Source organism: Heterocephalus glaber, unplaced genomic scaffold, assembly GCF_053883595.1.
Source record: "Heterocephalus glaber isolate CG9 unplaced genomic scaffold, H.glaber_assembly_v1.0 deba00001428, whole genome shotgun sequence".
NCBI lineage: Eukaryota > Metazoa > Chordata > Mammalia > Rodentia > Bathyergidae > Heterocephalus > Heterocephalus glaber.
In genome coordinates, this window is record NW_028258293.1 from 22,913,151 (window position 1) to 23,057,329 (window position 144,179).

At 36.0% G+C, this 144,179-nt stretch overlaps 8 protein-coding genes across 10 annotated transcripts; 2 read left to right on the forward strand and 6 right to left on the reverse strand.

The window, feature by feature from the left end:
• Nucleotides 1–5,585: 5,585 nt before the first annotated feature.
• On the reverse strand, nt 5,586–7,029 carry Rbmxl2 (RBMX like 2). The gene has a single exon (XM_004863421.3). The coding sequence runs from the start codon at nt 6,910–6,912 to the stop codon at nt 5,800–5,802; it is 1,113 nt and encodes a 370-aa protein (XP_004863478.1). The 5' UTR covers nt 6,913–7,029; the 3' UTR covers nt 5,586–5,799.
• A 3,952-nt stretch (nt 7,030–10,981) lies between these two features.
• Nlrp14 (NLR family pyrin domain containing 14) lies at nt 10,982–38,539 on the reverse strand. Of its 3 annotated transcripts, none has more exons than XM_021243293.2 (12): nt 38,334–38,539; nt 35,193–35,507; nt 34,209–34,256; nt 30,330–31,920; nt 27,530–27,700; nt 24,503–24,670; nt 20,522–20,692; nt 19,924–20,094; nt 18,030–18,200; nt 16,610–16,780; nt 11,742–11,912; nt 10,982–11,157 (listed from the first exon to the last, which is right to left on the reverse strand). In XM_021243293.2, exons 2-12 carry the CDS (start codon nt 35,479–35,481, stop codon nt 11,028–11,030), a joined length of 3,252 nt encoding a protein of 1,083 aa, XP_021098952.1. In that variant the 5' UTR covers nt 35,482–35,507; nt 38,334–38,539; the 3' UTR covers nt 10,982–11,027. The 3 variants fall into 3 exon arrangements, with proteins under 3 accessions (XP_021098952.1, XP_021098954.1, XP_021098953.1); XM_021243294.2 differs by lacking the exon at nt 10,982–11,157 and adding an exon at nt 15,775–15,835; XM_021243295.2 differs by lacking the exons at nt 35,193–35,507; nt 38,334–38,539 and adding an exon at nt 34,875–35,157.
• Nucleotides 38,540–46,546: 8,007 nt separating this feature from the next.
• Znf214 (zinc finger protein 214) lies at nt 46,547–59,460 on the forward strand. The gene is given in 8 exon segments (XM_087211800.1): nt 46,547–46,867; nt 47,252–47,304; nt 47,899–47,985; nt 50,509–53,903; nt 55,187–55,395; nt 55,397–55,529; nt 55,531–55,716; nt 55,719–59,460. Coding segments are annotated over 4 exon segments (1,629 nt in total). The 5' UTR covers nt 46,547–46,867; nt 47,252–47,304; nt 47,899–47,985; nt 50,509–53,903; nt 55,187–55,195; the 3' UTR covers nt 56,829–59,460.
• An 11,865-nt stretch (nt 59,461–71,325) lies between these two features.
• Nucleotides 71,326–79,945, reverse strand: Znf215 (zinc finger protein 215). The gene is given in 6 exon segments (XM_087211801.1): nt 71,326–72,906; nt 74,481–74,555; nt 74,862–74,994; nt 76,422–76,507; nt 77,403–77,951; nt 79,786–79,945. Coding segments are annotated over 5 exon segments (1,572 nt in total). The 5' UTR covers nt 77,770–77,951; nt 79,786–79,945; the 3' UTR covers nt 71,326–71,995.
• A 16,373-nt stretch (nt 79,946–96,318) lies between these two features.
• Or2d3 (olfactory receptor family 2 subfamily D member 3) lies at nt 96,319–97,287 on the reverse strand. Its single transcript, XM_004863511.4, is given in 1 exon segment — nt 96,319–97,287. A coding segment is annotated over 1 exon segment (942 nt). The 5' UTR covers nt 97,261–97,287.
• Nucleotides 97,288–111,756: 14,469 nt separating this feature from the next.
• Nucleotides 111,757–112,704, forward strand: Or2d2 (olfactory receptor family 2 subfamily D member 2). Its single transcript, XM_004863420.1, has one exon. It carries the CDS (start codon nt 111,757–111,759, stop codon nt 112,702–112,704), a length of 948 nt encoding a protein of 315 aa, XP_004863477.1.
• Nucleotides 112,705–116,452: 3,748 nt separating this feature from the next.
• Nucleotides 116,453–117,400, reverse strand: Or10a4 (olfactory receptor family 10 subfamily A member 4). The gene has a single exon (XM_004863419.1). The coding sequence runs from the start codon at nt 117,398–117,400 to the stop codon at nt 116,453–116,455; it is 948 nt and encodes a 315-aa protein (XP_004863476.1).
• Nucleotides 117,401–127,142: 9,742 nt separating this feature from the next.
• Nucleotides 127,143–128,096, reverse strand: LOC101700011 (olfactory receptor 10A5-like). The gene has a single exon (XM_004863510.3). It carries the CDS (start codon nt 128,094–128,096, stop codon nt 127,143–127,145), a length of 954 nt encoding a protein of 317 aa, XP_004863567.2.
• Nucleotides 128,097–144,179: the final 16,083 nt, after the last annotated feature.

Here is a 144,179-nt window from a genome sequence, read left to right on the forward strand (position 1 = left end):
CGGCCTCCCAGCAAAGGACTGACTTTCTGCAGAGTTCACTGCAAACTGATTATGCCTCTTTTTTAAGGCAGTTGATCACAGCTCTACTGCCTGGATTAGAATTGCCCCCAGAGCCATAATGTTAGTGTTTTCCTAATCATGAAGACTTCCACAAGTTTGCTATATCATACAGCTGCATTTTCAAGACTCCGACCTGAGCCCCCCGACAAGTTAGAAAATCTTATTCACATACTCCCTTCTTTGCAATCCCAGTTTACCTTCTGCTGCCTTTGCTTTTTCCAGCTATTGACAGCTGAGCTGGCCAAAACCTCCACCAGGAGACTCAATGTCTTATTTTCAACTGCTCTAAAGTACAGCAAACTGATGTTATTATCAAGGCCTCAATTCCTTCAAATTCCTAACCATAAGTGCTGAGTGACCAGAGGCTTATAGCCAAGGTTTCACCATGAAATATTGGCATTATGTTATCATCCCTAATTATGCCATCTAAAGCTGACATTTCCTATATTATGCAACTCAAACACCCCATGGCCCAAATGTAGAAGTTCTTCTCCTAATCTTGCTATGTTTCTGTGCATAACCCTGAAATGCATCTAGGCAACCAGTAACTGCTGCTGCTGTCTCTGTGAGTCCTCAGTGAAAATGAATCTAGCAGTCAAGTATGGCTGCTGCTTTGCAGTTTGCCTTGGTGTGATATTAGCACCGTGTTTGATATGTGGTGGATACTACATCAATATTTAACATTAGACCCAATGAGTAAACAGATGGATGGATAATCTCAAGAGGCAGGCATTCTTGCCCCTATTTTGTAAATAAGGGAAACAACGCAGAGTGAATAAGAAACCTGACCAAGATCATACTGTTAGTGGTGGATACAACATCTGAATTCAGTTCCACCAGATCTTGTATTACTTATTTTAAATCACATTCTGTTGTGACATAAGAACTTTCTTAGTGCACTATGCCTTGAGTCAGTTGTAAGTAACAATAATTGTGACATTTTAAAATCTAGGCATTGCAGTAGGTACTCTTTGTAGGGTAAAATTGAGTCTGTGCTCATGCTGGAGGGTAATTTTTCTTTTTCTTTTTTCTTGAGGTGCTGGGGATAGAACCTGGGGCCTTGCAAATGCTAGGCAGGAGCTCTACCACTGAGCTATATCACCAGCCAGGGGTGTAATTTTAAACTCTACAAGATTTGAAGAAATCAAGGTCTTGATACTTCTTTTTACCTCATTTCAGACCAGTTAGGAATTGGATACTGAGCCTGCTGGTTAAAGTTTTTAGCTGTTAACGTACTTTGCTGTTTCAAGGTAAAAAGCAGACAGCAGAAAATAAATTGAAATTAAAAAGACTCATTTATGGCTCTAAGATTTCAAGCTGGGAATTTAGTGGGAACTGAATGATAATTTCCAGAGCACTGTACTAGGTGCTTTATAGACATCATCTTAGGTAAAACTTTCACAAATCTTGAAGTTTGCATATGAAAAAACTAAAAAATCAAAACTTTTAATTGCCCATGACACACAAATAAGTAACAGAATGGGGACTCATACATAAGACCAAATAAGTTACTTCTCTACTAACTAAGCAGCCTCCAAACAAAATGGGAATGTGCACTATTTCTTCCTAATATTTTTCCTAACAATTTCCTATTCGGGTTTCAGATTTCTCATTCCACTTCAGCATTTTAGGAAGTGTGATAGTTGGATATATTCAATAGTGTTATCACTGCTCTGTAGTTCTTCTAGAGTTGTTTCCCCTTGATAACCATGTCCAATAGCACTTACAAATACTTAGAATCATTTTTATATCATTCTTAAGGGATCTACCTTGTAAGAGAAGTTGGCTTCAGAATCAAATCTCCTTGGTGAGTCCTTAAATATGCCCCACAGAGAAAAACACTTATGACAGCATAGTAATTGCCCCCTGCCAAAGAAACATTCTTAGGAGGGAAAATCACTGTTAAGGTAAAAGCTAAAAGGGAGGTACTACAGAAAGCATGTAACCTCAAGGCTGACAAATGTGAAAGAGCCCCACGTTAGGAGACATAGAAGCAGGAAAGTCTTCATCCTCTCACCCATCCTGAGGCAAGGGGAAGAGGGAGCCATTTCCTTTTGGAAAAGGGAATTCTAAGTACAGCTCTCTTTAAATAGCCTGAGGAGGATTCCTGCCACAGTAGGATTCCAGTTGTCATCAGAATTTTAAAATGTTTAGTCCTCACTTGGTGCGGAAATATTCAGTAATGCCCTTAGCAAAGTGGTTAGCTGACCTATGGGTAGTTTGGATGCTTCTGGAACCATTTGGGACAAAAGGAAGGTGGAGGACATAGTCTCAGCAGTAGGCTGACAAAAGCTCAACATGCAAAAGGATTTTGGTTGTGAATGCTAAAAATTTACTCCGTGGGTGAGTCCTAGGAAACACCTGATATGCTCATGCTCTCATTTTGAAATTAAAAAGAAGTTCTCAACTGACTAACTCCCTTTCATATTTTCCTCACAGATTGCTTTAATAAATTAATTTTCAATAAAGAAATATAGGGGCTTTTTGCATATCTACCTAAGAAAGTCAAAGCCTATAACCTCTTGAATTCATCTAAGCTCTGGATGTTTATTTCCAAATGTCTATACCTCATTTGTTTGTTTAACAGTTATCAATCATTTCAATATTGAGAAGCTTACCATACAGGAAAGCCTTTTATGTTAATTGGGGAGTTTTTCAATGCTATTATGCTTTAAAATAACCAAAAGAGAAAAACTACAACTTACTCTAAGATTTGGCTCTTAGATATCTAAGTTCTGTTGAGGTTATGGTCAGCTAGCTGTAAGAAACATCTAGGATTAAGAAGATCTAGAAACAGAGCCAAAGAGAGTAAGACATTACTTATATTGATAAGAGAACAAAGATAGGCCAGAGAATTGCTTTAGCAATAAGTATTGCATCTAAGGGTTTCAGAATAACAGTTAACATTTTTTTCTTATGTAGTTAAATTCTGGGTGCTTGTACTAAATAAGGGTTTTTGTACTAAAATTTTTGTTATATTTTTATAGAATTAGAGGTACCAAGGTATAGACTACAGAATTTAATAATTACCATTTTTGCTTAAAATCTGTCTTTTTAAACATTAGATTCAGCTAAAGACCATTCAATCTCCCTTTCCTCGTGATTTTTTGTGAATCACTCCATATTTTTACTATATATTTATGCAATTTTTTTTATCAAACAAGCATTTTAATACTTACCCATGTTTATACATGTGGATCTGGATGATCCACATTAACTTATTGAAGTCCAGTATAAAAATAAATCTGTTGATGCACTCCATGTGGGCTGTTTATACTTTCACAAAGAATGTTGTAAAGATCAGTTTTGTGCATATCTCCTTATGTACAAGTGCAAGTTTCTCTAGGTTCTTTTCTGGAAATGGAATTTCTGGGTCATAAGGTATGAACACTCCAAATTTTACTAGGGATTGCCAAAACTACCTTCAAAATGATTCTATCAACTTAATATACTTACCAGAAAGGTATGAGTTCCTTTGCCCATTTTGAAAATTTTTTCTTACTGATTTTTAAGCACTCTGTTGAAGTTATTTCAATACATTCTTCCAATTTCACATTTCATTTTAATACTATCTTTCAGCATATCTGAATAATAGTATGAAAACTTTAATCAATATTTTCCTTCTAAGTTTGTACTCTAATGTCTTAAAAAAGAAAAACTATGTCAGGGCGGTGAATGCATTTCTTCATTTTCTTCTAAATGTTTAAAAAAATTTCCTCTTCAATTTTATGTTTTCAAATCATCTAAGTTGTACTTTTGTGTGTTCTGTGAATTAAAGAATTTCATCTTTTTGCGAAGAGATATTCATCTTTTAAAATCCATTGTTTCACCACTGACTTTTAAAACTATCTGTCACATTAAAATATGTTTTCAACTACAAGTAGGCCTGGTTTTAGGTTTGCAATTTTGGTTTACTGGCCTATCTGTCCTTCTCTGTTGAAATTATATAGTTTAAATTGCTAGAGGTTTGTAATAATTCTTGATACCTGCTGGGGCAAGTCTTTCTGTTTCTCAGAATTGCGTTGGCTCTTGTTTACGGCACCATTTAAATTTTAGGATTAGCTATATCTCCCATTAGTGTTTTTCTTTTCTTTAAATACCATGTTTCTTAATAATTTGTGGTGAAATGAAGCTGTTTTTTGTCTTGTTTTGTAGTTGGTTTTCACCAAATCTTTTACTTAATATTCCATCACCGATGAACAATAAAGGCATTATTAGGAAAGGGAAGGGAAAAAAATTATGTCATAACTTCATCTAAGGTAGTATTGCTTTTTCAAATTAATTTGTTCAGGTTGAGTATAATGAATCATGAAACATGAATCTCCATATTGTTATTTCTTGTCCTTTAGTAAAGATTAACAAGTTTTCCATAAAGGCCTTAAGGATTTTTGCTAGATTCCTGGATTTTTTAAAAAAAATCTGTTTGATGTATTTGATCTTCTAGGTCACTAGTGTGGCCTATCCCTCAATTCACTATTTTGTCCAAAACACCATGTTTTTAGAATTGTGTGTTGCATTCAGAACTCTGAAGTACACTTTTATTATTCAAGTATTCATTTGTATCCTTCAGCAATTATTATACTGAACACAGATTATATACCTTCCTCTTAATTAGGGGTACTCCAGGGGTGCCAAATAAGGTGCTTCTTGCCCTAAGCTTGGGGTGAAAAGAAACTTTTACATTCCCTTTGAAGTATCTAGGAAGAAGAATCACTGATCTTCCTCTGCTTACTCCCTTCTTACCAGTAAGGAACATGCAAACTTAAACCTCTTGCCTTTTGTGGACAGAAAGACCCTACACCTTGAGATCCTAGGATGGCTGAAATGCCAGCTTTTCAGGGATTCTCTAACCTTTGCTTCTGAGAAGCTGCTCACAGTTGATTCCCGCACCCCTGGGAGAGCCCAGTCTCTCAAGAACCAGTATCTTGGAATTAGAAAGTCATCATCATCCCACATCCACCACAGGTACATTTTTTACTTGTTTTAATAATTTTTACTTGTTCAATAATTTGTTATTGGTAAGAAAAAAAGAATGCTATTGGTTGATGTTTAATTGTTTTGTTTCCAGCTTTGTGGTTGGTTGGCCAAATTTTTAATGTAGTATTCCACTGTTTAAAATACATGAGTGGTTTTTTTTTTGAGAGGGGGAAACTGCCAATCCCCAAAGAAATGGCACAAAGGCAAATTATGGACAGCACTATCCATCCACTTTTTAAAACTTACTGAGTGCATGGAACTTTTTTTACATAAGCATCTAATTGGTTTTGTTGGCGGTGGTTGGTTTTTAATACTGCGAACACTGAGATTCATTTAAAAGATAATTTGAAATTGGGTAACATACACCAATTCCTCTCACACTTCTCCCAAATCCTAGTTGATTTGAATGGGCAAAATGATCCATTTTCCATTTTGGATAGGCAGACGTTTGTTTAAAAAAAAAAAGAACTGTTTGCCTCATTTATCAGAAAATCTTTAGGAGAATTTCTACTTTGAAATATAAAAAGACAGCACGCAGGTTCAAGTCATACTTTTAACATGAGCTTGTTGAAAGAAACTTTTAACAATTCCAGAAAGAAACGAGTTTTAACTATTTTCCTCTCCAAAGCATAAAAAAGGGAGAGGAAGTTAACAGGAATTTTGTAAAAGTCAAAACAACTCTTCTTTGTAGTTGTCCTTGGCAGCTACCACAGAACAGGTTCTTCTCCGGACAACAGATTTTGGTTCCAAGTCTGTTCCTGCTCAGTATCTGCTCCGGACTCCTCCCCTCTCGGAGCGGCTTCCAAGGCGGCCTCCGCTGGGGGGCGCCCTGCGGGCAGACCGACTGTAGGATTCCCGCGCGGGCGGGTACTCCCTTTCCATGGCAGGGGAGGGCCCGCGGTCCCGGCCCCTCGAATAGCGGTCGCCACGTCGGCCGCTGCCGCAGCCCTCGTGGTAGGCGTCAGGCGACCACCCACGGTACTCGTCGTAGCGGCCTCCGCCGTAGGATGGCTGCGGGTCGCGCCCGGGGGCGGCGCTGCGCGGGTCGCCGTAGCTCTCCAAGGCGTCTCGGTAGAAGCCCACGCTCAGGTGGTCGCCGTAGTCTCGGTCCCAGTAGCCTCTCGATGGGCAGTCGTCCCGGGCACTGGCGTGGCCGTAGTCGCGGTAGATGTACTCTCGGGGCGAGGCGGCGAAATCCCGAGGCACGCGGGCACCCGCGTAGTCTCGGCCCAAGTAGCCTTCTCGGGACGAGTAGCCCCCCTCCCGCGGGCCTAGGTAGGGGTCGCGGCCCGGGGGCGGCTCCCGGCGCAGCGGGCCCGTGTACCCGACCCTTCCCCGAGTGGCCGGGGCCCGCCCGCGTCCTCCCGCGCTGCTCCGGGTCGGGCCCGACGGCGTGGTCCTCTTGGGCGGAGGCCCAGCCCTGCGCGGCGGCGGCCCACGCTTCAGGGGTAGCGGGGCGCGGACGGAGCGCGCGTCGAAACCCCCCGCGTATTCGCCCTCGTCGTCGGGCCCGCCCCGGGACGGGGGTCGTCGCGCCCCGACGCCGCCACGCAGGGCCTTCGAGCGACTGCGGCTGCGGGGAGGCAGCGGGCCGCGCCGGCGGCTCTCGAACGCCGGCTTGGTGGCCTGGGCCACTTTGATGGCCTTACCATCCAGGGACTTGCCGTTCAAGTCTCGGACGGCGGCCTTCGCGTCCGCGGGGCTCTCGAAGGTGACGAACGCGAAGCCTCTGGATTTGGAGGTCTCTCGGTCTTTCATGAGCAGCACCTCGATGATGCGGCCGTACTTGCAGAAGGTGGCCTCGAGCCCTTTCTCGTCGGTTTCGAGGCTGAGCCCCCCAATGAAGAGCTTCCCTGGGCGGTCGGCTTCAGCCATAGCGGATTTCGCGGTCCGCGGCGGCTAGGTGAGGAGATAGCGGTGGCGGCGGGCTGTGAGAACCCGTTGGTCGAGGGCGCCTCCTACTGGTCGGCTGGCGCGTTGCGGAGCCCAGAGCCCCAGTTGCCCCTGCGCGGCGGTTCGCGGGGACGGCGTCCCTTCCGGTCCACAAACCAGTGGCCGCTGCGGGTTGTGATTGGCTGGCGTTCCCCTCAAGCTGCCAACCGCCGGAAAGTCGGTTTGGGGCCTTCACCCTACAGTTCAACTTGGACTATTGACCGAGTCGGCAACGTCTTCTTTCGTAGTGCAGCTACTAAATGAAAGCCGTTAGGTGGCGGGAAAAAATATTTCCCCATTCCTCGTAATGAGAATTGTGATATATTCCAAAACTAGTTACCCGCGCCATTTGCAAACAAAACATTAACTGAATAAATGAAATCAGTATTGGTTTAAAACAGTTGGTAACATTTAATAAAAATGCAGTGTTTTTCTCTTCACATGTCAAAAGGAAAGAGGCTTGGTGGGTTGGTGAGAGTGTGCAGGGTGATTGGTAAATCCAGAAGTAAAGAAAATCATTTTTGGGGTGAACCGTTGGTTTTCCTTATGTACCATTTTGTCCAGTTTTTCATCTTTTAAAGGTTTATAGTTATATCAAACTGCCCTTCACAAAAAAAGAAAAAAAATGATATAGCACAGAAAGTTGGCTTTAGGACAAAAGGCAAACCGTGAGAGCAGCGGGACCCAATCCCAGTCCCACCTGGATTCTTCACTCCAGCCAGCACTTTGAGCCTGACACCCTAGAACTTTCGGTCCTTGTGCAAAGAGGCAGCAATCTCAGCAAAGCAAAACTTTCTGGGTTCATTCAAACAAGTTTTACAGTTCATATTTGTTCTTTATGATATTCTCTGAATGGAAATTAATGTAAAAAGGATGAACAGCTGTGCTTGAAATAGTAACATTTATATTTTTCTTTACCATATTAATGTGTTTCGGGTCTGTTCAAAATGTGGTATAAATTTTTCAAAGGCTGTTATCAAAAAAGCTAATCATGAAAAGTTTTTGTGTAATACGTATGCATTCACATGGTTATATGGGTTTATGGCAATATTTATAAAAGGTTAATGAAAGCAGGCATTTTAATGGTTTCCAACTTTAATGGGGACACTGTTATGATCTTAAGAATTATTTTTTAACAGGCACGAATGGAAGTTAGTGTTAAATGCATCCCATAACTTCCTGTTATGAACTACAGTGACCCATTTTTATTATAAAAACACGTATTTCAGGGTAAACTCACGTTTAGGATGTATTCATTTTCTAAAAGTAATGGATTTGAACGCTGTTTACAGCATACGTACTTAACTAGTGAATCAGTTTATTTCTGTTTTGAGATTATTTGTATTTTAAATTTTTTCTCTTGATTTGGTTTTTGCAAGATAACTTTTTGAAAATATACATTGCTTAAATTTTCAAATTTTAGTGAAGCATAGTGGTACATGCCTGTGATCCCTGCATTCAGGAGTCTGAAGCAGGAGAATTGCTGTGAGTTTGAGGCCAGCCTGGACTACATAGCAAGACCCTGTCTCAACAACAACAAAAAAATGTTTTCAAATTTTATTACAGCTTTACCCTGTTTTGCCCTCCCCCCCCCTTTTTGCAACAGTCTTGCTAAAAGTTCTTTTGATTTTTTTAAAATCTTTCTGTACATTTGAATAGAACCAGTTTTCAGCTTTGTTGATCCACTGTTCTGGTTTTGATTTTATTTGGTGCTGTTATCTTTTCTTGTTATTTTTGTTCTAATTTTTTAGGTAAGGCTTCAGCACTTTAATAATTATAATTGTTACCACTATGTAAATTTCGATCCTATTTTTTAAAAAAAATTGTTTACTAGAATTTGAAGTCACTAAGAACCGTGTGTATGTGTGTTAATTACCAAGAACTGAGCCATTTCCAGCCTCTTTTTTTTTGAGACAGGTCTTGCTAATTCACTAAATTGGCCAGGGTCACACTTGCCATCCTTGTACCCAAGACTCCCAGAATGCTGGGATTACAAACGTGTGTGAGCCATCATAACTAAGAACTCTTTTTAAATTTCCCACAATAGTGGATTCGTCAATCTTTAATGTCCACTTTTGTTTCATGTAACTTAATGAGATATAAAAATAGAAGTTATGACCTCTATTTACGTATACATTTTTATAAAACTTAAATTACTAATGTACTAAAAACCCTAAAAAAATCATCCATGTATTAGACCAGTAGTTTGCTCTTTTTAAAAAAAATTTTAACATTGACTATTTCAAAATTTATTTTTTCCATTTTTCATGAAAGACCTGTTTCCACTTTGAGCAGTGATTTTTGTTTGCTCCAGTTTTCAAAAATGTCCTCCATCCACTCAGTCCAAAAGTGCTTTGGGCCCAGGCCCCAAACTACATCTGGAATCCATTCACTTACCTACTGGTGTGTTACTACCTTCATACAACTTTCATGCCTGTGGTGATATGTGCGCACATAAATCATGCAATTAGCAAGAAATCGTCCACCACTGGATTTAACAGTTGGTGATCAGGAGATGAGGCTGATGGAAGCAATGTGTGTTTTGTGTTCATTTTTTAAAGAAAACTACTTTAAAAGTGGTGTGGAGGATAGAGTAGGATACAATGAGAAAAACCAAGAAACTAGATAGGAAATGACTGTGATAAGATGGGAAAGCAAAGATCTTTTCCATTTGGTTTTCACTTATTTGTCCTTTCACTCCAAAAAAGTGTATTGATGATAGAAGGATACTGACAGTTGTACTGGATTTGCCTTACGTTTTCGTCTTTAAGATTTTCTTCCAGGCTAAAATTGACGGAATTTGGAGTGAAGTAACGACTACCATAAGTTATTTGATTCTATGCCCATCTAGAATTAACTGCTCGAGTCTGGGCTGGCCATTTTAGTAAACAACAAAGAGAAATTTGTGTCAGCCTGGGTCTAGGTCCATCCCCCACTTCTGGAGGACTCAAACCCAGGGTTGTACGTATGCTAGACAAATGCTCTACCACTGAAACTAAAGACCCAGCTCTAGGCTTAACCTTTTAAGAAACTGGCAGTTTACACTTGGCCTTTGTAACCTTGAGCCCCCACCAAAGAAGCCCATCTTCCTTGCTGGAGAGATCTTGTATAGGGGGTGTCTTGGATGAGGGGTGCATCTGAACCCAGTCTCTGCGATTCTTGCCAAGATGTCAGGTGTGAGAGAAGAGTTATGTTGGAGCCTCCAGAGTAACTTGGCTGCCAAGTGAATATCACCAAGGGACCTCCAAGTGATACCATGTGGAATATAAGAAATGCTTCGCTGAACCCTTTGACTTCTCATTTACCAAATCATGAAATTTCATGAAAAGGTTATTAAGCCACTAAGTTGTGGGATGGTTTGTTACACAGCTTTAAGTAACCAGAATTGTCTTTCATAGAAAATTTTATTGTGCCACGTTCTTGCCAAAGGGAGGAGCCCACTTTTGGCTCTAACCCCAATAACATTTTATCCTCTTAAAGAAAATTAAGACTCCTTGGCTTCAAAAAGTGTATGCAGAAGGGGACACTCATTTCTACAGAAAGTAGTGATTTGCAAATATTAATGTATGTAAGAATTGCTTGGGGAATTAAAATGCTGGTTCCCAAGTACCTTCACCCAGATATTCTTGTTCAGTAAGCCTGGTATGGAGCTGCATTCTAAGATAGACAGCCAAGTGATTTTGACACCCATGGTCCCAGAACACACATGAAAAGGCATTCTAATAAGATGTCACAGATGGTGAGGCAGTGAACTAAGAAGCCATGACAGTGCGAATGAGAAGGAAAACAAGGTATCTGAATCTTCTCTGATCCCATCTTCTAAGTCTTTTCTAAGCTTCTACATAAGTTCTTAAACTCTTTTTTCAGAGAACTTGGTTTTTCATTTTATTTCAGCCTCTCAAATTTTGTCAAGTAGAATGGATGTTTTATGGAGAAGTGACTAACCTGTATCTAATAGATCAGGTGCAGTTATCTCTGAAAATGGAGTAATCATAGAAGCCGAGAACCGAAGTCCTTGCAACTCTAAATTTTTATTAAAGGGATATAGGTTTTTCAAATCATAAATACCACCACCAGGACCACCATTCTTTATTATTATAAGAATCATCAATGGCCAAGTTCGGATTGCTAACTCTCACAGCTTCCAGCAGCCTCTGGGCTTCCTTATCAAATGTATCTTTCCACAACCTGAGAAAACAAAAAGGAACATGTTTTTTCCTGCACTCAATTTACCCATAGCCTTCTACTTTTTCAAGAGGAAAAAACCTGCCAAAATAGAAAATATTAACATGAATGGGAAGTGGGAATACAGTGAAGGCAGTAACAGAAGAGGAAAAAGGAACATAGAATAAAAATACATTAAAATTAAGAGGGGGTCTTCAAAGAGCCTTCCATCCAAACAAAATAGTAATGATAATGATGAAATAGATAGGCTATTGTTTATTATTCTAAGCACTGTTATAAGTACTTAACCTATACTGACTCAGCTATGCTCACAATAGTGCCATAGGTGTATTTTTATCATTTCATCCATTAGATAAGGAAAGGAAAACCCTAATGGATTAGGGAAACAGACTAAATATTAGAAAGAGGTAGGGATAGAATTCAGTGAGTCTCACTCTGGAGTGCCCAACTCTGAACCACTACACTGCATTCTCTTGTAACATTCAGTATTCCAGGATTCCCACAGAGCCACAATCAAGTTGATTCTGAGACCAACAACTGAATGGTTCCCCAAATCCCTATCCCTCTAGAAACCACTCAGGACTTACCCTAGAACTTGTAGCTTACATTCCGTACACCTCAAGACTTCACATAAAGTCCTAATTCCTTCACGGCCCAAGGTATTCTGTGTTAGGTTCATTTTTACCAGCCTTTTGTTGCTGAGAAGAGCAGAGGAGAGATCTTGACAACATAGAGAAGTCAAACCACAGTGTTCCAGCCTGTAGGGAAGAGAAATATAAAAAATGACTTCATCTTATGACACCAAAGATACGATCTGTGGGCTTAGAGTGGAGGATAATTGCAGAAACTTTAAAAATAAACAGGGTAAATTCAAGGACCACAAGTACTTATAATATCATTACTAGGTATTTGTAGGCTGAACATCTCACTTCCTGTCATAAATTATAGTTCAGGGAATAACAAGCATACTACCAAATACTGTGACTATGAAGCTGGTGAAAGCCTTGAACTAACGATCACTAAAAATGCAGCAGCATAGATTTTTAGAAACTTGGTACTGAGTATAATACCATTTATGCAATATAAAAGCACTAAAAACATTATATCTTTTACAAAGATAGTCAGAATTCTACAGTATATTTCAAACACATTAGATCAGTTGCCTACACATGGAAGAATGGTTAAAGAAATTAATCAGTTGACCAACCAATCAAAGGTCCTTCTAAAAGCCAGTGACCATATAAGAACTGAGGAAGTATGTTAAACTGTAGCTTCTGCACCTGATGTACCCCAACCCTTATTTGAATTTAATTTTCACCTTATATTCACTTAGTCATTGAAAAATTGAGTGTCTGTATAGGTGCTGAGCATATAAAACTTTTAAAGTTGCTGCCCACAAGAATTCAGGTTAATGCCAAAGTCATATTATGATACAAGGTACATAACTATCACAAGTGCTACATCACAGTGTGGCTGCTGCATAATGGTGGAGATGTACACAAGAGGGAGATATCACATAAAGACAGGAGCCAGAGATGCTCAGGAGCTAGACTCACTCTTTATACCACTGCTGAGAGAATTAGCCAGGGTCCTTTGATTACTACACTGAGTTACTTCTGAGGATGACACCCCCAATGACCTAAGTACCTCCCCACTGGTAAGAGGGTCTCACCTCTTAAAGGTTATGTTACTTCAACACTGCCATACTGGGGATCACACTTCTAGCACATGAACCTTTGAGGGATATGTAATATTCAATCCCTAGTATATTGCAACCTACAACTCTTCATATTCTGTAAGTGTACTATGGAACGTAGAAAATCTGATTATATAACATATGGTCTGAAGCAAATGTCAAAGCTAAAAATATTAAAATCATGCACAATATATTGTCAGACCATTATGGTAAGATTAAATATAAAAAACATATTTAAAAATTGAGATTTTAAAATAGCCAAAGTGTACAAGGAAACTATAGTAAGGTACATTTAAAATATTTTATATTAAAAGGAAAGTATCTAAGCACCTAACTCAAAATTTAGCAAATAAATGGTGAAGTAAAAATACAAGAAATGATTTTAAAAATAGAAAATCAACAAAAGCATCGTGTGTGTTCTTTGGGAAAAAAAATACAACGTGAAAAGGCTCAAATTACCAATACCATATCAGGATTGAGAAAAGAACCACGCTATCTATGATTTAAAAATTGAGCAGATATTAGAAACTTGCCAATAAAATTGGGTGAGATGGATAAAATATAACTAAAAAGTTCAAGAGAAGATTTAAACAATTTTAAAAATTGAATCAGTTCAAAATAATCTACACAAAAAGGAACTAGATATCTTAAGAAACTTTTACAAACTTCAAGGAATAATTCTAATCTTACCAACTTACTTGTAGGAAACTGAAAAAGGAACATGCCTGAACTCATTTGGAATTATTGTGATTTAGATACAAAAATGTAATGACTACACAAGAAGGAAATTATAAGCCAATCTCCATTATGAACAATGATGCTTACTTATATATTAATTGATACACAGTGTGTATCAGTTGGTTTTAGCCCCAGAATACAAGATTAGTAAATCAATGTGACACAAACATTTACAATAGCATTGAAATATAATAAATTAAAGTTAACATACAGGGCCATTCAAGGAAAATTTTCTAAGCTTTATTGATAGAGCTAAATAGGCACAGCAAAATGAAGGGTATCGAAATGAAGTATCAAGAGACTCACTGATAGACTCAATACAATTCTAATCAAAATACCAATATTTACATAGGTTGAGGGAGGTACATGTGCATGTGTTTAATGTGAGAATTTTATATTTAAAGTTTTAGAAATTGAATGGAAAAAAGATCCAAAATTATCTTGAAGATGGGAAGACTTGTCTTAGTTTTTAAAAATTATAGAGCTATTATTAAGAGTGCATTAATTGTACTTAAGAATATAAAGAAGCCAGTGGAAAATAGAAAACCCAGAAGCAGATCAACACCAGTTAAAAATGTGACCTGTAGCAATAGCAAAGGTATTCCTGCCAAGAAGTGAGGAGAGAAAAATTTCAATAAGATTTGATGAAAAAATATGAGTATCTGTATAGGAAGAATATTAAATTGGACTTTACCTCTAATCATATTTTCTTTTTTGGTACTGGGAATTGAACTTGGAACATTGTGGCTGTGAGGTAGGCACTATGCCACTGAACTAAATCCCCAGTCCCTTCTAATCATATTTTTAAAGACAGATTAAATACCCCAAAGCTTCATGACTTTACTATTTAGGAAATAGAATGTAAAATGTAATGTGTGGGAAGTGAGTTTCTGTGATACTATATGTAAAGATGCTTTTGTCTCTCTTCCCTTGATCCTGCTGGACTGAAGATTTTGGTGCAGCTAAATGAATTGACAGCCTCTGGGATGGGATTTTGGAGGAACAGTAGCAACAGTACTTGGGAAAGAACACCTTAAAACCTGTACTGTACAAAAACTAGGAAGAACAATTAATGTTCTCATTTTCTCTCAAGATCCAACACTGTAGTCTGGTAAAAATAATTTTGTGCTTTATATGAATCAGGCAGCAGCTGCAGCTGCCACCGGACCCGCTATTGGGTTTGTCATGCCCATCTACCTTCTATAGAAACAAAATCTTATGCGGACAGAAGAGGTCTTGAAATAATTTTCTGTCCCTGATGCCATCAGTGACAAGGTAATCAATGACAGCCTCAATGTAGATCCTCATGTGTGTGCAAATATGACCACCAGTACAATTTCATTTAGGCTGAGACAAATTATAAGCTTGTCCTGATGAGAGCAGCCTTTGGTAAGACCATGTAAGGCCAATGAGGCAGCTGTAACTACCAGTTTGACTACCTGGTGTAACCAAACCAGCTAATGGGGACCCAAACCAAATATAAGAGAATATACCAAATTAAGAGTGTCCTGTGCACCTCTGGTTTATATATTTTTAAAAGGGAACAGTAAACTACTGAATGTCTTTTTTTCCAGAGAACTTGGGTTGGTTTTGGCCTATGTTTTGTCCTGTTTAGTGTCACTGATATCAAAGATCAGCAGTTTATTCTTAATTCTTTTGTGGTAATAACAGACAAGAAACCTGTTAATCCTCCTTGAGACTTAGTTGGCCGAGTTCAAGACTGTAGGGTCATGGCTGAAATCAATACAAGTTGGCCTTCTCTTGTTCTTGCAGTATTACTGATCATGGCCATAATTAAATGGCACTTGAGATTAATTAAACAGATCTGGTCCCAGTCCACTCATGGTCATATCAATCAGAGTGGCCAAATTTACCCGAATGCAAGACTACTCTGGGCAGACTTTTTTTTTGGTACTGGGGATCGAACTTGGGTCCTTGCACTTGCACAGCAGGCGGTGAAACCACTGAGCTAAATCCCCGGACCCCAAATCCAAGACTACTGTGTAGAGACACTGGGTGGATACTGTTAGGAGGTACTTCCATTGGTCTTTCACTCTCCTACACATTTTGCTAACAAAACAGCAAGACTGACAAATCTCCCTGGGCCATTTCCCAGACCCGTGCATGTAAAGAGCAGCCTTGAAGTACAAGGTATTATCTTTCACTAGGAAAAAGAGGCAGCTTACTTATCACTTGTTGTTATACAATGGAATGATCAGGCATCCATCTGGGCCCTCCATGACAGCCCTGTGCAAATTGGGGGACAAAGGAAACTGACACAAACATGCTATGCTCATGCTCTATGCTATAAGTAATAAAGTCCTTTGTCTGATAGTAATCTTGTTTTCTGCCAGCATCTATGAAGCAGTAACAAGCTCAATTATATAGGTTATAAGATAAAATTAAATCTCAGACCTAACAGTTAAAATACGATTATGATAAAAATTACATAAATAGCCAATACAAACATAGTAATGGCAGCACTTTCTTGGAAGAGTCAGGGACGATTTTTCTAGATTTAAATTCCTGAAGGTTGGAATATGTGTTTGAGCATCCCACACATACAGCACGTTCATGTTGTGTAGGTACCAGCCAGTATCAGTTCAAAAGTAAAAATTTAAATATAGGATTAAATCTAAGTAGTACCCAGAACGGGTGAGACTTTATTAAACAGCAAGATCCTTGAGAATATACCTAGTATTTTACAGATACAAGATAATTAGTAAAATCTTTAATAAGAAATATTCAAGGACAAATGAAATATCTAAAGGAAGACAATATGGAGGACACAAATCAGGTGTCATTTATTGTGTGTGTGTGGTATTAGTAGGGAAACAAATGTGAGATGCGGCTCCTATACCAAAGAACATGCAATATATTGATCCATATACTTGAAAATTCAGATTTCTTAGAGTAATTTGCCTCCTAGTTCCCTTTTTCATTCTCTTTCCACATATGAAACAACTTCTGTTTATACTAGCTACCAAACAAGAATCATTTTCTTTTTAAAAAACAACTCACCCAAGCCTCTGAATGTTACACTTTGGATTTCTCAAAGCTTCACACAGAATTTTCACTCCTTCATCCCGCAAGTCATTGTACCCAAGGTCTAGGCTTAACAGGTTTGGGCTGTTCAAAATAGCAGAAGCCAGATCCGGACAACATGCAGTAGTGAGAACAGAGCCTATCAACCTGCAAGAAATAGAAAAATGAGCCTGACAATTGTGAGGCTTAGTTTCCTCCTAGGAAGGCTGCCCAGGGATCTCTTCTTGTTAGAAGCCATGATGTTAACTAAGAAAAGCATAATTTTGTCTTTGTTTACAGCAATGCTAAAAGGTGGGCTGAGAAGGACCTTGAGTATACAGGTTAAACACTATCTCGGTAGCTGAAATAAAGTTATTAGATTTCATAATAATCTCTATAAGTAAAACTTTGTCTTCTATTTGAATAATGATCAAGGGAATTTCAGAGAATCACATACTACTCCATATATACACATACACTTCCCTTAAGGAACTACAAGTGCTTATTGGATTAGAGAGTTCAATTTTGGTGTTTACAGATACCACAATAAATTATCAAGCTTATTTGGAAGTTTGGTTGTGATGAGTCAGTTCAGTCAAGACAAACACTTCTATGTATACCAAGGCACTTGAGTTTGTAGTTTAAATCCCTTAATGACTTACCCATGTGACTAGTACCATGGGAGGCCCTAGTGGAACAGCTGAAATTCCTACCACTGTCTTGCTTCACTCTAGTCACAATATTTATAGTGAAGTATGAACTAGTTATTAATATTTAAAATATTTAAATGTTTTTCTGAAATACCGTCAAGTAGAAGGAAACTAAAGTTATGTCTACACAATAATCAATGATGTAGATACATGGACTATGCATATGTTTACTCAAAGACCAAGAGAGAACATAGGAATAAAAACAGTTGTAACCAACTCCATGCAAAGCATATAAACAGTATGTAGTGCAAACATACTAAGAAAAATGAGATTTAAAAAAAATGGTTGCAAGTGAAAATGGCCATAAGTTACATTTTTGAATCCTTTCCAGTTATTTTGAAAGTTCATTTAATTATACAACCAAGTTTAAACTAAGCCTGAACAAAAAACTGGCACAGTTTCAGCTGGATGGATACAAAGTAGAGAACACCAGTAGATTTACTAGGGCACAACCAAGGCAAAACTAATATGGCTCCTAGTCAGCCTGATGCTTCTGGATCTTTACCTAAGGGAAACTGGTTTTAATTGCTATAGTGATTCTTTTTTAAAAAAAAATCTGATGAACAGACTTCCCCAGCTTGTCTCAGGCAGAATGAGAGTCAGTTCTATATTCTTTTGATATTCCATTCTCAGTCTTTCTTGTCATGTCTTCCCTGCCCTCAGACAATTTGTAGTTGAAACTACCCAAAAGGAGTCAAAACACCTACTCCAAGTCCTGAAGATTACAGCTCGGCTTCCGAAAGACATTACACAGAAGATTTGCTCCATCATCTTGAAGACAGTTTGATCCAAGATCCAGATGTATCAGACTCTTGTTGTGTAGAAGAGAAGTTGAGAGGTATTCACTGCTAATTGGAGTGAAATGGCAACACCTCAGCCTACGGGATGGAGAATATGAGGAAAGACTGGATCATTGTTCTACTGCCCAGAGATGTTTATCTTTGAAAAGGATTTATATTATGATCCCCTACTACTTTGCCAACACTCCACCTAAGATCAGACACCCTAGTGGCCAGCCTGTCTCATATGACATACTTAGGTCTACATTAAATTGATTACAAACTAGATTCATGTTCTTCAGAGCTTTTGTTATAAATCAAATATTACCCTCTTTTACACTGCACATATATAATGCTCTGTTGCAGAAATAGCTACATGGGATATAGCAGCAAGAAGATGAAGTAGGAGTAACCATAAGTACTCTTCATATAATAAAAGTGGCACTTTCAGTCAATAAGGAAAAGACATACCATTAGTGATTTTTGTACAACAGATATATAGGGGTAAATATATAGGCAAAAATATAAGCCTTATGAGAACATTTGGAATAATTTAACATGTAAATTTTAAACTATAAAGAGTATGAACGGGTAACAAATGGATATTTGAAACATATTCCCAATTATGGTACTGCCTTTAGAAGTCGTGAGGAATAATCTGACCCCAATTTTTAAACTTTTATATATTTTGAAAATGACTATAAAGTTGTAATATGTAAAAAATAATAAAAGTGATATTAATAATTATAACATATGGCAGATAAAATCCAGAAAGAAAAAGCCTATGAAGAAGCAATTTCTAGAATATAAAAGGCCAAAAACATTTGAAAAGATGTTCAGCATCAAATTACTTCGAAAGTTAATCTTCACCTATCTAATACTGATCAGAAAGACTATGGATACCCAATGAATTACTAATATTGAGGCCCCCCCCAGTCCACTGTTAGAAATATAAGTAACCTATCTGGAAGGTAATTTAAATACCTCTGACAAAAACTTTGGCACATCAATTCATGTCTAGAAAAGTACCTAGCAAAAATGAAAAATAACCACATTGTGATCTGGCCATACAATGGAATGGTATTACTTCTGTTAAATAGTATGTATTTATTTGCTTTAAACCCAGACTATGGAGTTGGATAAGTGGCACACTCAGCTCTGAATTCATTTTCTCATGAGACACTAGGGAAGTTACATTACCTTTCTAGGCCTCACTTTCCTGACCTGTGCTGTGAGGCACCTAGAACTCAGGTGGCAACTTGACACCATCAAGTAGTGTGGTGCAGATTAAGTAACTTTAGCACAGGGTTTAGAATAAAGACAATAAGTGGCAGTTATTAATGTTATTAATGATAATGGTTTATCATTAAGGGGAACAATAGAGAAAAAGCAAAATTTGTTCCTGATAGGTCTTCACTTGTCTTACCCTGGTATTGCAGAATACCCAAGACTTGGCATTTATAATGAAAATAAATTTCTCAGTCTGGAGGCTGAGAGGTTTAAGATGAGGGCTTTATCTGTAATGACCCTCTAGCTACACCATCCCATGGCAAGAAGCAAAAGGGCAAAGGAGCATGAGTGTGTGAGAAGGGGGACCTAACTCATCCTTTTATCAGGAGTCACTGCTGTGATAACCCACTCCTGAAATTGGCATTATTTCACTGCCCTTATGACTTAATTACCTCTTAAAAGGTCCCATCTCTCAACACTATACTACATTTGGGGATTAAGTTGCCAACACATTATCCTTGGGGATAGTAACACTTGAAATATATTTCAAACTATATAAATATTGAAAGGATGAAAAATAGTACACACTTACACAAGGCTCTGTAGAGTACATTCTGGATGTTTCAAGGCAGCACTTAAAAGCTTTATTCCATGATCTCCCACTTTGTTGTTTGACAAGCATAAATGAGTCAGTCTCTTATTGCTAATAAGAGCCAAAGAAAGAGCCTCACAACTAGCTTCTGTGAGGCCACAGCTTTCTAATCTGAAGGAGAAACACATGGGAAGGGATTCATGAATTCTCATGGCTTATACCTCTCTTCACAAGGAAATCAGCTGGTATTTATAACTCCTCTATTTCTACTATAGAACCTCAACAAATCTACTTAAACTGAATTCCATTGCAGTTGTGCATAGAGGGTATGATGAAATAAAGCACAGAAATAGAAGGTTAGAAAAGAATGAAAAGGTCAATCAGAAAAACAAAGGAAGGGCTGAGGGTATAGCTCAGTGGTAGTGGAAGGATGTGTCGAGTTCCATCCCCAGCACCAAAAAAAGAAGAAAAAAAAAAAGGTGAGGTGAAGAAATATAGTGTGTATGGCAAATTCATGCAGGGCTGCAATTCATTTAGTGTCAAGACCCAAGCACTTTCTGTATGCAAATCACAGCTTAGCTATAAACAACTGACTCACGACAGTCTCTCTAGGTAACACTCTGGGTGTCCTAATGCCTCACACAACAACTTCACTCCTTCATCCAGTAGATTATTGGTCGATAAGCTCAAAAATACCAGGTTCTGGCTTTTGATGAGAGCCTTAGATATGTCAGCACAACAAATTGGAGTTAGGTTGCAAGACTCCAACCTGGAAAATATAGAAAAACAAATGACCGCATCTCAGAACTACAACCACCATGTACTCAGCCAGAGTGTAAAGATCTCCTAGTTTTGGGAAACTTCCCTGAATATCCAGCTTCCCTACACAGAACAAATTATTTAAAGTGTAAGGCTCTGATAAAGAACCAGAAGAGGAGAGAGGGAAACTTGTCTCTCCCATCTCCAACCTCCCCAATTCCTTAATGAAATTATGTATGAAAGCATCTTAAAATACCTTCAAATGGTAATTTTTTTAATCTGGGAGGAATTTCCTCCAACTAGAACAGAGGATGGAGAGACTAACTGTTCCCTTGTACACTGACTTGTGGAACAATAGAAGTGGACATGAAATTAGAGGCAAATCAAGTTATGTTTCTAAGGAACCCAGTTCTTAAGAGTGAAAATGAAGTAAATCAGAAATAAAATTCTTTCTAAAAATAAAGATAAGAAGGGAAATAGGAAAAAAATACATGTAAAGACATTGTAAATACTTGTAGAGACTCCTATTTAGGAACAATTTGTACTTTGTACATGGCTGGAGTGATACTAGCTTTGTAAGTGATATTAGATTTGTAAGAAGAGTCAGGCAGCTGCAACATTTCATTCCTGCCAGCTGGATTTGCTCCAGGTATTTTCAATTAAGGATTATCAACTTGAGTCTCCATAATCCAAAGTACTGGCATGGTTATAAGAAACACAAGGAGTGGGCATATACACAAAGGTCAAGTGAAGACACAGGGAGAAAGCAAAAGGAGAGAGGCCCCACCAGAAACGAATGCTGCCTGCACCTTGCTCTTGAACTTTCAGTGTTTTGCTATGGCAGCCTGAGTAAACTGAATCAAATGGGTACTATATCAGCAGCCATACAGGTAGTTGAGGAAACAAAGGAAATCTTGGCATTGTGTTTGGATAGAGTTCTTCTAGACTCTTCTAGACAGATAAAGATCTCAATGTTATGAGACCTGTGTATGAAAAGCTTTATAGAAGGACATTATACTAAACTAGGAAATAGAAGAAACTAGGAAGATTTGCTGTATATTTTCAATGTATAGAATTCATTGACTATGAAACAACTAGCATATCACAAGGAGAGACACAAAGGGAGCAGGTTTGAGGTAAGTGTAACAAAATTAAGAAAATTTAGATTTGAAGCAAAACATAAAAATCAAATTGATAAATTTGAGAGACTCTCAAGAAAAAAAGGAAAAAAAACTTAAAATGACCAAAAAAATTGAGAGCTAAGAAAAGTTATAACCAATGATCATTGGATGCTCTTGAAAAATCATAACAAAAGAGGAAAAGAAGAAAAATTTTAATAAAGTAATCATTTGAGGAGAAAATTTAAAAATGGTTGCTAACAGTTCAAAAAGTAATTTCATGCAAAAGTAATGAAAAATATGCTAACATCACCAAGGATAAAGTATTCAAACTCAGGAGATAGAGAAGGAGCCAGGGGGTTGAGGAGCCAGGCTATTCTTAAGACTTTAGAACACTAAATGCTAAAAAGTAACATAGCAAAGTAAAAATTCTGAGAACAAAGTGGAGACCTAAATCTAGGTAAGTTGAGCAATTGAAGGACATAAAAAGTCAAACTATACCATTCATATACAGTTCATGGAAGTGTTTTAAAAATCACACCAGGCAAGAATACAATGAATTAAAATTAAGGTTTTGTATAATGCAAAAGCCAAGTTTAAAAAACAAACTTGGCAGTAAACAGTGACAAAAATTAAATTTGAATTAAGTCTAAATAACTATTATTTTCCATGATAAAACATCGGAAAAGATTTAAAAGTGTCCAAAATATAGTCTTTATAGTCTTTATAATCTCAGGTTAGCATACTAGAAATTGTGTGTGTACATACAGGTGTTATAAATGACAAAATCTCCTTGAATTTAAAAATTCAAAAATATATTTTGGGGAGAAAAATCTAAAGGATAATTAGTAATCACTGTTAAAACAAGTATTACTTACGAATTTCTGGACACACCTGAACACAAAACAAATGAAACAAAATATATCATTTAAGAAAAAATACAAACGGTATTGCAAACATATAAGATGCTTTTAACTGCATTAATATTAACTGCTTGATATCCCATTTGTTCATATCATATGTTTGGGTTTCTCAGGATGTTTTTTCTTAGTGTTTACTAGTATTAACAGCTATGGGATGTTCTAACTCCTGATGAATGAAATTTCATCCTTATTAAAATATTCTCTTTTGCAACTGCAATATATATATATATATATAGCATTACAAGTCAGAAAATATTTTATAAGATTTTTCTGTCTTACTATAACTAAAGAATCATACTCATATTTTAGAAATTGCTATGTCTTGTAAAAACTACTCTTAAGTTTATAACTTTGTCATTTAATGTGTCATTTAATGTGTCATTTATAACATTCAAATTAATATTTATAAATTTCTAAACTTTACACATATGGAAATGACCTGTCAAGTCAGGAAAAAAAGTCATTGTTACTCTCATCCTTAATAAAGTAATAACTGAATTATGGTTTGAATATAATTTGTCTCCTCCAAAACTCATATTAGGGTTTAATTGCTATTATGAGGTATTAAGAGAAGGGAAATTTAATCTATGTGTTACTTCTTTTAATCCATATGCTTAGAGGTGCACCCTTTGGGAAGTGATTGGGTTAGATAAGGTCACTGGGAGGATAACTACTACTTTTAGATATGAAGCTGCAGGGACCAATAAAATCAGGCTGAATTTCTAGGACTTTTGGCTACTAATATGTTTTCTTTGTGAGATATAAAAACCAGTAGTTTCTCACCTGGATCTCAGAAGTGCAGGTCACAGAAAATTCCTCAAAAGATTCTAAAACTCTTTCATAAAACATAAACTTTACCCTAACCTGGCCCACTAACAAATGCACTCAATTTTCAATTATCCAAAAACTCTGCAAACATGATTGGTGTCAAGTAAATTTCATCTTGTAAAAACTGGTACGACTTATCTCGCAATATCAACAAATTCATCTGCCTACTTTTAAAAAGGTCTTGTTTCAGATTTCACTTACTGTATTTCTCCTACCCCTGAATGTAACCTGTTTCTCAACTTGACCCTTGACACATCAAAGTTCAGTCTTGACCCCCTGAAATGAGTCCAGGAACTTAAAAACTTCTAAGATAAAACCTATTTTAACTTTTGTTTTTTCAGAAACAATTTAAATGATTCTCACTGGAAAATAGGATCTTTGTTTAAAATCTGTCACACAATGTTAGGACCAAGTATGACTGCTAAGCCTGTCATTCAGAGAAAGAAAATCAACCAGAGGGCAACCACTGAGAAGAACGCATAGCAAGCAAGCACCTTGGCAGTTGACAGCTGCCACACTGTTCTTTCTCAACCTTCTGGCTTTTTACTGAGTTACAGTTGTAACTTGAGGATTCACTATCAAAGATCAAATAAAACTAACCCTGCCCCAGCACTGTCCTGTTATCAATGTGTCCATTTCAATGAACATTTAAAGAGACAATAAATATATCCCAGCACTGAAATATGAGAAATGTTAAATGTTTATAAATTCTTACTCTATTCTTGTTTATTCCAGATTTAGGAGATAAGACCCAGAATTATACAAAGAGAAGTCTTCAGTGGAGGATGCTAGGAAACAGATGACCTGCCTGAAGGAAATCAGCCCAGCTTTACTGATCCCAGGGACTCCATATCATCAAGTAGATTTAAACTAGCTCTAAGAACACCAAGTCCAGGCTACAACAGTCTATTGGACAAAGATCTCAATTATAATGAAAGACTCAAGACTTACCTCAGATTTTGCAGTTTACATTCTGGGTATTGCAAGGCTTCACATAATGATTTTATTCCATTATCCTCTATCTTATTCCCTTTCAGGTCAAGATACATCAGATTCTGCTGGCAAGTCAAGAAACTAAAGATATCTTGATAGCCATGAGGGAAAGAAACACACCTCAACCTTAAGAAGAAAAATTTGCAGAAGGATTAAAAAAATCATCCCTTTCCCTGGCTATAGCATCCTTTTCTTTTTACATCTAAATCTGGGATATTCTATGGGTATTCTCTCATTTTCATCTTTTTTTTTTTTTGGCTCTGGTTTCTAATATCCCAGGTCAGGTAATAAATCTTAATGTCAGGTTATTGCATAGAAAAATAACCTAGTTACAACTCTGATTTCTGTTTATATTCTGACACCCTTAACTTTCCTTAAAGCAAAAAAATCATAACATCTAGAAACAGAAAGGAACCTCTGAACTCAATTTTAGGAATAACCACCAAAATTATCAGACCCATTCCAAGTACTCTGATTACATTAATTCATAATAGTATTCTTTAATCCAAGTTGACAGTTAACATTGACTATTTTATATGCATCATTAACAAAAAAACATTGTTGCGAAATATGTCCTGTCATTTTATGGACAAATATTAGGTGTACTGAGGCTGTCCAAAGCAAAATATAAAATTAAGTCTTTCAGTATTTCTTCCAATTTATATTTCAACTCTATCAGTGTTAGAAACATCTGATTCTTCTATAGTGCCTCCAATGTCTCCAAATGCAGTCTATTCACATTACCCATTAACTATTCAAAACCTCTCTTTACAATATTACCTTCTCCTCCCTTGTGCCTACTACTATTCCTCTTCTACCATTCTCTCTACTTACAGCTAAGAACTCATGAGAAAAAGCTTTTATTACCAAGCACTAACCATCCTCATCCCATAAAAGTGCCTAAGGTACATGTAAATATAAACTGAAAGCCCTGTCTCACTTGTTGGGGAAAAAAAAGAGACGTGAGTGAGGCCAGATGAAAGTGGCAAAGACTACAGTCACCATGGTGATATCAGTCTGAGAAACACATATTCTAAGAGGAAGCCATTTATCTCAAAAGAAGGCATCAATCAAGATTTGGACTGATGACAATGAAAGGACAATGTAGGGGGATGTTTAGGGATGAGTGAAAATGACTTCCAGGAATCCCTTAATCACAGCATACAGTTGCCTCACCTTATCTTCAAGACCAGACCTACTCTAGTTGCTTAAATCTAAGGTAAGAATTCACCAAAAATAGGAGATTCTGATGGATTTGTATCTTCAATGATGAAACAATAGCCAGGGATTTAGCTCAGTGGTGCTGTGCCTGTCTCGCAAGCACAAGGTCCTGAGTTCAATCCCCAGTACCAAAAAAAAAAAAAAAAAAGGCCAAAAAAAAAAGAAAAATAACCAATAACCTATCATTTGTTCAGCAGTTAGTACATATTACTAGGTATCAAATGAACGTTGGGCACATGACTAAATACAGAGGAAAGTAAAAACAGTTCCATCCCCTAGCAGAGCCAACAGAAACAGCAAGAGACATGCAAACAAGGACACTTTAAAGAGTATCTTGAATCAAGATTAATTTGGAAAGACTGACAACAGCAAATATTGGTAAGCAGAACGAGGAGCTGGAATCTTCACATATTGCTACTGGTACTATAAAATGGTGCAATCACCTTGAAGAACTGTTTGGTTATATCTTAAATAAAAGATACATTTATGAACTAACAATTATATCCCTACATATTAGCCCAAAAGATGAACACATGTCACAAAAAAGACTAAATCTTTTCACCAAGATGGAGCTGAAAGTAAAGGATGTTTCTGCCTCTCCCAAAGCTGAAGCTAAAGCAAAGGCCTTAAAAGCTCAAGAAGGCAGTGCTGCAAGGAGTCCACAACCACAAAAAGAAAACCACACAACACCTACCTTCTGGAAGCACAAGACATTGTAAATCAAATAGGATGTGGAGAAGCTCTATAACACACTGATGTTATCTCCCAGATCAGGCCTGACAGAAGGTAAATATGCTCGACTGGTTCCCTCCTGATGCATTGGATGTTACTAAAAAAATTGTGGTACTCTAAACTGAGTTCAGCTGGCTGACTTAAAATACACATTGCTTTGAATATTTCCTTTTCTTATGGTAAAAACAGTTTTAGTCATAATAGCTAAAAATTGGTAAAACTTCAGGTGTCTACTAATGAGAACAAATAAGTTATAGTATATTCATACTGTCAATTGTTAATCAGTAAAACTGTTGAAAATTCAAGATAAGTTTTTTAAAATATTGAGCAAAAGACACAAATAAACCTAAGTGACTTCTAAGAAGATGAATTGTGATGACAGATTAGAAGATGATTACCTCTGAGATTGTGTAGCATGACAGGACTGAAGAGAAAGGGGTACAGGGAAATTCTGATAAACATTATCTTGTTTTGGGTGCCAGTTACATAAGTGTCATTAAATGCACACTTAGTATCTATACATTTTGTTGATGTTATTTCCAAGAGAAAAAAAAAAATCAAGGATAGTAAGTTCCAGAACATGTCTTTGAAAGTGCTTTGTGGATCTGCCTTGAGTATCTTAGCTCTGTACCCTTTATTCCTCTAAAAAATTCCTAAGCAAGCCTCAAAACCCCACTTCAACAGCTACTATAGTCTGGAATCTTTTCTAGAATGAGTTGGCTGTGCTTCATGTCTTCAGACATTTCCACTATTCATCTTCTTAGAGTATTTTACGTGATAGATTTTAGGTACAGTCATGCATCACTCGATGATATGATTTGAGCAATGTATCATTAGGTAATTTGTCATTGTTCAAACAACAGACTGTACTTAAACTACTATGGCTATCAGGTCACTATGTGATATAATCTTATGAGATAGCTGTATTGCATGACTATATATATTTACTGTTGATTTCCCGTGACTGGTATGAGTGGAAGGTAGAAAAAAGGTCAGAATGAATGTCATTCAATTTTTTCATGTCAGACTTACAGGAATTTTTGTAGTTTACAGTTTGGATGTCTTAGTTCTTGACAAAAAATCTTCATTATTAACTCATCAAGGTTGCTATGGCTCAAGTCAAGTTGCGTCAAGTGTTCATTTGTATGAAGCACAGAAAAGAGATTTTGCCAGCATTGAGTGATATGATTACCATCTATTTGCCTATATAATCAGAAAAGAAAAAAACAATTTATTTCAACCCAGGCAACTCTCAAAAGGTGATACTGGGGTAAAAGTAAATGGTCTTTGGGAATGTTAAGAACATTCAGTGCAGCTTTGCCATGGGCATGGCCCACCAGGACATTTTCTCTGGGTATTCCAGAGGCTTTATTTGCCCCCCACCCCCATCTGCTATCTGGTTCCTGTTGGTTGTTACACACCAAATGAAAACTAGAGACTTCACTTGAAAGGGAAAGACTCAGAAGGAACAAGATTATCAAATAGCTGAGGCATTAAATAGCCAAATTTTAAGAAGATAAATACTATGAAACACAAGGTGTAGGATTAGTAAATAGACATTAAATGTAATGTGGTATAGACTAAAAACCACAAGTTTTGAATTGCTGTTTTACCATTTAACTAGCTATATTATTTTAAGCAAGTCACATCAATTCTTTGAGCCCAGTTTTCTTCATCTGCAAAATGGAAGTATTTTTTCATAGGAATGTGAAGATTTAATAGTCAAATTTAGTGGAGACACAAAATACTGAACTTTAAATGCTGTAAGAATTGATTATTGGGTATATTACCAATAGACTCATTATAAACAAAGAAAGGGGATTAAGGAATAGGATATCTGTAATAAGCATAAGCTGTAGAACAGAGCATCCCTGAGTCTGCTATTCACTAAACTGACAAACTAACAAATTTACTAATCCATGTATGTTTCAGTTTCTCCATCTTAGAAAACAAAAATATTTCTTACCCCAGTCTGGCCTGCTGGCAACTGTACTTAACAGGGCTGTCCACAGAAAATGCTCACCAAGTATCTCACATTGTAAGTGCCCCTAATGATTGGTAGCTTTCATATTAAAATGTTAAGTCTTAACATCTTGCGTTGGGCATAGTAGCTACTTAATCACTACTGCTTCTCATGGCTTAAATGGAATGAATGACACTTTAGAGTAGTTTCTCTATCATTTGAGATCTTAAATGTATAAAAGCAAGATAAGTTACACACAACATTCAAGTGCTGCCTATATACAAATACTATTTACATACACATACTATATAGAAACACAAATGGTGAAATAGAAAAGTTTACAATGTTATTTTGTAGAACAGACTGAGGTCACCTACACTGCCTTTTAACACACTGGGTTCTCAGACACATTTTGTTATTTTGACAGCAGTGCCAAAATAGCATTAACTAGCATTTAACTCCAACATAAGTGAAGAGGTTTGACAATCTAGTAGCCAGACTACCCTCCTAACATTATTAGGCATAAAAGGCATTCTAACGCCCTGGGTTCAATCACATCAGTTTTAAATAGAACTATGAAGTCAGTTAAGAAAACTGACTGAAGGAAATTATAATTTTCAGGTCAGAGCATCCCGGCCTACATATTTCTGTTCCCACAATTCAGAGAGCAAGGAAATTTATATGAGAAATGCTTCTGCAACTGTAATGGTAATGGAACAGCTTGGGCAAAGTTGGAAAAAAAAATCAAGATTTACAATCCGATAATGGTCCCAGTCAAGTTTCATCCCTTTGTGTTAGTTTTTTTTCCAAAAGTAAAATAGAAAGGGATGGCATCTATCTCTTAGGGCTAGTAGGAGACTCAAAGAACTTAGACTGTTAGGTATGTGATAAACACTCAGCCAGTGTTAGCTATTATATTATGTGTGTTTTAATCAAGAATTATATACTTATTTTCTATTTAAATATCTCTGAACCTCAATTTTGGAATCTTAAAAATAAATGATAAAATACATTTATGTATGAGATATATAATTCCGTTGCCATAAAAATTAAATTGGATGAATGTGTATCTGGTTCACTAATTATATAACCTATAGTAAGTCCTGAATTAATTTCAGTTAAATCTGGAATTGAATTCCACTGAAGAATTTTGAACCCTTCCCCTAGATTTAGATAGGGTAGAATCAGAAGGGCAACTTGAGGAAGAGGATAAGGTAAAAGCAATAAAGTACACTTAAAACTCATTCTTTCAAAAATATTCATTCATCACCTACTTTTTCCTACTAACCTCTGATAGTCTTTAGATAGACATTATATGGAGGAGACCATTCATAAACTACAAGGCAATGCTCACCATCTGTACAATGGGGTGGTAAGCTAGGTCAGTGGGTTACAAGAGGACATAGGACAAATAGATGACCCATGTACACCAGCTTCAACAAAAACTTTCTGGCCCCTTATTCTTAAATTTGTAAGTTTTGAGTCACTGCTCATAACCTAATGAATGCAAAATTTAAACATACCCTAATAGATACAAGTTTGCACTACCATATACTACACCCTTTAAGGATTAAAGGTTAATTCCCCACCACCACCAGTTGTTAGGAATGCTGACAGCTGAGAAATTTCAGCCCAGTCCCTTTCTTTGAATTACCCTCAGGCCTAGAAAACCATCTCAGGCAAGATTTTCCTATTCCTCATCAGCTATGACTGGTCAATAAGGATTTTAAATACCTGGCCTCAATGTTATAAAATAGAACTCTTAAGGGTTATCCCACCCTGGGTTCCCAGCTAAGTAATTCCTCCCTCTGACAAAATCATTTTCACTCTTCACGGGGCATTCCCAGAGAAATGACAAAATACACTTACCCATTTTCAGCTGCAGCGCTCGAGTTTACCATATTTATAGCCAGCTTAAGGGTCTGCAAACATCGGCAGTGCTTAAGGCAGAATGAAGATACAGGCAAATCAATTTCCTTCGACATATTAATGACAACCTTTGAGAACTTTCCCATTGCCTGGGCTACAAATGCTTCATCTTGAGTCTCATACAGATAGTGAAACAAGTCCATAAATACTAGCCATGGTGGAAAAGTGTCACGGTTTCCTAGTACTTTCACCCACTGAAGTACTTCCCATTTTATCTTCAGGGACAGTCTACATTTGAAAGTTTCCTCCAGTTGTTTTACTATATCCGCATTTAAAAGGCCAAACAAAAAGTATTTTAGCTGTGTCAAATGGGGGTCTTGATCACTTCTGCTTTCAAGTAACAGTTTCAAATCTTCCAAAGACTGGGAGGAATGTTCTTTGTGTTTCAAATCTCTTTTCAGCAGATAGAACATAGCTCCCAGAAACTCCTGAATATGGAGGTGGGTGAATACATAACAGTTTTCATACTCTGTGTCCTTTTGAAGAATATTAATATCTAGAAAAGTTGAGGTATCACAAGTGGTGAACCCATGCTTTCTGAGATCATTCCTGTAAAGCACATGTGTCATAGTCCACACTCCTTTGGCAGCTAAGTAGCATAGGTTTCTCAGTTGGGCTTCATTGGGTAGATTAGGAAAGTGTTCACCTACTGGTGCGAATAAGCTGGAGATATAGCATGTGAACACGGCCGTGGCTGTTTGGCACGTCTTCGTGACATCGTCATTCTTCTCCATTTGCTGCTTCAGACAAGCACAGATGAAGCGGCACACCAGGGGGACACGGCACATATTAAAAAGCATCTCATTGCTTCTTATTGAATTGAATGCGTTCATGGCCCAGGTCCTATCTTCAAAAAACTGATAAATATACTCCTTTCTTGCATCCGTGGACATTCCTTGTAGGTCTACATAAAGCCGACTCCTCAACAAACGCTGAGTCAACAAACGCTTTAGTCTGTTGGAAGCTGTGCGTCTTACGGTGACCAGTAAGGATGATTCAGGGAGCATCACTTTCCTCAGCAAACTACTTATGAGGAAGGACACGGGGTGTACTTGGGTCCAGTCACCACACAGTGCAAATTCAGGTTCCTCAAAGGCAAAGTTTAGTTCATCAAAACTATCAATAATGAAAAGGAGATTACTTGGCTGGGAGAGGATCTTTTCAATGGGGATCTCAGTGCTAGGCCAGTCCTTTGATATCAACTGAGCAAAGCTTTTCTCCTTCACCTGGCTAATTTCTTTCCCATTGAGATAAAAAACGTAGGTAAATTTGTGCCGATAGAGATTTCCTTCAGCCCAGGCTAACATTGCCTTTCTCATCAATGCCGTTTTCCCAACTCCAGCAGCTCCCTGAAGCACCACTGTCCGTATCTGCTGACCAGTTGTGATTTCCACATCAAACAAATGTACCAACAGTTTTTGGTGTTCTTCAGAAAGTCCATGGTGGAAATCTGAAGCTTCTCTGAGCAAAGAATTCTTTTCCAAAATATGAAATTTTTCCTTTATTTGAATTTTGTATTTTGTTCCAGCACCTAAACCAGTTAGAATGGACCAGGGTAAAAAAACAGACAAAGAAAACCAAATTCCATTAATTGCAATATTAATACTGGACCTGAAACAAGGAACAAAAATATAGGCTGAAATAAAATCTGGTTTAGATTTTAAATTAATGTAAATCAAGCAAAAGTATTCCTGTACAATTAAAACTTGCATTAGAAGCTGTAAAAAAAAAATCATCAAAAATGTGATAGAAAAATTTATTTATTCTAGAAATAGTTTTTTGTTGTTTTTTTTTTGGTACTGGTGATCGAACTCGCATCCTTGCGCTTGCGCAGCAGGCAGCAAAACCACTGAGCTAAATTCCCGGCCCTCTAGGAATAGTTTTATACTTTTTCTGAAGAAAAAAGATCACATGCATGGAGAACATAATCATTCAGATAAGTAGCAGAGACAGCAATGGTGGTGACAAAGGAGAGCTCCAAAATAAATCTAATCAAAATAATCCATTTTATGTAATAGAAATGAATTAATGGGCATTAACAAATTAGTAATTAATAAAGCAAAATGCCTGAATATCTTTTTTAAAATTGCAAATATCCAAGTAGAATGAAAATATAGTTTTGGCTTTCCATAGTTAAATCTGATTTTTCTTTTAAATCTTCATTTAAATGACACTGTTTCAGGGATGCTTTCTCCAAACCTCAATGCTAGTTCTTCCTTTCATATATTCTCAAAATTCAGTGTATTTTTCATCTCATGCCCAGAGTCTAGAATATTTCCTTGCACACAAGTTTCAAATGTATTTGTTGGATTAAAAAAGTGAAGGAATGCAATTGCATAATTGGATACTATGCAATTTTTGAATAAAGTACAATACAAAAATGCAAATATGCAAAAAGTCATAGCTGAAAAAGAAAATCGCAGAAAATGTGTATGATATAATCCTATTCTAGAAAAATTAAATGACCTTTATACCTCAGCCTATAGACTAGGCACCAAAATGTTAATACTGGTGCATATTTCTAAATAGCAAGATTGGGGAAGGGAATGGAGAGGATGAGAAACTCACTTTATGTACTTTCGTAATATTTGAATCTTTTAATCTATTCACAACAGGGCTGTAATTCGTATATCTAGCTACTAGGTGGCTTGAACCACTGGTGGTACATACATGACTGTCCAGTTGAGTCCCTTTTTATTAGTTAAAAACACCAATGAAAGCAATTAGATCTGTTTGTACCACCAGTGGTACAAGCCACCCAATGCATATACCACTAGTGGGTCAAGCTGGCAGGAACATGTTAAAATGTGTATGTCTTGCTTACATGAAATTGAAAAACAAAAATATAGACACATAGCCAAAACATTAAAGACATGAATAAAAAACATTAGGTAAAAAAAAAAGTCACACTTTATGAAATTATAATTCAAATAGTGTGGTGCTGGAACACACAGAAGCATTAGTAAATCATTGTTTTTATTTTCTATTGTGTACTTAGTTTCCAAAGATTCTATAATGTTTTATCACACATTGTCAAAAATATGGAGATGTTAGTAAACTATGTATATAACTGTATATATTAGGGGAATAGACATTAGGTTTGAAATCATAAAAATAGCAATTATTTTCTTATACCACAAGAAAAACTTCCTCATGGTAGATCAAAAACTAAGGTCAGAGTAGGGGATTAGAGTCATGGTCAAATAATACAATAAGCAATTTGTTTTTATTAGTGCTTGAAATGAAAGTAGTTCTCAATTATTTCTTGAATGAAATGTGGCTCATTAGCAGTTTTCCTGGGTTAAGAATAAAAGGTCTAGGGTTTTTCTACAGTAATTTATTCATAGAAACTAGAACTGTAGGATTCAAAACAAAACAAGGGAAATAGTATTGAAGTAGGACTGAGAATACCTCATTCTAGAAATTATACTTTATGTGGACTAGTCAGTTACCACGCCTGGAACTCAATTACAGCACCATCTCTAAAGTAAGGGAATAGATGTAATAAGTCACATGGCCCTGTCAACTCAGTTTTAGTCCATAAAACACAAACATGAATACACCTTTTTCATCAGGCTGTCAACTTTTGATTGGGCATTTTGAAATACTGCTCTCTTAAGGGCCTGGACCAATATGGACCTGATTCACCTATACCAGAGAGCTACTTTTGTTGACTTTTGGAATGACATTCAGGCAATAAGCACAGGCCATGTATCAGAAGTTAACCAGTGTTGAACAATGATCCTTTGTGTGTTAAACCTACAATCATGTTTCAAAAGATCAAATGCTGGCAGGGGTTGGGGGAGCCTATCTACTCACTCAGCTCTGCCTCCTCAGCCATCTCTTGTTCCATGGTCTCTGGTGTCCCTGCAACAGGTTAGAATGGGAAATGAGATTTATGGAAACCAATAAGCTTTGGTGATTGCATTATCCTCGGGGGTCCAGTTCTTTGATCACCAACAGAAGTCTTGAGCTCCATCAGCTCAGCTGAGGCTACAAAGTGATGTGGTACAGACACCACTAGAGTAAGACCTCTTGCCATCCCTACCATGCATAATAGGTCTCAGTTTCATTGCTTGTACTGACCTCAGGGAGACAGTGCAGCTCAAAGGAGTAATGGATACACCCTTGTAGCTCTAAAGTCTTGTATATGAGTAAGGAATTTTAAATGGCTACAATATTCCACATCTGGGATGACTAAAAATACTGGCTTGATTTTGTTGCTTAGTAATTTAGCTCATTACTGATATTTTAGAATCTCAAATGTGATTTAGTCATAGGCTAACTTATGACACTATGGTTTAGGCAGAAGCACATTAGGAAGGATAATTTCTATCACTTAATTCCTTTAATCATTTTGGTAAGTACAAGGATGACAAATCCCTCCCACCCCTGTTAAGGAGCCGTGCTAAGCAACAGTATTCAAATTCTGTTTTTCCCAAGTTCCTCCAATGACCCAACAAGCTTGGCATATATAATACCCACCACGAGACCTGTATCTCTCAGAATCATTTAATCCCTCAGTCTCTTATAGAATCATTCCAGTGAGCTCCAGGAAATACAGTGGGCCCTTGACTCACAAGCTTTATTGGTTCCCAATGGCTGGTTGTAACTCAAGTTGATTGTAAGTCAATATAGCCAAGATCTGGATGTTTACCTAGGTACACACTATAGATAGCAAGAGGCAGATGAATCTTCCATTAACCTAATTAATCCAAGTTGTTCATATGTCAGGCTGGTCGTAACTTGAGGGTCCATGGTATCTCCTCTCCCTCCCCCCAGATCTATCCTAGCACCACTCACAGTTGATCTTTGCTCTTGCTCTCTCGCACATTTCCCTCAGGTTCAACTTAGCAAAAAGTTCGAGTGTCATTTTCTGGGCCTGTTCTTCTGGGTAGTATTTGTTTATCAAGTTAGCAAGTTGCTGTCGATCAGCCATCTTCACTGCAGTCCAGGGCATTAGGCAGTGCTCAGGTTCTATGGTCTCCTTTAGAAGTAACTTGAATTTATTTAATTCCTCATTATTTAGCTCCTCCAAATACAATAGCAGCCCAAAATCAGTAAAGGAGGAAAATGTTGGTGAATCTACCATCTTGTCCTTAGATCAGGATTCAGGCTCTAATGGGGAAAAATAATTTTTAAAAATGAAATAAATGAGGCCTAAGTACAATTAGAAAATAAAATCTCTACAGAAAAAAAATTCAATGAACATGTGCTGAAGCCCACTACATCAGGCTTAAAACTGATCTAGTGTCTTCTGTACATACATTTTCTACCACAAAATAGTCTAATATAGATCACTGTACTGTCTTGTTTCTTCCATCCTCCCAGGATTTATATCCCAGCTTACCACTTAATCAGCTATAAAAATTTAAAATTCATCTCTGAACCTCAGTCTACTCTTCTCCAAAGTGGTAAAATCCAACTTCAGAGTATTACAGTACAGAAACTCATATCACCTCCATAGCACAAGTTTCTACTAAGTATCGGTTACACTCATCTCTTCTTTTCCTTATCTAATATGTATTTCAGCCTATAAAACACTGTTATTGCACCCCTGCCAACACATTATTCTTGAAACACATGCAATTGCAATATGCCACAATGTCTTCTTCTTAGAATGTCATTTCTGGTCACAAATCCACACATCACCAAGAGTCTGTTGCTAACAAAAGCTCCCTCCACTTTTAGTCCTCAACACAGGTTACTCTAAGTTCAATGCTAAAGTTCATCTGGAACAGCATTCATTCTCTTACATCCTTGACATCAAGTTCTGTAACCTTACTGCACCCCAGCATTTCTGATGTTCTCACCTCAGGCTTTATTAGCAACAACTACTCAAATTCTCAAATTGTAATCTCCCATAACCCATTTTCTACTAATATCTTCCAGTTGGACAGTTTCATGCCCTCCCATTGTGAATGCTCTGAAAACACCATCAAATCCTAGTCTTTTGAGGCCTGCATTTTCCCATTATTTATCAAGTTATCTGAAGAGCCTTTATCCAGCCTGGGGAATCCAATTAATCACTTAAGCCATCTACATTTAATCACTAAACTCTTCCCAGCCCCTTCAAGCTCATTTTCCCTTCAGAGATTCGCCCGAACAGATCTAGTAAGTGGTATATATGGAATTCAATTTAGATCTTGTACTAATCTCTGTCCTTTCAGTCTTTTGAAATGTGTCCCTATTCTTGCTAATAGCATTGGAAAATAGGTGGTAGGAATCAAAATGTACACAAGGGAGAATTTAACCTCATACACAAAGTGAAGTATCTCAAATTAAATAAACAAGGACTGCTTCCTACAGTTACTGGTGAGCTATTAGCAATTTTAGGGTTATTTTTAAATGACCTTGCAGAAATAGAATAGTCTAGATTATAGATTTAACAAAATCTGGTTCTAAAATTTTTTTAAGTGAAGGTAATAAATCCTAGGAAACATCAAACACTGAAATTTCTCCAGGGCACACAGAATATGGTAGGTGAGAAAAAGTGAAGCACAGAACACATCCTCAACTTCCTACCTAGAAATTTATAGATATCACTGTATATAGGCCTATCACTTTTTCTTTCCTGGAACAAAGGGAGCTCTCCCTCCTTTCCTATAGCTCATTCCTCCACCTGTGACCCGAGTTCCATCAGCAACTCTTCCCAAAGTGACACATTAGTCACCCCTCTTCTCTATGTTAACTTCTCCCTGTCTTCTAGGTCCTTCCATTAGCATTTAAACATGCCCAAATTGCATGCCATCTTTAAACATTTCCTTTCCATCACCATCTTCTTCATAGTCAAACTTCAGTCTTCCATATTTTAGCTATTACACCTCCTCAATCTACTGCAAGAAAAATTTTACCAAGAAAATTCCACTGAAAGCACATACTAACTAGCACCCTATTTCAAAATCAGGCATTTTGAGATTCAGTTTTCATATCTGTAAGCAGGAATAAGAATCTGCCTCTGCAAAGATTAAAAAATGTTAATGTATACACCTGGCTTACAAGGTGCCACAGTACTATATAATTATCTTTAACAATGCCTCACATCTTGCTATTTTCTCTCCTCTTTAATCCCACTTTTTTCATTTTTCCTCCTGCCTTCCTCAGTATCCCTTTGAGCCAAGATGTACGAGTCTGAATCTTACCAGATTTCCACTACATGATATCTACAATTCTGATATAGCACAATGCACTCCTTGGAAGAATTTTTGTTTCATAGCCTTTTTATTTACGTCTATTTGTCAAATCCCAAAGAGATAAAGAAATGTCATGAAACTGTACTTGAATTTGGCTCATAGGCAAGTATTGGCAACTTTGGTAGAGAGAAATTTTAGGTCACTTTTAAGATTGACGGGGTAGTGATACTATTTCTAGAACTTTGCTAGGAAGAGGAGGTAAGAGATACATTGGAACTACAAAGATTTTTAGGTGGCTTGTTTTGTTTTCAGAGAGAAAATCAGAGAGAAAAGCTGCTCTGAGGAAGCCCGTGGTACCAAATAGCAAACAGCACAGGTGGCAGGAGAAGCCTGAGATTGAAGGACAGATAAGGGTGGCTCACCTGAACTAATCAGGCCAAGTGAAAGTGGGACTATTCACAACACTTTAACTCTGTTGGGTTAAGGAGCAGCCTCTACCTGGGAGTTAAAAGCAATCCTAGGTTTCCATACAAAAAATACTGGTTACTCCTTGAGTGAATTCTCATTCTAGTCTCCCACACCACCCCACTCCAGTGACAGCAGACACCTGGAATGTCACTTCTACTCTGTGGTGTTGCCCAGGCCAAAGCACTAGACATCACCCCACTCTCAGTGGGAGCCTACCTGCATCTACTTTTAGGCCTTGGGCCTGCATCCCCTTCCTTATTTTCACACAGAATATGGGCAGTACAAAGATTCCCATGGAGTCCTGCCTGTTCACACACCTGAGAAGAGGAGGGTCACTCCTTACCTTGGGTATCAATGGTGCAGATCAAACTCCACCACCAAAAGCCACAAATCAAAGAGGGAATAGGAAAATTTGAAAGGGCTCCACAAATACTTGTGGTTTGATGGGGGAGCTCAGTCTCTTGCCTTTAAGGCCTCTTCTCTCTCCTCCTCTGTGCGTGGAAAAATTCAATAGGTGGGCTGTGTGGGCTGGGCCAGTGTGGTTTAACGCTTATTGGCTGGCTGGGCACTGGGGACTCTCTGACCCCTGTTTACACCTCCCACTTGCTCCCCAAGGCATTCCTTCTGTACACCTGTAGGCACACATCTTTCTTCTTTTCCTAATGACTAATGATGAAGTGGGGGAAGGGAGGCAATCTGGGACTTGAAGCCTATCTTTGAATAACCTTTCCCAGACAGGCTGATTCCCTTTTATTCACTCATCCAATAATCTATAGAATTATTTCGCTTGTACTTTGTGTCTGGCAGTTTTCTAGGTTCTTTTCAGCAGTAAACAAAATATCCAAAGTTTTAAACCTACAAACCCTACAGAGCTTACATTCTGCTGAAGGAGTACAGATAAAGCATTGAATTTTATCAGGTGACCATTGTTATGGAGAAAAATCAAGTAGAGTAAGGGACATAGTGTTGGGGTGGAATGGGTAGGGGATGGGTCTTATTTCTCTTTAAATGGAAAGGGAAGACACTACTATGGTGACATGTGCAGAAAGAGTGTGAGCTGTGCAGATATCTGGGAGCTGAACCATTCCAAACGGAGGAAATTACAAGTACAGAGGCCCTTAAGCAAGAGCCTCCCTTACATATTTGAGGAAAATTTGCATCTAACCAATGATGATGGTTGCCATAAACCTATGTTCACTTATGGATATGGAAACTTGTCCAAATCCCAAATGACCAGAACTGTTCTTGTGTAAATAAATGGCCTTGGCCTAAAGATAGGAATCTCAAAGTTGGCTTAGACTCCAACAGAACCAGCAGCTTTAGGAATTGGATTATGTAACTCTCAGATGACAGGCCTCTACACCAAATGGGTAAACATGGAGGTTCTCTTAGTGGCTTCCTTTTTTTCAGTATAACCCACTTAAAACACCTTTTCCTATTTATATAGCAACATTTGGAAGAATTTGAAGATGTAGATCATCTTGTTTCAGGTAGCATTTCTCCAGATGGAATCTTCACGGAGAGCTTTAAACTTTATTGGAAAAGTATGAGCCCAGTATTCATTGACATTAAATAAATGCATGAAGCTGATGTAAAGGTTCCAACACAGCTGATGTAGTTTCCAACAACCTCAATCACTATCAGAAATCAGAAGACTAAACTATATTGATATAAAAACGAACTCAAAAGAATAACCAACAGTGTATAGTGAGAGAAAAGGCAAACTCCTGTCTTTGATTCCAACCAACTATATTAATTGGTTAACTAGTAACCTTTAAGTATTATGCTGAATATCTTGTTTAAAAGCATATATATATATTTTTAAAAATCTATGAATCTTAAAAGTTTTGGTTCTGAAACCATTAACATGCCCATAAAACCAGATATTGAACATATTTAGCTTCTGAAATGTAAAAAAAGAAACTAAAGAAACTTTTAGATGCTTGAGGGTCCTGAAATTATACTTTTACAAAAATAAATTAGAAATTTAAAATTTTTATTCAAATTATATATAACTGGCCATACTTAATTTTACATATTAGTGCAATCTTTTTTTGTTTCTTTTCCCTTTGGTTTTAACTCTCCTACTGAAAGCAACACCTGTAGGAAAGAACATTGTTTGCCCCTTATTGGACCATTATTAAAGAAAATTCTGCTTTTTTTCTTATTAATTGTAGTAAAATTTAACTTTTTGGTCATTTTTACCTTAAAATGATCAATAATAAAAAATAAAAATGCAAGTCTCCTTAACAACTACAAGCAAAAAACTATCTCAGAAAATATTTTAAAATTTCTCCTAATACTTCTGCAACTAGAAAAACACTATTCTTCATAAACTAATCTAATAAAATGCTAAGTTGAAAATATAATCTCCATTTTGTTTTATTGCCCCATAAGGAAATATGCATACATATTCATAGTATTATCGATTTTCTGATTATATACATTTATACCTGGAAGTGTTATTTGTACTAAAATTATGCTTGGAGAATTTCTTTGTCAGATTAACAGAACTTGTCACTTCCTTCATCTTCCAAAAGGATAGAGATAAAATTAAAGTGGTTGAATTCCTTCTTTACTGATAGTTTGAGAGACTGTCTTAAAGGTTCCCACTTTCTCCTGTCTACACTCACATTAGTCTTTCCCAGTAACAATCCACATTATGCACATGAACTGTCCAGTATGTATCCTTTCACATTTTTCTTCTGTGTTGTGTAATTAAACTTACAATCACATACACAAACACTCATACAGTTACAAAATTTGAATTATATTATTCCAATTTTTGTATCTTTACTTTCCAAGACAATAATTTTACTTATTTATTTGACTCTTAACATTCACTCCCCACACTTCACCACATCAAGAGAATACTTTCACAAGAGACCCAGATTTTTAACTCTTTAATTCATTGTTTTAACCCTAACTCCTAGAACAGTGAATAAGTCAATCAACAAATTATCATAAATGTAAAATGAGTCAAGTGAAAATGAGTATAGCAAGAAACAAGGCCAGCAGGGCCAATAAGGGATGCAGAGGCAAAATAACAGAATATGTGATCTGAGAGGTCAGAGAGAAAATGAGAAAGAAAAGGAGAGATTATACAGGGTCACATAGGTCATTATAAGTACTTTGGCTTTGACTGTAAGTTAAGAAGCCAATGAAGGATTTTGAGCAAATAATAATCATAATTATGTGTTAAGAGAATCACTATGGATAGTGATCAGGTAGACAGGAGTAGGGCAATGGTAAAAGCAGACCAGTTAAGAGAATATAACTATCCAGGTGAGAGAAAATGATGGCTAGCACAAGGCTTATAGCAGTGGAGGTGTAAATGGGTCCTTTTGTGGATATTTAGGGTAGAACTGCAAGAGTTTGCTAATGGAACACATAAGGGATGTAAAAAAGAAAAAAAAAAGGAATCAAAGATAAGTCCAAGATATTGATTTAGGAAAATGAAAGACAGAGAAGGAGAAGACTGTGAGAAAAGCAAGTTTGGGAGAAGTCTTCAACACATTTTGGGGGATGCTAAATTTGAGATGCCTGTTAGATGTCAAAATAGAGACACCAAAGGAGTCTAGAGGTAGAGGTTACACTGAAACTGGAGATGCAAGCTTTAGAGTTACCAGCCTTTAAGTGGACTCTAAAACTGTGGGAAATCACAAGGGAGTAAGAGGAGATAACACAAACATCCAAACTAGGCACAGTGGCATACACCTCTAATCCTGGCACTGGAGAAGCCAAAGGCAGGAAGATTGCAAATTCAAATCCTTCTTAGGCAGTTTGGCAAGATCCTGTCTCAAAATTTAAAAGATAAATAAAAAGGCTGGGGATGTAAGTCAGTAGTAGAGTGTCCCTGGGTTTGATTTCTAGTACTACAAAAGAAAAAAATGCAAAGTCTGATTCTTGAGTCATACAAGACAGAATGTGTGAAGAGCAATAAAAGTATTTTTAAAAGAGCCTGAAAATGAACGTCCAGAGATGAAAACCTAGGGCATGCGGTGTCTAAAAGTCTAAATGAAGAAAATATATCAAGAGATGTAAGTTGCACCCAATTCTGCTGATAGAAAAAGATGAGACTGAAACTAACCACTAGATTTAGCAACATAGAGATTATTCATGATTTTAAAAGCATTTGAGTGTAATGGTGGGGTGAAATCTAATTGGAATAGGTTTAAGACTGGAAGGAGAAAATTTTGAGATAACGATCTACTTTTTCAAGAAGTTTGGCTTAAAATGAAGGAAAGAAATAAGATGATTTCTGGGGGAAGTGGGACCACCACAGAATAAATATATCTGCCCCAGAAGTCACATGTTGAAAGCCAATACCCAGTGTGATGGTATTAGGGAATGGAGCTTTGAAAGGGATGAGAACTCTGCAACGTATCCCAGTACATCACAGGATAAATGCCCTTATAAAAGAGGGCCCAGTAACCTCAATGTGAGGACTCAATGAGAAGTTAGCTGTTAATGAACCTGGGAGTGAGCCCTCACCAAACAGAATCTGTGGGTGTTTTGAACCTGGACTTCTAGTCTCCAGAATGGTGAGGAGCAAGTTTCTGTAGTGTTAAGCCACAGAAAGTTTGTGGTATTTTGTTATAATGGCTCAAAGACATGTCCTTTACGAGCTTTTTAAATTTTTTAAAGAGAACAACAAACTTGATTGTTGATGGGGAAGATCTAACAGAGAGGAAAGAAATGATGTTACTCACAGGAGACAGGTGTTACCAGAGTCAGGTGTACATGTGACAGGAATAGATGTCATCTAGTAACTAAGTGGATGGTTCCTTTGCTAGGAGCACAGCTTTTTCTCCTATACTAAAGATAAAGTAAATGGGTGTTGATGCAGGTAGGTGCGTGGATACATGGTGAGGAGTAGGGAGGTGTGGAAGCTTTGTTTTGTTTTGGTTTTTGATTGCTTGTTTTCTCGGGGCAATTAAAAACACTTTAATCAGCTAGGGACAGGAATGACAACAGATAATTTTTGTAAATGTTTTATAGATGCAAAAACATCGCCTTTATTCTAGAGATGTTTTCTATATATTTTCAAATCAATATTAATTATACTATTCAATTTATGTATTATTTTTTAATCTCTTACATTTAATTCTGAGACAAATATATTGAATTTTCTCACAGAATTGTATTTACCAAGTTCTTAACTTTTATCTTTGCTTTATGTTTTTAGCAGAATTAATATTATTGTATTCTTTATAAATTGTGCCTTTTATCAGTAAATAAAATGCATGTCATTCTTTCGTTCTTAACATCCTTTAGTTGAAGTTTCTGGTCTTTTTTGATTGCTTGGTATCTTTTTTTTTAATCAGCCTCTCAAATATTTTGTAAATAAGATAAGGCTAGATTTTGGTGTTTGATTCAAGAGGTTTCTCCCTTTGCATAGAAGAACTCAATCCTTTTGCATTTAGCATAATGACTGATAATTTATTACATTCTTTATATGTTACTGTAGCTTGATTATTTTTACATCAAGGGTTTCTCTTGTTTCCTTTCCCATAATTTTTTGTGGGGTATCTGTCTTTGGTTCATTTCTTTATAACCCTTTCTTATATTGTTTCCTCAGATTAGGGAAACCTGAATAATGCAGACTCTCTGTTCTTACAAATCTTTAAATACCTTTCACCATGACAGGTGATTTTATTTTGACTGATGGATTGGAACTCATGTACTTTACTAGTCTATACTGCTATTGAATACATTCCTAACTTCCAACATTACAAAAGAGAAGTCCAATGTCATTTTTATTTTTAAACAACTTACCCTTTTTGCCTGAAAGCTAATGAGTTTTCTTTTTATTCTTCAAGTATAAGAATTGTACCTTTATATCTGGTGTTCCTTTACTCATTAATCTAGACTGAAATGTAGTGCATCTGCAGATAACAGGCCATATTTTCAACCAAGGAAACTTTTCTATTATTATTTGTTTCTTATCTCTGTCAACCCCCCACACCCCCTTTTTTTTTTCCTTTTGGAACTTCTGTGTCTGTATGCTAGGTCTCAGAGATGTATACTTTACACTTTTTCTCTTTTTTATTGATTTCCATTTCTATCTTCTTTTTCTCTGTGGTTTGGGACATTTCTTTAAATCATATAGTGTATTTTGGATCAAAAGTGGTCATCTTTTCTAATTCAACTGCTAAAATGCTTAAGCTATGTAGAATTAACTCCAAAAAGTCTTGTTTATGCTATGCTTGATGCTACTTTTTGTTATTCATATTAACCTCTGCCCTACAGCATTTATATTTCCTCAGATGCACATTCTATTTGTTTTTCTGTCAACTGCATCCTCTTAGCTTTTTTCTTTTTTCTTTTTCTTTCACCAAATCATTGAGGTTTGGATCTGCTTCATGGATATTTTAAGTGACAGCGGTTCCATGAGGGAAAGAGTGAGCTGTCTACCCCTGTCAGCCATTGAATAGGAGCACAAAGCTGCCCACTTTCCTGCAGAGGCACCTGAATAAATTCTCTTGCTCTCCAGTTTCAGTAATCTCTCAAACCACACAGGGACAGTTGACAGTTGCCCTACATATTCTTCTTGGTCTCACAGAAGTCAAGGAACCCCAATTTGTGCAGATCTCCTAAGGGGTCAACAGATATGAGGCCCAAGCTTTTTTCAAGAAATACCACGATTAAGTTTTTTTTGTTTTTTGTTTTTTTGGTACTGGGGATCAAACTCAGGACCTTGCAAGGCAGGTGCAGTGACACCGAGCTAAATCCCTAGCCCGATTAAATTTCAAGATCTAGGTTCTCATGCTATTCTTCATGTTTATGTCCAGTCCACAGGATTGTGAGCAGTTTCATACCAAGTTTGTTCAATAAGACTCCTAATGCCAAGATTTCTCTCTATAAGACCTAGTTAAGAGAAGCTGACAGCTATGATCAGGGAATGGAGGAGCTCATTCAAGTAGCCTTTTCTTAGGATCTCCCCCACATTCCACACGTATCTTTGACAGCCTCTGTCCTTTTCTGTGATGGACTTTATGAAATGGGAGATCCATTTATATTTATGTTAATATTAAAAGTCCTGATTTTTCCAAGTTTCACCAACCTTAGCATAAAGATGACATTATAAATTGTCTGGGGCAGACTTTAAGGATTATTCTTAATTAGAATTCAGTTGAAACAAAATCTTAGGTTCTACTTCTCTCTTAAAATGAGTTTAAAAATACTGAAAGCCCAGTTACAATTCTCGTATCCTCTGATAACAAAATAACACAGTCTCAAAGCACACTATTTGAAAAGATGAAAATATAAGTCAATCGCTAATATTTAATGTCTTTCTGTGCCAGAAATATCCAAATTAAATTATATGGATTATCCATATTCTTTAATAATGACCACAGTGGGTCGGGAGAAGAGCGTAGGACAGTACAACTCCAGTGTTCATTCTTACTGGTGAATGTCTGTGCATTCAGGACTTGACCAACTGTATCTATTTAATGATATTAAAATCTTCATCTCATAGTTGAAAAGACTGAGGTAAAAGGTTAAATTGCTTGCCTCCATCACTAAGTGGATGACTGAAAAAAAAAAAGGTTATGAGGTACATTTTGTCAGACAAGACCTCAATTGTTAAAATACTAAATCATACTGTCTCTGAATATTCAAGCCAGGAAAAGGCCCATAAATAATAATTTTCCAAATGTGGCTTCACAGTCTAAGAAATTCAAGTGCTTATTTTCTGATGGGGCCCAGACAGATTTTGAGTTATTTACCTTTATTAAACATTCAACTGTAAATATATAGTTAATATTTACAGTGCTTCCTATGTGCAGGGACATATTTAAACATTTTAGTTACACTACCTTATTAAACTCTAACATATATGAAAGTTATTATTATGTGATTATTGTTATGACTATTATTACTATTAACTTATCACAGATTATGTGATTATGTGATGCAGCCAAGATCACATTAATAATAAGTGGTATATTCAGATTAGACTGCAAAGAATCTTTTGCTTTGAACTACCCGTCCAAAGCTTCCTTGCCTAATAACAAGTTAGAATACTACTGATACTGAACAAGTTTGTGAGAGAGGGCCTAAGGAAGCAGAATTTTCCCAAAACAACACGATGGACTACATAAAAGAAGTGCAAGCACTTCAAACTTTTTCAGCTGTCTTAGGACACAAGGAGGGGCTCCTCAAGCTTCACCTCATTCCACCTGGACTCCAATCTTGAGTTTAGGAGCAATGCTAGCTAGGGCCAGGGCCACTGGGGTGCGCATTCTGCCAAGGGCACTGGACAGCAACCCCAACCACCCTTCGCCAAGCAAAGGTGACCCTACAAGTGTTTCCTCTGGTTCTGGCTGAGAGGTTCCATATTTGTAGTCTATGAGGGCTCCAGAATTCTCTGAAGCCAGTCCTCCTTTCCCTGACATCTCAGCCACGTCCCCTTTCCAGACCCTAAGCACCTAGAGTTTTTATAAACTCTTTTACTGTAATAATGTTTGTTTTTGTTTTTTTAAATTTAAACATCCCCTTATTCTTCGACCACAATTTACAGAGATGGCAAGCTCCGTCCTCCGTGTTGAAGCGCTCAAGGGCGCCGCCCTCTGGCGCCGAAAACCGGCAGGGACATCTGCCCAATCAGGAGCCACATCAGCCAAATCCTACTGCGCTCTCCTTTCCCGCTGGGTGCCCTTCCCTCTCCATGGAAACGCTGCTAAGAGTCTGCGGGGTTCTGGGACTTCCGTTTCGGTGCGGAGAGGCTGAGGCCCTTGTTTATGTGGGCTGAGTGTTTCGCAGATTCCGGTGCCCATTCAGGCTCCATAAGCGATGCAGAATCTTGAGAAGACAACGCGAGAAGCAGACCAGGGCGAGAAGAGGTGTGGTTCAAAGAAGAGCGGCTGCAAAGTGAGTTAAGGCCAGAGAAGCAACTCCGACTTAAAAGTCCCAGATGTGATGGTGGTGGGTCCCGCACAGCTGCGCTCCCCTGTGAAGGTCAGAAAATAGGAAGAAGGGAGGGGGGCTGGGGCAGCTTGAGTCCCAGAGTCTCGAGGCTTGGTTGGGAGGTTTGGGCTCGGGCCAGGACCTGGATGCTCACGGGAGGTCGTGTGGAGCAGAGGCAGCGCGGAGCGCTGGCCCTGAGATCCTACTCCTTGACGAGGATTCTTGTGAGTGCATCCTGTCCTGCAACCTGCTAGCCCGTGGCTCGAACTGACCTGCCTTGTGGCTTTCACCTTTTTTTTTCCTTTAGGAAAAGGAAGCTTTTAATTAATTGCTTATGTTTTTTCCTAGGACCTACCAGCGATCAGCAAAGACAGACCAGAATGTTCCCACTTTACGTACGGGTGAGAAAACAGGTCTTGAAAGGTGTAGAAGTTTGGTCTTTAAACATCTATAAGTGGTTGATAGCAGAGTTGAGGCTGTTCAGGTCCTGCCAGCTTTCTCCAGAAATCCAGGTGCCACTGTGATAGTAAATCCAGTATTTTGTTTTAGTAAGTAGGGGAGGGCAATGGAATTATTTTCTCCTTAAATTTATTGAACAAATATGAGAAACTCTTAAGAACTGAAAGAAGTCACTTAAATTATTTATATTTTATTGACATTGTTGTTAATACTCTATATAAATGAAGTATATAATCATAAATTAATAAAAACCTTGGGGCTCAGAAGGATTGAATTACATAAAATTCTGAATCCTTGGAGGAGCCAAACTGAAATCAAATTCTGTGTTTTCATGTCTTAGAGTTGTATCCCTTGAAGTTTCCAGAGGGTCAGAAATAAGTTACAAAGCACCAGTGTTCATAGCTCTCCTATCTGATTGTTGAAGAGGAGCACGAATGTTCCTGGGCTGGGGTTAGGCTCACTTAGTGTGTGAGAATTTTAGTGAGTTTGGGAATTGAAAGCCATGCTTATTTTTTGATTTCTTTCTTCTCCTTCAGTTCAGGTGGCTCAGTACTCTACCACTCCCCAAAAGACGAGAACAAAGGAGAAAGGCATGTACACTCTTCCTGTCAGTCTGATCTGTGGTGAGTAGGATTGTCTTTTTTCATTTATAAGATACCCTGACTTCTCTATCTGTAGGGAGGTAGTGGAAGTGGCAGTGAAGATGGATGGATCAAACTTCTTCCAAGTGTCTTTTCCTAACACTGACTTATTCATTCAGTCACTCAAGACTACAATGCCTATAATCCTTATTGTTTTGGGTGTTCTGAGGTAAATTTAAGGATGTCTCCACATGGAGTAATAAAGCATATGAGATTAATAATTTCTAAAGTTATCCACATTAAACAGTGTACCTCTGCAGTAGAGTGCTTGCTTAGCATGTGCAAGAACCTGTATTTGATTCCTAGCATTGCAAAAAAAAAAAAAAAAAAAAAAAAGGAATTTGAGGAAACTAGTTACAGGGAAGTGTAAGGATAAATGTTTAAAGTGAAGCCACTTTGTGGAGGAGTATTCATATTTAATTCCTTAGTTATTCTTGTACACTATCAAGAGTCCATCTCACATCAATCAAAGGCAGCTATTATTAACATTTGGGTATATTTACTTGTAATCTTTTCTCTAATACTTAATGCACATACATATTTACTAATCTGGATAAGCACTAACATGTATGGATACATGTATATACATATACTGTATGTCCGAATACACGCATAAGTTTACCTAAAACATGTATGTATAGATATTTATATACATATATAATAATTGAATTGTGAAAAATAGGTCACGAGGGCAAGTGTTGTTCCCAATATACAGAACTGTACCTTGTATGTAGTAAGCACTCAGTAAATATTTGTTAAATGTGAGTGGCTGTTATTTGTATAATTTTTTCATTTTACATATAATGACTTTTCCAACCATTTTTTGGTAGCATGAGTTTTTAGGACTAATTATGTCCCATTCTAGGTATATACCATTCTTTATTTAAGTTTTATTAGGGAAAATTTAAGTATTTCCCAATATTTTACTATTATAAACAACTTCTAGTAAATACTTTTATTTATAATTTATTAAGTATATGTTAATTTCTCAAAGTATACTCAGAGAAATAAAGACTCACTGGATATAAACATATTTTGGGCTTTTGAAAAACTTAAGTTCTTTTGGGGGAATAGTGCATGAACCTCAACTCCTATGACAATTTAATGAAATATCTGATCTTGCTAAACTTTTACTAGAATTTAGTGTTTTAAAAAAAGAATTTGCCTTCACATGAATCCTCCTTACTCTTTAGTAAGGTTGACTTTTTTTTTAACCTATGCTCGTTGACTATCTACATTCTTTTTTGATGAATTGCCTATTAATACACATCACCTTTTTTCTGCTAAACTTCTAGTTTCCATTTGATGGTAGGTACTCTTTTATGTAAAAGATATAAACCATTTGTTGTATTCTGTAAATATCTTATTGAGGTTGCCACTTGCCTTTTACTTTTAAGGGCTTGTTTATATATTTTTAAAATTTATGTAAAACAAAATATTTCTTACTTCATCCTCAAATCTAGTACATTTACTTTAGTTTTCCTCATTTTTTTATAGTTTTGAGTATCTTTAAAAAAGCTAAATTCCTAAATTTAATTTTGATGTGATAAATGACAGAATGTAACATGTAACATTCTTTTTTCTTCTTACTGAATTTTTCTAGTAACATTTATCTTCTCCTCTGATTATGGTATTTTCATATGCAAAATTACTCGATATTTTACACCTAGAAATATGTACATGTTGATCACTTTTGGAGCTGCCCCATTCCCTGGATTCCTGCGCTGTTCCCTGTTCCCTGCCCTTTCCCTGGATTCTTATATTGGTAAGAGAGTATTTTTATTGTTGTCCCTTATATGTAGTACATTTCATGGGCAACAAAGGAGAATGTAGCCTTTCTTTTTCACTCAGTGAGGGTGAAGAAAAAAAAGAAAACAGGTCATATGTTGGAAATATTCCACAAAGTAACATTGTAATGATTTCTGTTTTGGAAAAAATGAAGTAAAAGTTACACATAGTAAATTTATGATACTGAATATACTAACAGTATGTTTTATCATTATAGACTTGGTCAAAATATAGGCTCAGGTATCCAATTTGTTACCTACCACTTCTTGGTTGTAAGAACTAGATAAGAGCTATTTAAGCAGTTTCTCATCTTTCAAATGAAAAATAAAGCCTACTATGTATGGCTATAAAGGTTAAATAAGATTATAAATGCAAAAAAACTACTTAGCAAAATGCTAAGTTTCTCCTTATGGAAATAACTCAGCAGCAGTGATTACTGTTACTATTTAAAATTTAAACCATATTGATATAACTCTTTTTAGTCACTAAGGCATAAAAATTGATCCATTTATCTGAACATCATTAGTTAAATAAGCCATCTTTTCCTCAGAAATTTGATATAACACTTATCATGTTTAAAATTCACTGTGTACTTGAGTTCATTTCTGGGTTTCTAATCTTTTCTGTTGATTTTCTCCAGTCCTATGGCATACCCATGGAATGTTTACAGAGGCCTTATTAAAGTTTAATATACCATTTGTTATGGTTTGTATTTAGATGTCCCCCCAAATCCTCATGACCTGGATGGATATTAAGGGACAGAAAGAGGCTGCTGCTGCTTGCTGCCTCCTGCCTGCTCTGCCGTGGATTGTTTCTCTGCGATGCCCTTCCACTAGCTGACTGCACAGTGAAACCTCTACAAACTGTGAGCCAAAATAAACCTTTCCTCCTTTAACGTGTGGTTGTCGGATTTTGTCTCAACAACAAGAAGAGTAATTAAGACACCATTAGATTAGCCTCCTCTTTTTATTACTGTTTCACAATTTTCTTTTTCTAACAAAAGTTCTTAGAAATCAGTTTGTCAGATCTTTTCCACTGTCATATCAAAATGTAGTTAATATCTTAATTGAATCACATTGAAAATAGAGATAAGTTTAGTGAGAGCAAAATTTTATGTATTCTTCCTACCTAAGATTCAGCAGGTTTTCCTGCTTTCTCAATCCTTTTTGTTCCACAAATTCTAAAACTATATAGGCTTTAAGTATTTTTAAGAATTTATATTTCAGTGCTCTTATAAATATCATTTATAAATAATTTGCAATGTTTATGTCTATACTCACATTATTTATTTTATGTTAATTTTAATTTTATTGTAATCTATTACATATATGCAAAAGAATATATGAAAATATCTATGTACAGTTTAAAATACCATAATAACATGGATACTCCCCAGTCTAGACCAATATTCCCACCCCTTTCTGGAGGGGGAACAATCACTATATTATATGTCACGTTAATTCCTTAGCTTTTTTCTTATGGTTTTGACTTACTAGGTCTGAATTTCCAAACAGACTTGTTTCATATTGTTGAACACTGTACAAATGGAATCACTGAATATATTCTTATATAAATGGCTTCTTTTGCATGTTATATAAATGGCTTCTTTTGCATGTTTTTCTTATAATGTATCCATGCTGATTCACATAGCTGTAGATCATTTTCATTACTCTGTACTATTTTATAGTATGAATAATAATTTATCTATTCTAGTGGTGCTGAACCTTTTGGATTATTTCTAGCTTTTAACTATTACTGCAATTTTTATACTCTAAATGTTATTGTACATGTTGCCTGGTACACCTGTATAAGGTGTACTAACCTTAATAGTAGAATTTTATGGACATTCATTTACCTAACAGCTAATAGTTTTCAGCTGATTTTCTTGTTTTTCCCAAATATGCAGTCATACCTTTTACAGATAATCTTGCCTAACTGCATTGGCATGTACATTCACATTAATAGTTTAAAATACTGGGTTTATCTTTGTTAAGAAAAAAATAAGTATTTGTGTGAATAGAAGAAGGTCAAAAAGAACATAGTGAAAACTGTAGTAATTATTTAGGGAAGTGGTTTTAATGTTTACTTGTTACAGTATTTAGAAATTTTATGAATTTATTTTTAGTAAGACAAATTAGACTCTTACTGGCATGTATTTCAAGGAAATTCTTAAATCTTTGTTAAAATAACAAAGCTAAAAATCACAGATTGTTTTATTTTTACTGTACAGTGGACCCTCAAGTTACAACTGGCCTGACACACAAATAACTTGGGTTAATTAGGTTAATGGAAGATTCATCTCCTTCTTGTTATCTATAGCTTGTACCCAGGTAATCATCCAGATCTCAGCTGTACTGACTTAAAACCAACTTGAGTTATAACTAGCCCTTGGGAACTAATTGAGTTCATAAGTCAAGGGTCCACTGTACTTTTTTGTGATATGAAATACTAGTGAATTCACTTATTTTCTACACAGGTACCAACTTTTAGAGTTTTCAGTCCTGTAATCTAGGTTTCTGAGCATCCTACATTTCTCATTTTATTTATATGTTAATTTTGTATGTGTAAAATAGATATATTTGTTTTATTTTATAAGTATTTAAACCACTGCATATTTAAACATCTAGCATTGAATTTTCTCATTCTTCAGTTTTTATTAATATTTCATTGTACTTTTTTTGGAAAATTGTACTTAGTGATATATTTTGAATCTTTGAATATTCCAGTAAATTGCTTGTTTTTCTACATTAATGTATTTTGATATTTTTTGGGAATCTTAATTTATAAGCCTTCACCAAATGTTTACTTAGTTGGTAGGCCTGGATTTTAAAGCTAGCTGACTGCATGACTTTGTACAAGTTATTTAATCTTGTTAAGTGTTACTACTGTGACTAAAATAATACCTTAAGGATTGTTGTGAGAGTGAAGAAGATAACATAGTCCTAGTCACATAATAAATATTTGGTAATTCTTTGCTGCTGCTGCGATGATGATGATAATTTTATGAGTTTCATTTCTTTCTATTTTATTGTAAACTTAAAAGTATCTATTTCCCCTATTCTTAGTACAGTATTTACTGAATATTTTAAGTTGAATTTTATAATTGAGAAAAAATAAAATTAATTTATTACATAACCAATTTATAATATGGCCTTCCCACCAAAAGAAATTTGTTTAAGCAGTATGAATACATGTTATGTATCTCTTTTCCTTTATAAAACTACATGATGATAATAAAAAATTTAAAAACTCATAACCTTGCAGCAACTAAGTGAAAAGGCATAAGCATATGATAAATTTCAACAAAAATCTAGAAGATAACAGGAAGAATAGTGGTAAGAGCCACCTAAAGCAAAAGATACTGATTTGTAGAATATTCATTCAGGGATTATAGGCAAGAAACATACTGAGCTGTGTGATCTTCAGAGAGGCTAAGGTTGCACCCATACTATTTATAGCAGATGGTTAGGCTGGAATGCAAGCAAATATTCACTCTCTCAAATAGGAGGTTAGATATTTGTTTTTCTGTGCTAGAGAACACTCCTACAGTTTTCTGTCATTTGAATCATACAACTGATAAAAGAATTATAAGATAGTTGAAATACTGTCTTAATCTTAAATAATCTTTATAATCTTAAAATCTTCAGTCTTGAGAAATCAAGATACACGCAGGGTGGGTCAGTTACAAAGGAAATATAATGCAGATGATATGAGAACTAAATATAAATTCATAAAAGAGAAAGAATCATATAATCTTGAAAATAGAGCTTTATAGAATAGCCAGCCCAGATTGGAGTAGGAAATTGATATTTAGCCATTTAACTTACAAATGGTATGTTTCTTTTTATATGTTTTGTTTTTCTTTCTTGTCATAGTTCTTTTTTCTGTGTTTGTTCTTTTTCTTTGCCACTTATGTTACCTGCTAAATATCTTTTTGCCTGTATTCTCCCTTAGATTTCTTCTTGGAAAGTCTGATTTTTGACCAGATGGCAGTAACATTTGAAGATGTGACTATTACTTTTACTTTGGAGGAGTGGAAATTCCTGGTTCTTCCCAAAAATATCTCTACTGGGAGGTCATGTAGGAAAACTACACAAATGTCATGTCAGTAGGTAAAGTTATAACAACTCACAGGGAACAGTCATCTTTTTCTAGGAGAAGTTTTGTTGATTATTTCAGTTTTTTATCTGCTACTTGTATTCAGGTGGTAGAATAAATATTTTCAAAAATATATTTTAAATCAGATGACAAATACAGTTTGAGTGTTTCTTATCCTAAATATTTTGGATCAGAAGTGTTTCAGATTTTGGAGGGTTTTTTTTAAAATTTGGAATACTTTACTACTTGAGCACCCCTAATCCAAAATCTGAAATTTTTTGAGCATGTCAGCATTCAAAAAGTTGAGATTTCAAAGTTTTGGATTAGGGATGTTTGACCAGAAAAAGATACAGTGAAATGTTTTCCAAAACATGTAGACTTATGTAATTACCTAGAAATTAGTTATCTTATGATTTTACCCTTAAAGCCCAGATCTACATACATGGTCAATTTTGTGTGGTCCTAAATTTGTTCTTTTCATATTTTGTTCTATAATAAACTGCTTCAATTTTAATGTCTTAAAATAAACAATATTACTTTTTTATGATTCCTGTTGGCTGATTGGTTCTTCTATCGTAGAGGGATTTGGTTGGGGCTGCATATTAAGATGAACTTAGTTATCCTGACTCACAAGCTGTCTGGCAGTTGGCTCAATATCTGTGGGGATAATAGAGATACATTGACTACATGTCCCTCTTCAAACTAGCTATCCCAGGTGCATTTACATGATGGTGACCATAGGATTTTCAAAAGCAGCAAGAGAGAAGACAGGCACTTCTCAAGTTTCTGCTTGTGACACTTTGCCTATTGTCCCAGTGACAAAATTGGATAGCCAAGCTGAGAGATAGTGTAGAAAGAGAACCCCTAAAAGTAAAAAGTAGAGAGTTAATGAAGCCATTTTACCCCTCCCGATCTTCACACTATTCTAGAGGGGAAAATAGAAACTGTATCTTTTATTTATTATAATAATGTCCAAAATAAAGCAAATAATTAAATTGCAGTGTTTTAGATTATTTCAATGAAAGAATTGGCCTTACTGTCTTATTTCTAATAGTGCCTTGTAACTAGATGCTCAAGATATGTTTGTGGAATGAATTAATGTGTGAATAAATGAATAAATACATCAATTAACAAAATAAATTTCAGGTCCAGTGGAGTAGTTGAAGTCATAACCCTTCACTTCTACTGCATTCTACATATACATTCCTATCATTTTGCAGGTCATTGATTATAGGTAATTGGAAATTTTTAAACACAAACTTTACATCATCACTGAAGTATCTGCTTATTTTTCTAGGATACCTGAATGAGAGCTGCAAACCACGAAATACTCAAATACTTAGAATATGAAAATTTTCCTTGCTGGCAAGGATGGAGGAATGCTGGCATTCAGATATATGAGGCTCAGAACTATAAGGAAACCATGCAAGAGGGAGATCCTTCCCAGTATCAAGAGTTGTTAATTTTTTCCACACAAGCACCAGGCTATGGGAACTATGAACTGACTTGAAGACAAAAACTCCAGTAATTTAAAATACAAAAAGTGTATACCTTGACAGTCCTTAAAAAGAAAAAGTAATTAAGACTATGTTAGAGAAGTCTGTATGAGTGATTCCCATGATTTTCAAGGGGACCAATACCCTTGGTCCTCTTAGTATATGCAAGAAAAATCTCCTCCTGGGAAAAAACAAGCTTGTTGTTCAGCACTCTTACGTCCCAGTGGAGAAAACACTTCCAGAGTACATTGGGGAACTATGGCAAAATAACCTACTGAAAGACTGTATGCAAGAGAAATATTGTGGGTGTAGAAAATGTAACTCACAATATGTTTTTGTAACTCACAATATGTTCTTCACAAGAAAAATCATCTTGGGGAAAAGCTGTATCAATATTCCATCAGCACATCATGCGTCTCGGAGAGATCAGATTTATACAAACATCCAAGAATCCACACAGGGAGGAAACTGTATGGATGTGAAGAAGTTGGCAGTAACTTTAGTCAGAGCTCAGGAGTTCACTTTCATTAGAAAGTCTATGCAGAGGAAACACTTTATATCTGTAATGCATGTAGTAAGAGCTTTAGTTAAATCTCTTGTCTTGACAATCATCAAAGATTCCACACTGAAATGAAACCCAAGGACCTCAGTAGAAAATCATGACTTCACATAGGAGAGAAGCCTTTTAAGTGCAATCAGTGCAGTAAGTGTTTTAGTTGTAGTTCAGTACCTCATATTCATCGGAGAATCCACACAGGAGAAAAACCATAGAAGTGTGATGAGTGTGGTAAGGGCTTCAGTCAGAGCTCAAATCTTCAAATTCATCAATTATTACATGGAGGTGAGAAGTCCTACAAATGTGATGACTGTGGTAAGAGCTTTACCCAGCACTCAAATCTTCAAATTCATCAGAGAATGCACACCAGAGAGAAGCCTTATAAATGTCATGACTGTAGAAAGGACTTTGGTCACAGCTCAGACCTTTGAATTCACCAGAGGGTCCACAGAGAGAAGAAACCCTACACTTGTGAAGGTGGGAAGGGCTTTAGCAAGAGTTCAAAGCTTCACACTCATCAGAGAGTACACACTGGTGAGAAACCCTATAAATGCGAGGAGTGTGGAAAAGGATTCAGTCAGCATTTGCATCTTCTCATTCATCAGAGAGTGCATACTGGAAAAAAACACTATAAATGTGATGATTGTGGAAAAAGCTTTAGTCACAGCTCTAATCTTCACATCTATCCAGGGGTCCTTACAGGAGAGAAGCCTTATCAGAGTGTAAAGTGTGGTAAGGGTTTCAGTTATAGCTCAGCTGTTCAAATTCATCAGAGAATCCATAAGGGAGAACCGACTTACAAATACCATGAATATTATAAGGCATTTGACCAGAATTCACATCTCCACATCATGGAGAGACTTTATGAACCTTGTTCATTTAGTTAATAGCTTTAAACAGATCTTAACCTTTAAACTCAGTAAGTGCTGCTGGAAAAGAAAGTCTATAAAAAACACAAGTAATGCCAAGCAACAATTAAAGTTTCTCCTGACTCCCACGAAGAATAATTTTCTTGAAAAGGAGATCATTAGGAGGATTATTATATATTTAAAATTAAAATATATTTTATGTACTATATGTATTACACATAATCATAAAAATATATAAAAAATTAAGGAGAAAACTCTGCTGCTTTATTCTAATCTTTTTTCCAGTCTATGTTAATGTGCATGAAATGATACAAAGTCTAACTTTGTATTTTCACTGACTTCAAAACATTTAAGTCTTGGTTTGAATGGAGACTGGGTAGCCCTCTTTGAAACATCATCTTTTAACTTCCATGTTGTCTTAGTCACTTGTAACTGAGACAAAATACTCAACACTTGCAACTTAAAGAAGAAGTTTATTTTGGTTCGTGTTTTAGAATTTTCAGACCTTGTGTGGTGGGTGTTGTGGTGGAAAGGCCTGAAGAGAGGAAGGCTGCTTATGGCAGCCAAGAAGCAGAGGGTGACAGGAGAAGCCAGGACAGGAAATGTATCCTTCCAGGGCGTGTCCCAGTGATCTGCCTCTTTTGACTAGACCTCACCTAATAGCAAAATCAGCTGAAACATCTTCATAATCCAGTCATCTAAACACAGGCTTTGGGGGCCATTTTGGATCTAAACTATAACCCCTATGAAGTCCCTAATACACCACTAAAAAAATGGAACACAAAATTTTAAACTAGTAAATAATATTGCTCATATATGGAGGAATTAACCGAGACTGGTGGACTTCAATAGCTTATGCTACAAAAGCCACCTAATAAAAGGAAAACATTGTATGGACCTGTACCTAAGAACATATTAGTGATGTTACTCATATCAATCAGAAAACTCAGAAACCATTCTTCTGTTGCAGAGGTTTGGCACTTGAGGTAACCATAATGCACTTTCACCCCATTCTCCCTAGTTTACCACATTTATTCATAGGCTCAGACATCATAACAAGAAGTAGATTTAGATTCTTCAGGGAGACTATAGACAGCAGTTAATAGTGCCACAAACTGAACATCATTCATTGTTTCAGAATTGGAGATCTAAGCAGTAGAATTTAATCTCAACAGAACAGAATGTTAAAAGAGAAATATCTGGTAGGAACAGAATCGAAAGCTGTGTGCAACAATGAACCCTCAAGCTCATTATGTAAGAAGAGAATTGTCCATTATAAAAATGGAGTAGGGTTAAACTATTGATATACAGTCTACAGCCATACCACCCTGAATGCACCTGATTTTGTAAAACAATATAAAAATATGTTTAGATATTGCTCATCAAGTAAAAAATAAGTAGACTTGTTTAGAGAAATGAGTATTGGTACTGTACCAATACAGTCTTCATTGTGAAGACTGAGCAACAGCCCTAAAACTTAGCTCTCAGGCTTCAGAGGAGATTAAAAAAATTGGTAGTATAACAGAAAACTCAATAAAGCTAAAGTAGAAATTCATAAGAGTAAGATTTCTAAAGAGATACAGAAACAAGAAGGACTTAAAGGAAATTTAAAATGCTGTATCAAAGTAAAAGACAAGGAACAGAATATTGTGAATAAATGAGTTGATCTTCAATACTAGAAACAGTGAAAAAGACATGAAGAAGAGCAAGGTGATCCAACCATTAAGGATTAAGGAAGGTAAAAGGACAATTGGCTGTTGAATGCCCTTGCTGCCAGTAATACCAGATAAAGTACTTGAGAGGATGAGCTACTTAGGAAGCTGAGTCAGGAACATTACAAGTTTAAGGACAGCCTGGGCAACATAGTGAGACCATGTCTCAAAAACTATGCGTGTATGGTATATTGATGAGTGTTAAGGAGAAAAATAAGGAATTGAAAATGTGAGGTTGGTGGTGGGGAAGTTTGTAGTTTTGGGTAGATTGGTCAAGGATGGCCTCACAGGATAATATTCCAGGAAAGACTTAAGGGAGCAAGTGAGCCATGGAGCTATCCAGGAAAAAAATTTCATTCAGAGGGTTCAGCAAGTGCAGTGGCTCTGAGACTAGCAAGAAGTATATCTAGAATGTACCACAGCAAAGTAAGCGAGGAGGAAAACAGAGAATGAGATTAAAGACCTTATAAGTCATTGTAAGGACATTTGATTTTTTTTGAAGTAAAGCCAATGGAGGGTTTTAAGTGACATGATCTAACTTAAATTTTAGTTGTCTCTCTGAATTCTGTGTTAAGAATTGACTGAAGGTGAAGACAAAGAAGGGAGTCTAGTTAGGAAATATTGCAGTACTCCCTAAAAGAGAAAAAGTATGAACAAGGTATCAGTAGAAGTGAGGGAAATGATGAAATTTTGAATTGTTTTTGAGTATGATGAATATACCAGAAGGTGGTTTAAAAACTGAACTTTAGGTAGTGTTTTAATAGGTAAAAAGGAGGCCAACATACTTTATAGATGTGAAAATGTACTTGTGAAAGCTTGAATTTGAGCATGTAGTGTTTAAGGGCAGTGAAATGTTTTTCTGAATTAGTGTTTTCATGTTGAGGTTTTAGCTACTCTGAAAAGACTAGAGTATTTTCATCTGGAGAATATAAAGTTCAAATTGTGTCACGGGAGTAGTCACACCCATCCTTGGGGTGTCAGGATTGGTTTTCCAGAGATAGTGGTTTTAATCTTAGTGGAGAGTCGGGGCGGGGGTGGGGGGGATGAAAAGTATTTCAAGCAAGGTGAACAGTTTTAGCAGTAAATATAACCCAGTAGTTAAGAGCTAGGCTTTCTGAGTTCGGATGAGTGTTTATGAAGACAGCATATTTCTACATAACATCAACAAACTTATAATCATGAGATCAGTCTGAACTGGAAATAATACACATTGTCATCTGAAATTCTGGTAGGAAAAGTATGTCAGGCAGATCCTGCCAGAAATGCCTGTCAAGTTGATAGATCAAATTGTAATATCTACTGAATACTGTACTAGACTATTCAGAAGCTGAAAAACTACATGATCCAATCCAAAAGGTGATACTAAGGTGTGCTGTTCATTTTATGAGAACACAGATCACAGTGACTAGGAAAATTTTACTGGGCATTAAAATCACTTGTCACATGGTGGTGCATGCCTGTAATCCCAGGACTCTGGGAGGCTGAGGTGGGAGAATCACAAGTTTGAGGCCTGGCAAGATAATGGAATTAGCAAGAACCAAAAGATTTTTTAAAAAGGGGGGCCAGGGAGGTAGCTCAGTGTCTTGGGTTCAATCCCTACTACCAATTTATTCATTCATTCATCAAATGAATTAGCATGTTAACATCCTTGAAAATAATTTTTCCGAACATCATGGTATCTGAAAAATCTGAAGAACTCACTGGGGAAGGATCCAGGATATATTTTGTTGATAGTATGGGGTTGGGATAATCATTTGACCTTTCTGAGTTAGTCTTCGCTGCAATAGAAAAGTTGAAATGAGTCCTAAGGCACCCTAAACATTTACCTCTGGAATAGTTCATGCCACATAATAAAGTACTGTATTAATTTTCACAGCACACTGATTCTGAAAGTCTTCTGAGCATTTTAATGTAATATTTTTAAATTATTTTGCCTTTTAGTATATGAGATTTTTTCCTACCTTATTAATGTATATTGCTTATACAGATTAATGGATTTTGGCAGATTTGTACAAACACATAAAATCTTTAAATATTTCCCTCCCTCTATCCTCCTTGCCTTAGTTTCACATTGCGGGGGTTTCCATGTATATAATGCATTTTCATCATATTTCACAATCGCTTTGAGAGAGGTCCCAAGAAGCTCATCCTGTAGTGGGGAAATCACATGGATCAGAAAGGGTCATGATTTTTCAGACACTCCCAGCACTTGGGAGGTTGAAGCAGGATTATGAGTTCCAGGACAGCCTAGACTACATAGTTCAAAGCCATATAAGTGAGACCCTTTCCCACAAAAAAAATCACATGAATCCAATTAGCCACAAGTTCTGATTGATATTGATGAAAAGTGAACATTATCTATGATAAAAGTACCATGTTATGGACAACTTCTTTTAACCATAGCATCCATACACCCTTCTATTTCTTGTAATTCTCTACTTCAAATGTGAGGATATAAAAATAACTCATGGCTGGCCAGTCATACTGTGACAGGTATGAGTGTGTGACCCAAGAATAATGAATTAGAGTCTTTCTCTGGGATTGTTCCACAGACTTTTGAAAGATGCGATTTTTTCCTTCAACTGGGCTAAACTTAGGAGATTTACACATATTTTGGCATGCAGCAATTTTCCTAAATATGTGGAAAGAACCAATTTGTAGAATAAACCCAAGCAGAGATGACACATTGTGAGATGGGGGAGGGGGTGTCTAGTGTTTTAAAATTTCTAATGTGAATCTCTGAGGTTGTACTTCCTGAACACCTCTTTATAATCCCATGAACACCCTTAATATCATTCTTCCCTGTGCCAAGAGTCTTAACTAATATTTTCTGTTTTATTATACCTCAGTTAGAAGATAAATATACCTGCAACATCTATATCTCAAAGTATAATGAACTCATAACTATTATTTAGGGAAAAAGCTAGTAACTAATAGAATTTTTTTAAAAACATGCAGAGACAATTTACTGGAAAATAATTGCAATTGGTTAATAAAGAGTTAATGTACAATTCTAACCATAATTTTTATTTTTAAGTATCTTTATTTTACTATAAACAAGTTACAATAAAGAATTGTGGATTAATGGGAGTGGATACCACACTTTATCAAATAATTGTAGGACTGAAGATTCTAATGGACAATCTAAAAAAAATATTGTGTTCTCACTTAATTCAAAAGGAAACTCATAGACTGAAAGTTAAAGGGTGGAAAACAATACTCCATGCGACAGGAACCTGAAAAAAAGCAGGAGTAGCTATCCTCTTGGCAGATCAAGTAGATTTCAAACCAACACTGATTAAGCAAGATGAAGAAGGACACTACATCCTTGTAAAGGGAAGAATCCAAGAGCAAGAGGTGACAATCATAAATATCTATGCACCAAACACTAGTGTGCCCAACTATATAAAACAAATACTAACTGACATGAAAAGTCATATATGCACTAATACAATTGTAGTGGGGGACCTCAACACCCCACTGTCACAAATAGATAGATCAACTAGACTAAAAATAAGTAATGAAATACTAGAACTCTATCGAACTCCTGAACAAATGAACTTAACAGATGTTTACAGAGTCTTCCACCCCAAAAAATCAGAATACACATTCTTCTCAGCTGCACATGGGTCATTCTCAAAAATAGACCACATACTCACACATAGAACATGTTTAAGTAAGTGCAAAGGAATTGAAGTTATCCCCTGTATATTATCAGACCATAGTGCGATGAAATTGGAGATACATAGCAAAGGAAACACAAAAAATTTCATAAACATGTGGAAATTGAACAACACGCTTCTGAATAACCAATGGGTCACAGAGGAAATTAAAGAAGAAATCAGACAGTTCCTTCAATTAAATGACAATGACAATACAACATATCAGAATCTATGGGACACAATGAAAGCAGTCTTAGGAGGCAAATTTATAGCAGTGAATACACATATTAGGAAAACAGAATGAGCCCAATTAAACAACCTGATGCTGAACCTCAAGCTTCTAGAAAAAGAAGAGCAGGACAACCCCAAAGCTCATACAAGGGAGGAAATTATAAAGATCAGAGGAGAAATCAATGCAATGGAGACTAAGAGAATGATACAAAAAATCAATGAAGCCAAGAGTTGGTTCTTTGAAAGAATCAACAAAATTGACAAACCCTTAGCCAACCTTGTCAGAAAAAGCAAAGAAAAGGCCCAAATCCATGCAATTAGGAATGAAAAGGGTGAAATGACAACAGACCCAGCAGAAATCCAGAGGATCATCAATACCTACTTCCAGAACCTATACGCCAATAAGATAGACAACACAGAAGAAATGGACAGATTCCTAGATACATATGAATTACCAAAGTTGAACGAAGAAGACCTAAAAATTCTGAACAACCCAATATCAACCAATGAAATTGAAAATGTAATTAAAAACTTATCAACTAAGAAAAGCCCGGGCCCTGATGGCTTCACTGCTGAATTCTACAAGACATTTACAGAGGAACTCATGCCACTACTGTCTAAACTCTTCAATGAAATTGAAAGGGAAGCAATACTCCCGAATTCATTCCTGGAAGCAAGTATCACCTTGATCCCCAAAGCAGAGAAAGATCCAACTGAAAAAGAGAACTATAGGCCAATCTCACTAATGAACACAGATGCAAAAATCCTTAATAAGATACTGGCAAACAGAATGCACAAGATCATCAAGAAGATCATACACCCTAATCAAGTGGGATTCATCCCAGGGATGCAGGGATGGTTCAATATACGAAAATCAATTAATATAATACACTATATCAATAGAGCCAAGGACAAAAACCATATGATTATCTCCATAGATGCAGAAAAAGCATTTGACAAAATCCAATATGCATTTATGATAAAAACCCTACAAAAAATTGGAATAGATGGTCTCTACCTCAAACTGATAGAAGCCATCTATGAAAAACCAACAGCCAATATCATACTAAATGGTCAAAAACTGAAATCCTTCACACTAAAATCAGGAACAAGACAAGGATGTCCACTATCACCACTCTTGTTCAATATAGTTCTGGAAACATTAGCCACAGCAATGAGACAAAGAAATAAAAGGAATAAAGATAGGAAATGAAGAAGTCAAATTGTCATTATTTGCAGATGACATGATACTCTATATAGAAGACCCCAAGAACTCGACCAAAAGTCTTCTAGACTTAATAACCAAATTCAGTCAAGTAGCTGGTTACAAGGTTAACACACAAAAATCAGTAGCATTCCTCTACACCTATGACAGACTCACTGAGAGAGAAATAGGGCAAATAATTCCTTTCACAATAGCATCCAAAAAACTGAAATACCTAGGAATCAACCTAATGAAAGAAATCAAAGACCTCTTCTCTGAAAACTATGGCATTCTGAAAAGAGAGATTGAAGATGATATCAGAATATGGACAGACATCCCCTGCTCCTGGGTAGGAAGGACTAATATAGTGAAAATGGCCATACTTCCAAAACTGCTATATAGATTTAATGCAATTCCAATTGAGATACCAGGAGCATACTTCATAGACCTCGAGAAAACAATCCAAAAATACATTTGGAGCAAGAAGAGACCCAGGATAGCAAAAGCAATTCTAGGGAACAGAGACATGATAGGGGGTATCACAATCCCCAACCTGCAACTATACTGCAAAGCTACTGTGATAAAAACAGCATGGTACTGGCAAAGAAACAGACCTGAGGACCAGTAGAACAGATTAGAATGTGCAGAAACAACGCCAGACACACTCAGCCATCTCATCTTCGACAAAGGAGCCAAACACCCTCACTGGAGGAAAGATAGCCTCTTTAATAAATGGTGCTGGAAAAATTGGGCTTCAACTTGCCAAAGATTAAAACTAGACCTATATCTCTCACCATGCACTAAACTAAAATCAAAATGGATTACAGATCTAAATATTAAAATAGAAACTCTGAACCAGTTGGAACAGAGGTTAGGTAGAACCCTTGAAGACATCGGTGTAGGAAAAGATTTTATGAACAAAACCTCAGTTGCCCGTGAACTAGCACAAACAATCAACAAATGGGATCTCTTCTTATTAAAAAGCTTCTGCACAGCAAGAGAAACCAGCAGCAGTGTGAAGAGACAACCCACAATGTGGGAAAAAATCTTCACCTGCTCTTCCTCAGACAAAGGTCTACTATCTCGAATCTATAAAGAACTTAAAAAGATCAGACCTCTCAAATTTAAAGACCCAATTGAAAAACGGGCATCTGAAATGAACAGACATTTCTCAGACAAAGAAGTACAAATAGCAAATAAATACATGAAAAAATGTTCAACATCACTGGTCATTCGAGAGATGCAAATGAAAACAATGCTGAGATTCCACTTCACTCCAGAAAGAATGGCTGCTATCATGAAATCAACCAATAACCAATGGTGGCGGGGCTGTGGGGAAAGAGGAATCCTGCTCCACTGCTGGTGGGAGTGTAGACTGGTGCAACCACTGTGGAAATCAGTATGGAGATATCTCAAAGAACTAGGATTGGAAGTCCCATTTGACCCAGCTATTCCCCTGCTGGTTATCTTCCCCAAAGAATTAAAAGAATGATACCACAGTGATATATGTGCATCCATGTTCATAGCAGCACAGTTTGTGATAGCTAAAACTTGGAAACAGCCCAAATGCCCATCAACTGGAGACTGGATCAAGAAAATGTGGTTTTTTTATATAATGGAGCACTACTCAGCCATAAAAAATGAGAAATTAGAGATATTTATAGCTAAGTGGATGCACATTGAGGCGATACCCTTAAGTGAAATAAATAGGACACACATGTGTAAATATCGAATAGTTTCTCTGGTGTGAGAAACTGAAAGTGTAAATAAGGACTAAATGTATAATAGGTCATGTGAAATAGGAAGAAAAGGGGCAAAGGGGAAGGAAATGGGAGGGCTAGGGGAAAGGATAGAAGGGAATGGGATTAATATGAGAAAATGGAAAAATAGGAACAAAATCTTTGTAAAAAGGGAGGACTGGAGGGGTTGAAGGGAGGGCTGGGCAAGGGTGAAAAAATAAGAACCAAGAGAGACTATGTAAAGGTGCAAATTTCCAATGATGAATGTCATTATATTGTCTACCTAAAATGTACCAATGATTAGAATGAATAATCGATAATGCAAAATAGGAAGAAAAGGTCCAAAGGAGTAGGGGTAGTGGGAGGGGCAGGGGAAAGGAAAGAAGGGAAAGGAAAAATGCTGAGAAATGGAAAAATGGAAATAAAGTCTTTGTAAATAGGGAAGGGTGGAGGGTGTGAAGGGAGCACTAGGAATGGGGAAAAAATAAGAACCAAGATGCATTATGTAAAGGTACAAGTTCCCAATGAGAAATGTAATTGTGTTGTATACCTACAATGTACCAATAAAAGAATTTAATACAAAAAAAATTGTGTTCTGTATGTATGGGTAACAAATTACTCAAAACTAACAGCTTTAACCAACAAGTTCTTATCACCTCTGAGTCAGGAATTCAGGTGTGGCTTAGATGTTTCTGGCTTAGACTCTCTTACAAGGCTGCACTTGAGGTGTTATCTGAAGTTGCAGTCATCTTAGTACTTGAGATTCACTCCGGTGTCTGTTCACAGGTCTGGGGTCCTCACTAACTGATGGCTAGAGTTATCAGCTGCTTGCTATGTGGCCTTCTCCACAGGCCACCACTCATATTATGCCAGCTGGCTTCACATGTTTTCAGGGCATGATCTTTAAATTTATATGCTATCACTTCTGCTGTACAGTATTCAGTTCATTAGAGGAGAGTCACCAAATTCAGCCATGCTCAAGGAAAAAGTTACTATCAAAATTTAAATTATAAGAAGAGCTCTAAACTCTATTTGGTTATGTTTTTTGAGAATTTTTGTATCTGTGGTTATTAGTAATATTGATCTGTACTTTTCTTTTTTCTTTTGGTTGTCTTTATCTGATTTGATGCCATTAAGGTAATGTGCTAACAGAATGAGTTTGAAAGTGTTCCCTCCCTTCAAATCCTTGGAATAGTTTGAGAAGAACTGTCATTAGCTCTTCTTTAAAGTTCTGGTAAAATTCAGTGGTGAAGCCATGTAGTCCTAGGTTTTTCTTTGTTAGGAAACTTATTTTTTTAATTATTGATTCAATCTTGCTACTTGTTATTGGATTGTCCAATTTTTTTATGTCCTTGTGGTTTTGGTTATGTCTCTAGAATGAATCAATTTCTTCTGGTTTTCTAATTTATTGTTCAGTTATTTATTTTTGGTAATTTATTGTTTAGTTATGATTAGTTCTTAATTATCTTTTATGTTTCTATAGATGTAATGTTTCCTTTTTCATCTTTGATACTATTTCTTTGGGTCTTCTCTTGTCTTCTTGGTTAGCCTCAATCAATTTTGCTTTTCAAAGTCAACTGTTTCTAATTCTAAGTCTCTATTTTGTTTATTTCTGATCTTTGTTATTTCCTCTACTAATTTTGGTTTTTGTTTGTTCTTGCTTTTCTAGTTTCTTGAGTTGACATGTTGGGTTGTTTATTTGAAATTCTTCTATTTTTTTTAAAAGAGCCACGTGTTGCTATGCAGATAAATGGATAAAGAAAATGTATTTCCCTCTTAGTACTGTTTTTCATTTGTTTCAAGAATTTTTATTTAAAACTGAGTATGTTGGCTCATGCTGAGTGTAATTCCAGCACCCTGGAGGCTGAGGCAGGAGGATCATCCATGAGTTTGAGGCCAGCCTGGGCTACATAGTGACATAGTGAGTTCAAAGCCAGCCTGAACTACATAGAAAAAGCCTGTCTCAAAAAACAAAGAACTTTTTAAATTTAAAATTTTTCTGCTTAATGTCTTAATTGACCCATTGGTTAAGAGAGTGTTAACTGCCTGTCATACATGTGTACAGTTTCTAAGGTTCCACTAATAGTTGATTTCTAGTTTTAGTCCATTGTATTCATGAGAAGATTCATGCTTGATTTTGATTTTTTAAAATTTATTGATACTTGTTTTGTAGCCTAACATATTGATCCTAGAGAATCTTCTATGTGTTCTGTACCTGTTGTGTGAAACATTCTGTATAAATGTCTATTAGATCCATTTAGTCCATAGCAGACATGACCAACCCATGGCCCATGGGCCACACAAAGCACTGGACAGCTAATAATTCAGCCCAAGATCATAAACTTTAACATTATTATGTGACTTTTACTGATTTTTTCATGAAATGATTGCATGGTGCTTGCAGCTGGTTCACAGGATAGGTCTGCTTAGCTGTTACAGATGGCTCCTTCACAGCTTCACAGGACCTCACATGCATATTGTGTTCTTTTTAAATGATTACTATCAATTTGGTGAGATTCTCATTCACAGGATTGTTCTCATTTCTTCATATTGTTTACCTGTATTATCTTGCATCTCAGTGAGCTGTCTTAGGATTATTACCTTAAATTCTTTTTCATGCATTACACAACCTTGATATCACCTGTGCTTGCCCTGAGGAATCTGGGAACAATTCTGTCCAAATTCTGCACCACTGAGACTGTAGCAGTGGCTAGCACACAATGCCATCAGGACTCAATTCTGTGAAGCCTGAAGTCACACAGTTTTGGAATCCTATATCCACTGCAAAGTCATAGAACCACCTTCATGAACTCCTGCAGTATACACTGTTGAGACATACTGTTGAGACACACAACATTATAAACTGTTGAGACACATAGTGATAAGATCAATCAGAGATGAAACTACACAGAGACTAAACTTTTGAACTCCCATATAACCAAACCCAAGGCGCCTATTCAACTGACATCATATATCCACCTAAACGGAAAAATCTTTTCCTACAAAAACTACATCAAAAAATTGGAAGAAATATATTACACCATATACACAGACATCAATGTAAGAACAAAAGATAAATGAAACATGCACTTCTAATGGAAAAAATATTCTCCAGGAATAAATCTGAATTTGAAGGAATTATATGTAATGCAAGGATTTGGCTGCTGGCACTTAAAGATGGGATTGGGCATTGGCTCTGTTTAAGTACTGTAAATTCTGGGAGGTTGGGTAAATCCAAAGTGAGTTCCTTCTTTTGGAACAGAGGAGTCATTTTTTAGACAAGCCAGCTCCTCAAACTGGATTTAAAGCTTTTAAGTACTATAGACTTCTTGTACAGGTAGGACTGCCAGTCTGCTGCTATGATTGGGTTTTCTGGTACTTTCCTGCTTACTTTATGCTGTTTGTGTTTCCTGCTTTCAGCTGGGGACCCAGAATTGATACTATAAATTGTTTTGTTACTTTCTCTAGATTATCTTTCAAACTCTCTGTTGTAGGTTTCCTGTCACTTCTTTGTTAATTTCTGGAATTCCCCACTCACTTTTCTCAAAATAATTTTTTCACTGCCTTTTTATTCTGTGGCAGAGTTGTGTGCTAGCGTCTCTATTCAGACATCTTGGATCCCTCATTTAGCCTGGTGTTTCCTTGCCCATACCTGTTGCTTGGTCAGACTGAATTTGATAGGTGCTCTTCCCTTTATAGATTGGATACCTGGTCTCTTCTTAAATTCTCATTGCTCTTTCCTTCAGTAGTCTGTGCATTGTATTCTATCCTCTGGAAAAGTATGAATTCATACTGTTTTTGAATCCTTATTCTCTCCCCTGTTTTAATTTTTTAAAGGCTCTCAATACATGTTAAATTTGCCCCCTTGGAAGGTAATTTATATTCTTGGTAGTTGTGTATTAGTTACATTTCTTGACAGTCTCACTACATTAAGTTTAAAGGTTTTTTTTTTTTTTGGTACCAGTGATTGAACTCAGGACCTTGTGCTTGTGAGGCAGGTAGCAGCACCACTGAGATAAATCCCCGGCCTACATTAAGTATTTTTATTTCTGCTCTATGGTTTGTTTCTATCTGCCCAGAATGTGAATTTGTTTTTATTAGTTAAAATAGAGCATTTTCCTCACGATTATTTAATGTTTTTACCAGTTTTCCATAGCATGTTTAACATTTTTTGGTTTTAATACATTAATAAATATTTATATTACAAAGAGTCTGCCTAAAATGTATATACACTTCAGCAGTTTGCCATACTAATAAATGTCTGGAAGCTAATGGACACCACTTTGAGCACCTCTCGTAATTGTAAAGACTTGTATTAATCTTATGATGCCTCAGTAAATTTAGTATTAAAATAGTTATACAAGTTTTTCTTTTCCTGATGTATACATTTTTTGGCAGACTCTGTATATTCACATATTTAATGCATCTGCCTATAGTGTATATGTAAATACTGAGTTGATTGTCTTTTTCCACAGTGATCTGGAATAATTTATGATACATAGAATTCTTACAAGCACTTTAGGTCTAGCTACAATCAATTTTGTGCAAAAGCTGTCTATTCCTAAGCCAGTTGCACACTGTATTACTAGTAAGACTCCTGTTATTACCCTTTAAAAAACAATCACAGCTACTTTAACTTATTACTTCTACAAAATAAACTTTATAACCATTTTGTGAAATAAATTCTCAAATATTTGATTAGAAAAACAGAATAATATGGGGATATTAAACAGCTTTACAATAGTCTTCCCAGCCAGACATGTTTTTCCATTTATTCAGAATGGTTTTTGAAGAAAGTGGGTACACATATCTCAATTTATTTGATTGTTCCAATGGTCAACTGTGTCAGTATCAAATGATTTTTTTTCTAATTATCATTTGTTTTCCTTTTCTCATTTCACTCATTACTTCTAGAGTACTGAATAACTGAGGCATTAACAAGAACCTTGTTTATTCCAGACTCATAGGGTGGCTTGTAAGATCTCTCATGAAAAGGCCTTTGAGTCTTTCCTTAGCACTACATGTACGTGAAGTGAACATTTCCTCTTACTCAATGCCATCTTCCAGCCAATGAACTTATACTTCCTGAACATGTAATGCCATTCCTCTGTAGCTTTGTGTTCCTAGTTTTTCATTTATCATCTCTCCTCTCTAACTTGCCTCCCATAATCTAGCTAATTTTCACTCTTTCTTCATGTATCATCTTATTTTTCTGCCTCTGATGGCAGATAATAAAATTCAAATACTTAGGAAATAAGAAGTAGGCATATAAAAAGAGGCTGGAGAAGATGTAAATTGCCTGTGAATATCCTGCAAGAAATGAAATAAATGTGCTCCAAAAGGTACTTGAAGCTACTTTATACTGAAAATAGTGGGCATAATTTTAAAAGAAAGTTTAACATTTAGGAATTTTTTAAAAACTTAGGCCCAAATACCTGACTGTTGAAAGACAAGATAATTAAGCAAAAACAATAGTACTTTATCTTTTGACCACCTAAAAGAAAAAAGAAAATTAGTTTATAAAAAAATGAAATATTAGACTCAAAATACATTTTAAAAAGTCAGCATCCATTATAATTAATATGTCAATAAGTGATTGGATGTTTTTGTATTGAACATTCAGTGTTTTCCTCTTGGGCTCCTTCAAAAAGTTGCCTTATGTTTATATATGAATTTCTATACCAACTTCTTGCATTGGGTTTTGTAATATAATTTGTGTTCTAATATAAAGGCTAAATGAAGAAACAGAATATTTGACATTTATCAACTTATCTTAGAGGTCCCCTCTAGTATACCTTTCCTGCTTTTGAATAAGGTATGAACTCTGATGAGAAGCCACCATCATCATTCATTGAGAATTTCTCCAGTATGAACTGGGGGGGGGGAGATTAAGACATATCACTTGGCTCAAAGAACCATTTGGGATCTGAAATAGCTTATAGTAGACACAGTTTTGGTACACAGAGTATTAAGATACTTTATTGAACTCATAAAATCTGGCATAAATGACAGACTTCACTTCAGGCTATAGATGTCTGTCCAACCTAGATCTCAAGTAGTACTTTCTAAAAACGCAGATTTAAACAATACATACAAATGAACAACAACTCAATCTCCCATTGCAGTTGATAAGTCCCCCAGCTCTAGTCCCAAAGGGTACTGACAGCTAGAGATATTGTTAGGGGTGGAATAAATGGGAATAATTGGTAGTCACTGCAGTCTTTGCCATTAATTCAGAGGTTTCAGTCCGTGAAAGTGTTCTCCTGTATTATACTTGTCATAAGCTTCAGTTTTATTATGATCTTCTCATATGGACCAACAGTTTATTAAATATCAACTCCAAGCATATTTCTTCGTTGCTTTATCAATAAATCAAGTGAATGCAAGAATCAATCCTATTTATGAACCAGAGAAGGTGAGGGTAATATGACAAAATGACAGAAAAGACTTGTGTGGTGATATTATGTTTAAGTACAAGCCCTGGTAGCTTCCTTTGGGAATCTAGAAAAGCTCTCTCAAACAGATTTCTCTCCAGTATTCTGTCATATCACTGAAGGAATAATCTTTAACAAATTCTTTCTTAAATTTATTATATTCACAGGATTCTAATACCCATGATGCTGAATGAGTTCTGCACCTACTGAAGGTACTCCAGTATTTCTTCCTTTTCATATTTACCTTGAGTATGAAGTTTTTGATGTTTAAGAAGATTTGAATGTCAGTTAAAAGTTTTCTTACACTCTTTACATTTGAAAGGTCTCTGTCCTGTATGAATCATTTGATGTCATAGAAGGGAGGAACTGTGGTTGAAGGATTTTCCACAGTCAACACATTCATAGGGATTATCTCCAGATTGGAGTCTTGGATTTTTATTACTGCGTTCACTCTTACAGAAGGCCATTCCACACTCACTACCTTCAGAGGCCTTTGTCTCAGTGTGAATTTTCTGATGTTTTGTAAGATTTGTGTGTCGGTTAAAGAATCTCCCACATTCACTGCATCTATAGGACTTCTCTCCAGTGTGAATTATCTGATGTCGAATGAGGGATGAACTTTGGCTAAAGGTTTTCCCACATTGATAACATTCATAGGAATTCACCGTAATATGCTTTTTGTTGGGCTGAATAATATGTGTATTAATGCTCAAAGCATTTCCATATTCACTATATTCTGAATGTGGCTCATCCACAGAGTCTGAATTAAACTTGAAGTTAGTTTTAAACTTAAGTCCATTTGGGGACCTTGTTCCTGTTGGAGTCTCCTATTGTATATCCCAAATAGAGTTAACTGATACAAAGCTTTCCTTATTGTCATTATATTCAGAATCTCCTTCCTCACTGGAGACTGTCATATAAATGAAAGCCTCTTGTGGCAAATTTATGTCCTGCTTTTTCTGTTTCCCATGAAACTGATTCTCATCTCTCCATTTGTGTAAGGGAGGCTGTGCATTTTTGGCAGGCACTGTCATAATTTCTCCATGAGACGATTCTTCTACAGAAACCTTCTGCTTTAGAATTGAGTCTTGGTTTTCTGAAATAGTCTCCATGTCTAAAATATATATATTTAGATAAACTAAACAACAGGAAACTGCTTAATGAGGATAGCTATAGATCTGAATAAGTCAGTGAACTTGCAAAATGCATATATTCCAGTGGCTAAGGAGGGCTCACACCATGGAATATCAATGTATATGAACAAGTGGCTGCTGATTTCCAAGAGAAAGAAACACAAGCTGCCTGTCCATTATAAGCTAGACCAGAAACTGGCAAAGTATCACTTCTGCCTATTTCAGTGGTTAAACTATATCACTGCTTCCTGAGTCTCAAAGGGAAGGAAAACAAGGTAGATTTTACTCAAAGGGAAGGAAAACTTGATGGATGAGTGACAATGATTTTGTGGCCATCTTAAATGTACCACAATCTATGAACTATTTAGGAAAATAAATTATACTTACTGAAGTAAATTCCAGGTTGATTAAGGTAACATGTTTAAATGATGAAATCAGAATAAAATCAAGGAATATTTTAGTTTTTGAATGGAAAGATGCTTACATGTAAAATTGACAAGGATAAAACAACAGGGGGACACATATGAGTTGTAATTATAGGATAACAAGTTTGAAAATTACATAGGGCAGACTACATTTTTTATAGAGTATTTAAATAGGTAATTGCTCAAGATACCACAATAGATGAAAAGAACAGGCTGTAAAATGACATATTCCTGGTGCATTTTGGGAAAAACTTTATAAATTTTCCCACAATTTATTAAAAATATAAATCTTTAGAAATCACAGAGACATGTCATACCACACATGGCTTAAAAAAAACCTCGAGTTGCTGGGCATTGTGGTACATGCCTGTAATCTGAGCACTCTGGGAGGCTGAGGCAGGAAGACTGCAAATTCAAGCCCAGCCTGGGCAACTTAGCAAGATCCTGTCTCAACCCCGGGGATGTAGCTCAATGCAAAGGCCTGTTACCATGCAAAAACAAGAAAACAAAAACAAAACAAACAAGAACAACAAAAAACCCAAACCAACATGTTAGTACTGTGTAGCTCTGAGGAATGAGGTAATGGGTGAATTGTATTCTTTTTCATATTTTTCTACACTTAGATAAAATTTATAGTTATCTCAGTTTTTATACTCTTGCAAAGTGTCAATAAGAACAGATTATGGTGAGGGTAGGGAGTTAATGCATAAGAGGTTGTATAATCAAAGAAGGCAAAATGAAAGATTGCTAGAAGCCACCTTAGCACAAATCAGATTTGTTTTCTTAAAAAATAAAAGTTCAGTGTTAAGTTGGCTAATGTTTGCTTATTTAGCACCATGTGCTAGACAATGTTCTCAGTGTGGTACATGTATTAACTCATTTAGTTCTCACAGTAGGTACTTTAAAGTTACAGGTGAGGAGTTGCCCCAGTTCACATAGATTTAAGTTAATTGTTTGTGGTCTTAACCTATGACATTATTTTACCACATATGAAAAAGAGCCTGTGAACAAAAGGCAATAATACCTCGTTTTGTTTACCCTCAAAGTTTAGGTAGTTTTGTTGTCATTTCCCCAACAAATAATTCAAACAGTAACGTCTTACAAATACTTCATATCTGCCTGGTTCTTACCAAAAATGGTCTTTCTTGGGATTTCTCCTTCCATTAACCATCTTTTATTTTTACTCTCTAAGTTGGGGATCTCAGCTGGTTTGGAAAGTAGGTGAGTTGTTAATTGAGAAAATAAAATGATAACAAGAAACATACATATATTTTATATTATAGGGACAAGAATTCCAGTAGGCTAAGCTGTTGAAGCACAAGGCCAAAAAGCACCAATGGACCTGTGTATTTCTGGCTCTATATCACAAAGGACTTTCAACTAGACAGAGCAGGAAGATCTGCTGTTAGAAAACCTGAATACAGACCTAAATGAACATAACTTCAGCAGTCATATAACTTTCAATAGCCGATACTACTAGTAGACAGAGTAGATAAATACATACATGCCACCTTTAGGCAACAAATTCAAGTTCCTATAATTCTCCAGCATCACATCCCAGTGCAGGTTCTTTTCAGCAGGGTCCAGTTGCCCCCATTCTTCCTCGCTGAATTCCACAACCACATCTCTGAAGGTTACTGGTTCCTAAAACATTAAATTCCTTTTAAACAAAGGTCATTCCCCAGAATATTACCAGAGGTAGAATGAATTTGGAATAAATACCATAAAAGCCAGAATATACAAGAAATTGATAGGACAGTTTTTGGGTTCAAAGTGATGATGGAGAAGAAATTATATTAAGAGCCAGTCAACATAGCACTATGTATACGCTGTGATGGCTGCAAAATGAAAGGAAGTGCAGTCCTTACTTCGATCTACTTGCACTTTGAGAGGAAAAAGACAATTAAAATAATTGTGGAATAAAATATTCATACAGAATACACAGAATTTACAGCACAGGAATTAGGACAAGAAGAGTTTAAAGTAGATTCAAGAGGAATTTTTAGTGAAAAGGTAGGCCCTATGAGAAAAACAGGGCATTTTCTCTAATTGAGAAATCCAGCCTGCTCTTTCCTTATCATTCAGATCTCATAGTCCAATGTTACCTTATCAGATGGGCAAGGCTGTCTGATTACTGGGTAATCTTTACTATATTATATTAAGGCTTCTTTCATTTGTAATAATTATTACTATTTGCCTATATGCTTCTGTTAGAATATAATCCCCACAAGGCAAGGATTTTGATTTTTTTTTACTGATATTTTTAGCCTTCAGAAAAGTGTCTGGCATATTAGGCTTAAATATTTGTTAATAAGTAAATTCTCTCACATTATCAATTAATTCACTTCTCTCTGCAGCACCTTCAATCTTGTCTTTATCTATGTTTTCAATCACACTGAAATATATAAAACTCTTCCCTCCTTATCCATCTGAGTCAGACTTTGTCAATAAGTTGTCTGTTTTATCTGTTTTCTCATTTTCTCTTTCCACAACCAAATGTGACCTGGCTTCTCTTCCTCTGCATGTTAGTGAATAGACATTACTTAGGTTATATTATCCTGATGTTTGGAAACATTTCTCTTTTAATTATTTTCATACTTTGGCTTCAGTGACATCATATTTTCTTCTATATCTTTGCTTCTTTCTTTTCAGTATCCTTTGAAGCTTTTCTACTCCTACTTAGTAAATGACATTGCCCAGGAATTCATGGGCCCCCTTCACTTTTAATTCCAAACATCCTAGGGTAAGGCTCTCTAGCTTCAATTATCATCTACATTCTTGAGGGAGCAGATCCACAGAGACCACAAAATATTTTCCAAAAAGTCTATTACCAATGATAATAGGTGTAATGTCCTCTGGAAGAATAAGTGACTCATGCTCTTAGATGGAACTATGTTTGAGAAAAGTTCAAAGGCAAGTAAAATTGGGTCATATAAAAAAAGAACATACAGGGTCGGGGATTTAGCTCAGTGGTTCCACCACCTGCCTTGCAAGTGCAAGGTCCCAAGTTCGATCCCCGGTACCAAAAAAACCCCCCATACATTCCCGCAAAGAGTGGGAACCTAACTCACTTGGGGCTTGACTGTTAGTGAGTCAGCTTCCATGTTCTTCTCCTTGGTGCTCCCCTTCTGAGAGGCAGAGTCTTTGAAGGATATTTCTGAGGAAGATGAGAGAAAATGTTAGGGAGACAAGTTCTGCACTAAAGCCACTTTTGATGACTGCAGTAGTGGTTTTAACATGTGATCCACAGGAATCACCTATGAATGATTAGAATGATTAAAACTCTGTAAAAATAGTGTCAGACCCTACTAGCAATGAGAATCTAATCATTACATATTACCTGCTTTTTTCACTGTAGATGTCCCATAGGGATTTCAAATTCAACATGCTACATGATTAATGTATTATACCCTCCACATATACACAGAATTTGCTACTTACATTCCATTCATAGAAAGAACACGACTTTACACCAAACCTTATTCTACTTACACCTTATACTCAGTTAATAATTCCTTTAGGTTTAAACTCCTCTGTTTTACTAATGGTCTCTCACCTCTAACATCTAATATATTACAACAGCCTAATTGGTTTTCCTATTTTCAGAACCCTCAGCACCATTCTTTTCATAAGTTGGTAAACTTTTCCTGTAAAGGTCCAAAGAGTAAATATTTTACAGTTTGCTGCCAATACAGTCTCTTCTGCAACTACTCAACTCTGGTCATAGTATGAACACACCCATAGACCAAATGTAAGTAAATGGATGTGGCTATATTACAACAAAATTTATTTTTAAAATTATTTGGCCCTTGGGACATATTTTGCCAAATCCCAACAACATGGTATTTTTCATAGGCAAACAAAACTGTGTTACTTTCCCGCTCAATCTGTGAGATTTAATTCTATTTCCATTATCTACAGAATGAAGTCCAGGCTTCCTACTACAGTAATAGAAAGTCCTTCATGACCTGGCATTTGACATTCTCTAGCTTCAGAAAAAGATAACTTTTCTTCATAGGGTCAACTATTCTATTTCTTTTTTATAGTCTTACCCTTGTCTTTGAGCATTTCAATGACATCCTCTATGAAGGTCACCACATCTTCGCTTCCCTTGGGATGATGTAAATTTACCCAAGTCCTGACTTCTTCAGGGAGGATTGCCAAGAATTGTTCCAACACCAACAGCTCCAAGATTTGCTCCTTTGTGTGAACTTCTGGTCTCAGCCACTGAAGACAGAGCTCCTAGAGTTGGTGCAGGGCTTCATGGGGCCCAGACACTTCCAAATATTGGAAATGTCTGAACTTCTGGCAAGCTATTTCCTGCTGCCAAGACATATCTGCTTTCAAGACCTTACTTTGTTCATGCAGAGCCAGGTTTTGAGGTTCTGAGACAGCCATGAATGTGTTCAGAGGCTCCATCCTCCTAAACCAAATGCCCACTGTAGTTCAAATCCACCCTACTAGAGGATTTTAGTCCTTCTCAAGTTTGGACTAAGCACCCATTTACCATATGCAGTATGCTTTGAATCAGGTTATATCATAGTAAAGAGAAGAGTTCTAGGAGCTTCAGACACAAAACCAATATTCAGCTTCCTGAGAGACTGAAAAACAAAACAAAACAAATTTGACTAATAGATAACAAACATCTATTAGCATAGTGTTACAAGATGAAATAGTACAATGTTTTTCAATTTCCTAAAAAAAATAAGTACTATGGATTTCATTTTTGTTTTTCTTTAAACACAAGTCTAACTTGTACAAAATTAAACAAGCACAATGCTATAGAAAAAGAACCATCAATGAACAAAAGGATCCCTTAAAATATGACTGGTGGAAAAAAGTTGAGAAGAGGTATAGAGTCCCAGCAAAGAAATGAACTAGGCCCAGATACTTTTTAAATTAACATTAAAAAGAAGAAAAGCTCACAGGGCATATGTCAAAAAAAAAGCAAAAAGAAAAAAGTAGAAATAAAAGGAAGTATCTAAGAAAAAAAGATTGACATAAAAACAAGGATAGCTATGATCACAATAAATGTACCAGGTAAAAATTTAAACTCAACTACATAAAAACAGGAGAGACATCCCAAAATGAACCACGGAGCTGAAAGAAGATGATCTAAAGCTTATCAAGCAAATACAACATATTATATACAACATATATTACATATACTTAATATATTCAGAAATTCCTGAATATATTAAGTATATAATTAATTAATAGCCCTAGTTCATTAAGTTAATGAAAGAAACAGAGTATAACTCATGAAATATAACTGTCATTAATTAAATGACATTCTTGAAAGATAATTATAGCAAGTCTCAGAAACCAAGATATAAAAACGATACAAAAGAAATGACAGATTAGGCAACTTTCTAAATCCTTAACACTGTACACCAAAATCTACAGCATAGCTCAGGCTCTGTTGTTGGTCAATGGCAAAGTCTTACACACAATTAAATTAAAAACAGATGTTAAGCATTCCGTTCAGGAAGTGAAAAGCAGCAGCAAAATATACTGGAGGAAATTTTCAGATTCAAACCATAAACTAAATTAATGAATTATTCATTGTACATAATTATAGAGCTAGGAAGACAAGTTGAGATGCTCAGGACCATACAAACGTACTTAGGATTTCTAAAAGGAAACAGTTTGGAGCAACAGTTTTGAGGATAGAGGGTTTAAGATATGGGCATGACTGAATAGCTTAAGTGGCCTGCAAGCAATGGGCACCGGAATAAGCAAAACACCAAACCATTAACTTTAAACTCTTCTACCTAAACTGTACCAATTATTAGAATGAATAATCGATAATGCAAAATAGGAAGAAAAGGTCCAAAGGGGTAGGGGTAGTGGGAGGCACAGGGGAAAGGAAAGAAGGGAAAGGAAAACGTGATGAGAAATGGACAAAATGGAAATAAAGACTTTGTAAATAGGGAAGGGTGGAGGGCGTGAAGGGAGGGCTAGGAATGGGGAAAAAATAAGAACCAAGATGCATTATATAAAGGTACAATTCCCAATGAGAAATGTAATTGTATTGTATACCTACAATGTACCAATAAAAGAATTTAATACCAAAAAAACCCCACAAAAAATCCCTTTAAACTCTTCTGTTTAAACATAAACGCTTCTGACGTTTAGACTCAGAATAACGTTAACAAGCCAGTACCACTGGGAGGGCCCGGGGCTGCGCAGTGACAGAAATAAAAAGGTTAGATTAATATAACCAGGTGACCCACGTTCGTTAGGTTTTGGGCCTGAAAAAACATGAACAGCTGGCAATTATGGGGAAAGGGCAGTATCTGTCTGCGAAGCTGATTGTCTTTAATTGTACTGGGGATAGGTAGGGTAGTAGCTTAAAACAGAAAGAGTCTTCGAAATTAGCTCAGGTAAATAAAAGTTTGCAAATTAGTGCTTGGAATCCGTAAGAGGTTTTACCTGGAGGTTTAAATGTTTTACAGGGGTGGTTAGGAATGATTGGGAAAGCAAGGCAAGATGGAATTAAAGGAAAATCCCACTGTCTTTTCCAGTTGATCTATCCAGTCACAGTTGGTGTTTCCATGAGGCTCAACATCTATTCCAGACCACCTCATCCATGCTGGTCTACGTGTCTGGAGCATTGGTCCGAGCAATGGCCCATTACAGAATGGAAGACAGGGCAGCAGTGAAGCTAATTTCCCAGCTCAGCAGAACTGGATCCAGATTCCAGACGTGGTTCCTGCTGTTAGCCCCCTTTATCTCGAGCTCTCCTGCTCCTCTGTCCTTTCCCCAACCCACGCTCCCCTCCGTCTCTGTCCCGTCAGCTCGCCCACCTCGATTCCAGGACAGAGCCCGCGCAGGGCAGAGCTGGAAGCCGCAACCGCCAACAAGCTGAAGGGAACCGGGAACCGTGCGTTCCGCTTCGGCCCCTTCAAGAGTGAGTCCCAATTCTGCGCACCCACAACCCCACTGCCCGCGTCCCAGGTGATACTTGAGAGCACAGATACTATCCAGGACCCTATTCAGCCCGGTGCCAGAGCGGAAAGGAGCCGCGGAAGTCGCCGTTCTGGGTGGTACAAGAAGCTGCCTTTGACAAACACCACAGAATCAAGAAACCTTGACCTTCCCGAGCCTTTAAACAGCCCACCGTTCAGAAATTGCCAAGGCGCACTTCCGCGCACGCGCTCCTGTAGTGGAAGGGCCCAGAACCCCCTGCGGCTAGGGTCTACTGGGGCTAATCCGACCGCCCCTTTCCCAGACCCCGCCTCCTCCCCAGACCCCGCCCCTTTCTCCGTTAAAAGGATTCACGCACGCCATTCTTCTGGTGAATTGGAAAAAGGCGCCAAACTTCCAGCGAATTCTTTTCCCTTTCTGGGAAAACTGACCCAAACCTTCCTTACCTTCTACTCCCGCTCCCATTGAGCTGGAACTCAAAAAATTGACATAATTTCGATGAGATATCTTGTATATTGTGTCTTCACTGATTTATCGATTCACTGGTTCATTCAGTTTTGCATCGAGGTAAAATATCTCGCAGATCTGAGTTCAGTTTTGGCTTGCTGGATATGAGGCATTGTGGCATCCAAGAAACGCTGTCTGTTAGGCATTTGGATTTAATCTTCTGGAGCCTGGAGATGTCTTGAACAAGACATAAAATTTCTGTCAATTCTGGGTAGATGGTAATGCTAAGAGTGGCCTGGAAGAAGACTGGGATTTGGCCTGAGGAGCATCAATAACATTGCTTGAGACAGGAAATTTTCATAAATGTGTCTGCAAAGGAAAGAGAGGAGGATCCGCCTAAAATGTAGGAGGAAATGTAGTAGATGTGGCGACTAAAAGGAAAGGAAAGTGTGTGTCATAAAAGAAGGAATGCCCACTATAGTAATTACATGATAATATAATTAGTGCTTGAGTAGACATATATCCACAGTGCTGTAAGAGTAGAGCAAGAGAATGCAAACTAGTAAGTCAGGGAGAGCTTCCCACCAGAAGCTTTAAAAATCTAGGCCAGGAGTTGGCTAAGATAAAAGGAAGATGGGAAGTAGGGCTTTTTTCCAACCTACTTGGTATTCTTTACTGTATAAATTATGCCATAAATGTCATCTCTTTTAATCATCATCATAACACTTAAGGTAAAGACTATCATTCCCAAGTTTGTTGAAACAAAGAGATGTAAAACCAAAGTTCAAGTTCAGATTTCTTCATACTTGCTCCATTGCTAGTTGCTCTATTGCTAGTTGCTCTATGCTTCAAATTTAGATGACGGTTATTAAGATACCCAGATTTGTTAAACGATATTTTCTGAAATCAGAGGTATGATGGGTAATACAATTCATTCGTAGGGGGTTGATCTTTGTAAAAGTAATATTTAACTATTTAGACAAGGACTTTTGACTTGAATTGTTGCCAGTTAATAGGCTCAAGCCTCCTATACAGCCAATTAAGAGACAAGAAAAAGGACAAGGCACAAAGAAAAGAGAGACTGATTAGCCTTCCTTTCATATCTCTTGTAAGTATAAAGTTTCTGACCAGATGTCCTCAAAAGTCCACTGAAGGCTTGACACTGCTAAGTGAGTAAGGGTTACTTTGAGGTCACAGTGACCTCATTGACAGTCTAGTTATTTTTAATAGTATAATTTTATAAGGTTTCTCTCAATATATGGCCATTATAATAAAGTAAAGGACCCAGAAGCCATGTGGGACTGTTTCTTTAAAATGAAGAAAATTGTTTGGTAAAAACTCTATTCCCTTTTATTATCATGAAATCCATTTCTTCTGGATTAGAACCAGTCTTTACTTAGATAAGATACAGAGAAAACCTGACATTAAGCCAACAGTTTTTCTTCAATGACTTACTTATGCATTCAGCAAATTTTTATTGAAAGCCTACTACACAGCAGATACTATGCTAGGCATTGGAGGCATTGGCAGTGTACTAATAAATACGACCAGAAAAGGACTCACTGCCTTAGAATTCAACAGAAGCATTCTCTGTGTTAAGCTACAAAACTTCATGTTTTGTGTGCTATACATCCTCAGAGTATTGTGTTACATAGTTGTGAGTTACACTGGGTCAATCTGGAATTTGCAGATAGTCATGATATTATTAGTAAGGGTGATTTGGTGTCATAGGTCATGTGGCATGGAGGTTTGCCAATTTTTTGCTTCTGATCAATTTTTTTATGTGAGATTAGGAGGGGATGGGAGACCCCCCTAAATAAGCTAAATATATTCAAAATTCACTTACAGTGGACCCTCGAGTTAGGACTGACATATGAACAACTTGGGTTACAAACAGAATTTTAGTTTTAACTTACCAAGAAAGTCTTGAATTGCCACCCAAATGCTGGCTACTTGTTCTTCCAGATGGTCTCAGATACAGATTTAACCCTTAAAGAGTTCTGGAAGGAACATTACAACATCCTTTCCTGTGTGGGGTTGAGAAATCCTGGGTCAGTGTCTCTCTAAGGACACTGTGATCTGCCTGTAGGAGAGAGACTTCGAAGGCCATGTAGAGGAACCTAAGCCTTCAATTGACCAACTTGAGTTACAACCAGCCCTTGGGAATGAATTGAGTTCTTAAGTCAAGGGCCCACCATATTTGGTCTCTGTTCCAGTGACAGCACAACATATTACTTGGACTGAATTAAATTAGATACATTCAGAACAGACTTGGGCCGAGGATTTAGCTCCGTGGTTCCAGTGCCTGCCTCGCAAGCGCAAGGTCCCAAGTTCAATCCCCAGTACCCAAAAAAAAAAAAAAAAAAAAAAAAAAAAATAGACTTTAAATTAAGTAAGAGCTATTACATGAAGAAAAAACAGCAATTTTCTTTATTAAAACTAGATTTTTAAGAGAATTTGTATAAGTAGAAAAGTTGTTAAAATAGTACAGCTTTCTCACAAACCCCACAACTAGTTATCCCTATTATTGTCATCTTACATTATTTTGCTGTATTTGTTCAAGTAGTAACTTTGATAACCTTATTACATAAAATCCATAATATTTCATTCATATTTCTTTAGTTTAAATGTTTGCCTGTTTTATTTTTTATCTTTTGTATTTTTTTTCTGCACCAAGATCTCATCCAGGATGCCGCATTGCACGAGGTTGTTATATCCTTTTAGGTTTTCCTCCTTGTTTTTGATAATCTTGACAGTTTTGAGTTCTGGTCAGTTATTTTGCAGGACCTCTTTTGGAATTTGCCTGATATTTTTCTCACATTTACGCTGGCATTATAGGTTTGGGGGATGAAGGTCATAAGGATAGAGCGCCACTTTCATTATATCACACTAAAATTACATACTATCAACATAACTCGTCAGTACTAGTTTGATCACCTAGCTGAAGTAGCAGGTAGTTCAGCAAACAACAATTAAAAAATTTTTTTTTTTACTTTCTTGAAGAGGCAGCATAGGCAGCAATACGTTTCCAGGCTTAGCAGCTGCAACAGGCCAATCCAAGGCTGGTGGTGTGCTGTTGGCAGTGCAGACTGTGCCATCTAGTGGTGAATGTTAGTAATTTCCTCATTACACCAGTTTCTTTTCTTTCTTTTTTTTTTTTTTTGTATTAAATTCTTTTATTGGTACATTGTAGGTATACAACACAATTACATTTCTCATTGGGAATTGTACCTTTACCTAATGCATTTTGGTTCTTATTTTTCCCCATTCCTAACCCTCCCTTCACGTCCTCCACCCTTCCCTATTTACAAAGACTTTATTTCCATTTTGTCCATTTCTCAGCATTTTTCCTTTCCCTTCTTTCCTTTCCCCTGCCCCTCCCACTACCCCTACCCCTTTGGACCTTTTCTTCCTATTTTACATTATCGATTATTCATTCTAATCATTGGTACATTTTAGGTAGACAATATAATGACATTCATCATTGGAAATTTGCACCTTTACATAGTCTCTCTTGGTTCTCATTTTTCACCCTTGCCCAGCCCTCCCTTCAACCCCTCCAGCCCTCCCTATTTACAAAGATTTTGTTCCTATTTTTCCATTTTCTCATATTAATCCCATTCCCTTCTATCCTTTCCCCTAGCCCTCCCATTTCCTTCCCCTTTGCCCCTTTTCTTCCTATTTCACATTACCTATTATACATTTAGTCCTTATTTACACTTTCAGTTTCTCACACCAGAGAAACTATTCTGTATTTACACATGTGTGTCCTATTTATTTCACTTAAGAGTATGACCTCAATGTGCATCCACTTAGCTATAAATGTCTCTAATTTCTCCATTTTTATGGCTGACTAGTACTCCATTTTATTAAAAACCCCACATTTTCTTGATCCAATCTCCAGTTGATGGGCATTTGGGCTGTTTCCAAGTTTTAGCTATCACAAACTGTGCTGCTATGAACATGGGCGCACATATATCACTGTGGTATGATTCTTTTAATTCTTTGGGGAAGATCCCCAGCAGGGGAATAGCGGGGTCAAATGGGACTTCCAGTCCTAGTTCTTTGAGGTATCTCCATACTGATTTTCACAGTGATTGCACCAGTCTACACTCCCACCAGCAGTGGAACAGGGTTCCTCTTTCCCCACAGCCCCACCAGCATTTATTATTGGTTGATTTCATGATAGCAGCCATTCTTTCTGGAGTAAGGTAGAATCTCAGCGTTTTAGTCATTTGCATCTCTCTAATGACCAGTGATGTTAAACATTCTTTCATATATTTATTCGCTATTTCTACTTCTTTGTCTGAGAAATGTCTGTTCATTTCAGATGCCCATTTTTGGATTGGGTCTTTAAATTTGGGAGGTCTGATCTTTTTAAGTTCTTTATAGATTTAAGATAGTAGATCTTTGTCTGAGGAAAAGCAGGTGAAGATTTTTTCCCACATTTTGGGTTGTCTCTTCACACTGTTGGTGGTTTCTCTTGCTGTGCAGAAGCCTTTGAATAAGAAGAGATCCCACTTGTTGATTGTTTGTGCTAGTTCACAGGCAACTGAGGTTTTATTCATAAAATCTTTTCCTACACTGATATCTTCCAGAGTTCTACCTAATCTCTGTTCCAACTGGTTCAGAGTTTCTATTTTAATATTTAGATCTTTAATCCATTTTGATTTTAGTTTAGTGCATGGCAAGAGGTATAGGTCTAGTTTTAATCTTTGGCAAGTTGAAGCTCAATTATTCCAGCACCATTTATTAAAGAGGCTATCTTTCCTCCAGTGAGGGATTTTGGCTCCTTTATCGAAGATAAGATGGCTGAGTGTGTCTGGCATTGTTTCTGCATCTTGTAATCTGTTCCACTGGTCCTAAGTCTGTTTCTTTGACAGTACCATACTGTTTTTATTACAGTAGCTTTGTAGTATAGTTGCAGGTTGGAGATTGTTATACCCCCTGCCATGTCTCTGTTACCAAGAATTGCTTTTACTATTCTGGGTCTCTTCTTGTTCCAAATGAATTTTTGGATTGTTTTCTCAAGGTCTATGAAGTATGCTGCTGGGATCTCAATTGGAATTGCATTCAATCTATATAGCAGTTTTGGAAGTATGGCCATTTTCACTCTATTAATCCTTCCTACCCAGGAGCAGGGGATATCTGTCCATTTTCTGATATCATGTTCAATCTCTCTTTTCAGAGTGCCATAGTTTTCAGAGAAGAGATCTTTGATTTCTTTCATTAGGTTGATTCCTAGGCATTTCAGTTTTTTGGATGGTATTGTGAAAGGAATTATTTGCCCTATTTCTCTCTCAGTGAGTCTGTCATTGGTGTACAGGAAAACTATTGATTTTTGTGTGTTGGCCTTGTAACCAGCTACTTGACTAAATTTGGTTATTAAGTCTAGAAGACTTTTGGTGGAGGTCTTGGGATCTTCTATATAGAGTATCATGTCATCTGCAAATAATGACAATTTGACTTCTTCATTTCCTATCTTTATTCCTTTTATTTCTTTCTCTTGTCTCATTGCTGTGGCTAATGTTTCCAGAACTATATTGAACAAGAGTGGTGATAGTGGACATCCTTGTCTTGTTCTTGATTTTAGTGTGGAGGATTTCATTTTTTGACCATTTAGTATGATATTGGCTGTTGGTTTTTAATAGATGGCTTCTATCAGTTTGAGATAAAGACCATCTATTCCAATTTTTTGTAGAGTTTTTATCATGAATGCATGTTGGACTTTGTCAAATGCTTTTTCTGCATCTATGGAGATAATCATATGGTTTTTGTCCTTGGCTTTATTGATATGGTGTATTACATTGATTGATTTGTGTATATTGAACCATCCCTGCATCCCTGGGATGAATCCCACTTGATCAGGGTGTATGATCTTCTTGATGATCTTCTGCATTCTGTTTACCATTATCTTATTAAGGATTTTTGCATCTATGTTCATTAGTGAGATTGGCCTATAGTTCTCCTTTTTGTTGGGTTTTTCTCTGCTTTGGGGATCTAGGTGATGCCTGCTTGCAGGAATGAATTCAGGTGTATTGTTTCCCTTTCAATTTCATTGAAGAGTTTAAGAGTAGTGGCAGTAATTCCTCTCTAAATGTCTTGTAGAATTCAGCAGTGAAGCCATCAGGGCCTGGGCTTTTCTTAGGTGATAAGTTTTTAATTACATTTTCAATTTCATTGGTTGATATTTGGTTGTTTAGAATTTTTAGATCTTCTTCGTTCAACTTTGCTAACTCATACATATCTAGGAATCTGTCCATTTCTTCTGTGTTGTCCATCTTATTGGCATATAGGTTCTGGAAGTAGGTATTGATGATCCTCTGGATTTCTGCTGGGTCTGTTGTCATTTTGCCCTTTTCATTCCTAATTGCATGGATTTGGGCCTTTTCTTTCCTTTTTCTGATAAGGTTGGCTAAGGGTTTGTCAATTTTGTTGATTCTTTCAAAGAACCAAATCTTGACTTCATTTAATTTGTATCATTCTCTTAGTCTCCATTGCATTGATTTCTCCTCTGATGTTTTTTTTCCCCCTATTAAGTTTATTGGTACATTTTTGGTATACAATACAGTTACATTCATCATTGGGATCTTGTACCATTACATGAGTCTCTTGGCTCTTATTTTTTTTCCCCTTCCCTTGCCCTCCCTTAACCCCCTCCACCCTTCCCTATTTGCAAAGACTTTGTTTCCATTTTTGTTCCTCGTCTCATATTTTTTCCTTTCTCTTTTTTCCCTTCCCCTACCCCTCCCAATTCCCTTGCTCTTTTAGACCTTTGCTTCCTGTTACACAATATTAGTTACACATTTTTTAAATTACAATATTAAGATCTAGGAGACATTACCACAGATTTTACAGAATTTAAAAGGATATAGAAAACATATTACAAAAATCTATTTTGAAATAAATTTGACAACTTCTAAGAAGTATCTTGGAAGACAAATTAATGAAACTAACTCTGGAGGAAATATAAAATTTGAATAGCACCTATTGAAGAAAGTATATTCCTAGCTTGAAAACTTACCTATATGACAACAGCAGGCTCATATACATTTTAACTGATAAATTATATCAAACAATTAAAGCAGAAAAAAGAAGGAACACTTCTCCCCTCATTTTAGGAACTCAACATTGTGCTAATCCTAAAACTGGATAAAGATAATAGAAGAAAAAAGTATGAACATAGATAAAAATTTGTGTAACAAAACAAACTATTGGAAGTCAGATATGGCAGGATGTAGAAAATGGTTTTGTTATAGAGATGGCAGTGTTGGCTCAGCATTGGAAGATCTACCCCCAAAAGTCATCATTTTAACAGAGGAAAGGAAAAAGCCATATGATCCTGTCACTAGTTGGAGAAAAAGTGTTGGACTAAATTCTACAGCTGTTCATGGTAAAAGCTATCAGGAGACTAGAAGTAGAACAGAAACTTCTCAACAGATTTAAGACATGTACTCCATACTTCCAGTGAGAATGCCTTATATGAATGGAGAAGATACAATGCTTTCTCCTTAAAGTGGGGAACAAGGGCAGATATGCTTACTCTTTATCTGTCCATTAAACTTTGAAACCTAGTCCCCCCAAATAGTCTGGCAATAAAATGAAACAACTAGGATAAGATTGGCATGACAGAAGCAAAATGTTTATATGTAGATGAAATGATCATCTACAGAGAAAATACTAAGAAATCTCTAGGAGCCCCTAGAACTTGTACTTGAATTTAGCAGGATTAGAAAACACAAGGTATATATAAAAATTCAGGTCTGTGTATACTTGCTATAAATGAAGAATTGGATATTGAAATTTAAAAGTTATGTAGGAGTACAAAGGACCTAGAAAAGTTAAAAACAAACAAAAAAAAAACAGTGTTGGAAGATATTTAGTACCTAATTTTGAGACTTCTTCTAAAGCTACACTAATCAAGGTGGTGTTGGTGTAAGGAAAGACATATAGATCATTGGAATAAAACAGAGAATCTAAAAATAGAACCACACATATATGGTCCACTGAGTTTTGAAAGATAACTTAAAAATAAAATAACTTAAAGGGATCTATGAACCTAAATAAGAAAGCCTAAAAGTGTAAAACTTTAAGAAGAAATTATAAGGGAACATATTTATGAATTCAGAGTAGGCAAGAACTACCTAGGATACAAAAGACATGATGTATAAAAGAAAAAAATTGATAAATGAGATTCCATCAAAATTTAGAACTTTAAATGACATCATCAAAATGAAAAGTAGTCCTTAAACAGACCATATTTACGATGCATATAATCTATGACCAGAATATATAAAGAATTCTTAGAGCTCATTAATAGACAACCCAATTAAAATGTAGACATAAGAAGATGATAAATAGCCAGTATAGCACAAGAAATGGTGTGCAACTCTAGAATCAGAAAAATACTAATCAGTACAATAATAAGATTGAATTATACACTCATTAGGGAGATGAAGTTCAAAGTTTTAAAAGCCTTGTCATGACTTTTTCTTTTTGTTGGATTCTCCCCCTTTGTTTAATTTGTCACACCCAATGGATTCATTCTGCTGGGTTTCCTGGGGTTGTGATCCTCATTGTCTTTTCATGGGGTATTGCCTAAAATTTTTTGAAGTGCCGGTTTGGTATTTATGAAGTTCCTAAGGTGCTCTTTATCATGAAAGTATCTTATTTCTCCATCCATTTTGAAAGATAGTTTTGCAGGGTACATCAATCTGGGTTGGAGACTGTTTTCTTTTAGGGCTTGAAATACATCACTCCAAGCTCTTCTTGCCTTGAAGGTTTGCACTGCCAAGTCTGCTGTGATTCTGATGGGCTTTCCTTTGTATGTGATTTGCTTCTTTTCTCTCACTGCTTGTAGAATTTTGTTCTTCTGTTGGATTTCTGGAATCCTAACTATTATATGCCTATGTGTAGTTTTTTTTGATTAAGGCTAGCTGGAGTCCTATATGCCTCACTTATCTGTATGTCAACTTCTTTTCCCCTCCTTGGGAAGTTTTCTGCCATCACTTCTGTGAAAATTTTTTTATGTCATCTGCACTCTCTCTTGTTTCTTCATGGACTCCAATCAGTCTTATGTTATTCTTCTTTGCATCATCTAGCAGCTGCTGGATTCTCGTGTTCCCTTACAATTTTAAAGCAATTTTTCTTTTCCTGATCACTAATTGCAATCTTATCTTCTATATGTGAAATTCTGTCCTCACATTGGTTCATTCTGCTGTGCAGACTTTCAATGGAGTTTTAATCTCTTGGAAATCTGTTTGTATCTGTTTTATGGATTCCATTTGTTTCCTATGTTGGGATTCCATCATGTTCCTCAGATCCTCTATTTGTTGTTTTTTTTTTTTTTGTACCAGGGATCAAACTCGGGACCTTGCGCTTGTGAGGCAGGCGCCAGAACCACTGAGCTAAATCCCCGGCCCCAGATGCTCTATTTTTTTATCTGTGTCCTCTCTAGATTTATTAATCATGTCTTGCACCATGAGCAAACTCTTTGCTGTTATCTGAGTAATTATTTCTGATTTCATTTTTCCCAGATCCTCTTTTGTTGCCAGTTCAGAGAGTCCAGGTGGTTGACTATCGGATTGTTCCATCTCGTTTCCCTTTGGATTTGCTGTAGGTGATCTGGAACTCTGTTTTTTAGGCTTGTTTATGTGTTTTCTCATTTCACGGGGTGGGGTGGTGTGCTTCTGGCTCCCACACGGCTCCCCTTCTCTGCCCTAGGAGCCTGGGATGGCAGCAGGGGAGCTTCCTTCTGGGTGCTGGGATCAGCTCTCATCTGATCTTTATAATTTCCTCCCTTGTATGAGCTTTGGGCTTGTCCTGCTCTTCTTTTTCTAGAAGCTTGAGGTTCAGCATCAGGTTGTTTAATTGGGTTTGTTCTGTTTTCCTAATGTGTGTATTCACTGCTATGAATTTCCCTCATAAGACTGCTTTCACTGTGTCCCATAGATTCCGATATGTTGTATTGTCATTGTCATTTAATTGAAGGAACTGTCTGATTTCTTCTTTAATTTCCTCTGTCACCCATTGGTTATTCAGAAGTGTGTTGTTCAATTTCCACATGTTTATGAAATTTTTCGAATTTCTTTTGCTATTGATCTCCAATTTCATCACACTGTGGTCTGATAATATAAAGAGGATAACTTCAATTCCTTTGCACTTACTTAAACATGTTCTATGTGTGAGTATGTGGTCTATTTTTGAGAATGACCCATGTGCAGCTGAGAAGAATGTGTATTCTGATTCTGTGGGGTAGAAGACTCTGTAAACATCTGTTAAGTTCATTTGTTCAAGAGCTTGATTGAATTCTAATATTTCATTACTTATTTTTAGTCTAGTTGATCTATCTATTTGTGACAGTGGGGTGTTGAGGTCCCCCACTACAATTGTATTAGTGCATCTATGACTTTTCATGTCCGTTAGTATTTGTTTTATATAGTTGGGTGCACTAGTGTTTGGTGCATAGATATTTATGATTGTCATCTCTTGCTCTTGGATTCTTCCCTTTACAAGAATGGAGTGTCCTTCTTCATCTCTCTTAATCAGTGTTGGTTTGAAATCTACTTGATCTGCAAAGAGGATAGCTACTCCTGCTTTTTTTTGGATTCCTGTCACATGGAGTATTGTTTTCCACCCTTTAACTTTCAGTCTATGAGTTTCCTTTTGTAAGGTTTTTTTTTTTTTTTTTGGTACTGGGGATCGAACTTGGGTGCTTGTGCTTGCACAGCAGGTGGCGAAACCACTGAGCTAAATCCCCGGCCCCTTATGAGTTTCCTTTTGAATTAAGTGTGTTTCTTGTATGCAGCACATTGTTGGATTTTGCTTCTTGACCCATTCTGCCAGTCTATTTCTTTTGTTTGGTAAATTGAGACCATTACCATGGACGGTTATAACTAAAATGTATTGACTTGCCATTGCCATGACTTTTTCTTTTTGTTGGGTTCTCCCCCTTTACATTTAATTTCTTGTCATGCCAGATGGGTTCATTCTGCTTTGCTTCCTGGGGTTGTGATCCTCAATGTCTTTTCCTGGGATATTGTGTAAAATTCTTTGGAGTGCTGGTTTGGTATTCACGAAGTTGCTAAGGTGCTCTTTGTCATGAAAGTATCTTATTTCTCCATCAATTTTGAAAGATAGTTTTGCAGGGTACATCAATCTGGATTGGAGGCTGTTTTCTTTTAGGGCTTGGAATATGTCACTCCAAGCTCTTCTTGCCTTGATTGTTTGTGCTGAGAAGTCTGCTATGATTCTGATGGGCTTTCCTTTGCATGTGATTTGTTTCTTTTCTCTGACTGCTTGTAGAGCTTTGTTCTTCTGTTGAGTTTCTGGAATCTTAACAATTATATGCCTATGTGTAGTTTTTTTTAATCAAGGCTATTTGGAGTCCTATATGCCTCACTTGTCTGTATGTCAAGCTCTTTTCCCCTGCTTGAGAAGTTTTCTGCCATTATTTCTGTGAAGAGGTTTTTTTATGTCATCTGTACTCTCTCCTGTTTCTTCATTGATTCCAGTCAGTCTTATGTTATTCTTCTTTGCATCATCTAGCAGCTGCTGGATTGATTTCTCATGTTCCCTTATAATTTTGAAGCAATTTTTCTTTTCCTGGTCATTAACTGCAATCTTATCTTCTATATCTGAAATTCTGTCCTCACATGGCTCATTCTGCTATGTAGACTTTCAATGGAGTTTTTTATCTCCCGGAAATCTATTTGCATCTGTTTTATGGATTCCATTTGTTTCCTATGTTGGGATTCCATCATGTTCCTCAGCTCCTCTCTAGATTTATTAATCATGTCTTGCACTAGGAGCACAATTTCTCCTGTTATCTGAGAAATTATTTCTGATTTCATTTTTTCCAGATCCTCTTTTGTTGCCAGTTCAGTGGGTCCAGGTGGTTGAGTATCAGAGTGTTCCTGTTCCATCTCATTTCCCTTTGGGGTTGCTGTAGGTGATCTGGAAGTCTGGTTTTGAGACTTATTTACGTGTTTTCTCATTTTGACTACGGGGGGGGTCTGTTGGTGCCCACATGGATTACCTCCTCTGAGCTGGGAGAGGTGGGACAAGGGCCAGGAGAAGTGGTAGGAATGGTGGCCCAAAAGCCCTTTCCTGTGGGCTGGGAGCAGCAGGAAGGATGGTGGTCAGGGAAGACCCTTCCTCTGGATCAGGAGCAGTAGGACAGTGGCTCAGCAGCCCGTTCGTCTGGGCCAGGAGCGGCTGGACAGAAGGCGGGGCAAAAGCTCTTTCCTCTGGGCTGGGAGCAGCAGGAGGGATGGTCACAGGGAAGCCCCTTCCTCTGGACCAGGAGCAGTGGGACAGCAGCTCAGATGTGCCTACCTCTGGGCCAGGAGCAGCGGGACTCAGTACCGTGTTCTGGTGGTCTGGTGTCCTCTGAGTCTTTGTAGTGTGGAATCAGGTGGCTGTACCTTGTTGGGGCGCCTGGGTCTGGAGCGTCCTGATGTTTGGGTGAGGAGTGACCACCGCCCCTGCTCTGGTGCTGGGTCTGGTTCCTGCTGCAGCCACTGAGCCTTTCATGGCAATATCCTCATGGGGCTGCAGTGGGGGTTCTTTATCCCCCTCCCCGGGGGAAGCAGTGCCCTTCGTTAGTGGGGCTCAGATGATGCCCACGGATTTTCTTCACTCAATGAGCAGAGCATCCAACATGGCACTGTGGCCGCCTCCAGCAGTCCAGCAGGATGGCCCTAGACCAGTTCTGTTACATGAATTTGGCCAATGGTTCTAGCCGCAGGACTGGAATTGCCGTTGTTTCAGTATTTCTCACTTTCAGCTTAAACTTGAGCCAAAAAAAATCTGAATAACTCATCATCTTTATTATCATTTCTGGGTAGATATACTAAATACTTTTTTCATTATTAGCTTCCTGGACTTTTATTCCATGTCTGCCTTCATAGGATGAGAGGCAGGCAGGTTTTTATTGATAATGGGAAACTCCATTGGCGTATTTTTTGTGAATGAATGATTCTCTCTGTATCAGTTTTCCATTACTGCATAAAAAACACTTCAAATCTTAGTGCCTAAAAAAGGTCATCACTTTACTTTGCTCAGGATTCTGCAGGTTTGTAAGGATTCTGGCAGTTATAAGAAATGGCAATATTTAAGATATAACTGTGGGACTGAATGGCTGAATTAATTGAAGAACTGAAGATCAATGAATATGAGAATCCAAAATATTTGCTGTGTTAGTTACTTTTCTTTCATTGCTGGGACAAAATACCTGACACCCTAAGTTAAAAGGGAAGGGGTTTGTTTGGCTTACAGTTTTTAGCAGTTTCAGTCCATAATCAGCCAACTCCAATGCAGGGGTGGCAAACAGGCATGGCAGAGCATAAACAACATGCACACACAAGGCAGCAGAGGTAACAAGGGACCTTCACTGAATCTTTCTGCCTCTTTTATCCCATCCATGCTACTGGGATTAGGGCAATGCCAAACTAATCACTCACATATAGTGGTTTAGTAATCAAATGCCCTTAACACCAGCATCACACATTCCAGATCCAACTACCTCTGAAAAAGAAAGTCCCACCTCATCCGCATGAGGCTTTGGAGGGACATCTAAACACAAACCATAACATTTTGATATTACACTCAATGAGAAAATTAAATCAACAAGGAACTACACAGGAACAGTAAGTATGTTGGGCAGAATGTCAATGAAACAGGGCCCAACATCTTCAAAGAAAAAGAATGACTCAGGAATCACAAATAAAAATTTAGAAACCAACAACCTTACTTTCTCAACCTTATTTCTTCCTTCTCTCTCATGGTGGAATTTCTCCATATTAGTGTCCACTCTTTCTGTTTCTATTTTCTTACTCTGCATCCCTTCACTGAAATAGACCTAATATGGGTGGCAGCTAGCAGCCAGAGTCACCAATGCAACTAATTAATTCTCTGTTCTCATCTCTGTCACCTCAACTGGTATGTGAGGGTTATCACTTATAATTGTATCCCAGATTGGATTTTGCTATGGTGCTACAATTTCAGTAATTTTAAAAGGATAACAACAAATTTTAAAAATATACATTAATAAAACTCATTATGTATCAGTCATTTACCCAGAGTTGGATAGGATAAAATGAAATAAGAATGCAATAACTGGTTTTACAATGGACACATGATTTCAAGAAACAAGAAGTAAGTCCAGATTCTAGATTGCTCTTCACTGAAGACAGTCAATTTTACTGCAGAGCCATCTGAGGTTTGTGGTTCCTGATTCCCATTTATAGTGACTATAGAATAATTACCATGAGACACCCTCTAAATATGTGATTTAGAAACTTCTCAAGACATGTGGCTAATTAGGAGTCTGGATAAAAGAAAGAAGTGATTCTCAGGCAGTTCATTTGGAATAGGATTTATGAGAACCTGAAATGAACTCTGGAATTGGCCATTCTAAAGAAGTTAAGCCATAATGAATCTATAGAGGAGGTCAGTCTAGAATTGGGAAATTCCAATTTTTAAAATTCTAATTTCTCTAATATTACTAAAGAAATATTTATTAGATAAGTTGAGCTCACTGAAAGGAACACAGCCAAGATGAATACAGAGTATGAAAGCATTTTAGATAGCGGAATTAGAACACGAACAAGTGAGTGGGTGGCAATGAGAACTGAATTTGAACAAATAAATTGACTTCTGTGAGTTGTGGTAAAGAAGAATAATGAAAATTATCTTAGGAGTAACACTTGGGAAACTGAGTTGAAGATACAGGAAAATTGATTCTGATTTAACACGAGGAAGATCTAATAGTAAAAACCGTCTACATACAAAAAAAGAATGATCAAAGAGCATTATATCATTCCTGGGTACACATATGCTGGACAATTATCCAATAGTGCTATTATGGAGTAGTCTAAGACTCCTATTGTGCTTGGTTTAAATGATCGTGGAATTCCCTTTTATTTTGATAGTTTATATTTATATGATATTTGAGGTGATCATTTATATTCATTTTCTGGAGCTTTCAGAAGAGAATATAATAAACTAGGAAGTGTTATGGCCCCTGATACCTTTCACAAATTGATATCCTCTGGGCCTGAAATCCCAGTATTAAAATCTCTTGTAGGTATTTTAATTCTTTTAACCAGGGTTAAGCTCAGGTTTACATGACCAGGACATCCAAACTTGAAATGTCTTTGATATAAGAATCATGTATGAAATTCATATTAGATATTATTTCAGGATACTCTGGTTTAAACCTCATAGATTGAATTGTGTTCACACTTAAAACATGCCCATGGGGTACCCAGCCAGATTCCCTGCAGCTTCTTCAGGGCAGCTTTCTGTCTTCTGCTTCTTTCCTCCTTACAAATAAAGTGTCTTCCCTTTAAAAAGTGCCCATGAAGCTGAATTAACTGTATAGTTAATTCCTCAAACTAGCACCTGGTGCTTTTCATAATCAGAAAATACCTTTCATCTTTTTATTTCTTCCCTATGTTCCAGTTTTTGAGTGGATGGTTCAGTTTCTGGAATACGTCCTTCATTTTGATGCTTTTTCCTGAAATGGTCTAATGCATAGCTGTCTGTCATAATCCTACTACCATAGCTCTAAAGGTTAAACCTATAGGGTCACTGCCTCTAAGAGGATTTTCTTCCAGATAGTTTCATGAGAGCTCCTTTGACGTCTTTGTTTCTCAGGCTGTAAATTATGGGGTTCAACATTGGAGTCACCACTGTATAGAAAACGGATATCATCTTATCCGGCTCTTTTGTGGTCTTGGAGTTTGGCCGCATGTAGGTAAATATTCCAGACCCATAGAAGAGAACAACAACAGTGAGATGAGCCCCACAGGTGGAGAAAGCTTTGAGTCTCCTCTCCCCAGACTGCATCTGGATCACAGTGGAGATGATTTTCCAGTAAGAGACCAAGATAAGGGAGACAGGAGCCAGGAGGATTACCACACCCATTGCAAAGATGGCCATTTCTGAGCTGTAAACGTCTGCTGAAGCCAGCTTCAAAAGGGCAGGAGGTTCACAAAAGTAGTGGTTGGTTACTTTCTGTCCCCTGTAAGGAAGATGGAAAGTAAAGGTGGTATCAACCAGAGACACTAGGGCCCCACTGGCCCAGGACCCTATGGTCAGCTGGAGACATGCCTGTTGAGTCATGATGGTGGAATAGTGCAGTGGCTTGCAGACAGCCACATACCGGTCATAGGACATCACTGCCAGCAGTGCACACTCTGTACACCCAACCAGAAGGAAGACAATTATCTGTGTCATACACCCCCCAAAAGAAATGCTTTTCTTTTTTGCCAGGAAGTGTGTCAACACTTGAGGGACAATGCTAGTGGAAAAACAGAGATCTGCAAAAGAGAGGTTTCTAAGAAAAAAATACATGGGAGTGTGAAGCCGAGAATCCATGAAGATGAGAATGATGATGAGTAGGTTTCCAAACACCGTCAGCAGATAAATGATGAAGAAAAGAATAAATAACAGGATCTGGGTCTGAAAGTCTTGTGAAAGGCCCAGGAAGATAAACTCATCTACCCAGGTTTGGTTATCTTTTCCCATTGAGATTTATTCCCATTTACCTGTTTGGCACAAACAAAAACAACAAGGTTGTGTTGGGCTTATGACATCAAGACTTGTAGAAGGGGCTTATATTAAAACTGATACCTAATTGGATATTTCTAGCTTTTTTTCTATCCAGTTTGTTCTGAAAAGAAATGGATATTTTTATTCTTATTAGTTGGTTGTAATTTAAATCAATGTCATTTTTTCCTAAATTCCTCTTCCCAGTGCCATACAAGGTGACTCATGTAAGGCAACAAGATTTTGGATCCAGCCAGTCAAAGTCAAGAAACTTTATTGAAAACCTCTGGCACAGAGTTGATACCTCAGAAAGAACAGGCCATAAGAAAAAACTGTGATGAGTTAAGAATGGATATTGTAACTCCTAGAATAAGCAAGAAAGCATAAAAAATAAGTTGGAGTTAAAAAAGAGATTAAAGAGTTAAAGAGTTGTCAAGAGTTAAAATCAAATAAAAATAGAAAATGGAAAATAAAAAGTACTCAAGAAGAAGGTACAAAAGAAAAAAGACATGTGAGAAATGGAAAATAAATAAGATTGTAACATAAGCTTTATTGGGTTTATAATTACATGAAAAGTAAATGGACTAAATGTTCTAATTAAAAGGCAAAGATTATCAGTTGGACAAAAAGGAAAATCTAATAATATTTTGTCTACAAGAGATACATTTTAAATGTAAAAATAAAGTTGAGTAAAAGCAAAAGATGAAAAAAATGTTTACTAGGTAAATTCACTGTTGGTAAGAAAACTAGAATGACCTTACCCATGTCAGACAGAGGAAATTCCAATTACAGAGTGTAACTAGGAATGACTGGTATTGCAGACTGATACAAAGTATCATTCGTCACAAAGACAAAACCACACTTACTACAAAGCATTTAATAATGGAGCTCCAAAATATACAAGAAAAAACTGATAGAATTGGAAGGATAGCTTAAAAAATTCACAGATAAAAACATTATAATTATAAATCAATAACAAAAATCTGGAAAATCTGCAAGTGTTTGGAAATACTTCTAAATAATCCATGAATAAAAGTGGAAATCAAGTGGCATTATAAATATTTTAAACTGAATGGTAATGAATATACCAATATATTAACAAATTGAAAATTCTTTTAAATTTTTTTTGGGTGGTGCTGGGGAATGAACCCAGGTTCTTCAAATTGGACCTTTTCAAAATTTTTTATTTGTGAGATAGGGTCTCACTAAGTTGCCCAAGTCAGGAGGATAGCAAGTTCAAGCCTGCCAGAGCGCTGGAATTATTGGTATGCACCACCACACCAGCTTCTCTTTAACTTTTAAAGAATGGTAATTGCTACTACATTTACCTCATTCATAGAGAAAAAAGGAAAAGTCAGGGTTTTTTTGAAGTCTGCATAAAACCATGAAAAGTCAAAATAAAATGAAAGTGCATAGATAACAATAGTATTCTAAAAGAATAAAGCATTAGGATCAAGTGAATTCTTACCATGAATGCTGCAGTAGGGCAATATTAATAAATTCATTAAAACAATTCTTCATATTAACAGATCAAAATGGGAAAAACAATCTCAGTATATGCCATAAAAGATTTTGGATAAAGTTCACCTATCATTCTTGGTAAGTACTTTTAGTAAAACAGGAACTATTTGTTTGTTTGTTTGTTTGTTTTTTGAGACAAGGTCTCACCACATAATTCAGGCTGGCCTTGAGCTCACTATGTAGCTCAGGCTGACCTCTCCAGCAATCCCCCTGCCTCAGCCTGCCCAGTGCTGGGATTATAGGCATGCTCCACCATGCCCAGCAGTAAATTTAAATAAAACAATTTTTTAAAAAAAGTTTTAGTATTCTTTCTTATAATAATATGTATTACCTAAAATTAAACACTATCATGCTTACTGGTGAAACATTAGACATATTCACATCCAATTCTGGGTTGGGAAAAAGGTGTCTGTTTGCAAAGTATTAGTTAATACAATAGAAATTAGAGATATAAACTAGAAATGAGAGGTATAATTATTAAAAAGGAAAAGGTAGGTTTATTATTTATAGATGACAGTTTTCTTTTTGGAAAGCTTGATAAATATCTTTAAATTAATTAGAAACAACAGGAAGTCTGCAAACAATATAATTACCATATATTCACACATATATCGTGTATACATATATATATAGTGAAAGTTAACATGTGCAATTATATAGTTTTCATATTAATTAATTAAATAATTAGAAAATTAATTTAAATGGATGTAATTTATAATAGTAACCTCTCACAATATTTAGGTATAAATTTAATAGAATATGTTAAGAAACAATACAGGGAAGTCATTATGGGTAAATAAAGAAATATACCTAATTCCTAGATGGGAAATTTAAATATCATAAAGATGTCAGTTTTCCCCAAGTCATTGATTCTAATATATTGATGTTCCTAATAATTGTCAGCTCTGGAGATTCTCATTAGGCCTTAGGCTGGACAAAGACATTTACCTTTCAACAAGTTCCTTTCAAGTGATTTTTATGTGAATGTTCTGTGCACCATATTTTGAGAAACATTCCTCAGTAATAATCTAAGAATTAAATGCAATTATAAGCAAAATTCATGATATCAATTTCTGATAGGAAAATTAACAAAATAATCCTGAAGTGCACGTAAAAGAATACATGTAAAAAATATTCTGGGATAAAATCTGAGAAAGATGAAAGAGAAATAAACTATGATAGGGAGAGAGTAGGGAGATTTAACCTGTCCAATATTAAGCTATACTATTAAATTAGAATAATTTATATTATAATAGTTCAGAGGTCAACATCTCAATGAAATAATATAGAGAATTCAGGAACAAACTCAAATATATAAAAGAATAAATGTTAAAGGGGTCATCTAAGCAGTAGGGGGAAAATATATTAAAATGGAGTTGGGATATCTGGCTATCTGTTTAGAAACAAAGCAGTGTCACAACTCTCCTTATTCTTCAAAATCCAGGTAATCAAATATCTCAGTATAAAACAAAACAAAAAGATACCCTAAAATTACTAGGAGAAAATATAGGTGAATGTTTTCTGCAATCTTTAAGTGGGAAAGGACCTTATAAAGATATTCTGAAAACAATAACCAATAATTTAAAGTTGATATATTTTAAACAACTTAAAATAACAGTTTAAAAATGAATGGCTCAGTAAAGAATACATAAATTTAAAATATAAGCAACAAATAGAAAAACTATTTATCACATCAGAAAGCTTTTTGGTGTCAAGATTTAAAAAGATAGAAAAAGAACTTTTAACAAGAAATTTAAAGAAGAAATATAAATAGCCAAAACAAACAAAGAAAAACTGATCATGTAAAGAATGTTTATCCTTACTTAGAAGCAAAGAAATGTAAAATGGAGGGAGGAAAGGGGAAGAGGATAAGAAAAGAATTAAGATGTGCTACAAATATGTACCAAATCCCAATGATGAATGTAATTATTATATACTGCAAACAGGTACTAACAAAAAATGTAAAATAAAACCACAGTTAGTTACTATATCTTTCTCATCAGATTTGCAAAGGTGAGGTGGATTGAAATCACCTACCATATTTTTTTAGAGTAGAACAGATATGAAGAATGTAGGAATGTATGTAAAATTTCTTTTGAATGCAACTTGAACATATTAAGAAATTACAAAATGAAAAACTGGACACTTAGGACTTTATATTTTGAAAATACTTATAGCTATACATAAATCTTTGTTTCAGTCCACATGGAATGATTTCCAGAATAAAACAATAGGTGACATATTGAATAAGTTATATTTTTCTTATATAATAGAATCCATATGGCATAAGAGAGACATGATAATTGAGTCACACAGATATAGATTGGATCTTTGTTCTTCCAATTCCTAGATCTATGGCCCTGAACAATTTATTTAACTCTTTTTGTCTCAGTTTCCTAAGCTGTAGAATGGATACTGTAATGCAAAATCATAATATGAATGTCAAGATTAAATTAATAGAAAAATTTGTCTTATTCCTGGTAACGACATTGAAGAAATGACTGCAGTGGTGATGTTGATATGATAACCTTAAGCAACTACTAAGTAGGTCTGTATTTTCTATAGAAAGATGTCTGACATACTGTTGAGTTGAAAAATGAAATATAGTGTGTGTATATATATGTGTAGAGAAATAGATGATTCAATATTATCTATATGAAGTATAGATGTGTGTATATGTGTGGAAAAATGATTCCATATTAACTCTATGAAATATGGTGTGTGTACATATATGTTAAGAGATAGATGACTCAGTATTATCCTAACCACAGTGATGTACTCTTAACACATAATGGACACTTAGAATTCAGATAGGGGCTGTATAGTATATATAGTTATCCCCCTTATCCATAGGGAATATGTTCCAAGACCCCCAGTGGATGCATGAAATCAGGAATAATACTGAACTCTGTATGTACTGTGCTTTTTCTTATATGTACACACTTACATACTTATGATAAAGTTTAAGTTGTTAATCAAGCACAGTAAGAGATTAATAATAGTAACATAAAACAATTATTAAAAATACTGTAATAAAAGCCATATAAATGTGATTTCTCTGTCTTGAAAGAGCCCAGACAAACATTACTATTTTAGGACTGCAGTTTATCATGGATAACTAAAATCATGGATAGTGAAACTATGGATAAGGAGGAGCTACTGTATAAAGAATGCAGGATTTGTGCATCTAATGCAATATATAAATATATGCATTGCAGAAAAATACAGTTTAATATCAAAACAGAAAAGGAGAGTAATAAGGTAAGGGAGTTAAATCTGACCAAATGTCTTATCTCAAGTGGTACTACAATTATATCAGGCATAATTTCTCTTTCACATTCTGAAGATTTCTTATAACTTTGTCAACTTTCCTAATTAATTCAATAGTGATATTTCTTTGTGTAATATGGAAAAAAGCAAGGAAGAAAAATATGAATGTGAAAAATAGAATAAAGAGAATACAAGTTAGAAGAAAGTGGGGAAGGAAAGCTGAATATAGTTGATAGGAATCCAGACATGTGAAGAGAAAGTGCAAGGAGGAAGAGAATTCAGGAAGAGATCTGCAAATCTGAGTGTTTCCTTACACCGAAAAAACAGGCAATATATCTTTTCTCTCTCTGAGGCCCAAATAGCGTTGTAATAATAGGGCCTTTCCAGATACCTTTTCTTAATGAGTCTTTTTTTACACAGGCACAAAGCTCCATACATCGAAATTCTTCCTTGTCATACACACAAAGCACAGATTATTTGGTTTTTTTATATGGTATCCTGATGGCCACAAAATCTTTCACTATAACAGAAAGATTAGGTACTGAGCTAACTAGATACTGTCCACGGCTGAATCATGTGAGAACCCATGGTGCCTGACTTGTATGAGAATAATATCTGAGAATTGAGTATGTGATAGCACCAGTAGTGGGTCTGGGGTACCCTCCTCTGCTCTCAAAGGATAGCCTTGATTGTAGCTGCTCTCTTCCTTGTGACCTAGTCCAATAGGGGACAGGATGCATTCCTTCACATTGATTGTAACTGGGCCTACTCTCTTCTATGTGCCCCTACTCACCAGTGTATGGGACATGTTCTCCTCACATCTCCTATGCCCAGAACATACGCAAGAGCAAGAAGCTCTTGCTGGGACTTCTCAAAACAATATTGTAAAGAGATAGTAGGACGAGGCTAAGTTGAGGGAAGCAATGAAGACGAAATGTCTGACAGTAAAAGGGAGGGGAGAATCAGGCAGAGCTGCTTTCAACTGCAAAAGGAAAGTAATGTGGGAGGGCTCAGCCTCTGTGATCTCTCTTGGACTAGCCTCATTCCTGAAGGAGAAGGTCTAGAGTTGAATCTTTAGCTTGGGATTCTAGAGAAGAATGGGAATAGAATAGTTATCTGGAAGTGCAGCAAGGAAACAAAAAAGGTGTGTAGGAGGGTAACGCCACACTCAACCCATCCCCAACCAGTGTCACAAAATCTTATAGACTGAGGCCACAGCTTTTCTTTCACCTCAGGTAGATAGAAAGCAGAAACAGCATGGTAGGGGTCATCAGGGAAGGAACCAAGGATCTAATATGAGGGAGACATCTCTGTTGTTTGTAGATGTATACCTGAAGGACGGCACCACTTGTAAACTGGCTCCTGGGCAATTCTTTCCAAGGTCTGTGAGTTTGACCTCATCTCAAAACTTCCTGCTTTATATGACTCAATATAAAAACTCCAGTTCTCCAAGGTCCCACTTCTGAACAGAGTATTTTCCTTTGAGGACATATTTAAAGGTGAAGTTCTGAGGGTTAAATAAACAGGGCATCCCCTGGAGCTTTAAAAGTCCTCAACTTTATTACTTTCCATCCTCTGAGACATCCTTGGGGACACTATGTTATATTTGAAATTACACACTAAAGTTGTCAAATCATACCTCTCTTTCATATCTTACAAAGTGTTCAAAATGGCATCAGCAGATATATGCTCAGGCCTTCATAAGTAATTAAATTTTTGTTTTTGACTTAAGTAGAAATGAAAATGAGCATACATTGGATACCTTGGTGTTGACTTTCCAATGAAGTAGTGCAATTTGCACGTTCATTTTAGTTTAAATGATTATTTTGGTACCATGTGACCACCTTAGGGAGTGGGGTTTAATTTGGTTAGCACTGCCCTATTATCAACATGACTGTGTTGCTATAGTAAACTTGTATACTTCTATTGGACATAAACTTAAAGTTTTTTTTCTGTGAGGATAATACACAGTTGAAGGACAGTGTTTTAGAATGAGGCTTTAAACCATTGAATTAAGACTTTTGTGTGACCTCAAGAAAATTGAACTATTTCTATAATTCTGTCATGATAATGAAAGATTCAAAACAAAGTGAGGTTTTTTAAATTTAAGTGATATATCCATATCCTTGGAACATTTAAAAATATAGAGAGAAGAATGGTGGAAGAATGGAGTTATCAGATTGTAAATCTTGTGAGATCTAAAGAAACACTCTGAAGTTGTCAGTGGCAATTTTAGTTTCAGCAAAACATCATCTGTCATATTAATAAATACTAATTATTGTTTTATTGGTTTGTGCCTTGGTTTATACATTATTGTAGTTTACTTTTTGTTCCATAGCAATAAAATTCTAATTCATCAAATAAATGGATTTTGTTTCATGGTATAAATATGGCATGATTTATTGAACCATACCCATATTAGTGACACTCAGTTTATTTACAATCTGTAGACATTAAAAGTTTTGAAGAGAACATTTTTGAACACGTATCTTTATGTTCTTGTCAGATATATCTGAAGCTTCCCAAGATTTAATCACTAGCTCTAAAGTTGTATGCATTGAAAATATCAGTAGATATTATCAGCCGCCCTCTAAAAAAGTTGCATTAATTTACACTCATTAAAACTACATAAAAATTTCCATTTTAGTCACACTTTACTAATACTTGCTATTTTCAAACTCTTCAATTTTGCTACTCTGTTAGAAAAAAAATATCTGGTGTTTTTTTTTTTTTCAGTACTGGGGATTGAACTCAGGGCAAGGCAGGCACGATGCCACTGAGCTAAATCGCCAGCCCTGTCTGTTATTTTATTATGAAATACTTCAATTATACTTGATGATGAACATAATTTATGTTTATTGATAATTTTCATTTCTTTGTTTAATGATGTGACTATTTCCTTTGCTCATGTTTGCTTACTGGGCTGTTCAACTTTCTTTTACTGTTTCGTAAAACCTTTCAATGTTATAAAGAAATTGGCTCTTTGATTTTTGCCTTGGGAATAAATATTTTTCTACTTTTCCAGCTGACTTTTTAAATATGTTTTTGTATGAGATGTGTGTTTTATAATTTAATATATGCAAATCAGTCTTTTCCTTTACAAGTTTGGACTTTTCTGTTAATATTTGAAGTAACTTTATTGTTAAAAATTATGCTTTTAAAGAGACACCCATTTTTTTCTTTTAAAATTTTCATTATCTGCTTATATATGTGGCTGCATTTACATTTTTATAGGTCTAGAGTTTATTTGATGTAAGAAATAACACAGATCCCCATCTTAGCACCATTATGGGAAAATTTCTAATAAATCTAAAATGTCTTTTATACAAAATACTAAACTCCCGCTGTATTTGATTGATTTTTGTATTCTGGCATTTATTCCTTTTGTTTCCATTCTGCACAAGGACCATGCAATTTTAATTTCTTCCATTTATAAATTATTGTTATTTGATTCTCTGGGGGCAGAAAATTGACTTATGTTCCTTAGTAGATGACACATTATTATAGTTATTTCAAATTTCCCCTCATTTATTTATGCATTTATTTATTGTTTGCTTTATTTATACTTAGACCTCATTCTAATAAGTATAATGCTTTTATTTTGTCCTTGAAAATATAATTTTTGTTGTTTTGTACACGTGTTGTCAATGTATATATGATATTTTCTTAAATCTTTATGTTTCTTACTTTTCCACTAAACTCATTCAGGTTAATTACTCAAGTTTCCATATGTGTATCTATTTTGTTTTCTTCTAAATGCTGTGGAATTCCTTGGTGTACATCTGTCACATTTTCAATTTTCTTCCCTTTCAGTCAGGAATCCAAATTACACAACATCCCACCAACAGAAATAACATGAAAATAAAGAAAAAACATTATCCCACATAATTTGTGAAAAGCAATGGTTTGGATTTGTGTTACTTGAAAGAAAAAGAAACCTTCATAACACCTTTGTCCTGTACTAGGTCTCTTGTATTGTCATTATTTTGTATGCTTCTATTATTTTAATTAATTAATTAATTATATTTACGATAAAATATAAAACTAACATTTTAACCATTTTAAGGTGTACAATTCAGTGATGTTTAGTACACTCATGATGTTGTAAAAACAAATACTATCTAACTCAAGAACATTTTCTTCACTCTGAAAGAAAACCCTATACCATTCAGGAGTCACTCTCCATTCATCCCTCTCTCCAGCTACTGGCAACCACTAATCTGCTTTCTGCATCTATCTTTTTGCCTATTCTAGGCACTTCATATAAACAGAATCATATGATATATAGTCTTTGTGTTGTTTTTTCTGATCAGCATTTTTTAAGAGTTCCTCTACATTGTAGCATGTACTTTGTTCATTTTTATGGTTGAAGATGACTCCATTACAAAGATATGCCATGTTTTATTCATTTTTCAGGTGAACATTTGGGATAATGCCACCATGAACATTCACTTCATAGTATTTATTTGGACACTTATTTTTAGTTTTCTTGAGTATATACTGCAAATGGAATTGTCGGGTCATTTGATAATTTTATGCTTAATTTATTGAAGAACCACCACACTGTTTTCTCCTCCAGCTGCATCATTTTCCATTCACAACAGCAATATATAGGAGTTCCTATTTCTTTAGATCCTCACCAACACTTCTTCCCTCCTTCTTTCCTTCCTTCCTCCTCCTTTCTTTTATCTTCAAATATACTTCCAAGTGGAACTTTTGAATTTATTGTACAATTTATGCTTTCATAAGCAGTGTAAATTATTCCATAGCCTAAGTCATTTTATCTATTTTGATGACAGTGGCACTTCACTGTGGTTTTAATTTACATGGTCTAAGGGCTAATTATGCTGTGAACTTTTTCATATATTTATTAACTACCTGTATTTCCTATATTGGAAGTAGTTGTTCAAGTCTTCTGCTCATTTAAAAACTGAAATTCCCAACTTTTATTAATTTGTAGGAGCTTTTAATATATTCTGAGTATCAGGTCTATAAATTGCTGCCAACATATTAAAATAAAAGGTATAAATAAAGATAAATTATAAGGAAAATGTGGTAAAATATTAATAATTGGAGAATCTGGGTAAAGGAAGCATGAAAGTTCTTCAAAGAATTCTTTTAACTTCTTTAAAAATCTGAAATTATTTCAAGACATGAAATTACAAAATAAAAGTTTATTCAGAATAGATTTTCATATGTATTTGGATGACTTTGTTTTAGTAATTTTAAAACACATTGATGAGAAAATCATAAAGAAGATTGACTGTAACCATACAATTAACTAAGTTGACCTAATGGACTATTCTACCCTTCAAGCTTTGGGAGTCACTCAGAAGCTGTGAGTAAAAGAGTGGGAGTTCTGCCAGAGTCTCTTTTTTTCAGACTCTGATTTCTACAAGTACCACCCACACTCAACCCAACATTAAGAATTCTGCTTAATTTTGTTTCTCTTTGGGCCGGGGATTTAGCTCAGTGGTTTCACTGCCTGCTGCGCAAGTGCAAGGACCCCAGTTCTATCCCCGGTACCAAAAAAAAAAAAAAAAAAAATTTGTTTCTCTTTTCAGTTGATTTGTGTTGGATTTTTTAGCCTCTCCTATGGCCAGTTTATATATAACAAATATATAACAAATTTCCTGAACAATGCCAAACATATGACATCTGTCAAAACTCAGATACTTATCCATAATGTCAGTCCCCAGCCTTGATAATAATAATTATATTTTATAATGATATATTAATATAATAATTTGAAGTGGTACTGTGAACAGATGTCATGCTAATCACATTAATCCAATTATTATTATCTGGAGTACGTCACCTTCACATTCTGAAAATGATGAACTTTCTCAAAATTATACAAAAGATATATGATAGATCTGAGTTTCAACCTAGTATTTTTTTTTTTTTTTTTTTTGTACCGGGGATCAAACTCAGAACCTTGCGCTAAATCCCCAGCCCTCAACCTAATATTTTTTTTTTCTTCCAGAAACCAAATGCTTAATTGCAACAGAACATTGTTCCCCTTTCTGTCCTCTTATAACCACTTGGGAGCTTTCTGAGAGAAATACAGCTCAGGAAACACACTAATGACTCAGAACTCTCCTTAGACCTTTAGCTGCTCCAGAGACTGCTTCTAGAATCCCCTTTTCACAGTGTCACCTCACTTAAATGGAAATATTAAAGTACAGTTTATCCTGAAGTCAATGGTAAGACCTTTGAATGGGTAGTAGGACATGGGAGATGTGGGGAATCCCTTTCCTGCCTTGTTGTTGGTCTTGACTAGGAGATTTTACTGAACTCTGCTTTTATGACAAGATGCCTGTTATCTCCATTTTCCCAAGGTGCATTCAATGCAGCTGCAGCACTTTCTCCCTCAACAATGGCATGTCTTTGGGGTGCTAACTTAATCTCTTTCTCCTCCAGATAAGAAAATTTGATAAGATCACTAAAGGGAAGGGAAGAAAAGGCATAACACAGAACCAAGAAGGTGTAGCTGGGGGTATACTGGAAGTGAACTTGTTTCACCCTCTTAGATGGGATTTTAAAAATTAATCTAATTTTATCAAAATAATCTGCTTAATGAGGCTAAACCTTTTACAACAGATCTGGTCATTTTTCACAGTGGATATACCTTGTCAAATCATAATTACAACATGAAATTCCTAGTGAAGAATAATCCTGGTCCTCATGTAGACATAAACAGAACTTCTACGGAAAGAGCTTTGGTTCTTATACCTCTGTTGAGCTGGGTTTGGAGGATACAGAGTAGATGATTTTTAACTGTGAAGGATCAGAAGATAAATTTGGTATTTTTCGGTTGGTTCCTTATGGGTTTACTCAATACCTTCTTCCTAAAATATATGTAAATTAGACAATGTTGTTTCTGTGAGCCTTTCAATCCTCCTTCACTTCCGGTGTCCTATTTTACCTTTAGAGAAATGAACTCACAGTTCCTGTTAAATCTGGAGAAAAGGTAAAATGAAATGACAGAAAGATTGACAGTGAGAATGATTTTTCTTACAGACACTTGACCCTGAAAGCAGATTCACAGTCACCTGGGGAAACATTTTCTCCTGTACATTTGCATGGGAGAATAGTATTTTCAATGACAACCGGAGAAGTTAGGGATGCTGCCTTCTAATACAATCCTAGGCAGTGAGAGCCCATAACATCTGACAAAAACCAAGTCACATTCATCTATTACACACATTCACCTCTCTGTCTCCTGATACCTTTGATCAAGTCAAATCAGTTCAAAAAACAAGTGCTGGAAAATTATTTACCATGATTGATTTTGTTATCTGGGAACAAAGGTAATTTAGGTGTTGTCTCTGTCCTTGAACATTTTATGGTCACAGAGAAATATTTGTTAAGAGCTACTATTGAGGTATTTATGATAGACTAGGTATTTGTGGATGAGGGTAATTGTGTCTATGTCTCTATGTTGGGGTTAAAATGGGGAATTGGGAAAGATATTGAAGGAGAAATCACAGAGAGTGAGAAAAGGAGAGGTGAATCCATGTCCAACCAGCAATGGATAGGGGTGGATGGTTATAAATTGGGCTTCTGTCAAATAGGTAATACCTGGTTTGGACTAGGCTATCTGCTTTAGAGCTTCTACTTACAAAATGAACACACAGCTAAAACACCAAGCAGTTAAACAGAGCACAAAGGGACCTTCTTCTGATGCCACATTCCAATTTTAGTCTAAGAACAAATATAAGTAGAAAATTTTCATCACATCAACTCACAGACCCATCTAAATATTAAGACTCTGTTAATAGATTATGTAGAATGTAATTTTGACTTTTTAATATATCTTTCTTTTTTTCTTTCTCTCTTTCTGTCTGTCTGTCTGTCTTTCTTTTGTTAGACTGTAGCCTAGCAGTTCTTAACCTCGATTTCAGGGTGTTCTTCAATTTCCATGTGAAATGCTACTTCTACATTTTTACTTTCCTCTAAATGAAATTTGGCATTTGCTTCTAGTTTAACTTTAAGTAATGATTGGTACCAGTATTGGAAGTATCTATGACTTTGTCAACAACAGAAATCAAAAGTATTTATATATCACATTGTGGTTGTTGAATGTCTGAAAATATTTCAGGTCACAATTATTTTGAAATAAAAGTGGTTATTAGACTTACTTTTTTTTCAGTACTGGGGACTGAACTCAGGAACTTGCACTTGTGAGACAGGTGTAGAGCCACTAAATCCCAGCTAAATCCCAGCCCAACACTCACTACTTTTAATAGCACTGTGGGAGGATGAGGATTGCAAGTTTGAGCCCAGCCTGGGAGACTTAGCAGTTTAGTGAGACTCTGTCTCAAAATTTAAAAAAAATTTTAAAATGCTAAGAATGTAACTTATTACAAAGACCCCAAGTTCAATCCCCAGTAATGCCAAAAAAAATGTTAATGAAGACATGTATGGTCTTTATTATTGTGTATTATTGAAGCACATATATTGCTATTTACACACTTGTTTTCTAAAGCTATATTGATAACTATATTTGATGTAACTTTTCCTTGGTAATTATTGATGTAGTCATCTTATGAATTTAAAACATTATCTTGAAACATTGTCAGTTATCAAATAAATAGTTCATAATCCAACCCTTGCATAGAAGTTTAAACTTTACACTTTAAGTACTCTTTCTTTTTTGTAACAGCTCTGTAAAATTCTATAATCATTCCTAATTCTTCCAAATCTCTCTAGTGACAATGCAGGCCTTCCATACATCTCTGCTTATTTCTATATTTTACTGACATTATGTAATTAATGATCATTTAGTGGATGAGATGCTCTTTACATCTTCTCAAGTACACAGAGAAAAGTTATACAATTTTCAAAGGAGTTTTTAAATTTTGGGGAGGGGTAAGCAATAGATAACACAAGGTAGTAAGAGATGACAGTGGGCTAGATGTTGGGTAGTAGTACTATTTGAGCAGAGCAATAAATTAGCCAAGCTGATGACTTAAATGAAAATTCTGCTTTGATGGTGTGTCTGTATTTTGGAATTTTATTCACAGTTGAGGCTGGCATCACAGAGCTCCAGCAGAAGCTGCAGAGAAGATGCCAAGGGGCTCAGAATTATTCTTTAGCTCCCCAACTCCTTCAGGACAGGTTCTTTTCTCTAAGAAACATATTTGTTGTGCAAAGTATTTTGGCTCTTTTTGAATTCTTATACCTTCCGGTCTTTTTAGGGAAGAGACAAGAGCATAGCAAAAATATTTTTTTTCAAAAATCAACACAATCATGGGCTAGGGATTTAGCTCAGTGGTTCTGTCACCTGCCTCACAAGCACAAGGTTCTGAGTTCGATCCCTGGTACCGCCCTCCAAAAAATCAACACATTCATGAGATGGAGATGTGACAAGAGCAGCATATAACACAGAGGATTTAATTGATAATAAACTACAATTACATGGCATGACTTTACGATACATCCAGTCTTCATTCATTGTCCTATTTTTGGAATTGTGATATTCTATTGTGCAACACTAAGAATGTTCCCAGTTTAAGCAGCATGATCATCTTCTAAAGGCATTATAAAGTTAATTTTAAAAAATGGTTTATAGTAATTGGGGCTATATGTAAGCCCTTCAACTCAAATTATATAATTTTACAGGTTATGCACATCTATGTTTACCATATAGTGACTTCTTGCTGAAAAGGGAGACAAACTATGAGACAGACCAATCAGACACAGGTGGCAGAATTCCTTCTTCTGGGACTCTCTGATGACCTGAATACCCAACTGCTGCTATTCTTCTTATTCCTGGGTGTCTACCTGGTCACTGTGATTGGAAATCTGCTCCTCATGTCCCTTGTTCAGGTTGACTCCCGGCTTCATACACCTATGTATTTCTTTCTCTGCAACTTGTCTCTGGCTGACCTCTGTTTCTCCACAAACATAGTTCCTCAGGCCCTAGTCCACCTACTTTCCAGAAAGAAGGTAATTTCATTCACAAGATGTGCAGCTCAACTTTTCCTCTTCCTCATTTTCGGGTGTGCACAGTGTATCCTTTTGGCAGTGATGTCCTATGATAGGTGTGTGGCAATCTGCAACCCCTTGCACTACCCTATCATCATGACCTGGAGAGTGTGTATCCAGCTGGCCACAGGATCATGGACCAGTGGCATTATAGTGTCTGTGGTGGACACCACTTTCACACTAAGGCTGCCCTACCAAGGCAGCAACAGCATTGCACATTTCTTTTGTGAGGCCCCTGCGTTGTTGATTCTGGCATCCACAGATACTCACACTTCAGAGATGGCCATTTTTCTCATGGGGGTTGTGATTCTTCTTATACCTGTTTCCCTAATTCTTGTATCCTATGGCTACATCATAGTGACTGTGGTCAAGATGAAGTCAGCTGCACGAAGGCTCAAGGCATTTTCTACCTGTGGCTCCCACCTCATGGTTGTCATCCTTTTTTATGGGTCAGGAATCATCACCTACATGACATCCAAATCTTCCAAAGAGCAGAAGAAACTGGTGTCTGTTTTCTATGCAGTGGTGACCCCCATGCTTAATCCCTTAATCTACAGCCTGAGAAACAAGGATGTGAAGGGAGCACTGAGAAAAGTAGCCACAGGGAACTTCTTATGCAGATTTAAAATCACTCACTGACTCAGAGACCTTTCTGACTTCCTACATGTTAAAACTGGCTGGGTAGTTTACTTCCTTGAAAATCTAAATGTGCTAAGATTCTCAGCCTTGAGACTTGTCTATGGATCTACTCTTTATTCTTTAGCACTTCCTTTGTAGAAGAAGCATAACAATTCAAGGAACAATAAGACAGATCTGCTTTCTTCTGCTTCAGTCTTTGACACTCAAGATTTAGGAAATTTCCTGAGAAACATTCATATTTTGTAAGCCTTATAAAAGATATCATTTATATATAATATATTAATTTTATATTCATATATCTAAGATCTTACTCCAAGTTCTTTGTATTTTAGTATTTCTGAATTTTTTCAAAACATAAAATAATAAAACTTTAGAAATATTAATCACTTATCATGAAATAGATGCTATGTGTATGTGCATGCATGTGTACCTGTATGTGTGAGTAATGAAGAGCATGAGTACAATCAACCAGAATATATGAGCCCTTCTGACCTTATCGTATTCCTTTTAGAAATAGGAGGATCTTATCCATCAGTATGTACTTTCCTTTTTTTTCTTTTTTTTCAGTATGTACTTTCATAAGAGTGAATATGTGATTTTGTAAATCAGTAAGAAATAATGACACATCCCAGGGCTAGCAAAAGTGGGAAGCTGTAATCAAACCTAGACCTGAAAGACCAAGAGGACCTAGAAAGGGTAGCTGTATGCAAAGTCCACCAGACAAGAGCTGTGGACTAGGTTAGATGAAAGTGAGCAAGCCCTGGCAAGAAATATTTCAAGATTAATTCCTATCTACCTTCTGATCCTCACTACTGCATTCCAATTAGAAGCCTGAGTACAAGGGAGTTTCTCTGTACAATTCATAGAAAACAACAAACATTTTGAAGTTCAGAGCAAGGTGAGAAAGGACAGAGAATGAATGCGTGAAAGGAAGCTGAAGGTGAAGAGCAAGTGATTGCTCTTTGGCCCTCAGCATCTACTTGTTCTTTGTCCAGTGATTAATTCATGTTCTTAATATAGGGAACTTATACATTTCCATCAACAAGTTTATTGTAGCAGTGTGATGTCAAATAAGTCACACTTGATACCTGAAAGAATAGCTTCCACTGGGATTACTTATATGAGGAAATTGGGAAAAGGGGTGAAAAAAGAAAATAATTAGTAGGAGACACACTTCTATAGTTTATGGGTTACCAGACCAAAATTGATAATTACAACTTTTTCTTTCACTACCTTTTATTAATTTATTATTTTCTGTCTTATTCTATATTTGCTGGGGTTCATCTCCTATCATGACTTAAAACATTTTTCCTGGAAATTTGAGTTCTTGATGATCCCTTTTTATTGGACTTCTGCAGTTTCTTTTTGGCTGGAGCTGTTGATCAAGGAAATGTGATAAGATATGCCAGTGAATCCTCTGGATTCTCAGCTCAATCTTCTTTACCACCAGCAAATTTCAGCAACCAAATTTGTGTTTGGAAATAAGATCAGTCACTTCAGGGAATACAGTGATTTTACCTACGTCTGCCTATGAATTCAGTAATAAGAGGACCACATTACCAGTGAGCACTAGCTGTTTCTAATTCATTAGGACTTTCAGTGGTTCAGGACCATCGTGAAGGCATTTTTTTTTTCTTTGGTACCGAGGATGGAACTCGGGTCCTTGCGCTTGTGCAGCAGGCGGCAAAACCACTGAGCTAAATCCCCGTCTCAAGGCATTCATTTTTGAGATACTAGGAATCCTAAATCAGTTAATCTACATTCCCGAAGAATGTAAAGATGGGTAGCAAAATGTCTGCAAAGGGTTACTTGCTGAATAATCTAAGAAGCCACTCCAACTATATCCCTAGATTTATCAACCTTTGAATTCTAGAAATTGTAGATACAGGAGCATATATTGAGAACTATTTAAAAAGTATATACTGCATTTATTAGACAGGACTTCTCTTAGAGGTTGCCTCTTAGCTGGTGTGGCTACTAAGACTTTAGCAGGCCAATTTTGCAATTCTATCAAGTCAAATGTTTCTGGATGTTGGAATGAGAAGTGACATAAATTCAATCAACTTGAGTCTACTACATTTTATCTCACCACAATAAAGGAGGAACACTATGACTCTATTTCTATGAGGACAAAATACTGAGTTCTGAGTGATAGAAGGGGTCCAGTGTAATCAACATACCACCAGGAGCCAACTGTTTCTCTTGATGAATTGTGTTCACATTGAGGTTCAGTTTTAACAAATGTAAGCAGTACGTTAACCACCACTACACATGACATAAAAGATTTTCATTACTGTGAAAAGTCTATGGTGCCTCCTTTCAGTCAATGTATTCCTTTTCCTTCTACTCTCTAGCAATCATTTGATCTGCTGTTGCTATATATTTGCCTTTTTAAAAATTTCATGTAAATATATCCTGAGTATATTTTTCAGTCTGACTTTTATATAACATGATGCATTTGGTGTGCATTCATCTTGTATTTATTAATTGTCTCTTTTTATTGTTGAGCGATAATCCATTATAGGTACCTATCTCAATTTGTTTATCCATTTACCAGATAGGTTCTATTTTGTAGAGTTGATGGAAAGAACACACTTATGCAATAAATACTATTTACTCTGTAATTATCAATGAATTATTGGGAATTACACAAAGTTATACTGCCTTTACCCCAAGATTGTTATTTCCTGGGAGTATTACTATGTTCATTGGGAAAAATCAGAGTCTGTTATGTAGGTAGAATGATTGACATACAAGCTTGAAAGGAGCAGTTGATTTCATCCAATCACAATAATACAGAAAAAAAGTTGAATCAACAAAGCATCTTTGAGTGGTTTACAGAAGATTCCAATACCTTCTCTATTTATGCTTGACTAGAGAGTTCTTTATAACCTTTCTGTCAAGCAACTTATATATCCCATGTGGATAATTTGAGTTAGGCAGTTGTCAGTGTGGAGTAGTCTTTCTCCAGATGAGGCACAGACCAATGATGGTAGGCTATGCAGTCATCAATTGCTACCCCTCTAAACACATGCAGATTATAAGCCTTTGAAGATTTGAAGTCTGTTTTCATTTTCTTTCTTACTGGAGTATAAATTCCATGAGGCAAGGAATTTGTTTTTTTACCATAGTGTTGTTAGGGCATACCCTAGGCCTGACTGATATGCACAGATTACTGAATGAAACTTTGTTGAAATTTTGAGTGCAAACTCAAAATTTGTTTATAAAAACAAGTAAAAGAATGAAAAAACACTTTTATTTATCATCATTAGTACTGTTGTTTTAATTACTTTATAAATAAAGACACCTTAGAAATATTCAGGTAGGATTTTTGGATAAAACAGGAAAGTAAAGTAGAGAATTATAAAATGAAATTGATACAGAGTTTCAAAGTTAAAACAGAGAGTGGATTTTAGTGAATTTTCCAACTTTCAGAGGATCCTAATTTATGTAAACTAGCAGTATCCTTAGAGATATTGCTACTACAATCTCACAGAATACAGAGCCTGCTATATTACTGCTTTCATTACTCATGTTCTTTCACTCAGAGGCAGGCGGCAGAACCACTGATCTAAGTCCCCGGCTCCCTGTTCTTTCACTCAGAAATGAATTCTAGCAGAAAGTCCAAACTTGCAGGGGACATACTGTGTGTTCCTGGAAAAAGTACAGATTTAAAAACTCATGTGAGAAATTCAATTTTCTTTCCTTTGTCCTTGCATTTTACCCCTTCAGTTTCCATCTAAGTTAGTCATAGCTTCTGAAGGCCCATAGTTCTGCGGATGACTTGCCTTAGGGCAGCCTTCACTTCATTATTCCTTAAACTGTAGATGATGGGGTTCAGCATGGGAGTCACCACTGTATAAGAAAGTGACAGCAGCTTCTTGTTCTCAGGAGAGGTGCTAGAGCGGGGTCGGAAATATGTGAGGATGGCTGTACTGTAAAAGAGGGAAACAACTAGAAGATGGGAGGAGCAGGTTGAGAAGGCCTTGTGTTTCCCCTCAGCTGAGGGCATCCTGAAAACAGTGGAAAGGATGTGGACATAGGACCCCAGGATCAGCAAGAATGGAAAGAGAATAAATAGGACAGTTGCTGTCAGGGCCTCCAGTTCAAACAAAGAGGTATCAGCACAGACCAGTGCAATGACAGGGGGGCTGTCACAGAAGAAGTGGTTCACCCTGTTAGGGCCGCAAAAAGGGAAACTGAAAATCCATGTGGTTTGCACAGTGGCCACTGGAAACCCTGAGAACCAAGATGCAGCTGCCAGTCGGGCACAGGACCTGAGGCCCATGATAACTGGGTAGCGCAAGGGGTCACAGATGGCCACGTAGCGGTCATATGCCATTGTGGCCAGGAGGCAGCACTCAGCAGCCCCAAAGAAGAAGAAGAAGTACATTTGAGTGGCACAGCCAAGGAAGGAGATGGTTGTGTCTTGAATGATAAGGGTCTCCAGCATCTTGGGCACAATGACCAAATTGAAACCTATCTCTAGAAAGGATAAATTTCTGAGGAAGAAGTACATAGGACTTTGCAGAGCAGAATTAGCTGTAGTGACCACGACAATGAGGACATTGCCCATTAGTGTAACCAAGTAAATGATCAAAAATAGGAGAAACAGTAGAGCCTGTAGCTCAGAGGACAAGGTTGAGAAGCTCATAAGAACAAATTCATTGACAGTTGTCCAGTTTTCCCACATCATTCTTCTGCCCAAGATTTTATTGGGCATTAAAATTCCACAAAGGTAGGAGTAGTCTCCATGTCATTTATGTCTCTATAATACCTAAGAAAGAAAATCTGTAGCTTCATCCTCCACCTGTTTATTATGGTTGCTGAAGATCAAACATCTTTCTTCTCCAAAACATAAAAAGAAAATTGATCACTGGGTTCACATAGTTTAGAAGATTTCCATTTTCTTTCAGTCTGAACTCCAATGGATCAATCTATATAATATAATCTATACAAAGTCTCAGCTTTGTTCTATACAGGATAGCCAAAGTCACAGCTTCATTTTGCAGTCCTATTCTAGCTCCCTTTAATAATCGGTGGTGCTAAGAAAGCCTGGTCAAGTGTTTCTTAATAGATGGATCTTGATGCATAATGAAATATGTTGAGGTCAGGCAGGGTATCTTCTAGGACACACAGTGTAGAAAGGAGAAAATCAAACCAATCATTTCCAAATAATACCTGAATAAGCCCTAATCTCAAGAAGCTCCTACTCAGGAAGGATTCACTGTATCACAGGAAGCACAGTTTCTACACTCAGAAAATCTACAGTGGAGAGAATAAGACACATAACATAGAAAACACTTTATAACATCTCAGTGCCAAAAAGTCTTCATGTGGCTGTATGGAACCAAAGGTAACAGACTCAAGAGAGTATCAGCACCATGAACAGAGTCTAGATATGTTAAATATAAAATGTTTCATTGGCTTCTCTTGGTTAACATGTTCTGACTCAAGAAATTTGATTCTCACATTTTACGTGTTAATAAAGTCCAACCCAAATATACAGGCATGACTATAAGACAAAATCTGATGAAAGAAAAAACAGAAATTTTTACCATTGCATCAATATCTAACTTTCAAAATCAAGACCATAGAATTCTTTCTGATAATGATAAACTTAAATGAGAAATAAATATAAAATGCTTAGTATGCTGTGTGGCATATTATAAATGCTCAGGAAACCTATGATCTACTTCTTATTTGATCCATTGCCCCAATTTACTGTAGCCCTCACTATTCAACACTAAGACAGTATAATTTCTTTCTAGGAAAGACATATTTTAAAGAAATTATGTTAGTAGAATATATAGTTATGTTATATGATGATAAGAGAAATGGGAAATAATAAAGTAATGAAAGAATTAGGCATTAGAAATGTAGATAGTCTTAGAAAAATCCTCATCAAGAAGATGTATTTGGACAGATGCAAGAGATGGAGGGGATAAAGGAAGGAGGGAGGTAAAGAACAAAAAAAAGGAAAATTTTAAATGTGCACACTCTTATATTTTACATATATCATGCCATTTAGTTTTTGCAACAATTTGAAGATGCAGGTACTATATTAGGTGGATTTCACAGGCAAAGAATCTGAAGCACAGAGAAATTGAGCAATTTTTCTAAGGGTAAGGAACTAGCCAGTACTGACAGCAGTATATGTATTAAAAGTGTCTGACTCCAAATAATAGGTTTAATCATCAGTTGAGATTTTCATCCAATTTTTCAAAATGAGTATTAGTCTGAGTTTACAGCTGGGTACATACTAGAATATCTACTATAGAGTAGTAGAGCAAAAGCAGAACAAGACAATTTCTAAAGATGGGCAGAAAATTCTAATACTAGATACTGGAATACCATTTCAATAGTTTTTAATTTAGAATAATCATTCATTTATTTCTGTATGGTATTCTGTTTTGTTGTTGTTTTTGTTTTTGTTTTTTGTTTTTTGGTACTGGGGATCGAATTCAGGACCTTGTGCTTAAGAGGTAGGCACAGTGCCACTGAGCTAAATCCCTGGCCCTTCTGTCTGATATTCTGGATGCTATGCTCCTTGGGAGCACATATTTTGTTACTTGAATTTTTAGCTCAATTTCTGTAAAAGTAGATGCCCAGTAAACAGTTATTGAAAGAATTAATAGATAAAGAAGAAAATGTAGAAAGTAATTAGGGAAATAACTGTATAGATATAAGGTAGGTATAGTAAGCCCCATTCATAAGGCATTTAAACACAAATACAAAGAATATTGTACAATTCACACAAATTTAAAGAATGACATGATATATTAATTGTAATCATCATCTTTGTCCACTCCAAACATCTTCCTTACATCCACTTCAGTCAACGGCATCATTCAGAAATATAAATCATGAGCTGGGATATATCCTTTAATGTATTTCCCCAAGTTGATTATTTTTCCTCCTAAACATTGATTCAGTGTCATCTCTGCCATTTCTTCTCTCACTGTTTTTAGGTCCTGGCTTTCATTTTCTACGGCCTGGAGTAATATAGTAACCTGATTCCACTTCATTCTCTTCAAACCATCCTCTGCTTGTACATGATCTGACAGCATCTCTGGTTAAATCACTTACATGCTTAATGTCTTTCAGTGACTCTTTACTGTGCCTGAGACAAAGTGCAAACCCCTTGAGTAGGTCTTTTTCTTTGATCTTTGCTTATTTTTCCAGCTTCAAATCCCCTATCAACCTGATGTTCTATGCTTTCATTTCCTTGCACACAACATTTTCTCTTGCCCATTTTTGCATTTGTACACATGCTCTTTTCTCTTGGAAATCTTTCCCCAAAATTAACAATAATTACTCATTTTGTAAATCTCAGGTGAAACGTCATTTTTTTGGTTAAATTTCCTTGCCTTCCCATGATAGATTTAAGGAATTCTTTTACTTTCTCATAACATTTTGTGCAAACCTCTAATAGAGAACTTCTATAATTGTGTAGGTGTATATCCATTTATGTTATTTTAGTTGTTAACATCACAAGGACAAATTGATTTAGTGTGTCATCTGCATCAGGCAGAGTGCTTAACACCAAGTGATCAGTATTTAATGTAGTTTAGGATTTCATTATTTTTACAGTATTTTGATGACACTCTTAGATCTCTAGTTGAGCCTACAGACAGAAGTCAGGTCAGACTACAGAGTGGTTTTCTTTTCTTTTCTATGGGCACTATGTTGGATTTCATCTTTAAGGTACATGTTTTTGGTTGAATATTTTGTTTTGTTCAGAGAAAATATTTTAAAAGCTTTATCATGACTTCTTTGTATCACTCAGAATGCTGTGGCTTTCCACTCCCCTCTAGTAGTGAAGCAAAATGGTCACTTAGCCACATCCCAAAACAGCTTGATGCCAATTTTTAAATCTATATTTTGGGGGCAAAACCATCCATTTTTTCCACCAGTGTCCATAAGTAATTTAAGATATGACTGGGTATAAAAACTGCATTTATATTCTATACAGTTATACTGTATAAAAATAGTTATACTGTCATCTGGAACATATCTTTTTAATGTGGTAACAAAGTCTCATGAAAGAGTTCATCAAATGCATTAGTGAAATTCAGATAAACTATGTCAACACTCATTTACTAACCTAGATTTAATGTCAGCTTTCTGGTAGAGCCCATTTTGGTCATCCTCACACCCAGTGGGCATAATTAATTATTCTCTCCATGTATTCATTATAGCATCTAAAAATACCCTTATTATAACAATGGCTTTTGTTTCATAATTATTTTACAATTGTGTCCCAACCTGCAGCATTCCATGGAAACACAAACCAAATCATAGATATATTACATTGCCTAGCATCTATAAAACATTTGTAGGCTCACTAATTAGTATTTATCTTAATGGAATTACTTGATTGTTCCAGTTTAAAACATTAATAAAGTTCTATGTTATGAATTTTTAGTGAATGAGTGATGGTATAAATAATCACTATTTTTAAGTTTCTGTAAAAAATCCATTTTAATAATGCTTTAAATTATTTTCTGGTAAGATAGAAATAATTGTAGAATTATAAAACTATATAATTTTCAATTCTTATTGTCATAATATTTTTTATATTACATAGTTTCTATAATGTCAGAAATACTATAAATCAAAACTTCTGGCAAGGATAAATATAAAGCAATCCAATAAAATATACCCAAAACCTATGCTGTAACCGCTGAAACCAGAGGAAAAGTCTAAGCGTAACCTAGTTTGAGAATTTCCTATGGACATGAAACAAGGTGACTTTAGTTAGACATTAGCCAACATATGACAAAAGACTAGGAAGAAAAATATTTTCGGGCTCCAATTCTAGAAGTTTTCAAAGAGTATTGGTATATAATCATCAATTAATAAATTTGAAAGAACTTACATAAGACAAGTAATAGTTTTTTTTTACTTTCAAAACAGGGGTGCCTCCTTCCTTTCTTTTCAAACCAAATTTTATAGGAAATGGCAATACTTAAATCCAGTGAGGATTTGGATTTAAGAGAGGGATAGAGGCTCAGAGTTTTGCTTTCTTGCTTTTTACTTCTCTTTTGTGTTATGAAATAACCCACATACATTGTTCTAAGGCCCCAGAGCTGTAAGAAATACAGTGTGAAACCTGTCTTAGGATTTTGCATCTGTTTCCTTCCCACGGTTGTAATTCTGTTCCTTCATTTGTCTTGATCCCTGTTCAAATATCCCTTTATATTTTTCTCTTCCATAGGTCTATTCTTTTATCTTTCGTAAGGTCTATTTTTCTTTCATCTTTCTTTTCTTTTTTTAATTTTCTATGTTTTTTTCCTATTAAGAGAGGAAGTTATGGGAAGATTTTGAAGAACTGGCCTTCCTATACCTGTATGAGTGTAGTTATGTTTCTCGGGATGTTATCAATGCAGAATAGTTCAGGTACAATTTTTTTTTCCAGTTTTTCACAGCGCACAGCTTTTGATAATTGTGATTGTAACTGTAGCTATGAGCCAGGGAAAGAGAGAGAGAGAGAAGGGATGAAAAGAGATGAGAGGAGTGGGGAGTAGAGGAAAGGAAAGGGGAGGGAAGGTAAGGGGAAGGGAAGAGAAGGAAAATCAAGGGTGAAGAGAAAGTTATGGGGAAACTTAGCTGAAATTTTCTGGTCAACTTCATCTCTCTGTCCAGAATGTCACCTTTCAGGGATAACAATTTGAAGATTTCGTGTTTTGTTTCCAACAAGGAAGAACTAGATAGCATACTTAAGAAAACTCTGGGAAACTACCGCATACGTCACCATTTTAGATAACACGGTTATGATGGCATGTAATATGGTGTCATAAGTTTAAAATTCTGGTCATTATTCCTATTGATTATTTGTAGCTGTGAGACACTTACTGACATAACACTTCCTGAATGTAATTGTTCAAACTGTAAAACAGTAATTATAATAATGCCCAGTGACATGACAGGGTGCAACCGCGTTAAGCATTCTATAGCACAGTACATATATTTTTATTAGGTTTTATCCATTACCAGTTTCCCTAATTTGTCAAGTCACGCAAAACTCTATAGCCATTGCATGAGATCTCAGACACAGTTTTAGTGGTGAGCGATTCTCTTTACAAGACACTTTAATTTTATGTCCCAAATTCTCATTCTTTACTCACCTCTTTGCAAATGACACCTGTTTGTATAAGTTTCAGAAAAGCCCTGGGCTATGTCAGTCACCCACTCTAGAGCAGCCTTGGCCCATTTCTGAAAAAGTGATTCCAGAGGACTCTTAAATTATGGCTTTGTCTGTGTAAGTCATTGCAGAGGCGCCCTGCATGTATCTTTATCATCATTCCAGAGACAGTCTGATCTGTGCTTGTCTTGGTCTACATTGCTGGTGGATTCTACCTTGTGATTTTGTCACATTCTCCAAAAAGTTTCATCTCAGGGCTGGATCAGTCACACCAGGTAAATCCTAGGCTGTAACTGGGTCAGTCACTGTAAAAAAGCTTTGAGCCATGCAGTGTCAGCACTGCAGAAGTGCCGTGGGTTGAGCCTGTGTCAGTCACGCTAGAGGATTTCAGCCTGGGTTTCAGGAGTATTTCAATCCCTGATGTTTAATGTAGGAGAGTAATTCCCTCGATACTTCCTCTTCCTCAAGTGTCATTATAGATGCCTTTTCTGACAGGCATGAATTTTGGGGAACTCTCAGTAGTGCAAAAATTCACAAGAGTTCTGCAATCCTATAATTGGAGGAAGGTCATTATTTCAGCTATAACTTTTCTTGGAGTTGTAAGGCTATAAGAGCAAAAGGATAAAACTCAGTGGTCCATCTGCTCTCCAAAGTGTGTACCCTAGAGAAATCAGAAGAGCAAGCCAGCATTTTCTCACATTTCCCAACACTTTCGATTTTCACTGGGCTAGTTCTCAGTCTAAACTAAGTACAGAATATTAATAAAGAACATAAACAGTTTGGGAGGTTATTATCTCTAGGTTAAAATAAGGAAAGGAAAGAGACCAACAGTCTCAAAATTTGAGCCCTTCTGGAATAGGAATCGAAGTGGAGAGAGTAAGGTATAGTTAGTGTTTGGGATAAAATTTCCTTCAGAGCATAAGGACCTCACTGAAAGGCTCAAATGGGTATCTGAACATTTCTCACAATTCCTTTGAAACATGTTTGGTTGCACATTTCTTACTGAAAGCAGTAATGATACCATACTTGTTCATTCTTGTTTGATATCTAGCACAGTGCTTGTGTATATATGCTTTAAATTTTCCACAGGGCATATTTAATATACTGAATTTTTGTCTCACTCCCATCTACATAACTTGAAATATTCTGTTTTAAGATAGCACATTCATCTTATATGTTGTTCTACAGAAATACTACATATTCTCAACACAAATGACAATAGCCATGGCTCTAGGTATGAAAAAGAATAGTTATTTACTGTTTCCCTTGGTCATCCTTTGTCTAGTACATATGCTACACCCTTTCACTTCCTATGCTTAACAGTGATTGCAACCAGAGATAATGTGAGAGCAGACATGGCTATTTTATATCTCCCTGCCATTTTTTTCCATTCTCTTCTTTTACCAAAGTCTCACTCTAGTATTTGTAGAAGGAGCAACTGTAACTCGGTTTCAATGACCAAAGAACAAATGTATAAAATCTATCTTGAATGTTTGTCATTCACTCAAAATTATTTATTGGGTGCCTTGCATGTAGCAGGAAGTAGGGATTTATTAGTAAATGTCCCTTGATTCACAGAATATAAAGTTAAGAAGGAAAAACAAATATTAAAGAATCATATAAAATGTGAAATTACAACTGTAGTGTAAGTAAAATGATATAGCTGTAAAAGTAGTACTGCTCTTTCCTCTTTCCCAGGAAAAGCATGAGGTACTTAGACAATAACTTAATGAGGTTATTATGAAGACCAACCACAAAGGTTGGGAATAATCTTTTGGGTTTTTCTTTGCTTGTTTTTCAGTCAAATAAAAGTCTTTAAGCCAAAAAATGTCTTTAAGAGGTAAATAAATAGTTATGAGCCACTTTCTCAGTCCCAGCAAACCTCAAAGGGGGCTTCTATATAAGTAGGTTAAAAAGGACTGTCAAAGTGATGTGCAGTTCTGAGTCCATTGTGACAAACAAAGATGTCTGAAATTGTGGATTCAATGAAAACATTTATTTATACTTAAGTGTTAAACTATATTGTTTCGGATGATTAATACATATTCTCAAGAGATGTGTTGAAATATGTGTTTGATTCAAATTACTCATGGTCCAGGCATGTTGGTGAACACCCGTAATCTCAGCTAGTCAGCTGACTGAAACAGGAGGATCATAAACCAGCACTTCTAAACCTTCACAACCTCCTCCTGCAAACTAGTTCCAAAGGCTTCTAAATCATATGGTTAGGCAGAATCATGGTAACAACCCCATTCCTGGTACCAGTTTCTGTTTTAGTCACTTTTTCATTGCTGGGACAAATTATCTGACATCTACAACTTAAAAGAAAAGGGATTTATTTTGCCTTATACTTTCAGTCCATGGTAGTAGGCATGGCAGAAGATAGCTGTTCATCCCACGGCAGGCAGGAAGCTGAGAGGAAAGGAAGGAGCGAGGGAGGGAGATACACTCTTCCAGGTCAGTTTCCCAGTTACCCACCTTTTCCAGGAAGGCCTCAACTCTTAACAGCACATTTAGCTATGAACTAATCAGTAGATAACCCACTTATAAGCATAGCATTCCCATGATCCAATCACCTTCCAAAAGCTCCATCTTTAAACATATGAGACTTTTGGGGGACATTCTAGTTCTAAACTATAACAGGCACTAACTGTTATTTATGGTAATGTTTATGGTAATGTTTTGAAGTTCCATATATTTTGAGTATAATCCTACCCTTAACCATACTTTTTCATAATATTCTGAATGCAGAGTTTTCCATCACATAAGGGTTTAAGGAGTACCTATGTCATATTAAAACAGAAACACTTGTGTAGTTCTCATTTCCAAAGAGTTACAGGGACTTTGGTGGAAGACAAATGTAAAAATAAATACAATAAATACACAAAGCATATGCAAAGTTTCAGTTATATATTATTAAACTTGGAATGAATACATACAGAAGAGAGAGAGAGCATTTTATATTGCCTGAGGGATCACAGCACAATTTTGGAAGGTGAGGTGCATTTATAAAAAGTAAAGATGCAAAGAACCTTTCAAAAAGTAAAAATAGAATACCAGTATATCATCTCTGCTAATTATCTGAACTATGAACTCAGCAAACTGAAAGAAATGCATGCCTTTTCTCTCATTTATTCATGTACAACTGCCTTCTTCTTCAAAATTTATTTCATTCAAATTAAACTTTCCTTGATGTTAAAAAAATTAAATAAGTAAAATTCCAAATGTCTCATGAAAATGAGAAATGTCTCATAAATATTATTGATTAGGCTATCAAAAAAGAAGCACATTCAAAGTGCTGATGGCAGTTTAAAATAGAACAATTACTCTGGAAGGGAATTTGCCAATATTATAGTTAGCTTTGCCCAGAAAATCCAGGTTTTAGATTTCCATCTGTCAGATACCCTAGCAATCCTACAAAAAGGCATATACATAGAGCTATTCTTTACAGTATGATTTATAATAGTAAAATATTGATTAAATGACTTATGACATGTCCACAAAATAGGATACTATGAAGTTATTAAAATAAAGAGAAATGTTTTGTGGAATCAGTTAAGATCTCTTTTAGCTTTGGTGATAGCAGCTCCATCACTGAAATGTATATTACTTTAACAAAGCATAAGAACGTAAATAAAGAATAGAGAGGTTATGGAAGCTCAGATCATTTTTCCCAGGAAAAAACCCCTAGTAATAAAGAACATGATTATTGAGATTATAAAACATGTATAAGGGTTACTAATCCACTTTCCTATACCCATATTGCAGATCAATAAGCTTAAGGGAATTAACACTGCCTCAAAGGTATGAGACTTGAAATGAGGCAGTCAGGAGAGTTATGCAGTTAGAAGGATAAGAAGATTTTCTCTCTGATAAATGAAGAATCAGGTTTGGCCAAAGGAAGAGAAAGTGACAAGATGATTTTTGATGGATTTTACTCTCTTTTAGTGTGTATGTTTCCATGTTAGAATTAGTAGTAGTTTCATGGTGTCCAAGGTGTATGTTACACAGTAATATAAATGTCTGGAAATACTTGACCACATAAATATTGAAATACCAATTGAATCAGTAAGAAAAAGATTGTAAGTATACAATACCGAGAGAAGTTTTTGCAACTGGTAGTAATAGATCTAAAATCCTTCTGTCTTATTTTCTCTTTATTTAGCTTTCTAAAAGCCATTATAGCTGCTGAATATCATCCCAATGGAGATGTAGGAAGAAGTATATAGTAATCTCAAATATGAGAATGATTGTTCTTCTTTCAACAAACTTTAGTTTTACTTCTTAATGTCTATAGGATACAGATTCTGAGGGCAAGGGCCTTGTGGAAGGTCCTGCTAAGGGCATTTTTCACCTCATTATTTCTCAGGCTGTAGATGATGGGATTCAACATGGGAGTCACAATAGTGTAAGACAATGATAATAATTTCTTATTCTCAGGGGAATTACTTGATTTGGGCCTAAAATATGTGAGGCTTAAAGATATATAGAAAAGGGAGACAACAAGGAGGTGAGAAGAGCAGGTAGAGAAGGCTTTATGCTTCCCTTTAGCTGATGGGATCTTGAGGATGGCAGCAGCAATGCGTGTGTAGGAAGATAAGATCAGCAAGCAGGGTATCATGACCACCAGAATGGTTCCGACAATGGCATAGATCTCAAACCGTGCTGTGTCTGCACAGACCAGCCTCAGCACAGGGGGGCTGTCACAGAAGAAGTGGTTCACTTTGTTGGTGGCACAGAACGGGAAACTGAAGAGCCATGTGGTCTGCACAGTGGCTACAGGAAACCCTGGAAACCAGGAGGCTGCAACCAGTTTGGTGCATGTCCTTTGGTTCATGAGGACTGGGTAATGCAAGGGACTGCAGATGGCTACATAGCGGTCATATGCCATGGTGGCCAAGAGGAAGCATTCAGCCACCCCGAAGAAGAAGGAGAAATACATCTGAGTGGCACAGCCAAGGAAGGAGATGGTTGTGTCCTGGGAGAGCAGGGTTCTCAGCATTTTAGGAACAATGACTAGGTTGAGACCAATCTCTAAGAAAGACAAGTTCCTGAGGAAGAAGTACATGGGACTGTGCAGCATGGGATCAGCCAAGGTAACCAGAATGATGAGGCTGTTTCCCATCAGGGTGACCAGGTAGATGATGAGAAATACCAGGAAGAGCAATAACTGTATTTCAGTAGGCAAAGAAGTGAAGCTCATGAGGATAAACTCACTTAGCCTTGTCCAGTTTCCTGCAGCCATAGGTATAGGTTTAAATCGCCATTGTGGTCATGAAGACAAATTCTTGATTGGAGCAACAATTACATTCTGAATATGTTTTTTAGGTTCCTTCTTATTGTCAGTGAATTACACCAAGTTAAGATCCTGGATTTCAGATTAATTTTCACAGCAAATATTGCCAAGTCAGAATCATGAGTCTCTGAAGGGGACATGAAAGGACACATGTTGAAACACTGATGTGTCTGAGAACACCTAAGCTTTTGCGAAGCATGGCCAATGTTAACGATCTCATTAGAAAATACATAAAAGTGCATTTACCAAAACTCTGAAAATACGCACACACACACATACACATACACACACACACACACAGTTAAAATGCAAAATGTTATGTAATGATTCTTCTAGTCTTCATGAATCTTTCTTGTCTGTGTAGCATTTGAGAGGTGAATAAGTGAGTAACATATATTGAGAACAGCTTACTTGCACATCTTCATTCTTTTTTTCCACCATGCAACTTTACTCAATTTGTTTGAATATTTAACAATTCTAAAATATTTATTTTTGCTTTGACAATAATGAAATATATAGGAGTACTGTCTTTTCTTTAGGAGAAAATAGTTACACATATAGATATGGATACTTGGTGTTCTTTCTTTAGCCCTTTTTTGATTAGTGAAGCACTTTTATCAATATTTTTCTTTGTATCTTCATTCTCTTATATTTCTATTCTTTCTGTGAGGACTTTAATCTCAGAGAAATTAAAGAACAGCAGTTAAGTCAGAGACTTTGAATCCAAAGCAGGTCTGTTAGATTCCAAATACCATTTGACTTACAATACTCCATGCTTTCTTGGAGTGTTCTGTCTTGGTCCCTAAGAGAGTTAATGGGAATTTCTACAAAATCACAATAAAGTTAGAGGAAAGGATAAAACCAAGTTAGTCAACATCATTAATGTTAAGATGCTCAGGAGGCTGTCTAGACTCAACTGGAACCCAATGTTGTATTTTGTCTTTAATTTTAAGCTAAGTATTAAAAGAGTTTCTTTTCTTTTTTTATAATCTTGAATGTTGAATTTCCATTGGAGATAAAAGACATATTGTAGTAGGAAAATAAATTTGGTAGGAGGCTGGGATAAAGGAAAAAAATGGACATGGCTAAGAAAATAATATATTAGAAGCAGTAAAGACCAGAATTAATACAAAGTGAAAAACACACAGGAATATGGTCAAAGTTCTGTGCATTTTGCATCAGTATACTTTTTTCCTATGCTAAGGAATTTGGCCTGTATTCTATCTGTTAAATTCACCTTGAACTTCAAATGACAGAATGACACTTTCATATATAAGTCATGAAGAAAGATCTCTCTGATGCTGTGAAACTATTTGGTGTGATGTGGAAGTAGGGGGGTATCAAGAGCTCTGTACCTCACATCAAGAAGACTGGGGGTATCTCATCATTGCTATCCTTTGTAATAAATTTGAAAAATATAGTCAATGTAGTGCTGCAATAAGCTTAGAATACATGTGTTCAAAAAGGCAATAATAATAAAGACAAAATAAAAGGCAATATCTTCTGATTATAAGAAAAAATTGGGGGAAAATTAAACATTTCAAAAAGAACTTTGAATGTTTGTTTGTCACAATTCTAAAATCAGTGACAACATAAGCCTAGCCAATAATAATCTTCATCCATTTGTGTCCCTTTGTATATTGTTTATCGTAGCTCTCAAAATCGTGTTGATTTTCAATACACTTAAAAACTGTTATAATTTTACATGTATAGAAGTATACTGCATTCAGAACCAGATCTACAACTTAATGTATTACAAAATATTAAATAAAAATATTAAAAAATGAAATATCATAAATCACATTCTATGTTAGTGTTATTTTTTTATCAAAGTATTTTTAGAGCAAAATTATTGTATTATTCTAATAATAAAATAAATATAATTAAAATGTTCTACTTACTTATTCCTTTAAAGTTTCTTCTAGTGGTATATATTTTATATTAAATATATTTACAATTTTATTAAAATTAAAAATAACACAAAAGAAAACAATAGATTTTTCCTATGCAACACTAACTGACAAAACATAGTAGATTCATGTTTATACAGCATAATCCTCATTTAGATATTTATTACTATTATTACATGATAAATAGTAAAAATAAATTACTATGGTTTTCAAATCAAGTTTGAAACAAGATAGGTCAGAAGTACAAAAACAATGGAATTAAAAATATTAAATAATTATAAAATTGTCAAACTTGTAAATAAATTCAATATTTTGTTTTATAGAAATAAGTAATGCAAACAAGTTGTCCCATTCAATGAAAAAAAATGTAGAAAACATAAATAAAAATATTAGGACTAAGAAATGGAAAACAACTTCAGATGCAGAAGGATACTTTTATAAGTAGAAAGTAATGCTCTGAATAATTCTGTCATAATTAGATTAATATATAAATTAATACGTTTATTTTAAAAATTATGAAGTGACTATTTCCTGATGAAAGAAATGATTCAACATTGAATTAAAAATATAAGTGGGAAAAATTTCATGATAACTATAGAGTCAAAATAGTTCTAAGCCAGCACAGTTATATGAATGAGTTTGTTCAAATATTCAAAGAACAGAGAGATCTGGGGTTAAACTCCAGAGAAAATAACAATGTTTGTTCTGTAATCATGACAGTAACAAATTGTCCATCAGAATTTACAAATATGATTCATGCAATCAATCTTGTTAGTATAGATGCAAAAATCTGAAATAGAATTCAATTTACTAATATCAATTCAAATCTATATCTCAATGCATTATGTTAAAGTAGAATTAATTTCAAAAGGGCAATATTCATAACATTTCTATATGTATTAACATATAGTTAGCTAGAAAATCTATATGTATTAAAAGCTAGCTAGAAATTTTACTACATCAGTAAAATACAAATATTTTAGAATAAAGATGTCACACACACACACACACGAAGAATTAAGATGTCACATAGACATCTTATGGATTGTAGTGCACTTTCATGTTTAAAAATGTTTGGAACAAATTTAGTTTCTTAAAAAGTTACAATAAGACTAATAAATACATTTAAAATAATTCCAAAATCATTAAGAAAAAATAAGGCAAAAGGATATGCATAATCAGAGAGTAAAACATTTTATATTGCTTACTAGTATTTTATTATATTCTCTCATAAAGTTAAAATATTTTGTTCAATCTGTTTGGATGTATATTGGAGTCTTGTGCTATGGAGATAATTAACACAAGGTGACACAAGCAATGTGTATTTAAGATGAATCTTATAAGCAGCTCTTCAGCAACATGAGGGGAAAATGAATATTGGATTTTCACTTTAAACAATACAGTAAAATATATGCAATATGAATAATGACAAATATAAAAAGGGATACAGTTGACTTTGAAAAAAATTATTTTATTCAAATATTTGATATTACTGGTATTTACTTCAGCATACAGAAGATCTTTCTCAGCATGTATTCTAAACCATGATCCATACAATGAAAGATGAATTCACTATGCAAAAATTAAGAAAGTTTGAACATCAAAAATCTAAAATAGAAATAAAAGTATAAATCACAAATGGAGATAATATCTACAAATTAATTATAAGAGATTCTTACAAATTACCCAAGAAAAAATTAGGTAAATTTGTAATCATTCAATTTATAGGTTTAGAAAGCAAATGACTAAAACACAAGAAAAACATTTAAAGCCATCACAAAGCAAATACAAATTTTTAATAAAGAAGTTACATCTATTCTAAATTTTAAAATGTGGCAATGCTTATTTTGAATAAAAGCTAAATAGTGTTAACATTCAAAAACTGTGAGTCTAAATGATAGAAGGATTTCATAGTATGTATCAGAGATTGAATAAGCAATTCCACATCTAAAATTTTAAAGCATGTCATTAAAGATACCGTAGTGCTCCTCTCAGGTATATGTATAATAAAATCATTGCAATGAATAAATAATAAGAACAATATTAATATATAAAAATAGCAAGCTAGTTAAATATAATATATTTGCACTTTAAAATTGTAGTATTTAAACATTAAAGAATATTAACTATCATATGAAAATATTCTGTATGATTTGTAAATTGATAGACTATAAAGTAATATATTGAATGTAATTCATTATAAAATGTATATATGTATATACTTCCAACTGTTCATTCACATATACTTTATATTTGTATAAACATAAAAAGCCTAAATTCAATTTCTTTGTTAGTATTTTAGTGCTGCAATTGCAATTGTTTTAGAGTGATTTTTTTAGATTTCATATTTTTTTGCATTATGCAAAGTGAAATATATTGCTTTTTATTTAGAACAGATAGACATTTTATGAATAAATACTAACAACACAAAAGAACTTACAAACAATAAGGAAAGATAAATGACAACTTGCAGAAAATATCTCTAATAAATGCAGCAATCAATAAAGTGTTTTCACACCTGATATATAATAAGCTATTTAAATAATTTTAAGATGACACAATTTTTCCAAAATAATTCAGTCAGAAAATATAAATAATTAATTTACAAGGAAATATTAATAGCCAATAAGGTTATGAAAATTACTCAATTTTTTTTTTCTGTTACCAGGAATCAAACTCAGGACCTTGCACTTGTGAGGCAGGCACAGCGTCACTGAGCTAGATCCCCAGCCTGAAAATTACTCAATTTTGCTAGTAATAAAAACAAAAATAAATAAACAGATTAAATTTCTTCATCAAATTTGAAATATTGAAGAATATAATATTAAATGCTAGTAAGGGATGCTGTAGTAGTCAATATCTTATTTTTTTAAGGCTGTGTCAATTAATACAATTTCTTTAAAAGTCAATTTGCTGCAGCAGCAATGAAGACCCTTTATTGGTCCCACATTTCACTGGAAGAGCCCCTATAGGCAGGAGATATGGAAGGGTAAGTTTAAGTGCTGACCATTATAGTGACAAACTGAAAACGATTATTAGTGCAGATAAAAGAATTGATCAATTATAAAGTCAATATTTAAGACAATTTCCTAAATTAGTAATTTTAAGGAACATTTAATTCTGTTTATATAATATTTAATGAAAAATAAGAGCAAGAGTGCTCACAAATGACAAATTTCCAATTTTTAAAATATATGCTACATAAGCAGACTAAAAGGCTATATGTGAAATTCAAGTGTTTTGATTAAAATGGTAAAAAGAGGTAAGGGTTTTACTTTATTGTTATTTTTTCATATTTCTGTATTTTCTACAGTGACTCATATTTGTTATGTGTTCCTAATAAAAACATGAAAATGAACGTCATGATCTCATCATAAAGTTAGCGATATTTACTGAGTATGTAGTAGATTTATGCTTTGTGATCTGCAGTCATTTTTTCATTTTCTTCTTAGAGCTTGATACAAATGACATTGTGCTCTCCATATTGGAAATGAATAAAGTTTAGAGGTGATATGTACTTTTGCAGTTTTGTAATTATAATTTTAAAACAGATTTTGAACAAGTCATGCTAATGATGATAAGGAAAAAATGACGTCCTAAGCGACATCTTTGGTCTTTCACATTGTCTCCCATTCCAATGCTCCCCTGCTGCAATGTTGAATTTTTTGCTATTACAAAACACATGAGTTCCCTATGGCATTACTCTGCCTTTGCATGTGCCATCACTGATGCTTGCACACACCCCACTTTCACCTGTCTGACACCTTCTGATACTTTGCTCTGTCACCTAACATTTCCAGAGGGCATTGGTTATCTTTTTCATTTCATATATCCTTTAAAATATTTTAATTACTCAGACATTACAATTACCAACCTATATTCCAGTGTGTAGACTTATTCAGAATATTAACTGTCTTAGTCATCTATATAAGAAGTAGCCCAATTCCTGCGTAGAATAAGCTTTTTATATGTGTTTTGGAACAACTTTTTAGATGAGTGAATACATGAATTCAACAAAGTTCATTCTTTCTGGAGTTTCCATTTACTACTAGAATTCTTACTTTTCCCCATGACTGTCCTTCCTTCATCAGAATTACACTTTCATTAAAACCCCTATTTCATTACAGATGTGTAATGTGCGGAGCTGAGGTAGAAGATTAGGATGGAGGAAGGAGCAGAGATGAAAGGGCTGGCTGGGCTTCCCACAAACTTTTGGAAACTTCCCGGGAGGAGGAGCTGGTACCCTTTCTCTGATGGAGGAGTCATTGCCAAAGCTGGTGCTCCCTGGCCAGCCAAGAGTCTCCTTGGTAGTACCCCAGAACTTCTCCAGGAGCACATCTTTTTTATTCATTTGTTGACTGTCCCAGGAACAAGAGCCTGCTCTTCTAAAACTTCTACAACTTTTATCTTTTAAAAGTCATGTGCCTTAATGTCCTCTGCTTCAGAAATGTTCTACCAAGACAAGACTTTACTGAGTTAATCTTAGTAAAACGAAGACCTGAAGTATGTTCTTATGAGCTACTGAGGCTTCAAGTCATGGAAGCCTCCAGATACTGAAAATGTCAAGAGGGAATTGGGAAAAAATAAACCTGGATAATATCATCCTTCTTCTGGCCTCAGATTGCACTTATGACACAGAAAGGGCCAACTTAGGCCAAGGAAAAAAGAAATTTATGAATTCTTCCCGTATGGATAGATGAATAGAATTCAGTGTCCCACCAAAACCTGTCCAAACCTTGTCCAATGGAGCAACTGAAATTGTACACGGTCCCCTCATGGATTTAGCCCTTGGCAAAGAGACTTACCTGTTGCATCATCAGCTCTGCTTGATATTCATGCTCCATGCATGTCCTCTAGTAATCCAACAGCTCTAGCTCTATTTCAGAAATCTTAATTCCTTCACTGGCTGAGCTATTAATGGACGTAGCCAGATTGGTGCTGCTGTCTATGCAGATAGTGAGCACACCATGTGGACTGACCACAGTCCCAGTCCTACCTTTAGGAGAATTATTCCCAGCTGTGCCTCTCTTTTCCCTCAGGGTCTGCTGAAGGACAGGATCCTACCTTTTCCCCAGGTATTATTGGGTTCACCTAAGTTCCTCTTCCTTCCCTCCCTCATGGGGACCTGACTTTTCTTGCTCTATTGTCTTGTGAGGCCATGATGATTTTAGATGCCAGCAAGAAAAAATTCAAGAAAGGAAAACTAAATTGTAGTTAAGAGGAAGTGGCATTGTGTAGAGAAGGAAATACTAAAAGATTGAAGTCAGAGTGACCTAAATGTAATCCCAGCTCTGGAACTCTCTGGCTGTGCTGCTCAGCAATTTTGTTAAACTTCTCTGTGTTTCAGTTTCCACGCTGCTTAAAGATAATGTACTTATTTTATTTATTTATTTTATTTATTTTTTGTACCAGGATTGAACTTGGGACCTCATGCTTGCGAGGCAGGTGGCAGAACCACTGAACTAAATCCCTGGCCCTAATGTTCTTATTTTATATGTTTGGTATATTAGTGAAATAAAATGGCTTATAATTATTAGTTCATTAGTCACATTCATTGTCTACTAAATTTTAGGTACTATTCTAGGCATTAGGTTATAGAAGTAAAACCAACAAATAGATATGGTCTCTGTATTCATAAAGCTTATATTTTAATGGAGAAGCTAAGTAAACTACAAATAAATGATTAGCAGCATAAAACTGTTATCTGACGTTTAAATGGATCTGATAAAACCTGGAAAAGGAGAAATAGAAAATTATAGGGAAAAATGACTCAAAAATATAAACTATAATTATGACTTTATATTACTTGTATTATTAAAATACTTTTAATTTAAAGTATTAAAATATACTTTTATATTATATAAAGTAATTATTACTTTAATTTATTTGGTCTTATGCTGATCATTGTCAAGTGAGCAGTATAAGACGGAGACATAAGGCTGCCCCTAGATGTTCATGTGAATTGAGGGTAGTGGATTTTGAAATAGCAAGCAAACAGCACAAGATAAATATAAAGTGGTATTATTTCAATCAGGCTTTTAAAAGTCATTATGTTTTTTAAAAAGGAAAAATTGTAATTGCTTTATTTGTAGCACTAATACAATTGCAAAACTGTGTAGAGAATACCTTAATTTCATCAATAGGAGGCTGATTAAAATTTTTTAATGTACATAATGAAATGCTGTATAACTATGAATGTATATATATATATATTAATCCTTATGTTAAAAAGTCTAGATGAATATTTAGTGTCAAGATTTGGCTTTTAAATATCAGCTTTCTAGTAAAAGATATCAATACTTTTAGGAAAAACAGATGATTCTAGGAGTTGGACAGGAAATATTTAAAATGAGCATGGAGCCACTTTTAATACAGAAAGTAAATATGAAAAGAAAGAAAGAAAAATAAAGAAAGAAGAAAAGATAGGTGGAGGTAAAGCCCATTATTGTATTAAATATAAAGAACACAGAAGTCAAATGAAATTGCTGCCAGCAGCTAGAACTAATAATACAAACAATAAAGTATTAGATTATAATATAAAATAATATACCAATGAGTATACAAGGAGTGATCAAATAGTATGGTGAATATTTACTACAGTAAAACACACATTGCCATTAATCTAGTTCAAAATTACCCCCTTTCACTTCATACACACTTATTTTATCATTCTTGCCTCATTCTGCAGCAGTTCTAGAGTGTCTTAGATTAGGTTTTTTTTTTTTATGAGTGTCTTAGATTAGGTTTGGTAGCTGCCTCAGTGTCCCTGAATTGATTAAAAACATTTGCCTTTCATGGTCATTTTTGACTGAGGAGGAGACAGAATGGGAAAAAAATTTTGCCAGCTACTTCTCATGCAGAGGACTAATATCTAAACTATATAAAGAATTCAAAAATATTAAGTCATCTAAAATTAAAGACAGTCCAAAAATGGGCAAGAGAAATGAACAGAAACTTCACAGAGGAAAAAGTACAAATACATCTCTGGGCATTAGGGAAATGCAAATAACAACACTAAGAATCCATCTTACTCTACAAAGAATGACAAGCCTTAAGAAATCAAACAATAACAAATGCTGGTGAGGCTGTGGTGAAAAAGGAGCCTTTGTACATTGTTGGTGGGAACGTAAACTAGTACAAACATTATGGAAATCAGTATGGAGATTTCTCAAAGAACTGATGTTAGAAATTTCATATGACTATGCTATCCTCCTGCTAGGTATCTTCCCCAAACAACTTAGGATATATAATAATGAAACATGCACTTCAATGTTTATAGTAGCACAATTTATAATAGCTAAATCCTGGAAGCGGCCCGTATATCATCAGAGAATGACTGGATAAAGAAAATATGGTATCTATATATAATAGAATACTATACAGGTGTGAAGAATGGCAAATTTGAAACATTTGTGGGAAAATGAATGTACCTGGAAAATATAATGTTGAGTGAAATAAACACATATGCTTAAATACCATATGGTATCTCTCATTTAAGTGAGGCAAAGTACAAAGGGAACAATAAAGTATGGATAGAAGAGGATAAGGGGGTGAATCTCATGCAATAGGGAAGGGGTATAAGGGAGCAAAGGTAAGGGGTGAAGAGGAGAGGAAGGGGATAAGGGGATATAAGTACAATAAAGATATACCATGTACAGAAGCCTAATAACTTCAATGAATGTAAACAGCATATGCCATACCATGCACTAATAATAATGATATCAACAAGAATGAAAATTGGGATGGGGGAATTGGAGGGGGGTAGGAGGAGGGAAGGAAGGGAAGGGGCTTTAAAAAAGAAACAAGCTGTAGTATGTACATATAACCACTCCCCTAGATGATTGAAAATTGTGTGTGCTGCAACATCTACTGATAAAATTTTTTAAAGATTAAAAAAATAAACTAATATTAGATTTATAGAAAAGTCACAAAGATAATACAGGTAGTACCTTTTTATACTCATCTATTGTTTCCCAGTTTTCATATCCTCTATGACTGCGATTCATTCATGGAACTAAAAAAGTCAGCATTATTGCTGTATTATGTACTAAACTACATGATTTACTTGGTCAGCTTTCTTACAAATGTTTTCTCTGATTCAGTCCAGGATATTATATTGCATTTCTTTATTCACTGTCTTTACTCTTCTCCAATCTGTGATATTTCACAGAGTTCCACTAATTTTTATGACCTTGACACTTTTAAAGAGTATTGACCAGGTATTTTGTAGAATGTCCTTCAATGGGAGATATTTATTTTTAATGATTAGACTTTTTTTGTGTATGAGGGGCCATATGATACAATAAAGATGTTCTTCTCATCATAACATGTAGGAGAGTACACAATATCAATACAATTTAGCATTAGTTATGTAAAAACCTGAATCCCTCATTAAGGTGATGTCTGCCAGGTTTCTGAACTATAAAGATATAATTTTTCCCTTTCTGTGTTCTTTTCTCTAGAAGTGAATTTTTAAATTCTACCAATTGAAAGGGAGGTCATTTATCTCCAGAAAGAGAGTCTTACTGAATTTTTATCATGTGCAAGAATTCATCTTTTAATAAAAAATCTTTTCAAAGATATTTACAAACTAAATGTTGTGGCTCTTCTCTTTTGCTACCTAACCTCATCACCTGGGGACAATTTTTCCATGTCTCAGTTTCTCTGGTGTGAAACACCAAATGCCTGCTATGGAAGGAAATAAAGTGGCATGAAAAAATATGCCAAGCTCTGGCCCATGTCATATGTAATAAGGTTTCACAATGATAGAGTTTGATTTAGGACTTGAAGTTGCCATCAAGTTGAGGAAGGAAAATTTCAATTCACTATATGATGACCACCACCACTACAATTACAGGCAACAACACCTTTTCTACAATTACCTCTGTAGATCTTTGTATGTATTAGTCTTTTTGCTTTGAGTAATTTTCTTTTTCTTTTTGGTACTGGGGATTGAACTCAGGTCCTTGTGTTTTTGAGCCAGGCGGCGGAACCACCAGTATTTTTCTTTTTAATTGTTACATGATTAACTCATACATGATATTCTGATACCACCCTGAATGTTATTTCCTCAATGAAGTATACTCTGATACTGAATATATATTAGAACTCCCTTCCTTTGCTTCCCAGAGCACTATTGTTATTATTTTCCTTCATAACAATGATAGAAATTTATAATTTTATTATATATATATATCATTTGTGCATTTTTCATTTAATATGTTTCTTTTCCATTAGACTGTAATAACCTTGAAGGCAGGGATTTGTTTGTTTGCTTCTGCAGTACTTCATAGTACAGCAGTAGGTGTAAAAGATTGAGAAGTGAGCATGAAAACCAAGAGGGCAGGGAGGAGGCTCTTATGATGATCATTTAGTAGTAAGGGCCTGCTTAGGATAATGGCAGTAGCAATGAAAATGGCAATTGAGACCTAGGTTGCAAGTCTCGAGGAACACGCCTACTCAGCCCGCTGCAGAAAGGCAGGTCTGCACATGCCCTACGGAGGTCACAAGTCATGCAGAACACACTGAATAAGCCCGCGCCCCGGCAACAATCCACTGGACACCCACCACCCCCAGCTCCTCTGTACAGTCACCTGGTTCCACACTACAAAGACACACAGGACAACTGACCACCAGACCATGGTACTGAGTCTGGCTGCTCCTGACCCAGAGGTAGGGGCTTCTAAGTCACCATCACACTGCTCCTGGTCCAGAGGAAGGGGCTTCCCTGCCACCATCCCTCCCACTGCTCCCAGCCCACAGGAAAGGGCTTTTGGGCCACAATCCCTACCTCTGCTCCCAGCACCTGTCCCACCTCTCCCAGATCAGAGGAGGTAATCCGAGCAGGCACCAACAGCCCCCCCCATCAAAATGAGAAAACACGTAAATAAGTCTCAAAACCAGACTTCCAGATCACCTACAGCAACCCCAAAGGGAAATGAGATGGAACAGGAACACTCTGATACTCAACCACCTGGACCCACTGAACTGGCAACAAAAGAGGATCTGGAAAAAATGAAATCAGAAATAATTTCTCACATAACAGGAGAAATTGTGCCCCTAGTGCAAGATATGATTAATAAATCTAGAGAGGAGCTGAGGAACATGATGGAATCCCAACATAGGAAACAAATGGAATCCATAAAACAGATGCAAATAGATTTCCAGGACATGAAAAACTCCATTGAAAGTCTACACAGCAGAATGAGCCAATGTGAGGACAGAATTTCAGATATAGAAGATAAGATTGCAATTAATGACCAGGAAAAGAAAAATTGCTTCAAAATTATAAGGGAACATGAGAAATCAATCCAGCAGCTTCTAGATGATGCAAAGAAGAATAGCATGAGACTGATTGGAGTCAATGAAGAAACAGGAGAGAGTGCAGATGACATAAAAATGTCTTCACAGAAATAATGGTAGAAAACTTCCCAAGCAAGGGAAAAGAGTTTGACATACAGATAAGTGAGGCATATAGGACTCCAAATAGCTTTGATCAAAAAAAAATCTACACATAGGCATATAATTGTTAAGATTCCAGAAACTCAAAAGAAGAACAAAGTTCTACAAGCAGTTAGAGAAAAGAAACAAATCACATACAAAGAAAACCTATCAGAATCACAGCAGACTTCTCAACACAAACCATCAAGGCAAGAAGAGCTTGGAGTGACATATTCCAAGCCCTAAAAGGAAACAGCCTCCAATCCAGATTGATGTACCCTGCAAAGCTATCTTTCAAAATGCATGGAGAAATAAGATACTTTCATGACAAAGAGCACCTTAGGAATTTCATGAATACCAAATCAGCACTCCAAAGAATTTTACACAATACCCTAGGAACAGACATTGAGGATCACAACCCCAGGAAGTAAAGCAGAATGAGCCCATCTGGCATGACAAGAAATTAAATGTAAAGGGGGAGAACCCAACAAAAAGGAAAAGTCATGGCAATGACAAGTCAATACGTTTCAGTTATAACCATCAACGTCAATGGGCTCAATTCACCAATCAAAAGAAAGAGACTGGTAGAATGGGTCAAGAAGCAAAATCCAACAATGTGCTCCATACAAGAAACACACTTAATTCAAAAGGAAACTCATAGATTGAAAGTTAAATGGTGGAGAACAATACTCCATGCGACAGGAACACACAAAACAGCAGGATTAGCTATCCTCTTTGCAGATCAAGTAGATTTCAAACCAACACTGATTAAGAAAGACAAAGAAGGACACTACATCCTTGTAAAGGGAAGAATCCAAGAGGAAGAGATGACAATCATAAATATCTATGCACCAAACTCTAGTGTGCCCAACTACATAAAACAAATACTAAGGGACATGAAAAGTCATATATGCACTAATACAATTGTACTGGGGGACCTCAACACCCCACTGTCACAAATAGATAGATCAACTAGACGAAAAATAAGTAATGAAATACTAGAACTCAATCGAACTCCTGAACAAATGAACTTAACAGATGTTTACAGAGTCTTCCACCCCACAGAATCAGAATACACAGTCTTCTCAGCTGCACAGCGTCATTCTCCAAAATAGATCACATACTCACACATAGAACATGTTTAAGTAAGTGCAAAGGAATTGAAATTATTCCCTGTATATTATCAGACCATACTGCGAAGAAATTGGAGATTCACAGCAAAAGAAACTCGAAAAATTTCATAAACACATGGAAATTGAACAACACAGTTCTGAATAACCAATGGGTGACAGAGGAAATTAAAGAAGAAATCAGACAGTTCCTTCAATTAAACAACAATGACAATACAACATATCGGAATCAATGGGACACAGTGAAAGCAGTCTTACGAGGGAAATTCATACCAGTGAATACACATATTAGGAAAACAGAATGAGCCCAATTAAACAACCTGATGCTGAACCTCAAGCTTCTAGAAAAAGAAGAGCAGGACAAACCCCAAAGCTCATACAAGGGAGGAAATTATAAAGATCAAAGGAGAAATCAATGCAATGGAGACTAAGAGAACAGTACAAAAAATCAATGAAGCCAAGAGTTGGTTCTTCAAAAGAATCAACAAAATTGACAAACCTTTAACCAACCTTGTCAGAAAAAGGAAAGAAAAGGCCCAAATCCATGCAATTAGGAATGAAAAGGGCAAAATGACAACAGACCCAGCAGAAATCCAGAGGATTATCAATACCTACTTCCAGAACCTATACACCAATAAGATGGACAACACAGAAGAAATGGACAGATTCCTAGATACATATGAATTACCAAAGCTGAATGAAGAAGACCTAAAAATTCTGAACAACCCAATATCAACCAATGAAATTGAAAATGTAATTAAAAACTTATCAACTAAGAAAAGCCTGGGCCCTGATGGCTTCACTGCTGAATTCTACAAGACATTTAGAGAAGAACTGCTGCTACTACTGTTTAAACTCTTCAATGAAGTTGAAAGGGAAGCAATACTCCCAAATTCATTCCTGAAAGCAAGCATCACCTTGATCCCCAAAGAAGAGAAAGACCCAACCGAAAAGGAGAACTATAGGCCAATCTCACTAATGAACATAGATGCAAAAATCCTTAATAAGATAATGGCAAACAGAATGCAGAAGATCATCAAGAAGATCATACACCCTGATCAAGTGGGATTCATCCCAGGGATGCAGGGATGGTTCAATATATGCAAATCAATCAATGTAATACACTATATCAATAGAACCAAGGACAAAAACCATATGATTATCTCCATAGATGCAGAAAAAGCATTTGACAAAATCCAACATGCATTTATGATAAAAACCCTACAAAAAATTGGAATAGATGGTCTCTACCTCAAACTGATAGAAGCCATCTATGAAAAACCAACAGCCAATATCATACTAAATGGTCAAAAAATGAAATCCTTCACACTAAAAGCAGGAACAATTCAAGGATGTCCACTATCACCAATCTTGTTCAACATAGTTCTGGAAACATTAGCCATGGCAATTAGACAAGAGAAAGAAATAAAAGGAATAAAGATAGGAAGTGAAGAAGTCAAATTGTCATTATTTGCAGATGACATGATACTCTATATAGAAGATCCCAAGAACTCCACCAAAAGTCTTCTACACTTAATAACCAAATTTAGTCAAGTAGCTGGTTACAAGATCAACACACAAAAATCAATAGCTTTCCTCTACACCAATGACAGACTCACTGAGAGAGAAAGAGGGCAAATAATTCCTTTCACAGTAGCATCCAAAAAACTGAAATACCTAGGATTCAACTGAACGAAAGAAATCAAAGACTTCTTCTCTGAAAACTATGGCACTCTGAAAAGAGAGATTGAAGATGCTATCAGAAAATGAACAGACATCCCCTGCTCCTGGGTAGGAAGGATTAATAGAGTGAAAATGGCCATACTTCCAAAACTGCTATATAGATTTAATGCAATTCCAATTGAGATCCCAGCAGCATACTTCATGGACCTTGAGAAAACAATCCGAAAATACATTTGGAACAAGAAGAGACCCAGAATAGCAAAAGCAATTCTAGGTAACAGAGACATGGCAGGGGGTATCACAATCCCCAACCTGCAACTATACTACAAAAGCTACTGTGATAAAAACAGCATGGTACTGGAAAAGAAACAAACCTGAGGACCAGTGGAGCAGATTAGAAGATGCAGAAATAACACCAGACACACTCAGCCATCTCATCTTTGATAAAGGAGCCAAACACCCTCACTAGAGGAAATATAGCCTCTTTAATAAATTGGGCTGAGATTCCACTTCACTCCAGAAAGAATGGCTGGTATCCTGAAATCAACCATAACAAATGCTGGCAGGGCTGTGGGGAAAGAGGAACCCTCTGCTCATGGAAGTGTAGACTGGTGCAAGCACTGTGGAAGTCAGTATGGAGATACCTCAAAGAACTAGGACTGGAAGTCCCATTTGACCCTGCTATTCCACTGCTGGGCATCTTCCCCAAAGAATTAAAAGAATCATAACACAGTGATATACATGAGCCCATGTTCATAGCAGCACAGTTTGTGATAGCTAAAACTTGGAAACAGCCCAAATGCCCATCAACTGGAGACTGAATCAAGAAAATGTGGTTTTTTAATAAAATGGAGTACTAGTGAGCCATA

Bases quoted from the DNA above. Each gene is read 5' to 3' on its own strand.
- Rbmxl2 (XM_004863421.3), bottom strand. From the start codon at position 6,912: ATGGCTGAAGCCGACCGCCCAGGGAAGCTCTTCATTGGGGGGCTCAGC.
- Nlrp14 (XM_021243293.2), bottom strand. From the start codon at position 35,481: ATGGTAGATTCACCAACATTTTCCTCCTTTACTGATTTTGGGCTGCTA. The intron at 18,201-19,923 runs GTAAGTGTGTAC...TCCATCCCGTAG, and splicing joins TGTACTCTACAGAGCCTTGT to GCTGAGGTGTTGCCATTTCA. The intron at 16,781-18,029 runs GTAGGTGTTTTG...TATTTCTTGCAG, and splicing joins TGTAATCTTCAGGACTTGGA to GTTGATAGGCTCTGTTCTCA.
- Or2d2 (XM_004863420.1), top strand. From the start codon at position 111,757: ATGAGACAGACCAATCAGACACAGGTGGCAGAATTCCTTCTTCTGGGA.
- Or10a4 (XM_004863419.1), bottom strand. From the start codon at position 117,400: ATGATGTGGGAAAACTGGACAACTGTCAATGAATTTGTTCTTATGAGC.
- LOC101700011 (XM_004863510.3), bottom strand. From the start codon at position 128,096: ATGGCTGCAGGAAACTGGACAAGGCTAAGTGAGTTTATCCTCATGAGC.